The following is a 144,179-nucleotide window of genomic DNA, read 5'->3' on the forward strand; positions in this document are numbered from 1 at the left end:
GGCTGCTAGAAGAGAGAAATCAGCTAAACGTTCTGGTCGTTTAAAAACGTTGTCAGTTGGTCAAAAGGTGTTAATTAAGTCTCACCGTTTGTCTCACAAAGGAAAAGGCTTGTGTCGCAAATTTTTTCTGCTTTATAACGGTCCATATAGAGTTCGCAAAATTATTCATGATAACACTGTTGAAGTAGAAACTCTTAAATCTCGACGCTCCAAGGGAATACATCATATATCGAACGTTAAAATTTTTGTGGAATGACATACTTTTGAGAAACTAACAGTTATACGTAAACACACGGAGAGTACAAGGACCGCGCCGTGTTCTGGCGACGGCACATACTCAAAGCAACAGTCAAGTCTGCGAGCCGCACAAGGCAGTCGTTGACAGCAAACAATTACTTCCTACGTCACGCGTACCTACAGCTGATCGAGCGCTCAGTGCGAATGCACTGACAGCCGTAAACAAATACACAGTATAATTTCTTCGAATAAATTCAGTATAAAGCTATAGTGACTTGATAAATTATGTTACTAACGTTCAGTATTTTTCAGGATACGGTTGTATAAAATATTTAAGAACTTCAGGTAAATTCTGTGTGTGTCCGACGTTAAGAGGGCTTGCTATCGAGAAAATTTCAGGAAGAATGTAATTTCGAAGAAAAACTAATAGACTATAAAGGTAACTATTAATTGAGTTTATTTTTCAGGAAATATATTTCCACTTAGGTACGTACTTTAGACGTAATTTGCTGCTCGCGATTACGTGATTCATACTTCGTGTTAACTGATATTGACAATGATTGATTAATGAACAGGGTTGTTACTTGTGTATATTATGCATTGCTTGGCTGCTATGCTTTTTCACTGATGTCATATTTTTTTATTATGTTCCAGCTGTGCTTATTTATTTAAATTATATTTGTCACCTGATTAGTTGTGCTGATATGGTTATGTATGTAAGTTATACTTTGTGATTTAACTGCTTGCGCCTTCATGTTTACTTATTAAGATTACATATGAACATTTATTTGCTTATGCTGAAATGATGCTAATGACCTGTTTATTATGTAAGATACATATTTGCTGCTTTGCGTATGGATTGGATATTTACACATTTCTGTTTTGTTGTCATAACTACTCTTTAATTTGGTATATAGAAATGCTGATATATGGTGTACGAACATGGATTTTAGGTCACACTATGGTATTAATTATAGATTGTTTGCTTGGCAGAGCCTCGTTGTAGGGATTGTGCTGCATCCACTTGTTGACATTCTGTTCTCTACTGGTATATTTACTCGCTATTGCATGTTTTGCTTACGCTCAGTGCCTTATATTTTAAGATAAGAAAATGAACTGATATAATTCTACGAACGACGTTGGTACAAGGAACTTCATTGAAGTCACATGAGCTGGAGGTTTTATGGAAGCTGTATAAATGTATGCTAATAGGAAGGACGCTAACGACATGACATACCAGCACTAGGTTTAGACCATTTACAGTTATTACACTGCATTCTTCGTGAGCAATTGAAATAACAAGTGACATTTGACACAAGAATACTCCACATGTTTGCTTCTGTTTTGCCATGATTCTTGAAGTGGTGAACACACTGTGAAATATTACGATCATTCACACTCTGTACTCGTACTTACTTACTGAAAGTTATTCGAACTAAAGGCTGTTAGAGGTCATGTATGCATTTCTTTTATTTAATGATAGACAAGGTAACCAAAATGTATTTTATAATTCATAATGAGTAGAAGATTTGGGTCAGATGGATTACACAGAGGTTGTGTGTGGACATTGTGTCTTCGGATTGTATGGGATGATGAATTGAAGTTTGCACTAGGATTTTATCTGTACTTGTTCGAGGAGACTAACTAGAGGAAAGAGTTGTTATGGAAGTGAAATGATATTGGCGATACGGTTTATATGTGTCGACGTATTAAAGAGGTATTATTGAGGTATTGAGATTGTGTGAAGTTGATGATTATTGGAGTTTTGGTGGACAAGAGGTAAGGTAAATGATATTGATGATAAGGTTTATATGTATCGATGTAAGAGGTATTATTGAAGTATTGAGATTATGTGATGCTGATGGTTACTGGAGCTTTGGTGGATTAGAGGTAAAGTAAGTGAGGAGCATAGTTTTTTTTTTGTTGGTTTATATGGAACAAGGAGGATGAAGATGGCAGACTAGAACACTCAAGTGGAAGGAAGATTGTCTACACACACACTTTGTTAAGTCACTAAGCAGTATATACTTTTTTTTTTTTTGGAAAGAGGAAGTATTTGCATATCTTGCACACTGACAGTTGTTCAGCAACCGTACATTTTATTTGGCTTGGCAAACATTGGTCTTGACATGATGACTATGACGTTGACTAACTATTATTGACTGTTACACATTGCTGCCACTACTACTTCATACACATGATGAACATCAAATTTTGACAGAATTGCATTTACACAGTTAACACTATTCAATTACACAGTAGTACTTAATGTGGATGAAAGATGAGTGAGTGTGTTTTGTATGTTTTCCTTTCCTAATCCCAAATAATTGGTACCCACCTATCTCCTAAATATAATTTTACTTGTTTGTGTGGCTTGCACTGACACCCATAAATATTATAGGTTTACTGATATTTGTGTATTTGTAATAGTTAATATGACAGTTATCTGATATCATTTGTGTGTTTATTATTATTTTTATGTTTAGTGTAAGAGTATTGATGACAATTTTGTAAAAGCAATTGTGTGTGCATTCAAACTGTTGTTCGTGCTTACACGTATCAACATTGGTGGGTGCCACTTGGCAATGTTTAATTTCTGCTGATAAACTCTGATGAACTGTCTGATTAGTGATAGTGAATATTATGGACTGTTACCTGCACTTGTTCAACATTGATGGGTGCCACTTGGAAATGTTTAATTTCTGCTTTTAAACTCTGATGAACTGTCTGATTAGTGATAGTGAATATGGACTGTTACTTGCACCTGTTCAACATTGCTGGGTGCCACAGATGGAACTGATTCTACTGAAATAATGTCACTTGTTACTTTCTGCACCTGTTAACATTACTGGGTGCCACCGATGGAACTGCTACTACTGATGATGTCACTTATTGCTGTCTGCACCTGTTCAACATTGCTGGGTGCCACTAATGGAACTGCTTCTACTGAAATGATGTCACTTGTTGGTGTCTGCACCTGTTCAACATTACTGGGTGTCACTGATGGAACTGCTTCTACTGAGATAATGTCACTTGTTGGTGTCTGCACCTGTTCAACATTGCTGGGTGCCACTAATGGAACTGCTTCTACTGAAATGATGTCACTTGTTGGTGTCTGCACCTGTTCAACATTACTGGGTGTCACTGATGGAACTGCTTCTACTGAGATAATGTCACTTGTTGGTGTCTGCACCTGTTCAACATTGCTGGGTGCCACTAATGGAAATGCTTCTACTGAAATTATGTCACTTGTTGGTGTCTGCACCTGCTCAACATTACTGGGTGTCACTGATGGAACTGCTTCTACTGAGATAATGTCACTTGTTGGTGTCTGCACCTGTTCAACATTGCTGGGTGCCACTAATGGAACTGCTTCTACTGAAATGATGTCACTTGTTGGTGTCTGCACCTGTTCAACATTACTGGGTGCCACTGATGGAACTGCTTCTACTGAAATGATGTTCCTTGTTGCTGTCTGCACCTGTCAACATTACTGGGTGCCGCTGATGGAACTGCTTCTACTGAAAAACTGTCACTTGTTGGTGTCTGCACCTGTTCAACATTGCTGGGTGCCACTGATGGAACTGCTTCTACTGACATAATGTCACTTGTTGCTGTCTGCACCTGTTCAACATTGCTAGGTGCCACCGATGGAACTGCTTCTACTGAAATGATGTCACTTGTTGGTGTCTGCACCTGCTCAACATTGCTGGGTGCCCCTGTTGGAACTGCTTCTACTGAAATAATGTCACTTGTTGCTGTCTGCACCTGTTCAACATTGCTGGGTGCCACTCTTGGAGCTGTTTAAATACTGCTGATGAAATGTTATGAGACTGCTATTTGCACCTGTTGACCATTGCTGGGTGCTACTGTTGGAACTGTCAACTACTCTGAGGAGTGCTACTTGTTTATTGAACTATTGAAAGGATTTTATGTGAATATTTGTATAAACTGATTTTTTGTATATTTACTGTTTGTGAAATGTTATGAGACTCTTACCTACACCTATTTGACATTGCTGGTGGCATTGATTGAATGATACTTGTGTAAACTATAATGTAAAACCACATGTATGCAAGCATTTGTGTTTCTTACTGTATTTTATGTATTAGGTTACTGAAGGGTCAGTACAAAGCCAAAATTTATTTAGTTATGTGATATTTACTTATTAATATATTGTCTGTATTTTTTTGTGGCGAATTTGGTGTATTTTCACCACCAATGCTGGCAAAAATACCATCAAATTCTAGCCCGTGGAGGAGGGGCATATGAAAGGTGGCTACACTGAGTCACAGCGCCAGAGATTGCGTCAAAGGGTTTTATTCCGCCGCCTGCACTGGCAGTGCTTGTTCAGAAATTGTGGCGGTTAGTGCTTTGCTGAGAGGATGTCGATAGCTGTACTAGTTGAGGCCATGTCGTGTGCAGTTGTTTTGATGGGCTAGACAGCAGATGTTGTTCGAATGGAGATGTAATGATCAGAGTGTATTTTTAGTCAATATATACGAAGGTAAAAAACATTTTATTTATTTTTTTTTAAATTTCCTAACTAACAATGCCTCGTGGTCACAGGTTCAGTCAACAAAGCATCTGGCTTGTATTCATGTATTAGACTGTAATTCGGGTTTCTATGTGCAATAACTTGTCTTATTGAGGAAGAAACGTGCCAGATAGGTACGTTGAATCACACTTCCACACACACAACAGTTACAGTTGTGCTTTGTTGTTCGTAGTTTTTGTTTCGCAGCTTTTATAGTTGCTGGGGACTTAATTAATTGTGGTAACGGAAATTTCCTTTCATTCTTTGTTGTTATTCCTTGCAGTCAGATTGTGTACTAATACTAGTCAGGGCCAACCGGTTACGAGACTTCGTAGCCGGACATACAGCGACTAAAATTAAAAAATATTTGCATTATATTTAATTAAGCCCCCTTGCAAACTTTTAGCAATTTATAGCTGCTATGCCAGCAGTTAAGTTGAACATCGCTGGTGTGCCACAATCATTCACCATTACGCGGCAGTATCAAAGATTACAAAATATTTCACGTCTTTTTCCGCAGCAGCAGCAGCCGCAATGCAGTTTAAAGCATTTCATTTAATAACAGCTTTCATATCAAAGAGTTTATTTTATTACAGTGTCAGTATTTGCATTTCGGATCCAAGTTAGATATGGAAGCATTGGCCTTTACGATGAACGACAGAATCTTAGAATATATAAATTGCTTAGACTCATCTTACGATGAAAGTTAATCCACCAACAAACAGTGACGGACACAATAAACCTCAAGGAAGTCGTGCTAAAGATATCTTTAGCTACCATTAGTTTTTCCGCAACAAAAAATAATCAAGTCACATGCAAAGCTTAAGAAAGTTTATTTAAACTGATTTATTTAAATTGATTTTATTTAAACTGATTTAAACATATTGGAACATCTGAGGCAATACTGACCATACGACTTATCTTAGAAGATAGAGTAAGGAAAGGCAAACCTACGTGTTCAGCATTTGTGTACTTAGAGAAAGATTTTATAATGTTGACTGGAATACTCTCTTTCAAATTCTGAAGGTGGCACGGGTAAAATACAGGGAGCGAAAGGCTATTTACAATTTGTACAGAAACCAGATGGCAGTTATAGGAGTCGAGGGGTATGAAAGGGAAGCAATGGTTGCGAAGGGAGTGAGACAGGGATGTAGCCTATCCCCGATGTTATTCAGTCTGTATATTGAGCAAGCAGTAAAGGGAAACAAAAGAAAAATTCGGAGCTGGAATTAAAATCCATGGACAGGAAATAAAAACTTTGAGGTTCGCCGATGACATTGTGATTCTGTCAGAGACAGCAAAGGACTTGGAAGAGCAGTTGAACGGAATGTACAGTGTCTTGAAAGGAGGATATAAGATGAACATCAACAAAAGCAAAACAAGGATAATGGAATGTAGTCTAATTAAGTCGGGTGATGCTGAGGGAATTAGATTAGGAAATGAGGCACTTAAAGTAGTAAAGGAGTTTTGCTATTTGGGGAGCAAAATTACTGATGATGGTCGAAGTAGAGAGGATATAAAATGTAGGCTGGCAATGGCAAGGAAAGCGTTTCTGAAGAAGAGAAATTTGTTAACATCCAGTATTGATTTAAGTGTCAGGAAGTCATTTCTGAAAGTATTTGTATGGAGTGTAGCCATGTATGGAAGTGAAACATGGACGATAAATAGTTCGGACAAGAAGAGAATAGAAGCTTTCGAAATGTGGTGCTACAGAAGAATGCTGAAGATTAGATGGGTAGATCACATAACTAATGAGGAAGTATTGACTAGGATTGGGGAGAAGAGAAGTTTGTGGCGCAACTTGACCAGAAGAAGGGATCGGTTGGTAGGACATGTTCTGAGGCATCAAGGGATCACCAATTTAGTATTGGAGGGCAGCGTGGAGGGTAAAAATCGTAGAGGGAGACCAAGAGATGAATACACTAAGCAGATTCAGAAGGATGTAGGTTGCAGTAGGTACTGGGAGATGAAGAAGCTTGCACAGGATGGAGTAGCATGGAGAGCTGCATCAAACCAGTCTCTGGAGCACAACAACATACACATATACAAGACAATGCCAGCTTACGATATGAACAAGTTTCCGTTGTGCTTCTCTTCCTTAAATGATGAATTCTGTGCTCCTGCTTTTAATGGCAAATTGGTTAATTACATCGCCAATAGGACAATCTATGTCAAGGTGAGTGTTCAACAAAGCGTTTCTGTCTTGCAGATAGATAGCTAACACATACCTACGAGAAAAGTTTCCGCCATTCTACAAATCTCGACACATTATTCTGCCTTCATTGATATACGCATCAATAGTTTCCCATACCTAACTCGTACTGCGAGTTAGGTATTGGAAACTATTGTTACGTTATTATTAAAACTATTTTCACGAGTCTTGTAACAATATTTTTACTGTGAAATTACTATGAATTACTATTCTTAATACTTCAGAATTAACTGATCACTCTCACTCTTGACTAATCTTCACACTTGCTCTTGCTACAACTAGGACTTTTTATTCATTCTTCAGTCTTAATATTTCAGTCTTAATATTCTCCTGTTCGGCGAATAGTCTGTATTTATAACGCTACGTGTCGAAGGTTCTCTGTACAAGAAAACAGTAGAATATTGGCGACTTTTCTCGAACAAATGGCAGACAGAATAACGTAGCGAGATCATTAGAATGGCCGCGAATTTTCTCGTAGGTATATGTTACCTATCTAAGTGCTAGACAGAAACGTATAAAATACAATTACGGACGCGCGTGCTTCATAGGAAAGTACAACTACTCGATAACTCGATTCAGTCGAGTCGACTGACGAAAGAACGAACGAATAGCGTGCGGGCTGACAAGCTGTGGCGGCGCGGGTGGCAATGAGGGAGGCCCCCCACGGCGTGTTGTCAGGATGGGGGGGGGGGGGGGGCGCACCTCCCCCCCCTCATATGTGGATCGCCGCTGCCAACAAAAAGTAAATGCAAAACCTATATTTTATTCCCTTTATATATTCTTATTTTATTGGCTTGCCTACGGAAGTCTGAACTCTATTATGTGTAAGTTTACATAATTTGTAGGCAGGTTTGGTGTCGGAATATGAATTAACAAACCCGTAAGTAAGAATAAAATTAAACACTTTGTTCATTTTTATTGAAAATCCAGATTCCATAATAGTATTGTCATCATTAGACGATAAGCATTAAACACAGTTTTACTTTTTTCTGTGAAATCCGATTGCGAAAAATAAAATAAAACAAAACACTGTTGAGTACACAGTTTTTGCTTAAAAATATCTACAATGAGAAAGAATATATATGGGAGAAGTAATTTGTCTAATGGTTTAAAATGCCCTGCTCACATAGCTGAAAGTGTCTGAGAGAAAGAAAGCAAACTACACATTTTCACAGTAGAACGCAGCAAAGCTTTTTTTCTCTTACAGTCGGTTTTAACAGAAAAGCTGTATATTCTTGTTTAAAAGAATGAGACGCCGAGAAGTTTTTGTAACTTATGCCAACATACTCTATTGTATAATATCTTGACTATATGTATTAAAATTATATGTTTAATAACATAAATAAATATTAGAATCACGTGTAAAAAGTTGAAGTAAATAGGTGAAGCAAATTTTGAGATTTTTTGTAACATTTTCCCTTATGTTTTATATAGATTATGTATACTGAAATCTATATAGCCTACGCCCGCCGGCCGCTTTGGCTGAGCGGTTCTAGGCGTTTCAGTCCGGAACCGCGCTGCTGCTACGTCTCAGGTTCGAATCCTACCTCGGGCATGGATGTGTGTGATGTCCGTACGTTTAAGTAGTTCTAAGTCCATGAACCATGGACCTTGCCGTTGGTGGGGAGGCTTGTGTGCCTCAGCGATACAGATAGCCGTTCCATAGGTACAACCACAACGGAGGGGTATATGTTGAGAGGCCAGACAAACGTGTGGTTCCTGAAGAGAGGCAGCAGCCTTTTCAGTAGTTGCAAGGGCAACAGTCTGGATGATTGACTGATCTGGCCTTGTAACATTAACGAAAACGGCCTTGCTGTGCTGGTACTGCGAACGGCTGAAAGCAAGGGGAAACTACGGCCGTAATTTTTCCCGAGCGCATGCAGCTTTACTGTTTGATTAAATGATGATGGCGTCCTCTTGGGTAAAATATTCCGGAGGTAAAATAGTCCCCCATTCGGATCTCCGGGCGGGGACTACTCAAGAGGATGTCGTTATCAGGAGAAAGAAAACTGATGTTCTACGGATCGGAGTGTGGAATGTCAGGTCCCTTAATAGGGCAGTTAGGTTAGAAAATTTAAAAAGGGAAATGGATAGGTTAAAGTTAGATGTAGTGGGAATTAGTGAAGTTCGGTGGCAGGAGGAACAAGACTTCTGGTCAGGTGACTACAGGGTTATAAACACAAAGTCAAATAGGGGTAATGCAGGAGTAGGTTTAATAATGAATAGGGAAATAGGAATGCGGGTAAGCTACTACAAACAGCTTAGTGAACGCATTATTGTGGCCAAGATAGATACAAAGCCCACACCTACTACAGTAGTACAAGTTTATATGCCAACTAGCTCTGCAGATGACGAAGAAATTTGAAACGTCCCCTTTGAACAATTATACACGACTGTGCTTAAACTGACACGCAATATTTTGTTAGCGCAACGCAATCTGACTTTCAAAATTCCCTACAAAGAATGGCCCTGACTAACATTAACCTATACGTTTCACAAATCACTTACCTCACAAAAATCTTCGCTGCTCAAGCTACTGCAATACAGCGAGCGCCACTACTGCCAGCTAAATAAAAGATTCAAACTACTGAAGGCACTAACTACTGATAGGGATAGTTAGCAAATGAAAGACATTAATAGAGAACAAACACTGTATTTACCTTAATATCATCATATATAAATATAGCAGTTCACGACAAATTTCAAAACTCCGCCATCTCTCTCCCCACATCCACCACTGCTGGCGGCTCACCTCCAACTGCGCAACGCTACGCGCTGTTCACAGCCAGCTGCCTAACACTACAATGGCGAGTATTACAACAATGCAAAGCAGCCACAGACTGCACACAGCACAGCCAGTGATTTTCATATTGAGCGCTACGTAACGTTGCCAATAAGAAAACATAAACAGCCTACTTACATAGAGAAAACATAAACAGCCTACTTACATAGAGAAAACATAAACAGCCTACTTACATGGAGAAAACATAAACAGCCTACTTACATAGAGAAAACATAAACAGCCTACTTACATAGAGAAAACATAAACAGCCTACTTACATAGAGAAAACATAAACAGCCTACTTACATAGCCCCCATGCTCCCCACAAAAAATTTTACAAATTGGTTTGGGCAGTGCCCAATACAGATTTGAAAAATTTTTTCATAATTACAATAACAAAGATATCAAATGCACACACTTATTGATACAACGTTGGTCAAAAGCTCAAATTTTCTCACAGTCCATAAAGACAGTCCTAATCGTACATAACAGTACAATAGCAGTGTTTTTCTCAAAGTCTGAGCAGTAAAAGAAAATGCACATGGAAGTAGTGGATTTCCATGCAGTCTTGAAGAAGTAGCGTTGTCCTTCCAACGGAAAGACAGTGCTGACTCTTGACATGCTGACAGATAATGGGCCACAACAGAGCAAACCCACAGCAGAGTCAGTCGTAGTTTGGAAGAATATTGGTAGGTAGGTCATCACAGAGCAGACCCACTGTAGTCCTGGTAGAGAGTATGGTATTGGTGGGCCACCAGAGGTGCAGACCCACTGTAGTCCTTGTAGAGATAATGGTATTGGTGGGTCATCAAAGATGCAGACCCACTGTAGTCCTTGTAGAAATAATGGCGTTGGTGGTTCATCATAGATGCAGACCCACTGTAGTCCTTGTAGAGATAGCCAGCAGCCATCTGTTGTGACTGTGCAGGTGCACAATCACCATTGCAGAGTCTTGCGGATAATATAGCAAGTCCATAAACCACCACTTGTGCACTCACAAAGTTTTCGGAACTGTCCTTAGAACCAGCAATGCTGTTATCCAGTCCCTTGCTGAATTAGTAACACACGTGCAAACACTAACAGTCCCAACTTCTCACATATTGTCCATATACTATGACCAACAGAAACGTGTGCAGTGAAACGGAACTTACAAGTTAATAATATGATGAACTGGTGTCAATTACAATTTTATAACATAAGAATACAATTACAAAGGTACAAAATACATCATTAAAGAACATAACAATTCAGATAACATTTGTAGTAACAAACTTTACAAAAGAATCGAAATAACATATACATCAGTGTTACAGGAATTATGACATAAGTGAATATATAAAATAATGAGAATAGTTTTCGAAACATTAATTTCACACATGAGCATTAAATCAGAACAGAATAAATAATGTCTAAACATCTTCACAAAGAAAATAACATAGTATTTGAAAAATTCTACAACATAAATCTTATTAGCTAAACACATAAAGACAGGAAAAAGACAAATACACAAGGGTACATATACACATACCAGAATAACACAGGAGAAAAGGACAGGGTTTGTTTTCAGTGTAACATTTGGTACTGCAGTATTTTGCGAACAAAACCTTTTTTGTTCTTGGAGATCTCCCTTCGTTCATCATTATTCCCAAAAAGTCCTATCTGTACCTCTTTTCTGTATTCTAACCATATTTCTTTCAAAATAAATATGGCTCATTGTACAATACTCATTTAGGCCCAAATCGTTTTCATATAACTTTCAAAGCATTATTTCCCTATTCTCCATAGTTAGGTTCTTATATAGTCTACCCCCTCATAAGCTAACTTAAATCTACTGAGCTCAGATATTAAACTAAGGGACGAGGCAATGCAGCAGCACAAAACAATTAACACAAACAGCAATGACAAAAAAATGGAAAGTTGCAAAGCAAGCTACAGTAAATCTAAATTACCAAGCAATTCAACATTACAACTAATATGAGGCAATGCGCAAAAAAAAAAAAAAAAATCTGGCTTAGCAGAGTAACACAAATTAAAATTCAGCAACACTATGCCTGGCAAACAGCAGCAGAAAATGATATACCTAAACATGACAAAGCTCAAGCAGAAAAAATATTACACTAAAAATGGCCATGTCTAATACCTATGTCACATCTTAACACTAAGGTGATGCATCACGATAACTTACTCTATGAAATAAATTACCAAATATTGTAAAGAAAATTATGTATGCAGTTCCTGTGAAGGGAAATATCTTTTTGTGCTCCCTCATTTTTTTGAAATATATCACAAAACTATTATTTACTGGATCTGTAGACAGAAAATATTTATATTAGTACATCTATAAAATTTTATTTTAACCAATGCTGCAGTGCAGCTAGAAACTAGATATCAAATGAAATAAGCAACTATGTACAAAGCAAAGCGTAAGAACATCGTTCAATAGTCATGTGGCATTTCATAAGTAGTAAAAAAATCTCTCATCTAGAAAGACAGTAGTCATAGTCAGGTGTGTAGACAAACTATTTCTTGTCATTTCATTAGGCATTTCAGTAAATATCAGAAAGTACGATATGTTTCCAAGTAATTAGCGTGTCGGATTTGCGATGCTTTCTCTAAAGGAATGACAATGGCCAGGATAATGGCCTCCCTTTTTTTTTCCTTCCTGTGCTCTGAAAGGCACGCGCCAATGGCCCTCTCTCCAGGCGTCCGACACAGCTGGGTGCCCACGACGCATTACGTGCAGGTGGTCACTTAACTTTCTTACGGATATATTTACGACAGCAGTTTCCGCTACAGTGACAGTCTCACATAAAAATATTTCACAGGTCAAGAATTAGCGTTACAAATCTGTAGAAAGAAAATCCTATAAATATAAGTGTCCAAATAAAATATTCGTCAGCATTGTGATACAGTCACGCATTTACGCACATTTCATAACTCTTAAAGTACGATTCTTGGTTTCCAACATACTTCTTATTCCTCATATACGGTAGCAACATCTTATTGATCATAAACATATCTCAACAGCATAGTACACATCGTCGTCGTAATAATAACATCATAACACCTCAGTCAAATCTCAAAATCGTCGTAGCTTCCTCCAATAATTTCAAAACCTAAAAAAAATTCTCTGCTCATTTCAATAGTGTCATCTACCTCAAACGTACTTTAAAATCATGCTCCCTTACCAAATACATCATTCAAAGCTCTCATAGTATCACAATGATTCCGAAAAAATATGAACAGTTTACAAAGTACAGACAAAATACAGTTTCATAAGTGTGAAGTTACCCAACTGTGTAATTGCGTAAACATGTGTCACTGATGCAGTAAAAAAATGTTTATCTCTCAGTTAAATGATCAGATAGCTGTGTAATTTGTGTGTTAGAGAAATGTGGTACCGATGTGTAAAGTTGCATAAGCAAATACCATATTAGCTAGGGTTCCTTGTGGTTGCCACACACATGGTACACAAAGTAAGCGTGTACCCCCCTGAGGATTAATGTAATTATACCCTCAGGTGTTACAGATTACGGCAATGGAATGAAATGTATCACGGAAAACATTCTTTGTAATTCAAAAATCTTTAAAAATAAATGTTTTAAGTACAAAATTAATCACTCAAATACGTGTACTGTAGCGCTAAATGTGCGTCTTGTTGCAACATAATCTCTGTGGAAGTGTCATAGTTATCGTCCTCCGAAAGCTAAGTTCTGCAGAAGTCAATGTACTTACCTCATGATAAACAAATTTGAAATGCTTTGCGTATAGATATCGTAGTTATTATGCTTATTGGCGTGATGAAGAAAGTACTGTACAGTAACGTATTGTTGTGCCACGAAAAAGGCTGTCTCATTGTTGCTATACCACAAAAGTTACTACTAAAACATGTGTTTCTTTCCAGAATAAAACAGAAAACTGTGCAGATATAAAACTGATACACCGCAAAAGCCACATTGTAAATTGTCACTCATTAGTAGCGTCGTGATAAAACCGTGTAGTTGTCACATAAACTAACCACTGTGTCGTCTGGTATCTCACAGAAAGTACTTTAAACCCAGAATGTATTTTCAAGTAAACCAAAATGTTGCATTAAAATCTCATTAGCAGTACCAGTATAGGTTCCAAGTATGTAAGCCTGATAGTCGTTACGTAATCGTGCAACTAACAAGCAAGAATGTACAAATACAACACTGTGTCGTCTGTTCACTATAACAATGCATTCGTCATTTCTGTTTAAATAAGTTCTCTTGGTTCTTGATTGGATATTTAACTTCAAACATTGTTGTATGTTAACAGATTCTAAGTCTGACAACGCTTACTAGCAATGTAAAGTGAAAAGTTATATGGCAAAGACAAAGTTAAAAAGCAGATTATCTTTCAATAAACGGTATTACATGTGAAGTGTGGTGAAATCCTTTACTCTTCCTAGTACGCAGAGGTTCAACTTGAACGGAATTATCATGCGGTATACGTCGGTGAGGAATGCTAAAATTTTTTTTCAAGGTTAGCGTCAATGTTATTTTTCTCTGAGCCAGCCGGCGCACGCGGCTGCCTGCGGTGGGAGTCATTGTCTGTTCCTTTGTTGGAGCGCGTCGTTATTGGGATTTGGAGACCTAGCTTCTACAAATTCACGTTGTCGAAAGTGCCCAGCTCTGTTTGAATCCCGCCAGTTCTGATGAAATTCAGGTCTGTCGTTATGATTATCTCGTCTGTCGTCATGTCGGTAGATTTCATAATTTCTTTCTTGTCGGTCATGTGGTGGAGAATTTCTTCCTGAATTGTACCTGCTCGCTGAACTGTTGCGTCTGAAGTTATTCTGTCTCCCTTGATAATAATTGTTTTGGTTCCCATATTGTCTGTTTCTCTGATTGTCTCTGTGATAGTCATTACTACGGAAATGCGATCTTTCTCTGTAACTATTATTACTCCGCCAGCGGTTGTCATATGGGTGGTGTCTGTTTTGGTCACGATTTGCGTTGTAAGAATAGCCTTTTCGTGTCCAGTTATTGTTTCTGTCATCACGGAATTGTGACGTATGTGACCTGTAGTGATTGTTTTCCTGTTTTCGCATCCGGCGACTGTCTGTGTCAATTTCCAGTTCTTGTAACAGTCCCTGAAAAGCCTCAATGTCTTCTTTACAACGTCCTGCTAAAATAATATGTCGTAAATGTTCAGGCAATTTGAGTAAGCAAATGCGGATGAGTTCTGAGGGGCTTTATGGGTTTGAAAGATACTGATTCTTATGCAACATGTCTTCAAAATATTTCACAAGACTGGAAAATTCAGATTGTTCGAAATGTTTCATCATTATGATGCCATGTTTTACTCGATCTTGTGTGGATTGAGACCAATATGCTGAGAGGAAGGCATGGTAAAACTCTCCTTCACTGTGGCAATCGTGAATTACCGATCGCATTCTTACAGCTGGTTCATTCTCCAAGTAGCCACACATAAATTCTAATCTGTGTTCTAACGACCAGTTGGGAGGAAAACAATGAGAGAATTGATGGAGCCATGCTTGTGGATGAATGTCGTTGGCAGAATTCTTAAACGTTTTGAATTTACGTGTAGTAATGAACAGCTTATAGTCAAAATCATCATGTCGGCGAGTCGCATGTCGGTCATTGTTACGTCGCTTCGGCGGTTCCAACTCAAAATTCGGTGCACATTGCCAATTTCTTTCATAACTTCCGAAATGCCCTATGTTATTATTTTGTGGCTGTTCCGTATTTATATGTCCCTCTTCCCTTATTGGGGCGCGAGTGTCTTCTGAAATACGTAATTCTTGTATTACCTGCGTCAACTGATCTTGTACTTCCCGGATTTCTCTTTTGTACTGTGTATTGATTTGATTTTGATTTTGTTTGAATTTTCTTATTTGTTCATACTCTTCTGTGTCAGTGAAGGCTACGGGTCTTGTGTCATTTAGATCATCATCTACCTTTGTAGATAAGTTAGTGACCTGATCCGAAAGTTCGGCTACTTTCTCCGATAGTGTACTTATTTCCTCCATGTGTCTTTCCGAACCAATTTTCAGGATATCTACTGTGTCCTTTAAGTTTTCCTGAGTTCTTGCAAGTTGCGTAACCGAATCGGTAGATGCAACTGAGTCAATTTTAGCTTGCAAGGTCTCATGATTTTCATGAACAATAATTTGCAGTTCTTTTATGGCTGCTTCGTGATTCTGTAATGCATTTTCATGCCGCGAAAAAATAGGTTGGAAATGCTCACAAATTTGTGTTTTTACGTCATTACAGACCTTTTGACATTTCGATTCGATGTTATGTAACTCAGTGGTTAAATCTTCACGTGTTTGTTCAAGTGTAGTGTCTAACTTTTGAAGATTTTGTTCCATTGTGTCTAACTTTTTGAGATTTTGTTCCACTGTGTCTAACTTTTTAAGATTTTGTCCCATTTGTCTCTGATTTTGTTCCTTTTGTTGCATTAATTGCAATAATAATGTATTAGTGTCTGGAATCTGTTTCTCTACGCTTTTCGGCAGTGCATTTGCACCGGCAACATTCACATTTTGACAAGCAGAAAATGCGTCTTGACTTATTTGAGAAAACGGTGATAACCCAAAACCTGAATCTACAGTATTTGCGAAATTGTGTCCTGTCATTTCGGATTCCTGAGGCGAGCTGTTGCCGACCGATCGATCGATAATGCTTCCCTGTTCACTACCTGTTTCACTGTCTACACCATTGTTTGCAGCCCGCTCCATTTCCCTATGCACAATTACCAAATTACTACTTTGAACATCAGTTAATTCATTACTCGGTGGCGCTAACACACTGCTTTCATTTTCACTGTCATTTCTCAGTTTACTTTGGAGCCTAGTATTACGTTTTTCACACGCCATTATTGTCACAATATTTCACATGACAACACAGAAAAGCACAATTTGAAGAGCAAAAATAAGAGAACACATTAACATAACACTGAAAATAATATCTAGTTAATTGCAGCTGCGAAATACTTGGTGCAAATCTACATGCATGCCACAACTGTTTTACTGTACAACAATGAAAGACTGCAACTACAAAGGAGATTTTCTCTACAATTACGCGCTAGAAATAAACAAAATCTACACTAATTACACAAACTACAACAAAAGATCAGAAGATTCCAGTGAGGTATCCTCGGCTAAGGGTCGACATATGAAACTTCCCCTTCGAACAATTACAAATGACTGTGCTTAAACTGACACGCAATATTTTGTTAGCGCAACGCAATCTGACTTTTAAAATTCCCTACAAAGAATGGCCCTGACTAACATTAACCTATACGTTTCACAAATCACTTACCTCACAAAAATCTTCGCTGCTCAAGCTACTGCAATACAGCGAGCGCCACTACTGCCAGCTAAATAAAAGATTCAAACTACTGAAGGCACTAACTACTGATAGGGATAGTTAGCAAATGAAAGACATTAATAGAGAACAAACACTGTATTTACCTTAATATCATCATATATAAATATAGCAGTTCACGACAAATTTCAAAACTCCGCCATCTCTCTCCCCACATCCACCACTGCTGGCGGCTCACCTCCAACTGCGCAACGCTACGCGCTGTTCACAGCCAGCTGCCTAACACTACAATGACGAGTATTACAACAATGCAAAGCAGCCACAGACTGCACACAGCACAGCCAGTGATTTTCATATTGAGCGCTACGTAACGTTGCCAATAAGAAAACATAAACAGCCTACTTACATAGAGAAAACATAAACAGCCTACTTACATAGAGAAAACATAAACAGCCTACTTACATAGAGAAAACATAAACAGCCTACTTACAAATTGAAGAAATGTATGATGAAATAAAAGAAATTATTCAGATAGTGAAGGGAGACGAAAATTTAATGGTCATGGGTGACTGGAATTCGAGTGTAGGAAAAGGGAGAGAAGGAAACGTAGTAGGTGAATATGGATTGGGGCTAAGAAATGAAAGAGGAAACCGCCTGGTAGAATTTTGCACAGAGCACAACTTAATCATAGCTAACACTTGGTTTAAGAATCATAATAGAAGGTTGTATACATGGAAAAACCCTGGAGACTCTAAAAGGTATCAGATAGATTATATAATGGTAAGACAGAGATTTAGGAACCAGGTTTTAAATTGTAAGACATTTCCAGGGGCAGATGCGGACTCTGACCACAATCTATTGGTTATGACCTGTAGATTAAAACTGAAGAAACTGCAAAAAGGTGGGAACTTAAGGAGATGGGACCTGGATAAACTGAAAGAACCAGAGGTTGTAGAGAGTTTCAGGGAGAGCATAAGGGAACAATTGACAGGAATGGGGAAAAGAAATACAGTAGAAGAAGAATGGGTAACTTTGAGGGATGAAGTAGTGAACGCAGCAGAGGATTAAGTAGGTAAAAAGACGAGGGCTAGTAGAAATCCTTGGGTAACAGAAGAATTATTGAATTTAATTGATGTAAGGAGAAAATATAAAAATGCAGTAAATGAAGCAGGCAAAAAGGAATACAAATGTCTCAAAAATGAGATCGACAGGAAGTGCAAAATGGCTAAGCAGGGATGGCTAGAGGACAAATGTAAGGATGTAGAGGCTTATCTCACTAGGGATAAGATAGATACTGCCTACAAGAAAATTGAAGAGATCTTTGGAGATAAGAGAACCACTTGTATGAACATCAAGAGCTCAGATGGAAACCCAGTTCTAAGCAAAGAAGGGAAAGCAGAAAGGTGGAATCACTATATAGAGGGCCTACACAAGGGCGATGTACTTGAGGACAATATTATGGAAATGGAAGAGTATGTAGATGAAGATGAAATGGGAGATACGATACTGCGTGAAGAGTTTGACAGAGCACTGAAAGACCTGAGTCGAAACAAGGCCCCCGGAGTAGACAACATTCCATTGGAACTACTGACGGCCCTGGGAGAGCCAGTGCTGACAAAACTCTGCCATTTGCTGAGCAAGAGGTATGAAACAGGCGAAATACCCTCAGACTTCAAGAAAAATATAATAATTCCAATCCCAAAGAAAGCAGGTGTTGAAAGATGTGAAAATTACCGAACAATCAGTTTAATAATCCACAGCTTCAAAATACTAACACGAATTCTTTACAGACGAATGGAAACCTAGTAGAAGCCGTTCGGAGAAGATCAGTTTGGATTCCGTAGAAATACTGGAACACGTGAGGCAATACTGACCTTACGACTTATCTTAGAAGAAAGATTAAGGAAAGGCAAACCTACGTTTCTAGCATTCGTAGACTTAGAGAAAGCATTTGACAATGTTGACTGGAATACTCTCTTTCAAATTCTAAAGGTGGCAGGGGTAAAATACAGGGAGCGAAAGGCTATTTACAATTTGTACAGAAACCAGATGGCAGTTATAAGAGTCGAGGGACATGAAAGGGAAGCAGTGGTTGGGAAGGGAGTAAGACAGGGTTGTAGCCTCTCCCCGATGTTATTCAATCTGTATATTGAGCAAGCAGTAAAGGAAACAAAAGAAAAATTCGGAGTAGGTATTAAAATCCATGGAGAAGAAATAAAAACTTTGAGTTTCGCCGATGACGTTGTAATTCTGTCAGAGACAGCAAAGGACTTGGAAGAGCAGTTGAACGGAATGGATGGTGTCTTGAAGGGAGGATATAAGATGAACATCAACAAAAGCAAAACGAGGATAATGGAATGTAGTCGAATTAAGTCAGGTGATGTTGAGGGTATTAGATTAGGAAATGAGACACTTAAAGTATTAAAGGAGTTTTGCTATGTGGGGAGCAAAATAACTGATGATGGTCGAAGTAGAGCGGATATAAAATGTAGACTGGCAATGGGAAGGAAAGCGTTTCTGAAGAAGAGAAATTTTTTAACATCGAGTATAGATTTTAGTGTCAAGAAGTCATTTCTGAAAGTATTTGTATGGAGTGTAGCCATGTATGGAAGTGAAACATGGACGGTAAATAGTTTGGACAAGAAGAGAATAGTAACTTTCGAAATGTGGTGCTACAGAAGAATGCTGAAGATTAGATGGGTAGATCACATAACTAATGAGGAGGTACTGAATAGGATTGGGGAGAAGAGGAGTTTGTGGCACAACTTGACCAGAAGAAGTGATCGGTTGGTAGGACTTGTTCTGAGGCATCAAGGGATCACCAATTTAGTATTGGAGGGCAGCGTGGAGGGTAAAAATCGTAGGGGGAGACCAAGAGATGAATACACTAAGCAGATTCAGAAGGATGTAGGTTGCAGTAGGTACTGGGAGATGAGGAAGCTTGCACAGGATAGAGTAGCATGGAGAGCTGCATCAAACCAGTCTCAGGACTGAAGACCACAACAACAACAACAAGTCTAGGGGACTGATGACGTCATATGTTGAGTCCCATACTGCTCAGAACCATTTGAGCCTATGTCCGTCCGAGTGTTTATTATGGTATCGTGAAAAAAAATTGAAGTAGATCGGTCCAGTGCTTTTCCCGATTTTTAGTAAAATCGGAAACAACGACTATCTATCTACATCATACTCCGAAAGCCACCTAATGGTGTGTGGCAGAGGGTAATTTTTGTACCACTAACTGAGTCCTCCAACCATGTTCCACTCGCGAACAGGGCGTGTATGGTAGTACAGATTATCTGTCTTTCCCTGTAGCTTACTACTCACAGTTTTCTGAGAATTTCGAACACCTTGAACCATTTTGTAATGTTTATTGCTTTTTTCAGGTCGACAAATCGTATGAACATTCCTTGATTTTTTTTCATGTCTTGCTTCCATTATCAATTGCATCGTCAGAGCTTCCTCATTGAACCTTTACCTCTTTATAAAGTGAATCTGATCGTCATTTAACAGATGCTCAATTTTCTGTGTATTGTTCTTGCCAGTAGCTTGGATGTATGAACTGGTAAGCTGATTGTACGAGATAGCAAGGGCACAATTTTCTTGATTGTGTAGATATTCTCTTGAAATTCAAACTGTATGTCACCAGGCTCATAGATTTTACACATCAAGTTGAATAGTCGCTTGGTTGTTACTTCCAGCGATTTATAAGAAATTCTGAAGCAATGTTATCCGTCCCTTCTGCTGTACTTGATCGCAAGTACTCCAAAGTTCTAATACTGGATCCTCTATGTAATCCACAATGACTCCAGTTTCTTCCTTAATCGTGTCATCTGACACTTCTTTCATTGCGTTATTTCCACCTATATGCTCTCTTCTCTGCACGTAAAAGTGAGATTAATGATATTTATTTTGCACTGTTACTGTTACGTCCTTGCTTTTAATTTCAACGAAGGTCATTTTGGCTTTTCAATACGCTAAGTTCGTGCTCTCGACGACCATTTGTTTTTCGCTTTCTTCACATTTTTCCAGCATTAATTTCGCCTCGTCTTTCCAGCAGTTGCTATTTATTTCATTCCTAAGTGTCTTGTATTTCTATATTCCTGAATTTCACTTAACACTTTTGTACTTCCTTCTTTCGTCACTCAACTGAAACAGTTCTTCTGTTACACAAGGCGTATCTGCAGCTATCATTTTTATAGCTATGTTTCTGTCGAACATCTGTGATTGCCATTGTTGTATATGTCCATTTCTCTTCAAATGCCTCCTGCCTACTGTAGTACCGATTATCACAGTAACTACAGCTTCAGATAACTTCTAACGCATGTCATTATTCCTCAGTACTTCACTGTCCCAGGTATTTGCACACCAAACCTTCCACACGAGACTCTTAAACTTATGCTCACTCTTCTTCATTTGTAACTTGTTATCGAAATCTATATCTGCTCCTGGGTACGCCTTACAGTCCAGTAGCTGGTTTCTCAATCTCCGTCTGATCATGATGTAATCCAGTTTTAATCGTCGCGTATTTACATCCCTGTTACTTGATGAAGTTTATTACAAATGACAGTATGATCAGTACTCATGTACTAAAAGTACTTGATTACTGACCATACTTCCCGCATGGCCAGAAAAATTCGCCGCAGTTGTAACATTTATATCGCGGTGAACCACAAATTGATTATTAACGTTTAAAGTACTATTAAAACTACTATCAAATTTCGATTCTACTAAATACCTGGAGATCACAATTACGAACAGCTTAGATTGGAAGTGTCACATGTTTTGGAAAAGGTGAACCTACGACCACGTTTTATTGGCAGAAATCTTGCAAGGCGCCGCTAAAAGTGGCCCACTAGTTTTGATTTCTTTTACTCCGCTTGGGCACTACCAAGTAAAAACCTTGTGCTGCTTTCTCCAATTATATCCATCGCCAGTATCAGTTTTCTAAATTGTCATTCCCTTAGTAGATGCACTTTTTACCATATAACCATAAATTTTCTATTTACATTGGACTCAAAAGAGGAGGAACTGTAATTTACTGATTTCTAGCATACCACTTTCGTATGTCGTGCCTGCTGTATCGCCCTTAATTTAGATAACACAAATGAGGGGTGCTATGAATATTGTATGGGCACATGCAAACGGAATACGCCTAAACCAATTTGTTTTATACAAGATGAGGAATATTTGATAATCCTTTTGTTCACTGTTTGGTGGTATTTCGAAGGACATGGAAATAAGTGTGATAGAGGTTTGAATATCCAATAGTCAATGTCAACGAAAACAGATCTATATTGTAATAATCTGAATACCCACACAAAGCATATCAAAGATTATCGAACAGATATTGCGAGAAAAATGTATCTTAACATGTCTAATAATTGCACTCTGCCAAGATTCAGTAGGAGCTCTGATATACGTAACTTTGCGGGGCAGTGGATATGAAAAGTAGGAAAACTTAATAAACTGAGAATAACTGGGTTTTGACACATACAGTGAAAGGACCATAAAGGCTTAATCCAAATGCAATTAACTCATACAGACCAAAGACACGCAGGGGTTTACTACAGTTGAAGAGAATTCGACATCAGAGCCTTCCCACAAAATTCAATAAATTCAGTTGCGTTATCGAAAGTGGGTTCCTGCCACATAAATAGGGGTTCGTCCTACGTCAATACTTTAGTGTAATCACTGATACTACCTAAGGTGACGAAACAGTTACTTTCTGTATACGTGGCGATCACAAGACACGATTATAAAAATCCGTCATAAAATTAATAAAATCACCCATGTGAACCATAAGTGATTGTTGTTGTTGCTGTGGTCTTCAGTCCAGAGACTGGTTTGATGCAGCTCTCCATGCTACTCCTTCCTGTGAAAGCTTCTTCATCTCCCACTACCTACTGCAAACTACATCCTTCTGAATCTCCTTAGTGTATTCATCTTTTGGTCTCCCTCTACGATTTTTACACTCCACGCTGCCTTCCAATACGAAGTTGGTGATCGCTTGATGCCTAAGAATATGTCCTACCAAGCGATCCCTTCTTCTCGTTAAGTTGTACCAGAAATTTCTCTTCTTCTCAATTCTATTCACTACCTCCTCATTAGTTATGTGATCTACCCATTTAATCTTTAGTATTCTCCTGTAACACCACACTTCAAAAGCGTCTATTCTCTTCTTGTCTAAACTATTTATCGTCAACGTTTCACTTCCATACATGGCTACACTCCATACAAAGACTTTCAGAAACGACTTCCTGACATTTACATCTATACTCGATGTTAACAAATTTCTCTTCTTCAGAAATGCTTTCCTTGCCATTGCCAGTCTACATTTTATATCCTCATCGTTAGTTATTTTGCTCCCCAAACAGCAAAACTCATTTACTACTTTATGTGTCTCATTTCCTAATCTAATTCCCTCAGCATCACCCGATTTAATTCGACTACATTCCATTATTCTCCATAGGCGATTATCCAACTAAGTAGTTACGGAGTTTGTCCAACAAGGGTGTGACTAAATTTCCTTTAGTTCACGTCTATGGCACAAATTTTTGGTCATAAGACCACTGTTTGCGACGATAGAGGGGAACTAAAGGAAATTTATTGTATATTCGGGGGACTGTTCAATTCGTAACCATTTCGCTTCTTGTGAGACGAACCTGACACTGAATTCATCACTCAAGGTCACCAGCTTATTTATGTACTGAAAATTCAATTTGAAATACATGACCAAACAAAATTTGATGAGTTGAGTGACTTTAATTCTTAGGCGCACGTGAAGAGATTCAAATCAACTGGGATAAGAGTTGAGGGCAAGTGGATGTATCAGGTCAACGATTAGTTCATTCATTTAACAGTAAATCATTGGAATTATACCGCAAATATAGTCGCAAACATATCCCATCATGCAATTCGAATAGCTAATTGACAGAGGAAGTGGAAAAAGTTCAAAGGACGAAACAGAAGAGAGAGTATGACGGATATGATGGATTAGGTTGGCAGTAACTAAAACAAATGCATAGGAGGGGCGTTTGAAAAGTCCGTGCAAAAATAAAACTACTTACGGGTTTGGGGTAAACCATTTTTATAGTTCAACATAGTCTCTTTTTAGATTTATACACTTCATCCAACGCTGTTCTAATTTGTTGATCCCGTCAGAATAATAGGAATTGTCCAAGTATGTGAAATAGCTATTAGTTGCTGCAATCACCTCCTCGTTTGAATAAAATCTTTGTCCTGCCAGCCAGTTCTTCAAATTGAAGAACAAATAGTAGTCTGAGGGAGCCAAGTCTGGAGAAATGGGGGATGTGTAACGAGTTGGAATCCTATTTCCATTAATTTTACGACCACAATTGCTGAGGTGTGTGCTGGTGCATTGTTGTGATGGAACAGGACTTCTTTGTGGTCCTATCTCCGGCGTTTTTCTTGCAGCTCGGCTTCCAAACGGTCCATTAACGATGAATAATATTCACCTGTAATAGCTCTACCGTTTTCCAGATAGTCGATGAAGATTATCCCTTGCGAATCCCAAAAGACAGTCACCACAACCTTTCCGGCCGAAGGAATGGTCTTCGCCTTTTTTTGGTGCAGATTCTCCTTTGGTGACCCATTTTTTAGATTGTTGTTTGGTCTCAGGAGTATACTAATGTATCCATGTTCCATCCACAGTGACTAAACGACGCTTAAAGTACTGCAGATTCTTCCTGAACAGCTGCAAACCATCCTTGCAACACTTCATACGATTCCTTTTTAGGTCACGCGTGAGCAATCGCGGATAGCTTTCTTATGTCCAAATGTTTATGCAAAATATTATGTACCCGTTCATTCGAGATCGCCCACTGCACTAGCAATCTCACGCACCTTAACTCTTCTGTCATCTATCTCCATATCACGGATTTTATCAACGATTTCTGGAGTCGCAACCTGCACAGGGCCTTCAGAACGCTCAGCATCACTTGTGCCCATATGGCCACTCCGAAAATTTTGAAACCATTTATAAACTGTTCTTATCGAAGATGCAAAGTGACCGTAATGATTATTAAGCTTTTCTTCGGTCTCGTGAGGTGTTGTGCCTTTCATAAAGTAATGTTTAATCAAAACACGAAATACTTTTTCGTCCATTTTTGACAATCACTCAATTTCCTTGATTCACACGATTGCCAAACACAAAGAAATAGACCAATATGGCTGAAACTTGGTGTGCGTTCTTTCCAAAGATGCTGCTAACTAAACATGACCTCGATACGCGCCGCTGGTGCCATTTCTCGGAGTTTGCACAGACCTTTCAAACGCCCCTCGTAGTTCGTTCCTGACAGATTTTTTCACGATGTATTAGTCAGCAGAAATGTGTGAATTGAAAACATGTTGGAATGGCCAACGTAACAGGATAAGAGAAATCAGATCTTGCACTTAAATTTGTAGGAGTTCAAGGGCTACTGTTGGGTGGAAAGACAGAGAAATAGTCTGGAAGTGGTTCTATGAACTCTCTGTCAAACCCTTGAGGGTAGTAGTAGTTTAGTTTGATTGAATGTTGGACGTGTTTAGCCAGTTGCAACATGATTGAGGCGTTGATCACAATATCAGAGGTTCGCTATAAAGTACCAATAAGTGCCCGACCTAAATATCAACACTCGATTGGCAAATCACCATGAAACGTTTCAGATACATCACCCGATGAGAAACTAATGTCAGGTGTGAGTTGTAGCCTAGGGCACAAGTGGATAATCAGGTGTTCAGGGACTTTAAGTTACCACCCCTGCTCCGGTTGACAAGCAAACAATAGTGCTCAAAATTTCATTCACCACCACGGATAGGATCAGCTATCTTTCAGTGTAGTCTACAATATTAGTGGCTTCGGCTAGATAGACAGGCTTGTAGTTCAGGGAATGTAAAATTAAATAAATACATTTTAATCAGAGAAAATCAGTTCAACATACGTACTTAAAATAACTACGTCGTATATGACTATTGATTATTTTAGCTCTTCAGCTCATTACCAAGTGCAGAGATAGATGTGGACAGAACTTCGTAATAAATATGTATCAAAAGGCATATAACAAGCACGTATACGCATGTCGTATTCGTCAACGGACATAACCTCGGATAAAGAAAAAATATTGTCAGAAACCACGTAATCAGCTGAAATCCTCGATTTGCTTGTGGCCCTTGATACAAATGATCTGACTTTAGACGCTGCATAAAGCGTGTAGCGAATGAATTTTTAAAGGAGGACATTATTTAGTGGCGGTTTCGTTTGAATAATAACTTCATTTGTATTCAAAAATTACTTAAAAAGCAATACATATGTAATAAGTTTGGCAATGCAGTTGCTGCGAATGAAATAGCCTTTTAATTGCAAACAGATTCAATCATAATTTCATCCTTTAATTCATACCACCATAACCGATGCATTAAAATACATGAAGTAGAGAACTTCATATGACGTTTTTCAATCGAAAGAATTTTGTTTTACTGATATAAAATCACACGGATTTTCTTGAACAACTTGCGTCCCCATTAGCGTCCGACTGTTTCATGTTAAATTATCGGGATTATTCTATTATTACGTTTTCGAATTGTGGTTCGTGGATATGTATTACAAAGACCACAAACGCATCGCTACTGCGAATATATTCATAGCGCACAAGATGAGCACTTGGAGACACGCTTTTCAAATATGAATTTCCAGTAAGTTGTATCCACATATCCACATTGCGTCATACCTACTCACACATCATATCTCCTGTCAGATATTGATTTTTAGTAATGTATTACACCATTAATTTTCTATTTATTCAGCCCTTCAAAAGCTATTGGAATTAATGTAGCTTCTGTTACCTTTCTCCGTAATTATTTTCTTTTTAACACAAACAGCTTTTTATACATGTTGTCCCAGGGGGAATGGTCAATAATCAGGGATACGACAGGAACAAAATTCGGTCAACAAAGTCTAGTAAACAAGGTCTCTAAAATGCGTACCTTAAGAGCTGTATCTAATTAAAAACAGCCTCTCCAGAAGCATTTCATTGTCTCATGTCTCGAATGGCTCTGAACATTTCATTTGACACGACGTCCAGAAGTCATTATTTTTATACGCTGATATATATTTTACAGAGGCAACGGCCTTGCTGCAGTGGATATATCAGTTCACGTCAGATCACCGAAGTTAAGCGCTGTCGTGCGTGGTCAGCACTTGGATGGGTGACCATCCAGGCCGCCGTTTTTCGGAGTGCACTCAGCCTCGTGACATCAATTGAGGAGCTACTCGACCGAATAGTAGCGGCTTCGGCCAAAAATACCATCATAACGACCGGGAGAGCGGTCTGCTGACTCCACGCCCCTCCTATCCGCATCCTCCATTGAGGATGACACGGCGGTCGGATGGTCCTGGTATGCCACATGTGGCCTGAAGACGGAGTGAGTGATATATATTTTATAACACATTACGTGTATTTCGGGTTAATGTCATGAACTGTGCAAAACTTCAAAGAGTCAACAATGTCTGAATACTTATTTCTGTGTTGTGAGACAGTGTGCAATCTGTGAAGAGATAAAGTTCAAGAAACAGGAAAAGGTACATTATAGAATATTATAGACTGAAAAAAAGTCGAAAATATCTTTGAGAGGACGCGAGAAGAAACAATCAGTGAAAAGATAAGTAAGGGAAAACAACAGAGTGTAGAGAAAACAGAACAGATTTTTGGTCTTATATGCGATACTTTTCATCAGTTAATGTTGCTGGCAGATCACTAACTCAGAACAGAGAGATTGCTTTCATTTTGCTTACTTCATATCTGCCACATCTCCTGCTCTTTGCGTGAGTGCACCTTAGTATTACTTTGGCTTGAGCTACTGATCTTTTTACATAATTTTACTTGATATACATTCCCATTCTTAAATACCTTATCATAATCTAAATTTATGACGTTGTACCTAACGTATGTAGTCCTCTCTGATTGTATATCTGTTATTTACACAGCATCTGGTAAAAACACCTGGGCGTCTTACTCGGCAACCATCAAATGGACAACCTTTGTCGTTACATTTGGCCATTCATTCTCGTTTAAGACAATGGTTCATCTGTTCCTGCTTGTGTTTTATGTGCAAAAGTTTGGGTTAGGAGATCTGGCAGATCACTTAGGCGTGGGATCAGTCACTGCTTGGAGATGATGATGACAAGTGTAAAGAGTGGCTGGTTTCGAACCCGTGTTCGCGATCGTTGGATTACTGGTGAAAGACGCTATCCCTGCACCAGGGTTATTTCGTCGCTACGCTCTTAGCAGGCAAATTTCTTTACGTAATTACGCAGTGATCCGCTGCTGTTAGGCTCTATAACATTTCATATTTGATGTCGATCAGGAACTAGAATAATCGCTTAATAAACCATGTGAAACTGGATCGTTGTGTACAAGTACTTTTACTCGAAATGGAATTCTGTCGTGATAGGAGGACGGACTGAAAAGACTCTAATACTAAAAGAAAATAAAAGCACTTCGGTAAAATGTGATGGAGATTCTGCACATGTACAGAGATTAAATATTGATTCATAGTCGTTCTGCGAGACGAGATCTGCATGTGAGGAGTACGGTAGTTCATTGGAGGCTAGGGACTTGCCGTTTGAAAAGTTGTAGGTTGCGTAGGTTGTATGCAGTAATGGCGAAATAATAAGCACCAAAACGGTATGGTTGCTGAAAGATCGACTGCGACATGTGCCACCTATTCATTTGTCGATCACTGTAAACATTGTGGCAAGCTACAGACGTTAATGTTGAGACCATTTGGACTTTGCTTCGCTTGATATTCGCAAAGTGATGGCTTGTGTTGGTCTCATGCATCCCGCGACGAGACGGTAATAATAATAAGATTAAATAATTGCCTTATGCTTGTATCATTCTCGTAGGGTTTACAGTTCGTACACGTCACTTTCTAAAGAAATTAATTGACCCTGATACACAACATCAGAATATAAAACTGTTAGCTCGATCAATCGGTGACACACGAAATTATGTTCCCGAACGGTAAGTTTAGATATCAATGTCAGTCACTTTCACTTCAGTAACTGCACACGATAAATGGAAAGCTGGGGATACAACTACCCTCTGTAACTAACCAGATCTAAAATGTCTCGAGCTCCCACATAGCGGTTAGATACACGCTATAAAATTTTAAATAAATCCAATAACATTACTGAATGGTTTATAGTGCTTGCGTTACTGTCCCAAAAATGTTCTAAGTTTGTACTGGCACGCCCTGCGGTAAACACAAGTCTATCCATCATACGAAGAAATATTAATAAGTGCCGACTGGAGCGAAAGTATTTAGAGACCAACTCAGCCGACTGATTTAGAGACCAACCCGGTGCGGAACTGGCCTAACCGCTTTACACCGACGAATTTATTCTACATGATGACTGCTGCGAAATATTCAGAGCTCACATTTAACCACCACAAAAGTTATTCTAAGTTTTCGTTCCGGTCGTCACGAAAAACTAAGTCTCAGAAAATAAGATGCTCAATCGCCGCCCAGAGAAACACAGATCCTCTCTCTCCATTTTATAAGATCGTTTCAAACCCCGGAATTTCCGTGAAATCCTTTCTTTGAGCGAGTTAGAGAAATCAACAGTCTGAATTACAACTCCTGATTTAGAAATCCCGTCTTTAAGCTAGAGGTAGCAGGAAAGGCACGCTTAAATGTTGTATCAAACGATATACACTGACGGGAAAAAGATCAAAATACCAAAAAAAAAAAAAAATTAAAAAATTGATGTAATAAAATTTCGGGAATACATTAGTCTAGGTAACATATTTAAGTGCATAACATATCAGGATCACAGATAAATGTAACCACGAAATAAGCCATTGCAAATGTGAAATGCTGTAACCAGAAACATGTTGGACGCAAGCATACAGCATGCATTGTAAGTAGGCTGTTTATGTTTTCTTATTGGCAACGTTACGTAGCGCTCTGTATGAAAATCACTGGCTGTGCTGTGTGCAGTCTGTGGCTAGTTTGCATTGTTGTCTGCCATTGTAGTGTTGGGCAGCGGCAGCTGGATGTTAACAGCGCGTAGCGTTGCGCAGTTGGATGTGAGCCGCCAGCAGTGGTGGACGTGGGGAGAAAGATGGCGGAGTTTTGAAATTTGTAAGACTGGATGTCATGAACTGCTATATTATTATTATTGGTGTTTTGCCCTTAAAGAGCGCATTTGGACTAAACTACATGGCCAGTTCCTTTTGCTGCCTTCCTTGCTGCCCAAACTTCCCTCATTCGCTCGCTGTGTTTCTGTTTCCGGTCCTCTGTCCATGCTTCTTGTCGGCTTCGTGTCTTCGGCTTCATCTTGATTGCCTTTTTGGTTGCCCATATTTCTTTCATCTTCTGGCTGTGATTTTGCTTGCGTTCTTCGGTCCATTTTATGCCTGTTCGTTTGTCGCATTGTATCTCATGTAGTTTACTTTTCTTAATGATGTTTCTGAACTTTATTCTGTCGTTTATTGTGTCTGCTGTTATGTTGAGCTGGTTCAGGTCGTTTTCTACCTCTGCCACCCATTTGTTGTTTCTAGTGGTTACCCAGTCAAAGATCTGTTTGGTCAGCCTGTGTGATGGCATTCTGTATAGGTGTCCATAGAATTGTAGTCTGCGTTTTCTAATCTTTTCTGTGATTGTCTCCGTATGTTTGTACAGTTCCTCTGTAGGTTTCTTGATCCATATTCCATTGTTGTTAGTTGCGCCAAATATTTTCCTAAGTATTTTCCGTTCTACTTTTTCTAATTGTCTGATACGTGTATGCCCTCGGATTAGTGTGGTCTCTGCTGCATATAGTGCCTCGGGGAGCACCACCGTGTCGTAATGGCGTAATTTGGATTTTTGTGAGATAGACTTCTTGTTGTAATGATTCCACACTACTTTGTATGCCTTGTCCAGTTTAGTCTTTCTTTCTTCATTTGAGTCTCTGTTATGTCCACTCATTTGTAGTGTTTCACCGAGGTATTTGAAGTTTGCTGTTTTGTAAATCGTGCCATACTTTGTGTTCAGAGATGAGAGTTTCTTTGTGCTCATAAACTGTGTCTTTTCGTAAGAGATCTGTAGTCCAGTTTTGGAAGCGATTTCGTGCAGTTTTTCAATAGCGTCTTTTGTTTCCTTTATACCTTTCGCGACAATCGCCAAATCGTCTGCAAAAGCCAGGCATTTAATCTGTAGGTTTCCTAAGGTTATCCCCTGTTGTGATGTTTCCCATTCTCTTATGACCTTATCTAACACCAGATTGAAAAGGAGAGGTGAGAGGCCATCGCCTTGTCGGACACCTGTGCGAATTTCAAAGGGCTCTGATAGTTCCCCACAGAACTTTACTTTGGAGGTCGTGTTGGTTAAAGTTTGCTCTATGATAGCCCGTGTTTTGTTGTCTACTTTGCATTCTGCTAGAATTTTGAAGAGAGTTTTCCGGTCGATAGAGTCGTACGCCTTTTTGAAGTCAACAAAGGTAATGATCAGGTTCTGTTTGTGTTGTAAAATCATTTTCAGGTTCCAAATTTGTTCCGCACAAGACCGCCCTTTACGGAAGCCTGCTTGGTATTCCCCAATCAAGTGGTCGGTTTGGCATTCTAGTCTGTTCAGTAAAGCTTTAGAGAGGATCTTGTATGTGACCGGTAGTAGGGATATTCCTCTGTAGTTGTTCGGGTTAGTCTTGTCACCTTTTTTGTGTAGTGGGTGTATCAGGGCAGTTTTCCAGTCGTCAGGAATTTTCATGGTCTTTCAGATGTCTCCCAAGATCCTGTGGATGTCTTTGGTGAGTTCTGGGTCTTGTAACTTCCAGATTTCCGCGATGATGCCATCTTCTCCTGGTGCTCTACGATTCTTGAGTGACTTTATTATTTCTTTAACTTCTTCTAGAGTTGGAGGTTCACTATCTGGATTGTATGTGCTCGTTTCTGTCATCATTTCTTCCATGGGGGGGTCCGTGTTGAGCAGTTTTTCAAAGTACTTTGCCAGAATGTCACAATTGTTTTTGGTATTGGTTTCTAGGGTTCCACCCGGTCTTCTGAAGCACAAGTTGGGTGGTTGATATCCAGTCATATTTTCTCTGAACGTTCTGTAGAAGTTTCTTGTATTGTTCTTCATGAAGTCTGATTCGATCTCTGTCAGTCGCCGTTTGTCATACTGTCGTTTTTCACTGCGAATGATTTTGCTTGATTGCTTCTGTGTTTTCAAGAAGTTCATCCAATTCTCTTGGGATTTATGGCAACCAAATTTTTTCCATGCACTGATTCGTTGGTCAATAGCTTGGTCACATGTGTGGTTCCACCAACGGTGTTTCCGTGTTCGTGGTGCTTGTGCTAGTTTCATGGCCTCTCGGATTCTTCGTGAAAGTTGTGTCCAGTCTGTCGTTTTCTCCATTTTAATTTTGTGTAATATTTGTGTCTGGTTTAAAGTAACGTATTCTGGATCTGGTCTAACAATTTTGTTCTTCTGGAGCTTTTTCTTGGGCAAAGGACGAATCCTGATCTGTAGTAGGTGGTGGTCTGAGTCGAAGTAGCCTTTACGGGTGTCTATGTTCAAAATTTCTTTTTGTGAGTCTTTCTGCACTATTACGTGGTCGATTTGTAGTTCTTGCTTTCCGCTGGGGAATTTCCATGTGGTAAGTTTTCGTGTTGGTTTCTTGAATTTTGTTGACATAATGGCGAGGTCGTGGCTTTTGCAAAAGTCTATCAGATGTTTTCCGTTTTTGTTGGTGTCCTTGTGTGGAGTATGTTTTCCTGTGATATGTCTGTATATCTTTTCTTTTCCGAGTTTGGCGTTGAAGTCTCCCAGTATTATTTTGACTCTATGTGCAGGAATTTTTCTGATAGTTTCTTCCATTGTCGTCCAGAAGTCATCAATTTCGTCCGGGTTTTTCCTGTTGTAGTCATTAGTTGGTGCATGTGCGTTGATTATTGTGTAGGATTTATTGGCTGATTTCACTGTGATGGTGCTGATTCTTTCGTTTGGTGACGAAAAGTCGATTATGCTGTCCGTGATGGACCTGTGTACTGCAAATCCTGTGCCGAAAAGCCTTAGGTTTTTCAGTTGTCTCGATGGTTTTCCTTTGTATATTCTGAAATTCTCCGTGTTGAAATGGTCTTCGTCTGTGAATCGTGTTTCTTGCAGTGCACATATTTTGATTTGAAATTTTTCGAGAGTGTCTGTCAGTTGTTTCATCTTTCCTGTCTTCATCAGTGTGTTCACGTTGAGTGTGCCGATGTAGTGTTTGCGTTTGGTCTTGAGGGAGTTTGAGAAGCTCCGATTCTTCTCATGATGTCCGTGAGCCCCCGGAATCCGATGCTCACGACAATCCCAGTCTATTGACTGGGGCCCGGGGTAATGAGATTTTTCTCGTTGTACCATCATGATGTTTAGTAGTTGGATGTATGGCATGCTGCCGAGTACAACCTGACTTTCCAGATCAGGAGGTTGGTTGAGGCCGCCACTGACATGTGGAGCAGACGCCTTTTGTAGCCGCCCACTGTGGGAACAGACGCTACTAGTAGTACTGCTATATATATTATGACTATTAAGGTAAATACGTTGTTTGTTCTCTATTAAAATCTTTCATTTGCTATCTATGCCTATCAGTAGTTAGTGCCTTCCGTAGTTTGAATCTTTTATTTAGCTGGCAGTAGTGGCGCTTGCTGCATTGCAGTAGTTCGAGTAACGAAGATTTTTGGTGAGGTAAGTGATTTGTGAAACGTATAGGTTAATGTTAGTCAAGGCCATTCATTTGTAGGGATTTTTGAAAGTCAGATTGCGTTGCGCTAAAAAATATTGTGTGTCAGTTTAAGGACAGTCTTGTATAATTTTTCTAAGGGGACGAACAAGCACAGTCTTGTATAATTCTTCTAAGGGAACGTTTCGTATGTCGACCCTTAGTCGAGGATACCTCACTGGACTCTTCTGATTTTTTCTTGTAGTTTGTGTAATTAGTGTAGATTTTGTTTATTGCTAGCGCGTAATTGTAGACAGAATCTCCTTTGTAGTTGCAGTCTTTCATTGTTGTACAGTAAAACAGGTGTAGCACGCATGTAAATTTGCACCAAGTATTTCGCAGCTTGCAATTAACTAGATATTATTTTCAGCGCTATGTTAATGTGTTCTCTTATTTTCTGTGTTATCGTGTGAAATATTGTGACAATAATGGCGTGTGAAAAACGTAACACTAGGCTCCAAAGTAAACAGAGAAATAATAGTGATGACGAGCGTAGCTTACCAGCACCGCTGTGTAATGAATTCACAGACATTCAAAGTAGTAATTTAGTAACTGTGCATAGGGAAATGGAGCTGGCGTCAAATAATGGTGTAGACAGTGAAACAGGTAGTGAACAAGGAAGCATTATCGATCGATCGACCGAGCGGGGTGGCGCAGTGGTTAGACACTGGACTCGCATTCGGGAGGACGACGGTTCAATCCCGCGTCCGGCCATCCTGATTTTGGTTTTCCGTGATTTCCCTAAATCACTCCAGGCAAATGCCGGGATGGTTCCTCTGAAAGGGCACGGCCGACTTCCTTCCCAATCCTTCCCTAATCCGATGAGACCGATGACCTCGCTGTCTGGCCTCCTTCCCCAAACCAACCAACCAACCAATCGATCGATCGGTCGGCATCAGCTCGCCTCAGGAATGGGGAATGACAGAACACAATATTGCAAATACTGTAGACTCAGGTTTTGGGTTCTCACCGTTTTCTCAAATGAGTCAAGACACATTTTCCGCTTGTCAAAATGTGAATGTTGCCGGTGCAAATTCACTGCCGAAAAGCACTGAGGAACATGTTTCAGACACCAGTGCATTGTTATTACAATTAATGCAACAAATGGGACAAAAGCTTCAAAAGTTAGACACAATGGAACAAAATCAGAGACAAACACAGCAAAAGCTTCAAAAGTTAGACACAATGGAACAACACCAGAGACAAACACATCAACAGTTAGACGCAATGGAACAAAATCTTCGCACCAAACCTGAACAAACACGTGAAGATTTAACTACTGAGTTACATAAAATCGAATCGAAATGTTAAAAAGTCAGTAACGACGTAAAAACACAAATTTGAGAGCATTTTCAACCTATTTTTTCGCGGCATGAAAATGCATTACAGAATCACGAAGCAGCCATAAAAGAACCGCAAATTATTGTTCATGAAAATCATGAGACCTTGCAAGCTAAAATTGACTCAGTTGCATTTACCGATTCGGTTACGCAACTTGCAAATACTCAGGAAAACTTAAAGGACACAGTAGGAAGACACATGGAGGAAATTAGTTCATTATCAGAGAAAGTAGTTGAACTTTCGGATCAGCTAAATAATTTATCTACGAAGGTAGATGATAATCTGAATGACACAAAACCGATAGTCTTTAATGACACAGAAGAGTGCGAACAAGTAAGGAAATTCAAACAAAATCAGAATCAAATTAATACGCAACACCAAAGAGAAATCCGTGAAGTACAAGATCAGCTGACACAGGTAACACAAGAATTACGTATTTCACAGGCCACTCGCGCTCCAATACGGGAAGAGGGACATAGGAATACGGAACAGCCACAAAATAATAACTCAGGACACTTCGGAAATTATGAAAGAAATTGGCAAGGTACACCGAATTTTGAGATGGAACCGCCGAAACGACGTAACGATGACAGACATGCGACTCGCCGACATGATCATTTTGACTATAAGCTGTTCATTACTACATGTAAATTCAAAACATTTAAGAATTCTGGCAACAACATTCATCCACAAGCATGGCTCCATCAATTCTCTCATTGTTTTCCTCCCAACTGGTCATTAGAGCACAGATTAGAATTTATGTGTGGCTACTTAGAGAATGAACCAGCTGTAAGAATGCGATCGGTCATTCACGATTGTCATAGTGAAGGAGAATTTTATCATGCCTTCCTCTCAGCATATTGGTCTCAAGCTACGCAAGACCGAGTAAAACATAGCATCATGGTGATGAAACACTTTGAACAATCTGAATTTTCCAGTTTTGTCAAATATTTTGAAGACATGTTGCACAAGAATCAATACCTTTCAAACCCATACAGCCCTTCAGAACTCATCTGCATTTGCTTAATGAAATTGCCTGAACATTTAAGAAATATTATTTTGGCAGGACGTTGCAAAGACGACATTGAAGCTTTTCAAGGACTCTTACAAGAATTAAAAATTGACTCAGACAGTCGCGGGATGCGAGAACAGGAAAACAATCACTACAGGTCACATCCGTCACAATTCCGTGACGACAGAAACAATAACTGGACACGACAAGTCTATTCTCACAACACAAATCGTGACCAAAACAGACACCACCCATATGACAACCACTGGCAGAGTAATAGTTACAGAGAAAGATCGCATTTCCGTAGTAACGAATATGACAGAGAAAATCATAGAAACAGACAATTTGGCAACCAGAACTATTATTATCACAGGAGACAGAATAACTTAAGACGCAACAGTTCAGCGCGCAGTTACGATTCCGGGAGAAATTGTCCATCACATGACCGACAAACAAGAAACTATGTAAACTACCGACAAAACGACAGACCTGAATTCCATCAGAACTGGCGGGATTCAAACAGAGCAGGGCACTCTCGACAAGGTGAATTTGTAGAAGTTAGGTCTCCTATTCCCAATAATGACGCACGCCAACAAAGAGATAGCAGACAATGACTCGCACCGCAGGCAGCCACGTGCGCCAGCTGGCTCAGAGAAAAATAATATAGACGCTAACATTGAGAAAAATTCCAGTATTCTTTACCGACGTATACCGTATGATAATTGCGTTCAAGTTGAAACTCTGTGTACCAGGAAGAGTAAAGGTTTACACCACATTTCACATGTAAAACCGTTTATTGAAAGCTAATCTGTTTTTTAACTTAGTCTTTGCCATAAAACTTTCACTTCACGCTATTAGTACAATTTGTCTCACTGAGAAACTGTTAACATACCACAATGTTTTGAAGTTAACTATCCAGTCTAGAACCTAGGGAACATTTTTAAACAGAAATTACGAATGCATTGTTATAGTGAACAGACGACACAGTGTTATTATTTGTACATTCTTGCTTGTTAGTTGCATGAATATGTAACGACTATCAGGCTTACATATTTAGAACATATACTGGTACTGCTAATGAGATTTTAATGCAACATTTTGGTTTACTTGAAATACATTCTGGATTTAAAATACTTTCTGCGAGATACCAGATGACACAGTGGTTAGTTTATGACAGCTACACGATTTTATCACGACGCTACTAATGAGTGACAATTTACAATGTTGCTTTTGCAGTGTTTCTGTTTTATATCTGCACAGTTTTTCTATATTATTCTGGAAAGTAAAACATGTTTTAGTAGTAATTTTTGTGGTATAGCTACAATGAGACTGCCTTTTCAGTAGCACAACAATACGTTACAGCACAGTACTTTATTCATCATGGCAATAAGCGTAATAACTAAGATATCTATACACAAAGCATTTCAAATTTGTTTATCATGAGGTAAGTACATTGACTTCTGCAGAACTTAGCTTTTGGAGGACGATAACTACGAGACTTCCACAGAGATTATCTTACAACACTACGCACAGTTTAGCGCTACAGTACACGTATTTGAGTGATTAATTTCGCACTTAAAACATTTATTTTTTAAGATATTTGAAGTACAATGATACAAGGGTTTTCCGTGATACATTTCATTCCATTGCTGTAATCTGTAACACCTGAGGGTATAATTACATTAATCCTCAGGGGGGTACACACTTACTTTGTGTACCATGTGTTTGGCAAGCACAAGGAGCCCTAGCTAATATGGTATTTGCCTATACAACTTTACACATCGGTAGCATATTTCTCTAACACACAAATTACACAGGTATCTGATCATTTAACTGAGAGATAAACTTTTTTTACTACATCAGTGACACATGTTTACGCAATTACACAGATGGGTAACTTCACACTTATGAAATTGTATTTTGTCTGTACTTTGTGGACTGTTCATATTTTTTTGGAACCATTGTGATACTATGAGAGTGTTGAATGATGTATTTGGTAAGGGAGCATGATTTTAAAGTACGTTTGAGTTAGATGACACTATTGAAATGAGCAGAGAATATTTTTTAGGTTTTGACATTATTGCAGAAAGCTACGACGTGTTTGAGATTTGACTGAGGTGTTATGATGTTATTTTTATGACGGCGATGTGTATTATGCTGCTGAGGTATGTTTATGGTCAATAAGCAGATGCTATATGAGGAATTTGATTATGCTATGTATCTGTTATGATGAAATATTGAAGAAGTGTCGACGAATATTTATATGTGTAATAAGGTAAGGGGTAATGAATAGTGGTTAGGGACTCTGACTTGTGAAAAAGGATGTTGGAAACCAAGAATCGTACTTTAAGAGTTATGAAATGTGTGTAAATGCGTGAATGTATCACAATGCCGGCGAAAATTTTTTGGACACTGTTATATTCATAAGATTTTGTATCTACACATTTGCAACGCAAATTCTCGACCTGTGACATTTTTTTATATGAGTCTGCCACTGTAGCGGAAACTGCTGTCGTAAATATTTCCGTAAGAAAGTTAAGTGACCACCTGCACGCAATGTGTCGTGCGCACCCAGCTGTGTCAGACACCTGGAGAAAAAGCCATTAGTGTGTGCCTTTTCAGAGGCACAGGTAGAAAAAAAAGGGAGGCCATTATCCTCGCTATTGACATTCCTTTGTAGAAAGCATCGCAAATACGACACGCTCAAACTTGGAAACATATAATTATACTGTGGAGCTCTTAATTTATGATATTTACTAAAATGCCTAATGAAACGATGAGAAACATTTCACGGCTATTGTCTTGCTAGTTGAGAGAAATGCCATATGGCTTGCTTTATGTATTTATTTACTCATTTTGTTTAATATCTAGTTTCTAGCTGCACTGCAGCATTGGTTAAAATAAAATTTAATAGATGTACTAATATAAATATTTTATGCCTACAGATCCAGTAAATAATTTTATGATCTATTCAAAAAAACGAAGGGCAATAAAAAGACATTTCCCTTCACAGGAATTGCATACAGAATTTTCTTTTCAACTACTTGGTAATTTTTTTGGTAGAATAACTTCTTGTGGTGCACCACTTTAATTACATAGACATTAAGATGTGAATATACATTTCTCTTGTCTGCATTGTTGTCTTTAATGTAATATTTTTTCTGCTTGAGCTTTGTCATGTTTAGATATAAGTTATTGCATTTGCTGCTGCTGTGTGCCAGGCATAGTGCTACTGAATTTGACTTTGTATTACGACGTTAAGCCAGTTTTACTACAGATTTATTTTTCTTGTTTGCTGCACAGTGCCTTATATTAGTTGTAATGTTGCAATTGCTTTGCCAATTTGAATATTTTGCCATTGCTGTTTGTGTTAATTGTTTTGTGCTGCTGCATTGCCTCGTCCCTTAGTTTAGCATCTGAGCTCAGTAGATTTAAGTTAGCTTAAGAGGGGGTAGACTATATAAGAAACTAACTATGATGAATTGAAACAAATGCATTGAGAAGCTATAAGAAAATGGTTTGACCAAAAAAGTATTTTGATAGAGGATATGAACCAAAAAAGTAGGGTTTAGGGACAACAGGTTTAGGTAGGATTTTCTTGGAAATAAGTGATGAGGTAAGATAATGGAAAATAAATAATGAGTAAGAAATGTGTGAACATTTAAATGCAGAAAGCATGCTTGGATAGAATTTTTTTGGTCGAAACAAATGTTGAAATAAGCGGAAAGATATATGGAATGAAGTTTCGGGGTGGACTGAAGTACCAAATGTCACACTGTAAACAAACCCTGTCCTGTATTTTTGTGTTATTACACTATGTGGATTTGTGTTTTTCCTGTCTGTATGTGTCTAGCTAATAACATTTATGTTGTAGAATTTTTCTAATAATATGTTATTTACCTTGTAAATATGCTTAGACATTATTTATTCTGTTTTGTTTTAATGCTCATGTGTGAAGTTGATGTTTCAAAAGTTATTCTGATCGTTTATGTATTTACTTATGTTATAATTCCTGTAACACTAATGTATATGTTATTTCGATTCTTTTGTAAAGCCTGTATTACTACAAATGTTATCTGTATTGTTATGTTCTTTGATGATGTATTTTGTACCTTTGTTATTGTATTCTTACGTCATAAAATTGTAATTGACAACAGTTCATCAAATTAAGTAACTTGTAAGTTACTTTTCACAGCACATGTTTCTGTTGGTCATAGTATATGGACAATATAAGAGAAGTAGGGACTGATAGTGTTTGCACGAGTGTTAATAATTCAGCAAGGGACTGGATAACAGCTTTGCTGGTTGTAAGGACATTTCAAAAAAATTTTGTGAGTGCACAAGTGGTGGTTCATGGACTTGCTATATTGTCCGCAAGACTCTTCGATGTTGATTGTGCACCTGCACAGTCGCAACAGATGGCTGCTGGCCGTCTTTACAAGGACTACAGTGGCTCTACACCTTTGATGACTCACCAACACCATTGTTTCTACAAGGACTGCCGTGGGTCTGCACCTCTGGTGGCCCACCAATAACGTAATCTCTAACAAGACTGCAGTGGTCTGTTCTGTGATGACCTACCTACCAATATTCCTCAAAACTTAGAATGACTCTGCAGTGGGTTTGCTCTGTTGTGGGCCATTACCTGCTAGCATGTCAAGAGTCAGCACTGTCTTTCCGTTGGAAGGACAACACTACTTCTTCAAGACTGCATGGAAATCCACTACTTCCGTGTGCATTGTCTTTTACTGCTCAGACTTTGAGAAAAAAAACGGGAGTTTTACTGTGATCAATGATCAGGACTGTCTTTATGGACTGTGAGAAAATTTTAGCTTTTGACCAACGTTGTATCAATAAGTGTGTTCATTTGATTTCTTTGTTATTGTAATTATGAAAAATTTTATCAAATCATTATTGGCCACTCCCGAAACAATTTGTAAATTTTTTTGTGGGGAGCATGGGGGCTATGTAAGTAGGCTGTTTATATTTTCTTATTGGCAACGTTACGTAGCGCTCTGTATGAAAATCACTGGCTGTGCTGTGTGCAGTCTGTGGCTAGTTTGCATTGTTGTCTGCCATTGTAGTGTGGGGCAGCGGCAGCTGGATGTTAACAGCGCGTAGCGTTGCGCAGTTGGATGTGAGCCGCCAGCAGTGGTGGACGTGGGGAGAAAGATGGCGGAGTTTTGAAATTTGTAAGACTGGATGTCATGAACTGCTATATATATTATGACTATTAAGGTAAATACATTGTTTGTTCTCTATTAAAATCTTCCATTTGCTATGCCTATCAGTAGTTAGTGCCTTCTGTAGTTTGAATCTTCTATGTAGCTGGCAGTAGTGGCGCTTGCTGTATTGCAGTAGTTCGAGTAACGAAGATATTTGGTGAGGTAAGTGATTTGTGAAACGTATAGGTTAATGTTAGTCAAGGCCATTCTTTTGTAGGGATTTTTGAAAGTCAGATTGCGTTGCGCTAAAAAATATTGTGTGTCAGTTTAAGGACAGTCATGTACAATTTTTCTAAGGGGATGTTTCAGCATGTATTGTATTTTACAGATGCAGGATGTCAGATTTTGGGCTAGAGTCCAATGCCTATCGCACTTGGTCGGTCAGTACACTGACGGTTAATGCTGTTTCTGGAATACGATGAGTTGTTGTCCGATGATGTCCCGTATGTGCTCGATTGGAGATCAATCAGGTGATCGAGAAGGCCAAAGCAGCGACACCCTGTAGATCATATTGCGTTACAACAGTGGCATGTGAGCTAGCGTTATCCTGGTGGAAAAACCCTCTGGAATGCTGCTCATGAATAGTAGCACAACAGGTAGAATCACCAAGCTGACAGAAATTTGCCGTCAGAGTGCATGGGATAATCGCGATTGTGCTCCAGCTGCCATATGCAATAGCACCCCAAACAAAAACGCTCCCACCATGTCTCCAAGCCAACACACACTCACAAACATATTGAAACACATACGAAATACTGGAATTAAATACATATATTGATTGGCGACTCCATGGAGTGTCCTGTGCACCACGACCATATAATGGGTATACTTGGAAGGAGAGACAGCATTGGTCGTATTTTTTGTTTCATTAAACGCAAAATCGATTTTCGGTCACTTAGTGACCATCTTCAGTGCTGTAATATATAATTTAAATTGGTAGGCACTGGTGACACAAGCTTACAGCGATCACATAAACTGAGCTCATAAACTGAGCTCAGCGTTTAATAAAACAAAAAATACGACCAATGCTGTCTCTCCTTCCAAATACATATATTCCTACAGCTGGACCATAAACACGCTCTAACACACATTATTAAACACGTAAACAAATCAAATAAATATGTATCAAAGGAACAGAAACAAAGGTAGGCCAGTAGCCTATTGTCTCTGTGCTTTCTACAACACAGAAAATATTTGACCAATTGCTTCACGAATGGTGTATATCGGATATAAACAAAGACATAGATGGATAAATATATTTATAAGCATGCTGCTACCGTTTTTTGTGTAATTACGGAGGACTTATGGCCTGACTGACGTGACCAAAAATAATCGTCCATTTTGACGTTCAATAACTCATGTACTATTCAAGTTACATGCCTGTAATACATACCAATTTAGGTTTACACTAATAGTTTTCTAAAGACATGTAGATCGACAAAATCGGATGAACCATTTAGATTTTGCAAATTCGTTGCTGGGTGATACTTGTATAATTTACAGTCAGATACTGAACATTAAACTAATAAAGGTACTGAAAATCTGATTACACCCTGACAAACATTGTTCAAATAATGGTAATGTACGTGTTTATTTTTAAGGTATCGTGATTCCTCTGACTCTTATTAATTTCTACATGAGCTGTAAAATGTCTGCTACACTACTGGCCATTAAAATTGCTACACAAAGAAGAAATGCAGATGATAAACGGGTGTTCATTCGACGGATATATTATACTAGAACTACTAGAACTGACATGTGATTACAAAATGGCTCTGAGCACTATGGGACTTAACATCTGTGGTCATCAGTCCCCAAGAACTTAGAACTACTTAAAACTAACTAACCTAAGGACATCACACACATCCATGCCCGAGGCAGGATTCGAACCTGCGACCGTAGCGGTCACGCGGATCCAGACTGAAGTGCCTAGAACCGCACGGCCACACCGGCCGGCCATGTGATTACATATTCACGCAATTTGGGTGCATAGATCCTGAGAAATCAGTACCCAGAACAACCACCTCTGACCCTAATAACGGCCTTCATACGCCTGGGCATTGAGTCAAACAGAGCTTGGATGGCGTGTACAGGTAAAGCTGCCCATGCAGCTTCAACACTATACCACAGTTCATCAGGAGTAGTGACTGGCGTATTGTGAAGAGCCAGTTGCTCGGCCACCATTGACCAGACGTTTTCAATTGGTGAGAGATCTGGAGAATATGCTGGCCAGGGTAGCAGTCGAACATTTTCTGTATCCAGAAAGGCCCGTACAGGACCTGCAACATTCGGTCGTGCATTATCCTGCTGAAATATAGGGTTTCGAAGGGATCGAATGAAGGGTAGAGCTACGGGTCGTAGCAAATGTGAAATGTAGCGTCCACTGTTCAAAGTGCCGTGAATGCGAGCAAGAGGTGACCGAGACGTGTAACCAAAGGCACCCCACACCATCACGCCGGGTGATACGCCAGTTTAGCGATGACGAACATACGCTTCCAATGTGCGTTCACTGCGATGTCGCCAAACACGGATGCCACCATCATGATGCTGTAAACAGAACCTGGATTCATCCGAAAAAATGACGTTTTGCCATTCGTGCACCCAGGTTCGTCTTTGAGTGCACCATCGCAGGCGCTCCTGTCTGTGATGCAGCGTCAAGAGTAATCGCAGCCATGGTCTCCGAGCTGACATTCCATGCTGCTGCAAACGTCGTCGAACTGTTCGTGCAGATGGTTGTTGTCTTGCAAAACGTCTCCATCTGTTGACTCAGGGATCGAGAAGTGGCTGCACGATCCGTTACAGCTATGCGGATAAGATGCCTGTCATCTCGACTGCTAGTGATACAAGGCCGTTGGGATCCTGCACAGCATTCCGTATTACCCTCCTGAACCCACCGATTCCATATTCTGCTAACAGTCATTGGATCTCGACCAACGCGAGCAGCAATGTCGCGATACGATAAACTGAAATCGCGATAGGCTACAATCCGGCCTTTATCAAAGTCGGGAACGTGATGGTACGCATTTCTCCTCCTTACAGAACAACGTTTCACCAGGCAACGACGGCCAACTGCTGTTTGTGTACGAGAATTCGGTTGGAAACTTTCCCCATGTCAGCACGTTGTAGGTGTCGCCACTGGCGCCAACCTTTTGTGAATGCTCTGAAAAGCGAATCATTTGCATATCACAGCATCTTCTTCCTGTCGGCTAAATTTCGCGTCTGTAGCACGTCATCTTCGAGGTGTAGGAATTTTAATGGCCAGTAGTGTATTATAGTTTTACAAAGTCCGCCATCTTTGGCGCTACTGTCTTACACATCTCCTTCATCGACACAAAGTACAGTCGTCGACACAGCGTCAACATGGAATTCACAGCCACGTGGTCGGCCTGGACCACTCGCTGGGGCTGCCTGCCTACCCCTCTTGCTCCGGCCAATGTCCGCCACCACGCAGCCGCCGACGGGCCGCGGCTCGCCGAGAGACCCCCGCACGGCCACGCCAACTCAGAACTCAGAATACTTTCAGGACGCCACACCAGGCAGACCATTCACTACCAATGAAACTAAATGAATCATAAGCCTCTCAACTAAGCTCAATTCCGTTCTCACAGGTGAGGCTACTTGGTCCCGACCATGGCAGACCAGACTCACATCGTAAAGAAATTACTGGTACACAAAAAAAAAAAAAAATGACATTCACAACAGTCGAGCAGAGAACAAAACCAGAGTTACGATTTTTTACTTCTACTGCTGCGACCACTGTGTTCACAAAGACAGAATACCGACGTTTCAGAACGTGCACCTTTTAATCTGACTCGTTCGCAGTTTTTACCAATTTCCCCTGCCAAGAAACCAGTTCCCATCGACTTATGGATTACAAAAAAATCCATGCACATTAATTTGCCTGTCAATTGTTACTTCAATAAAGACTTCACTTTCCTCTGGTCTCCTACGGCTCCTAGTTACACTTCTAATTTTTACACGTGTCACATCGTAAACAGCACTTACCTCAATTTTAGTATGATTGAAAAATGATATGATTGAAAAATGATTCGGACACACATGACGCCTCACTGTCTGTGTCCTCTACGCAATCTGCTTCGACAGTAACATTAAGGTAGGCTGTACTTTTACTTGTGGTTCCTTTTTCGATTCTGCCTCTGCAAGCATATCTCTCCCAATTCCTGTAAGATAAGTACAGACTGTTTACACAGATCTCAAGATCTCTCTAGGAGACTCAGTTTCAATATCACCACTGGAAATTACTCAAAAGCTTCACGAAATTCTGGCTCGTTACCTCCCACTACAAAACTTTCCATATATACGCACACACACATCAAAAAAAGTTTTGCATCACCTTCATCCCGAGAGTTGCGGAACCTGTACAAAAAATTGGAATAGAGACCAACATAAACATCAATTCCGCCTTTTTTCAATTGCTCACGAAAACCACATATTGCATGTTGCACCACCATACTGGAGACCTTCAGAAGGTGGTTGTCCAGGTTGTTGTGCAAACCGGTACCTCTAATACACAGTAGCACGTCCTCTTTCATTGATGCATGCCTGTGTTCGTCGTGGCATACTATCCATAAGTTCATCAAGGCACTGTTGGTCCAGATTGTCCCACTCTTCAAGGGGGATTCCGCGTAGATGCCTCAGAGTGGTTCGTGAGTCACGTCGTCCATAAACAGCCCTTTTAAACCCATCCCAGGCATGGAAAACATGCTGGCCACTGTAGTCGAGCGATGTCGTTATTATGAAGGAACTCATTCACAAGATGTGCACGATGGGTGCGCGAATTGTCGTCTGCGAAGACGAATGCCTCGCCAATATGCTGCTGATACGGTTGTACTATCGGTCGGAGGATGGCATTCACGTATCGTATAGCCGTTATGGCGCGTTCCATGACCATCAGCGGCGTACGTTGGCCCAACATAATGCCACTCGCTGGGCAGTGTGTCTGAGGCGTTCAGCCTCACCAGGCTGCCTCCAAACATGTCTCCGACGATCGTCTGGTTGAAGACATATGCGACACTCATCGGGGAAGAGAACGTGATGCCAATCATGAGCGGTCCATTCGGCATGCTGTTGGGCCCATCTGTACCGCGCTGCAAGGTGTCGTGGACCTCGCCATGTACGTTGGGAGTGAAGTTGCGCATCATGCAGCTTGTCGCTCACAGTTTGAGTCGTAACACACTATCCTATGGCTGCACGAAAAGTATTATTCAACGTGGTGGCGTTGCTGCCAGGGTTCCTCCGTGCCATAGCCCGTAGGTAGCGATCATCCACTGCATTAGTAGTCCTTGGGCGGCCTGAGCGTGGCATGTCATCTACAGTTCCTGTGTCTCTCTATCTCGTCCATGTCTGAACAACATCGCTTAGGTTCACTCCGAGACACCTGGACACTGCCCTTTTTGAGAGCCCTTCCTGGCACAAAGTAACAATGCGGACGCGATCGAACCGTGGTATTGACCGTCTAGGCATGGTTGAGCTACAGACAACACGAGCCGTGTACCTCCTGCCTGGTGGAATGACTGGAACTGATCAGCTGTCAGACACCTTCCGTCTAATAGGCGCTGCTCATGCATGGTTGTTTACATCTTTGGTCGTGTTTAGTGACATCTGTGTACAGTCAAAGGGACTGTGTCTGTGAAACAATATCCAGAGTCAACGTCTGTCTTCAGGACTTCTGGGAAACGGGTGATTGAAAACTTTTTTTAATTTGTGTATTATATTACTGTGTTGTGCACCTTGGTGGTACCAACATCTTCTCAACATTGACCTTTGCAATGTGACCAGTAGGTTAGTAACTACGTTCATCTTTGATGAGGCAACCAGTGTTTACGTCATCGCCAGCAACAAACTGCTTGTTCTCGTCTACAGTGATAAACTTTCAGTTCCATCACGGCTGCCAACAATATTTATGTTATTTTCTCGACGACTAGATTTTGGCGTGCAACTCGTTGAATCTATAATAACGACCAATGAAGAAATCTGCTGTAAAGTGATATTTTCGTCAATACAGGCAAGTTCTTGTGCATATCTGACCCCAGTATCTACAGCCATAGATCGTCAAGTTTTGTTCGCTAACTGCTTCAGTTCACAGCTTGGAACTACACTCCTGGAAATGGAAAAAAGAACACATTGACACCGGTGTGTCAGACCCACCATACTTGCTCCGGACACTGCGAGAGGGCTGTACAAGCAATGATCACACGCACGGCACAGCGGACACACCAGGAACCGCGGTGTTGGCCGTCGAATGGCGCTAGCTGCGCAGCATTTGTGCACCGCCGCCGTCAGTGTCAGCCAGTTTGCCGTGGCATACGGAGTTCCATCGCAGTCTTTAACACTTGTAGCATGCCGCGACAGCGTGGACGTGAACCGTATGTGCAGTTGACGGACTTTGAGCGAGGGCGTATAGTGGGCATGCGGGAGGCCGGGTGGACGTACCGCCGAATTGCTCAACACGTGGGGCGTGAGGTCTCCACAGTACATCGATGTTGTCGCCAGTGGTCGGCGGAAGGTGCACGTGCCCGTCGACCTGGGACCAGACCGCAGCGACGCACGGATGCACGCCAAGACCGTAGGATCCTACGCAGTGCCGTAGGGGACCGCACCGCCACTTCCCAGCAAATTAGGGACACTGTTGCTCCTGGGGTATCGGCGAGGACCATTCGCAACCGTCTCCATGAAGCTGGGCTACGGTCCCGCACACCGTTAGGCCGTCTTCCACTCACGCCCCAACATCGTGCAGCCCGCCTCCAGTGGTGTCGCGACAGGCGTGAATGGAGGGACGAATGGAGACGTGTCGTCTTCAGCGATGAGAGTCGCTTCTGCCTTGGTGCCAATGATGGTCGTATGCGTGTTTGGCGCCGTGCAGGTGAGCGCCACAATCAGGACTGCATACGACCGAGGCACACAGGGCCAACACCCGGCATCATGGTGTGGGGAGCGATCTCCTACACTGGCCGTATACCACTGGTGATCGTCGAGGGGACACTGAATAGTGCACGGTACATCCAAACCGTCATCGAACCCATCGTTCTACCATTCCTAGACCGGCAAGGGAACTTGCTGTTCCAACAGGACAATGCACGTCCGCATGTATCCCGTGCCACCCAACGTGCTCTAGAAGGTGTAAGGCAACTACCCTGGCCAGCAAGATCTCCGGATCTGTCCCCCATTGAGCATGTTTGGGACTGGATGAAGCGTCGTCTCACGCGGTCTGCACGTCCAGCACGAACGCTGGTCCAACTGAGGCGCCAGGTGGAAATGGCATGGCAAGCCGTTCCACAGGACTACATCCAGCATCTCTACGATCGTCTCCATGGGAGAATAGCAGCCTGCATTGCTGCGAAAGGTGGATATACACTGTACTAGTGCCGACATTGTGCGTGCTCTGTTGCCTGTGTCTATGTGCCTGTGGTTCTGTCAGTGTGATCATGTGATGTATCTGACCCCAGGAATGTGTCAATAAAGTTTCCCCTTCCTGGGACAATGAATTCACGGTGTTCTTATTTCAATTTCCAGGAGTGTAGTTCTGTCCGTAATAAACATGGCCTTAAACCTATCTTATTGAAAACGATTCACTTGCGTTATTGTTGGTCTCTATTCCTGCCAATCATTTTCACCGTTAGCTTCTTGATAAGACAAACAGTTTAAGTCTACGTGCACTGACGTTCTATGTCCCCTCTGTTTACTATTGGCTTTATCTTCGTACCTTTCTGTAATTCCTCATTGTCCATCGTATGTTCGATAGTAAATATCTGTGCCTCTTTTACTGTTCCGGTCCTATTCTTTGCATTGTTTGTCCTCCCCACTCCTCGGACTCCAGTCCTGAGAAATTTAGTTTGCCGGCAGCTGCCTCGATTGAATATTATGTTCTCCTTTGCCATTGTTTCTATCCTAACGATTCTCAGGTTACTTGAATTTTGTTGATAATGATTCATGTCCCGCTGTAATAGATGTCTATCTGTTTTCTGCAATTTCTTTCCTCTCCTCTGTGCCCATCTGTTTCCATTATTTTTTATGAACAGTTTCCTTGTTTCCCCAGATCATTGCTTTGCTAATGCTCTCCACGAAATGAAGAGGTTCACCCATCGATACTCTTGACTATCGCTGGAGATATTATGGTAGGCTTCTCTGCAGAGTGGATGTCTGTGTCAGCGTTCCTAGTGGGTTATCTAAGTATACAAACTTCCGCAGATCGGCCAGGCAGCGACCATTGTAGTAGCAAACGCCATTTGAGAAAGCGTTCAGCCATCGCAGCTGTTTTCTAGCCTCTAGTGTTTATTCAACAGTATCGCTTCAAAGGTGGCGTAATCGCAGAACGAAACTGCATTCTGGTTCACCCAAATCTGCGCACTGTCCCAATGCTGTCGCTTGATGAACTTAATTTTTTCCTCGTCAATGGTCATCTCTTCGACGACACAATCATGCAGTCCAATGAATTTTTTACTTCTGAGCTCGGCATATTCTGCAGTGTTACTTCTCCCTCTTGGGTGATTACAGTGTCAGGTAACGAAGTTCTTACCTAGGTTACCTCCTTCTTCCTTACCTTCGCCTCCCTCACCACTACACTGTGCTGTCCGCCTGTTACCGACTTAACAGTGTCCAGCGCCGTTTAGATCAGTGTTGGAACTGTGCCAGCTGGCATTCAGTTTCAGATGTGCAACTTCCATCCCCTTCATTCTATTCTCCCAATCCATTAACCAAACGCCTATCCTCCCACCCAAATTCTTCTCTACTGCGCTTACCAGGTCTGCCAGTTTCTTTTCAACTTGACTAACTTGAGGTCAAATTCCCTCTGCCAAAGACTGTGTTTTCACAGTGTTATCATCAAGGTCTCTTCTAAGCCTCTCAAGTAGACTTTTAATCTTCTTCTTTATTCTTACTTATTAATAAAATTTACCTTCCCCTTTTAGGTTTCGATTTCTGTCAGTCCCCTTCGGTTTCAGCATTTTACTTGTATACATAAATGGGTACGGAACATTCTACTCGGACTCCGTAGCTCACTCACTGACTGCTAAATATGCTCAGGCACAATTAACATTCTGCAAAGATCGTACAGAGACAATTGTAGATGCTGCTTGTACCTGTGACTGATCCCCATCTTCTGCTGGTGTGCTGGCAATGGCCGCGAGAATTGCGATTGCATGGTCATTGCTGTGGTGTAGTGGAGCCTTAGGCCCTTTGCATGTGGATCTGCTGCGTTGCTGCAGAGACCGCTGCCTTGAGCTGCTGCTGTGTCGGTGACGTCCGAGGCAGTTGCGTGACTGCTACTGCAGTGCTTCGATAAACGACTGCGTGTGTTTGTGTTGTGTGTGTGTGTGTGTGTGTGTGTACGTGTGTGTGTACCATGCTGCGCTGCTGCGACGTCCATGAGTGTTGCGTGACCGCTGCTGTGATGCATGGTGTATGTGCAGCCTTGTGCTGCTGCTGTACTGGCAACATCTGTGCTTTCATGATGGAAGCAAGGGAACGTGCAGTCCTCTGTGGCTAGCCTGACATGCGACTTTCACCTATCCAAACTAACTTTCAGGTCTAGTTGCCAGGCAATCTCCAGCCCCCCCCCCCCTCCCCCAAATTGCGATGATGCGATAATAAATATAAAAGTAAACAATGAAATTCGCTGATATCATCTTAGCCTGTCACTTTCTTGATAAAAAGGAATTCATATTAATACAAAATTACAATACAAAACTGTTAGGTTCCTTCACAGGTGCTGCACGCAAATAATGTCCCCCGCCCCCCTACCAAGAGTTGACAGTCCAACATATTAACTGTTCATTCAATAATAGTACACAACGAACGGCAGACTGGTGAAAAATCTACTTGTTATAGCTAATCAGATCTAAAATAACTCGGGCCTGCATTTAGCTGCTAGAAACTCGATATAAATTTTAAATAAATGCGGTAACATTGCAAAATTAAAGCACATAAATCCGCTGCCCCAAAAAATTTCATTGTCCAGACCAGCCTAACCGCGATAAACACAGGTCCGCCTGAGGATGACTTCATTCTCTAAGACAGAGAAAAGGAAACAATGCACCACGAGGGAATTACACGAGTGGGACAGAAGTCGGTAGCTATGATGTACGTATACAGTAACAAATGATTACAATTTCAGACAAAATGGGAAAATTTATTCTAGAGAAAAGGCTCCACAAACTTAGCTAGTCAGTAACTCGTTGGTCCACCTCTGGACTTATGCGAGCAGTTTTTCGGCGTGACATTGATGGACAGAGTTGTTGCATGATCTCCTGAGAGATATCGTGCGAATATCTTTCCCACTGGCGTGTTAGCTCGTCAAAAACCGAGATGTTTGGAGGATCCCGGGCAAAATGCTCTCAATGTTCCCATTGGGGAGAGATCCGGCGAACTTCAAGGTCAAGACAGGGTTCGGCAAGCACAAAGACAAGCAGTAGAAACTCTCGCCGTGTGCGGGCTGGCATTATCTTGCTGAAATGTAAGGCCGCAGTGGATTGCCATGGAGGGCAACGAAATGGGCACAGAATATCGTCGACATGCGGCTTTGCTGTAAGGGTCCTGCAGATGACAACCAAAGACGATCAGCTATGAGAAGAAATGGCAACCAAAGGGGATCAGCTATGAGAAGAAATGGCAGCCATGATCATCACTCCTGGCTGTCGGACTATTATATGGCGAGTGACGGTCTGGATGGTATCGACCACCTTTCAGGGTGTCAACAGACTCATCTTATATGGCTATTTGGTCTCAGTTCGAAGTGGGACTCATCACTGAAGACAACTGTACTCGAGTCATTGAGATTCCAGGCCGATTCTCTGTTTGTTTCGTACTTGACAAACCCTACCTTGACCAGCAAGGTCGCTGGATTGCTCCCCATATGAGAGCATTTGGAATACTATGGGCATGGTTCTCCAACTAGTTTGACGATCTAAAGCGCCAACTGGACTGAATTTGGCATGGGATCGGACGTGCTAAGCAATGAAAAGATACGCTTCAAATTCTCTGAGGCTATAGGTACTAAGACAAGAAATACAAGAAATACTTCTGTAGGGAATTCCGTTAAAGAGGAATAGACATCTCTAAAAATAGCGGTCACCGAAGTTGGAAAGAAAAACATAGGTATAAAGAACGTAACGCGAATAAACAATGGGCAAAAAGAGAAATCATTTTACCAGCGAAATTAGGAACTATAAAAATATTCATGGGAATTTAGGTATACAGAAATGGAAGTCACAAAAAAATGAAGAAATAGGAAGTGCAGGGCGAAATGGCTACATGAAACATGTAAAAAAATCGAAAAGGAAATGATTGTAGGTGGTGGTGGTTGTTGGTATGTTTAAGGGGGACTAAACAGCGAAGGTCATCAGTCCCCCTGATTGTAGGAAGGACTGATTCAGCGTATAAGAAATTCAAAACAAACTTTGGTGAAATTAAAGGAAAGAGAGGTAACATCAAGAGAACAATGGGAATTCCACTTGTAAATGCAGGAGAGCGGATAGGGGGATAGGGTACACTGACGGCCTCTGTGAGGGGGAAGACTTGGCTGATGACGTGAAGACGAAACAGGAACCGATAGGGGACCCAGTAATAGAATCGGAACTTACAAAAGCTTTGTAAGACATAAGAAAAAATGAGGCAGAAGGGATAGATAACCTTCCATCAGAATTTCTTATTTCGTTGAGGGTCGTGTCAACAATCGACTAACGAGGAACTTCATTGTAGATGACCATCAGCTGTCGTTTTTGTTCTGAATGGGGCCGGTTTCTATCAGTAGACCGTTACAAAGCTAAAGCAAAAAGTAAACACATTGCCACTACAAAATTTGAAGTGGATAGCGTCTATGTAAGTAGAAAAAATGTAGCCTCTGTTATAGCAAATAATCTCCAAAATATACAGATATATGGGAGTCACACGATCACATATTTCATTCATTTCAGGTTGACTACTTCGATGAAGGTAGAAAAACATAGCTTCTGTTAAAATAAATAAACTCCAAAAGGCACAAACATGTAGGAGACGCACACAAACAATCATACATTTCAATGTATGGTCGTAATGTGTGCGTCTCCTACATATCTGTATATTTGGTGATTATTTATCGTAACGGAAGTATGTTCTTCCACCTACATCGAAGTTGCTCATTTCAAATGTTGTAGTGACAAGCTGGTTACACTTTGCTTCAGCTTGATAATGGTCTGCTGATCGAAACCAGTAGCACTGAACATAAAAAATAAACAGCTGATGGTAATCTACAATGTAGATTCACAATAATTTGACAGCTGTAAAGCCTCACCTCATCACAAATCTAAATACGATTATTCACTTAGGTGTGTAGAATGTATGAGTCTGGCAATAATCCATGTAACTATCGGAAAAACATCATCCACACAATTACTAAGACTGCAAGAGCTGACAAGTGCGAGAAGAAGCACACGGCCAGCCTAAGATGTCATGCATCCAAGTTGCTAACAAGAATTATACACACAAGAGAGTCCTAGATGATGTCCAGTTTGGCTTCAGGAAAGGTAATGGCACCAGAGAGACAATTTCGACGTTGTGGCTGGTGGCGGAAGCAAGACTGAAGAAAAATCAAGACACGTTAATAGGATGTGTCGACATGGAAATGCGTTGGATAGTGTCAAATGATTCAAGATGTTTTTAATTCTGAGAGAAATATTGGTATGCCATAGAGAGAGAAAGGTAAAAAGACTGGCAGATCAAGAACAGAGTGCTCAGATTAAATAAGGTGGAAGACAGTATGTAGTCTTTTGCCTCTACTGTTCACTCAATATATCGAAATTGCAATGATGGACAAAAAGCTTCAACAGAAATTAAAATTGAAAGTGAAAGGATATCAGTGATAATATTCGCTGATAACATTGCTATCCTCAGTGAAAGTGGAGAAGAATTACAGGATATGTGGAATGCAATGACCAGTCGAATGAGTACAGAATATGGACTGAGAGTGAATCGAAGAAATCGAAAGTAGTTAGAAGTAACAGAAATGAGAACAGCAAGAAACTTCACATCAGATGGTTCAAATGGCTCTGAGCACTATGGGACTTAACATCTATGGTCATCAGTCCCCTAGAACTTAGAACTACTTAAACCTAACTAACCTAAGGACAGCACACAACACCCAGTCATCACGAGGCAGAGAAAATCCCTGACCCCGCCGGGAATCGAACCCGGGAACCCGGGCGTGGGCCTCACATCAGAATTGGGTATCAAGAAGTAGGTGACGTTAAGGAAGTCTAGGCAGCAAAATAATCCATGACGTATGGACAAAGAGGACATCAAAAACAGACAAGCACGGGCAAAGAAGGGCATCCCTGGCCAAGAGAAATCCATTAATATCAAACATAGGCCTTAATTTCGGGAAGAAATTTCTGAGAATATATGTTTGGAGCACAATATTATATGGTAGTGAAACGTGGACTGTGGGAAAACCGAAACAGAATATAATCGTAGAATTTGAGGTATGCTGCTACAGAAGAATGTTGAAAATTAGGTGGTGGGATAAGGAAGTTCTCTGCAGAATCGGCGAGGAAAGGAACATATGGAAAACACTGGCAAGAAGAACGGACAGGACGGTAGGACATCTGTTAAGACATCGTGGAATAAATAGAAGAACCTGTAAAGAAGTAGAGGGTAAATCTGTAGTGAAAGACAGAGACTGGAATACATCTAGCAAACAGTTAATGTCGTAGTTCGCAAGTGCTACTCTGAGATGAAGTGGTTAGAACAGGAGAGGAAATCGTGGCGAATCACATTAAATCAGACATAAGACTGACGACTCAAAAAATAAAAAAGTCCCTCGGGATGAAATCCAACAATTCTATTAATGAAGCTCTTTCTTTTGAATAATTTATTCAACTTTTCTGAAATTGTAATCTTTTGTTCGTCTGAACACGTGCGTCACATCTATCGACTTCCATCCCATTCGGGTAACTCCTTTCATGATGCGTTGTTTTTTCTTCTTTTTTTGTCTTAATAGTGACGGCTGTCAAATATTCAGAGTCCCTACTGAACTATCTGAGTTCAAGTTCATCTCACAACGAGATTATTCTAAGTGCAAACAGCACTACTTGCGGTAAAATGATGTAGAGCTGATACTCGAATAGTATTAATGAATTGTACATGTGTCGTCGGAAGGAAAAATATTCAGAGTCCAATTCATCTGACTGTGTTAAGTCGAATCTGATGCGGAATTAATTCTAGGCAGGACTGTCTTACAAGTGAAATTCACAATTTCACAGTAGCGATATCTGAAATAATTTTGACAGTGGTTAGTTTCAACCACCGTGGAATTTATTCTTCATGGAAATTGCTGCGAAATATTCAGTATCCGAATTGAGCCATCCCAAATATTATTGTGTTTTCGCTCCTGCCGCCCCGAAAAAACATTAATTCAGCGAAAATGTGCGGCTTAGTAGCCGCCAATAGAAACACAGAACATAGCTCTGCAAATACGTCCAGATAACTGACCTAGATAAAGAATGGCGCACCCCCCCCCCCCCCTTTGCCCTTTGTAGGCCGTGGAGTTCCTGGTATTCACGTCTTTGAGCGAGATAGCGATTGAATTACAACTTTTGATTTAGAAATCCAATCTTGAGGCTAGAGGCGTCAGTAGAGGCACGCAGAAGTGCTGTTTAAAATTATGCATTAGAATAAAAAAGTAGTTTTTGTTGTTCGCCCACAATCTTAATTAGAATGATTTCACATTTCAAATGATGATATAAAAATTCAGTTTTTGTCCTGTGTGCCACGAATACTTAAAATACGTAAGAACGGCACATCAGTTTTTTAGGAAATGACAACCTCTTCTTTCACCATTATGCAAATTTATGCACCTTTAATGGAATTTAACGTACGGGTGTAACTGTAAGAAATCGGTAATTGAACGTACAAAACTTGCTGCCCTTGGTAAAAACAAAACCAGTTTTGATTTCTCACCTGTCCGCCGCGCTACAATACACTGTGTAATGCTATTTACCTATATGCAAAATTATAAAACTAACAATACCATTGCTGGATTCGTTGAATCTCATTAATCAGAACCAGGACAGCGTGATACCACTTACAAAAAACTGGTGGAACAACTAGGAGAATGCAAGTAATATTAAGAGAAGGACTCTGTGGGTAATTAGGTAAAAGAAAGAAAATAAATCGCAAAGAAAGAGGAAGACAGAGAGAAAGATAGAAAACCAGTGGTAACATCAACATACAACGCCGAAGACCTGTGTTTGTGAGAGTATCGTATTAGATTTTCAGAAGAAAGTAATAAACCTAATACGTCCAAATCCTTTCCATCATCTGAAGTCATACTCACAGCTAAAGTTGAAAACCTCTCAGTTTTCGAATGGCTCTAAGTACTATGGGACTTAACATCTGAGGTCATCAGTCCCCTAGACTTAGAACTACTTAAACCTAACTAGCCTAAAGACATCATACACATCCATGCCCGAGGCAGGATTCGAACCTGCGACCGTAGTAGCAGAGGGTTCCAGATGAAGTGCCTAGAACCGCTCGGCCACAGCGGCTGCCCTCTTAGTTTTACCATAACATATGACTACATCACATGTGTGCAGCTAATCTTGTACGTGTATACAGACACGTAAGCAGGAATGTGTGTGGCTCCTGCAGTGTACGTCCTAATGGTTGCTTTTATTGATTTTTATTGCACGGTTATGGGTTTCTGTTGCGTGTACTTCTGCACTAAGCAGCAGAGGTCGAAACGTACTGATAGCTGAAGTTTAGCGATTTCAACCCGTCTGAAACAAGCACGTTGTAGAAAAGATATTTAACCTCTTTCTGAGCTGAAAATTTCACTCAGTTTGAAGGGATGCTGGATCAGTTTTTAAGAAAGTAGCCTGGAAGCTACGAAGCACAAAGTGGAATCTGAACACCATTGTCGTCGTCCTGAAGTCAGTTGGTAGTATGTTTATTGTGTGTACAGTTACTGGAGTTGCAATATGAATGAACAGTATAGTGCTAACTTATTGCATAATGAAATAGCTTCTCTGCAAGACTTCGTGAACAAAGCAAATTGCATGCTAGGCGTAAGCAAATGAGGTTGCGCTACTTCTGACAGACCATTCTTGAAAAGGGGGGTGGGGTTGGGGGGGGGGGGGGAGATGGTGCCTGTAATGTCTATTTGGCCACCTTGATTTACGTTCTCAGCTGTTTTGAGAGGCGACGAGACCTTCTACCACTTTTTTCCATATTCAAACGTACAATTTAATGCCGATTTTTCATCCAGAACATCTATACATTGTTAATTCATGTGGGGTCTTTATGGTGCCTCTCCTTCAAACAGTATTTTTCTGGAGTTGGGAACAAGCAGGCAGGTGGTCATTTAACAATAAATCTTGCGCTGGATATTTGGGGCTTGCAAGCCACGTGCAGATATTACGGAAAGAAATATCTCGAAGCACATACTGGGGACAGAATGCTGCGCCCAAGAATTTTTCCCACGGTGTACAGACAATGTGCTTGGTCGACGGGGCATACCTGCTAGGCACCTCTTGTCACAGCAGGGGGTGGGGGCGCGGTACTAATTAAAATTGAAGCAACAAACTGCGGTTTCTCCGTCCTGGTCTAATTCACAATATACTCATACAAACTGTCAACAGACGTCCATACAATCGTGTTCTGCACGGCAGATGGCATTCCGGTCAATGGACAACCGCGCCAGCGATGACGTCAGGGCACCCGTCAAAAAGGGGAAATTTTTCCAGGTAGTCCCAAATCCACAATCACTGTGTACACAGCCACTGATGGTGCAGTACGGCACAAAGCAGACGCCTAACAGACTCCCTACGAGGGAGGGCCATAGGAAGACTGGAAACAGGACAGTCGCAGACTGATGTGGCCCAATCGCGTGATATGAATCGTTCTGGCGTTTTTCGGATGTGGCTACAATTTATAGAGACCGTAGCTGTAATCTGAAGATCAGAAAGAGAGGATCGTTATTTGGGTGTAAGGGCATGACGGTACCACTGGCTTATGACGTCGAGCATCCACTGGACGTGTCGTATCAAGGCAAACGGTGTACTGAAGGCTTTGGCAGAGTTGCCTTTATTGTTGGAGACTTGCTGTGCGTGTACCTCAGAAGCGTCTTCACAGAAGGGAACGTCTAGGGTTGAGTCATGAGCATGCCACAGGACGTTAGAACAGTGAGCCAATGTTATTTTAATAAATTAGTCCGAATTTGGTCTGGAGAGTGATTCACGACGGCTTCGCATCTTCTGGAGGGAACGTGGAATAGGATTTCGCGATCCAAACATTGTGGTTAGAGACCATTACTGAGGAGGTTCCCTAATGGTGCGGGCAGGAATTATGTTGACCACTTGAACATCCCTCCATGATACTGTATGGGAAAATCAGCAAGGTTTAACTGGTGTCAGGTATCGTGAGGAGATCTAGGGTCCTCTTGTGCGGTTGTTGTGAAGGATTGTGGGCCCAGATTTCAAATTGATGGATGATAATGCTCGGCCTCATAGTGCGTGGCCGGTTGATTTTTCTTGGAAATGGAAGATATTGTAGACATGGCGTGGCCTGCTCGCTCTGTCGATTTGAATCCCATGGATCATGTCTTGGATACAGTAGACTGACGGGTTGCATCACGTCAGCATCCACCAACCATTCTCCAAGACTTGCGAGCAGCTCTGCAGGAAGAATAGGCGTTATTTCTCAACATGGGATTGATAACATCACTCACGGCATGCCCCTTTGTTGTTAGACCTGCATTGCTGCAAAAGGAAGTCACACCCCATACTGAGCAAATTAAGCAGTTGTCTGAATGTATGTGCAAATTCGTTAAGTTGAAAGAAAACGTAAACATTTTTGCCTGTCGTTAGGCATGCTATAGTTGTTTACGTTCTGTATTCTTTACATTGTTTTGTGGCAAAATAAACAAACATTTTGAAAATTTCCATCTGTTGCTTTAATTTTGGACACCAGAGTAGGTCGCCCATCAACCGTCTTATGACAGTGTTGCAAACGACCTTTGTGGAGAGGGATGGCGGCCATAAAAATTCGTGAGTTTCCACGTTCGCCGTGGACAATACACTATCGAGGGAGCTGTCAGGTGGAGCCATCCCGTGGGCTGCAGGGTTTTTTGGGAACCCTCAGGCCTTCAGAACAATTTTAGAAGGAACGAAACTTTTATAGCTGCTCGGAATTGGTCCATGTTGTGACACAAAAGCACTTGTCTTGCTTTATCTGGGACCCCTGGTCAGACACCAGGTAATGTTCAGGTAGTCCAGATAATGATCTCTTTGTTAAATGTTCACTTATGGAACTCAAATAGCACACTGCCTAAAGTGGCCTTGGGAAAAAAACAAGTCTGGAGCACAACGTCTCCTCCTCTCCATGTGGGAATTTGCTAGTCAGGAATTGGCTGCTTCTCCTGAAAAGAGAGGAATATTGTTAACTTTGATTAAGATTGGCCGATGAGCAGAGCAGACAGGTTAGAGGAGAGACATGGGGCTCTTGAAGTCTTTTGATTGGTATGAAACCCTTGCGGGGACAGTGTGCTTTTGGGAGTTTACTGAGGTTTGATGGAAAATGAGTGGAAGTGATACTGTGTCTTCTGATTCAGAAGGGCGTCTGGAGTGAATCTTCCGATTCAGACTCGGTCTGGAGGAGAAACTGGTCTTGACTTTTGTTATGCTCTCGGGACACTTGTCCTGAGCGTGACTCTGCACTAGCACTGATCTTGACTGGGGAGCCTCTGGTGTGAGGGCTTAACTGTAGCGACAGTTTAGACCACAGTCATCTCGGACAACTCGCTGTACCGAGGGCAATCATATTCATGACAGGTCTGTCACTTTGACGTTTGATCTCCTTGTATGCACTGCGGTATAAATGCGTCAAACTGGTGATTGGTATGACCAGGAGTGTCATATGCTGGAATCCGCCGACATTTCAGGGTCGTTAGAGAGTAATTTCGATCGGTCTAACAGATCACTAGCCACGACTTGGCGTGTTTCGTGCCGAGATACTGAATTACAGTCGCCACACAACGCTGCTCTGCAGACACTTAAACTACGGCCAATACCTGAGGCAGCGCTCCGCATCGAGAAATGGGGTATTTTATTGCTGCTCTGGCTTGTTAGGACCAACAAGATCACAATCTCACCACTTGTTCTCAGTTGCACCAACGTAGCATAACTTCTGTGTAGAATAAATCCATCAAGGTCTATTCAGTGTCAGATAATTTTAGATTGCGTTATCGATATTTTGAGCCAGTGTAAATGGTTCAATCAGTCAAACCTTTCTCTCTGACAGGCCGGCCAGTGTGGCCGAGCGGTTCTAGGCGCTTCAGTCTGGACCCGCGCGACCACTCCGGTCGCAGGTTCGAATCCTGCCTCGGGCATGGATGTGTGTGATGTCCTTAGGTTAGTTAGGTTTAAGTAGTTCTACGTTCTTGGGGACTGATGACCTCAGATGTTAAGTCCTATAGTGCTTAGAGCCATTTTTTTTCTCTCTGACAACTAGCCGCCACACAGGGTTGCTAACTGTTCTTTGCATATTTGTGATTCCATCAGACCGTATTTGTCATCGCACTTAACATGTAATTTTCTCCAATTTTAATCAATAAACTTGTGCCATAACTTTCATAAAAGGTCAATCCCATAATGATGTATTAATCATCCATCAATAACCGACAAAATAATGACAGGGCTACCATTTCATTAATACTGTTTCAGGGTTCAGGTTCATTTAGATTCCGATAACTGTGATAACCTCTAATACCAGCTATCAATTACCAACACAATCACTAGTCAAAATCTGTTTAGTAGATGCATGGGACGGGTAGTCAAGTATAAGGTTTACTTGTTAAAGTTTTTTCCTGTTAGGGCGGTAACTCAGAGTTGCCAGTCGCCCTCCAAAACATACTGCAAGTCCATTTCAGTCTTGCAGTTTTCTTAAATTATTTCCCACGAATGCCTGGATGATTATATTAGGAGGCCTTAAACAAGTACCCATCCTTGTCGAATTAGACCCTACGTATACAAATTTCTCTATGCATGATGCGTTTGTTATTCAACTGGTCCAGTATCCTTGTATAAGTGATACCGACGGATAAAAGTACGTCAGTCGATAGACCATCGAAACTAAAGAACGAGCTACTTTGTCCCAAATGGAGTGTCATACAGAAATATACTATCATTTCATTTTGATGAATTTAGGAAGAAACAATGTTTCGTTCAAAGATACAGTGATTGCGTTGTTATTAAGTTTTGTTTTTATGGCACAATCACAACCGGTTTCGGCCACAATGGTAATCTTGGGATGCTAAACGTGGCATTTGGTGAACCCATGTCCGTGCGAACACGACACACGAACATGTATTCACCAAATGCCGCTTTTAGCATCTCAAGAGCACTATTGCGGCCAAAACCTGTTATGAATGTGTTTTAAAAAACTAATTGCGTCAACAACAACAAAAAAGAACTATTTACACTACTGGCCATTAAAATTGATACACCAGGAAGAAATGCAGATGATAAACGGGTATTCATTGGACAAAGATATTATACTAGAACTGACATGTGATTACATTTTCACGCACTTTGGGTGCATAGATCCTGAGAAATCAGTACCCAGAACAACCACCCCTGGCCGTAATAACGGCCTTGATACGCCTGGGCATTGAATCAAACAGAGCTTGGGTGGCGTGTACAGGTACAGCTGCCCATGCAACTTCAACACGATACCACAGTTCATCAAGAGTAGCGACTGGGGTATTGTGACGAGCCAATTGCTCGGCCACCATTGACCAGACTTTTTTAGTTGGTGAGAGATCTGGAGAATGTGCTGGCCAGGGCAGCAGCCGAACATTTTCTGTATCCAGAAAGGCCCGTACAGGACCTCCAACATGCGGTCGTGCATTATCCTGCTGAAATGTAGGGTTTCGCAGAGATCGAATGAAGGGTAGAGCCACGGGTCGTAAAACATCTGAAATGTAACGTCCACTGTTCAAAGTGCCGTCAATGCGAACAAGAGGTGACCGAGACGTGTAACCAATGGCACCCCATACCATCACGCCGGGTGATACGCCAGTATGGCGATGACGGATACACGCTTCCAATGTGCGTTCACCGCGATGTCACCAAACATGGAAGCGGCCATCATGATGCTGTAAACAGAACCTGGATTCATCCGAAAAAATGACGATTTGCCATTCGTGCACCCAGGTTCGTCGTTGAGTACACCATCGCAGGCGCTCCTGTCTGTGATGCAGCGTCAAGGGTAACCGCAGCCATGGTCTCCGAGGTGACAGTCCATGCTGCTGCAAACGTCGTCGAACTGTTCGTGCAGATGGTTGTCTTGCAAACGTCCCCATCTGTTGATTCAGGGATCGAGACGTGGCTGCACGATCCGTTACAACCATGCGGATAAGATGCCTGTCATCACGACTGCTAGTGATACGATGCCGTTGGGATCCAGCACGGCGTTCCGTATTACCCTCCTGAACCAACCGATTCCATGTTTTGCTAACAGTCATTGGATCTCGACCAACGCGAGCAGCAATGTCGCGATACGATAAACCGCAATCGCGATAGGCTACAATCCGACCTTTATCAAAGTCGGAAACTTGATGGTACGCATTTCTCCTCCTTACACGAGGCATCACAACAACGTTTCACCAGACAACGCCGGTCAATTAGTGTTTGTGTATGAGAAATCGGTTGGAAACTTTCCTCATGTCAGCACGTTGTAGGTGTCGACACCGTCGAGAACCTTGTGTGAATGCTCTGAAAAGCTAATCATTTGCATATCACAGCATCTTCCTGTCGGTTAAATTTCACGTCTGTAGCAGGTCATCTTCATGGTGTAGCAATTTTAATGGCCAGTAGGGTATGATGGTTTCGATAGTCTTTAGAAGCAATCGACAGAGTTATGTTGAAATTACTATAGGTCCTCGGCAGGTGTAAAATTCGTACCTTGAAGGTAAAGCAACACTAATTGAAAAACTGTTTGAACGAACGAAGCTGAAACAGCTTAGCCAGCAATGCGCTACATTTGGATGAATATTCAAAATAAAAACCAGCTGAATTCATATCTTTTAAAATCTTTATTGAATCACATCGAACTGTACCGGAAATAGTTGTTCATATGAGTGAAGATGAATTTTACAGGGAAGATTTTCCTGCCTCTACTAAAGTTACTTTCCAAGCCAGTACTTAGAAATACTCGTATGTATGGAGCAGAGTGTTTGTGCAGAAAGCCATGTCTGAGTTTCAGTGAACCGACTGTTAGTAATGCAGAAGTCTGATCCCACACGCTTCCCGCGCGGCATATTTGGTATGCAGATCGCCGGCACTAAAGATTTCGGCAGTGAAACACGACTTCTCATTCCGTGCTTTCAAATGCAGCCCCTTCCCTCTGCCAGCCGTCTTTCACGACCTCCAGACGTGTTTGGAAAACTCAAAGAATAATAAGTGACTGAACTGCGCATTCGCAGCCGTCTATCATATTGAAATGTGATGTATTTCACTGCGAATTACTTTCCTTATTTTGCGTTAACTGATCTTGGCAAGCTAAGAGCCTAGATTTGCATTGTAAATGATTTTGTCGGCCTGTTTCCTATTTTCACTTAATCATTCACCAGGGATTTGAAATATTGCTACGTTGGAAATCCTTTCCAGTTTGCTGTAGATGAACTGGTAAAAGTCGTATTTATCGTTATGGTGCCAAATGTTTGGATATCCAGCCTTTTAGATTTATGTGCATGCAAACTTGAGAATAAAATATTGTAAGCAAACAGACTTCAGTGTTTAATTAAATGTTATTAAATGAAAGTGAAAAATACCTTGATCAGATAGAGTTTTCATTTTGACTGTGATTTCAGAATTATTAGCACTTCCATAAATAGCAGATACCAGATCAATCGGAAATGATTCGGGCTCTTGAACGGTGCAGAGGTATTCAGATACAGGCGTGGATAAGTGTATTCTTTGTACGCACATTCCTTTATTTCACAAATGAAGATATTTCTTGCAGCGTAAATGAGTGTATTGTTGACTTACGCCTTTTTTATCTTTTTGTAATCGCAATCACAATTAATCTTTCCAAAGAGTAACTGTAACCGTCAACGGCTCTGCATTAAGCAAAAAATGTTATTCACACAAATGGGTGTGGTACTAAAATTATTTACGTACTGTTCATTCGCCAGCATTATTCGTTTAAATTGGTAAATGTGAATGGAGGGACAGATGATGTAATGGATAATGTACGAATGTCATTTTGTTAGTGGCCGCCGCAATATTTCCAGTGAGCGGGAAGGATTCTTAAATTCTTTTTCTGAAGTCAAGAAACGTTTGATATGAATACTAACAGTTATTAGTATGTACTAAATGCATGAACGCGTAAACACTGAAATGATACACAGTGCTAAATAGGTATACAGATGCTTAAAATTATACGTATTCATAACTTTAAATGTATGTTTGCTCGTGGTTTCAAAAGAATACTTTCAAAACCTGCACATTAGCAAAATAAGTGGATACAGATTGAGCTGTTGTGCACCCCACCGCACCTATATCTGTGCCCCCCTCACACCCAATCATTTCCCTTCCGTTCACCCCTCTCTTCCACCTCTTCTGTAAGTCCTATAGAAAGAGCACATAAAAATATTTTCATTTCAGTTTATTTTACTGTGTGATTATATATCTTGTTGGCACACTCAGAACTATTTTTATTATGTTCTTTGCTCATGTAACAGATATGTACATATTATGATGTAACTGTTTATGAATTACTGTCACATCTGAATATGGCTGTTAGCATGCCGAAACTGATAATGTGAACGTTTAGTGGCGATACTGACATAATAAATTATTGACTACACTTGTGGTCTTCATGATCATAATTGTTCATTTCCCACTTCACAAAATGTAATGCCATGGTATACAGTTCGCAGAGTGTTAATAAGTCGTAACTAGAGTCAGTCAGTCCATAAAAATGTAATATCTGCCCACAGATTAGAAGTGTGCGTCAGACTGAGACTCAAACTTGGGTCCTTTGTCTTTCGCAGACAAATGCTCTACAACTCAGCTACTGAAGCGTCACTCTTGATCAGCCTCAACAGCTTCACTTCCACCAGTACCTCATCTCCTACCTTCCAAACTTCACAGAAGTTCTACAGACTTAGCGAGACTCACACCTCGGAGAAAGGATATTACAGAGACGTGGTTTTATCACAGATTTTCTGATGTTTCAAGAAACCTTCATAAAAAATTGCTTTCGTCCTTAAGTTCTGCGCATCACTGTTCATGACACGTCCATAAAAAGAATTATGAACAGTAATAATACACATCCATATAGGTAAGAGATGAGGGATGCTATGCTTCCAGACAGCCACTTACAACTACTTTTCAATATCACTCACGCAATATAATAATTTCATGCTAGAATATTAACTTCATGTAATACAAAATGTTTGTTGGCTTCTGCTTATAAAGATAACTTACGAAATCGCACAATGAGGACTACATAACTCTTTGTCCACCGAGCCCTGCCATGGTGCAAAAAATTGTAACAATTTGCATTATACATGTTTATGATACAACAAATTGGTAAAAAATTACCCCACAAATCACAGTTGTTACACTAAATCGTAATAAATTATCCCATAAATCGGTATGTTACAACAAAATTGTAACATATTGACAAGTACCTCAGTATGTTATAGCAAAATTGTAACAAATGCTCTATCGAGATGTTCCAGGAAATTGTAACAAATTGCTCCATCGCAATGTTACGAAAATACTGTAACACTCTGCCCTATATATCGCCATATTATACCAAAAATTCTAACAGACTACTCTGTTTGTCACTATATTACAGCAAAATGGCAACTAATCGACCCTACTCTAGCAAAATTGTAACTGCACTACACATAATCAATGTTACACAAAACCGTAACATCACAATATTATAACAGTAAATTACTTTTCGCAGTTATTGAGTAAAAAAGTATATGTGTTAAAGCCAGTCACCATGTCAACAAACCATTGCCCCACCAAATAATATCCAGGATATTGGTAGCCACCATCGCAACTGGCAGTCACGAAACGAGCTTATCATCATTGTACCCCACAAGAGTGTGAGTAATATAAGTCACCATGTGAACTGACTATCATTGCCTCACAGTGTTATCCAGGGTAAAGGTAGTCATCCTGCGAGCTGACCATCACTGCTCCCAGTAGTATCTGGGGTAAGAACAATCTATATCAATAGACTATAATTGACACACACATTAGTTTACATTCATATTTCGTATGTTACGAAACTCGCCTTGCTTGTCATGAAAACATGTAGTTTAGGTCATGTGTTACATTAATTATTTCGTCAAAACACAACATTTTCGTTTGTTTTGATTTTTGCAGTGTCAGAAAATATGGCAGTGGTATATACCATGGAACACAAGTGTAACATAACTACAGGTAGGTGTAAGAACAAAAGGTCATAAATGTAATTAAAGAAAGCAATGTTAGGCAGTAAATAATGTCAGTTACTGTTCTATAGTGTAGAATATGATACATTACCTTCTTCCCACCCTTACCCTTAAATAGTGCCTGGTGAGGTGAATCATTACTAACAAACCTCTAAAACATCGAGGGAGAAATCACATACGAGATGGGACAAATAAAAGTGGCCCAGAGAACAGAGTTCCTGGTTGCAAAGAAATACAGCAGAGAAAAGGAGATACAGTACTAACCTGACTACAGCAGATGTTGAAAGTGATCACCGTAAATCCCTTGGCACTTTCGGGGCCTGGTCAGCAAGTTGCTGAAGTCGGATCAAATCTGGTCTGTTGGAATTGCTGAATCCTCATTGGAAATATTCTGCTGCAGTTCTTGAAGACTATGAGGGGTGTTGTGATATGCCTTAAACTTGAGGGATCCCCACACAAAGTAATCACTCACTGACAGATCAGGTCACCTGGGTGACCTGCTAGGTCCGCAACCAGACTGATACCTGCTAACAAATCTTTTAGGTGTGAATATTGTATAAATGTGCTCCAGGGTTCAGCTGGCAATATAGGCAACTGCTCCATGCGGTTGGAAGTAACTGTAGACTTTCCTCCTCCGTTAATGCTGCCACAAATGGTTCCAAAATGTTGGCAATGTAGTGCACTGAAGTCAACATCTAATGAAAGAAGATGAGATCAATAATGGGGCATGCAGAAGTAAACCAGACTTCATCGGACATAAAGAACAGGTCAATGTCACAAATGCTTGTTTGTGCAAGTATATCACACCAATGCTTTTCAACGCAAGTACCATGTTAAAACAGTTATGGCGTCCGTGGCCCACATTCCAAGCTGTCGCTACTAGTTGGCACTGCAGTCGCCAAAAAACGCAAGATGTCGGCGGCAGGAAATACATAGGTGTGTCTGATACCATCTTTCACTTTTGGCGACTGCAGCGCCGACTAGTGGTGACCGCCTCAATGTGGGCCACAGACCCCATAGCTGTCTTAATATAGTACTTCCCTTGAAAAGCATTGATGTGGTATTCTTGTGCTAAAAAGCATTTGTGTGATACTCAGTCGGAGTCTTTTTAGAGATCAAGAGTTACTGCACTGATTGGCTTGGTCCATGGCTTTCAGGATGTCCTGTGAGAAAAGTGGCCATGGGGGTTTGCATGACTCATGCTTTTGGAATCCCTGCCAGCTGGCACTGAGTGGGTCACTCATTTTGCGTTACGTGTCATTGCATTTGAACTCAGACTGGATTCTAAGATTCGGCGACAGATATCAATGTTTTCTGTCTTCTTCTACAGTTTTTACCCTCTACAGCTCCTTTAGTACCACGGAAGTTATTTCCAGCTGTCTTAACACTTATCCTATTACCCTGCTCTTTCTATTTGTCAGTGTTTTGCACACATTCCTACCCACTCTGATTCTGTGTACAATCTGCTCGTTCCTTACCTTACCAGTCTACCTAATTTTCAACATTCTTCTGTAGCACAACATCTTAAGGGCACCGATTCCCTTCTTTTCCGGTTTTCCCACAGCTCACATTTCATTATTGTACAATGCTCTGCTCCAAACGAACATTCTGAGAAATTTCTTTCTCAAGTTAAGTGCTATGTTCGGTACAGCAGATTTCTCTAGGCAAAGAATCCTCTCTTTGCCTATGCTAGTTTGCATTTTCTATCCCTCTTATTACGTCCAGCATGGGTTATTTTGCTGAACAGATAGTAAAAGTAGTTCGGAAAAGTGTGAATTAGGACAATTAGTGCAAATCGCCACTACCCCATAGTTGGGTCCTAATCACAAAAAATAGCTAACCTTTTCAAAAAAAAAAAATAAAAATAAAAATTGTACTCAACTAATAATAAATTAGGAAACTAACTCGTCCAAAACATAAAATCAAATACGCAAACAAACAACAAAAGTGCAGCATACAAAGTATCATGCCCCAGTTGCCCTGCTTACTATGTAGGGAAAACAGGCAGAAACTTCAAACCCGTTTTCAAGAACATGTAACTGCTTTCAGACTCAACCACTTTGAAAAATCAGTCATTGTACAACACATGTTGGAAACGAAAGATGTCATCAACACTCTAGAAAACAATTTGGTAGTATTACGTAATGAAGCCAATGGTAAGACCCTAAATCTGTTAGAACAACTGCAGATATACCTCCTCAAAATCAAAAATTCAGAATCGATGTGTTTAACAGATTTCGCAAGTTATAGTTATTTTAGTAATTTTAAAGATCTGTTCTGAAGTTATTTCCTGCATATCTCAATTGTTTAATAATGATATCTTCAGCACTATGAAAAATTCATCTTTGACCACACCATGTACAAAAACATCTGTGAAGTGTTTAAAAAACATGTGTCTGCGAATGTGCCTCTTGAATGAAGTGATATGCTTGAAAACGATGGAGGAAAAACTTATGCTTTTGCTAAAACGTTAAAAACGATTTCCTTGGACTATTTGGTAAGTTTAGGCTATTCATCTTTTACACTATTTCGCACATAGTTTCCTCGTCTGACTTACGAAATTCGTAATCTAACATCAAACCTTTTCGTGACAGGAGTATGCATTTCATCTCGATCAGGAGAAAAAATAAAGTATGTATTAAGACGAATTACACCTGACGATGGACCCACAGGGTTCGAAATGCATCGTGTTCTGAATAAAACACGAAAAATTGTGACTGAAGGCGTTTTTTAAATCATACCTCGAGTGATAACAGTAAAATTCTCTTGGGCGGAATGCACTTTTTTCCATTGCTAGTCTGCTTTTTAAGTCCTCTTTTCTCCGTCCATTAAACGTTATTTTGCTGCACAGGTAGTAGATTTCCCTTATCTACTCCGTGAGCCATAAAGTGATATTTAGGTTCCTGCCGTTCTCATTTCTACTACCTGTCCTTACGTTCGTCGTTCTTCGATTTACCATCAATCCGTATTCTGTACTCATTAGACTGTTCATTCTATTCAACTGATACTGTAATTATTCTTCACTTCTACCGAAGATAGCAATGTCATCAGCGAATATTGTCACTGATATCCCTTCACCTTGAATTTTGATTCCACTCTTCACCTTTTCTTTTACTTCCATCATTGCTTCTTCGACCTATAGATCGAACAGCAGGGGTGAAAGACTACATCCCTATCTCACACACCTTTTAATCTAAGAACTTCTTTCTTGGTAGTCAACTCTTATTATTCCTTATTGGCTCTTGTACATGTTGTAGACCGAAGAGCCAAAGAAACGGGTACACCCGACTAATATCGTGTAGGGCCCCGTGGGCATGGAGAAGTTCCGCAACAAGACGTGACATGGACTCCACTAACGTCTAAAATAGTGCTGGAGGGAATTGACACCATGAATCCTGCAGGGCTGTCCATAAACCCGTAAAAGTACGAAGGGGTGGAGATCTCTTCTGAACAGCACATTGAAGGCATCCCATATAAGCTAAATAATGTTCATGTCTGGGGAGTTTGGTGGCCAGCTGAAGAGCTTAAACTCAGAAGAATGTTCCTAGAGCCACTCTGTAGCAATTCTGGACGTGCAGGGTGTTGCATTGTTCTGCTAGAATCGTCACATGGACAATGTACATGAAAGGATGCAGGTGATCAGACAGGTTGCTTACGCACGTGTCACCTGTAAGAGTCGTATATAGACGTATCAGGGATCCCATATCCCGTTCTTGCCGGATCTTTTTCCGGCCGCAGCGATGTCGGAGATTTGATGTGTTACCGTATTCCTGACATTCGCGATATACTCGTGAAATGGTCGTACGGGAAAAACCCATTCCATCGATACCTCGGAGATGCTGTGTCCCATCGCTGATGCACCGAATATAGCACCACGTCAAACTCAATCAAATAACCTTAATAACCTGCCATTGTAGCAGCAGTAACCGATCTAACAATTGCACCAGGCACTTGTTGTCTTAAAAAGGCGTTGCCGACCGCAGCGCCGTATTCTGCCTGTTTACATACCTCTGTATTTGAATACGCATGCCTATACTAGTTTCTTTGGCACTTCAGTGTATATTACTCGTCTGTCCCTACACGTTACCCCTTGTTTCCATCAGAAAATTTTGCGTCATTGTACCTTGCGTAACACTCTTTACAGGTCGAGAGATCCTCCGAATATGCCTCGACTCAGCTTTAGGCTTGCGTCCATTATCCACCAGAATGTGAGATTTGCGTCTCTTGTGCCTTTACCTTTCCTAAAACAAAACTCATCTTCATGTAACATACCCTCAAGTTTCTTTCCCGTTCTTCTGTGTGTTATTCTTGTCAGCAACGTAGATAAATGATTTATTAAGCTGATTGTGCGGTAATTCTGCACTTGTAAGCTCTTGCAGTCTTCAGAATTTTGTAGATGATAATTTTCCGAAAGAAAGATTGTATATGGTCAGATTGATACGTTACACACATTAATATGGATAGTCGTTTTGTTGCTACCTCCCCCAATGATTTCAGAAGTTCTGATAGAATGTTATCTATCCCTACTACCTTATTGGCTTTTAAGAGTTCCAAAGCTCTTTTAAATTCTGATTCCAATACTGAATTCCCTATCTCTTCTGTATCGACTCCTGTTTCTTCTTCTGTCGTATCAGACAGATCTACCCCCACATAGTGGCCTTCAATGTACTCTTTCCACCTACCCGCTCTCTTCTCTGCATTTAATAGCCTAATTCCCGTTGCGCTCTTAGTGCTACCAGCCTTGCTTTCAATTTCACCGAAGGTTAGTTCGACTTTCCTATATGATGAGTCAGTCCTTCCGACAATCATTTCCTTTAAGATTTCTTCACATTTTTCATGCTGCCATTCTGTCTTACCTTACCTACACTTCCTATTTATTTCATTGCTCATTGACTTGTATTTCTGTATTCCTGTATTTCCCTGAACAATTTGTACGTCCTTCTTTCATCGATCAGCTGAAGTATTTCCTCTGTAACCCATGGTTTCTTCGTAGTTACCTTCTTTGTGCCTATGTCTGTCTTTTCAACTTCTGTTATTGTCCATTTTAGAGATGTCCATACCTGTATCTATCTATTGAACTATCAGTTTAATAAGTCACAGCTGCAAAATACTAAATCGAATTCTTTACAGACGAATGGAAAAACTGGTAGAAGCCGACCTCGGTGAAGATCAGTTTGGATTCCGCAGAAATGATGGAACACGTGAGGCAATACTGACCCTACGACTTATCTTAGAAAATAGATAAAGGAAAGGCAAACCTACATTTCTAGCATTTGTATACTTAGAGAAAGCATTTGACAATGTTGACTGGAATACTCTCTTTCAAATTCTAAAGGTGGCAGGGGTAAAATACAGGAAGCGAAAGGCTATTTACAATTTGTAAAGAAACCAGATGGCAGTTATAATAGTCGAGGGGCATGAGAGGGAAGCAGCTGTTGGGAAGGGAGTGAGACAGGGTTGTAGCCTCTCCCCGATGCTATTCAATCTGTATATTGAGCAAGCAGTAAAGGAAAGAAAGGAAAAGTTCGGAGTAGGTATTAAAGCCCATGCAGAAGAAATAAAAATGTTCAGGTTCACCGATGACATTGTAATTCTGTCACAGACAGAAAAGGACTTGGAAGAGCAGTTGAACGGAATGGACAGTATCTTGAAAGGAGGATATAAGATGACCATCAACAAAAGCAAAACGAGGATAATGAAATGTAGTCGAATTAAGTCGGGTGATGATGAGGGAATTAGATTAGGAAATGAGACACTTAAAGTAGTAAAGGAGTTTTCTTATTTGGGGAGCAAAATAACTGATGATGGTCGAAGTAGAGAGGATATAAAATGTAGACTGGCTATGGCAAGGAAAGCGTTTCTGAAGAAGAGAAATTTGTTAACATCGAGTATAGATTTAAGCGTCAGGAATTCGTTTCTGAAAGTATTTTTATTGAGTGTAGCCATGTATGGAAGTGAAACATGGGCAATAAATAGTTTGGACAGTAAGAGAATAGAAGCTTTCGAAATGTGGTGCTACAGAAGAATGCTGAAGATTAGATGGGTATATCACATAACTAATGAGGAGGTATTGAATTGAATTGGGGAGAAGAGGAGTTTGTGGCACAACTTGACAATAAGAAGCGACCGGTTGGTAGGACATGTTCTGAGGCATCAAGAGATCACCAATTTAGCATTGGAGGGCAGCGTGGAGGGTAAAAATCGTAGAGGGAGACGAAGAGATGAATACACTAAGCAGATTCAGAAGGATGTAGGTTGCAGTAAGTACTGGGAGATGAAGAAGCTTGCACAGGATAGAGTAGCATGGAGAGCTGCATCAAACCAGTCTCAGGAATGAAGACAACAACAACAACAACAACAACAACAACCATTCCTCTTCAACTGTACTACCAACGGAGCTATTCCTTATTGGTAAAGCCTTCGAGAACTTCAAGCATATCGCATCATTCATTAGTACTTCTGTGTGCCACGTCTTTGGGTACTAATCTCTTTAGACTTCAGTCTACTCTTCATCACTACCACATTGTGATCTGAGTCTATATCTGCCGCTGGGTACGCCTTACAATCCAGTATACAATCTCGGAATCTTTCCGTATCACTCGGCCTTTCCTAAGTATACGAACTCCTCTTGCGATTCTTGAACAGAGTATTCGCTATTACTATCTGAAATTTATTTCAGAACTCAAAGAGTCTTACTCCACTCTCATTCCTAATACCAAGCCCATATGCTCCCGTAACCTTTCTTCTACCTCTTTCCACAGAGATGACTATTACCTTTTCATCTCCCTTTACGTACTGAATTACGCTTTCAGTACCCTCATATAGTGTATATCTCAGTCTTCAGCTTGCGACGTCGGCATGTACAGCTGAACTATCGTTGTCGGTGTTGGCTTGCTGTCGATTCTGATGAGAACAACCCTGTCACTGAATTGTTCACAGTAATACATTCTCTGTCCTACCTATTCATAACGAATCCTACTCCAGTTATACCATTTTCTGCTGCTTTTGATATTACCCTATACATATTTTCTTCTTTTTTCATTTCACTTCACTGACAGTCTTTGTATCTAGACTGAGTCTTTGTGTTTCCGTTTTCAGATTGTCTAGCTTCCCCATCACGTTCGACCTTCTGACATTAAACGCACCCACTCGCAGAAAGTTATCCTTTAATTGGTTATTCAATATTTCTCTCATGGTCACCTCCCTCTTTGGAGCCTCCTCCCGGAGATGCGACTGCGTTATATTTCCCGAAGGAGATATAATTACGACACTTTTTCAGTTACAGGCCCCAGGTCGTGTGTATACACATGATGTGTCCCTAATGCAGAATCTTCCATTTCCTTCTGTATCTTCATTCCGTTGACCATTGCTGATTCTTCCATCTTTAAGGGCAGTTACCCTGCCCCAAGGGCAAGAGATGCTACCCCTAGACCACGGATGCATACTCCCGCAGTCTTTTATGTAGTACAACGATGGGGCAAATAGTAGCAGCCAGAGAACAGAGTTTCAAGGTACAAAGGAACACAGCAGAGTAAAGGAAATGCAATACTACCCTGACTATAGCAGATGTTGAAAGTGATCTCAATCCATTTCTTATCACTTTTGGGCCCTAGTCAGCAAGATGTTGAAGGCGGATGGAGGCAGGTCTGCTGAAATTGCTGCAACCTCATATGAAATATTCTGCTACAGTTTCTTAAGATAAGGGGGGCTGTTGTGATATACCTTAGACTTGAGGGCTCCCCTTACAAAATAATCGCACACTGAAAGATCAGGTGAGTTGGGTGGCCAGGTAGGAATACGGCCAGACTGACATCTGGTAACAGTCCCGTCATTCGTGAAGATTGTGTAAATGTGCTCCAAGGTTCGTCTGGCTGTATGGACAGTTGATCCATCCTGTTGGACGTAACTCTAGGTCTCCTTCTCCTCCGTTAATTCTCGCAAATGGTTTCAAAATGTGGGAAATGCGACGCGCAGATGTCAGCGTCTGAGGGAAGAAAATGTGACCAATAATTCGGCGTGCAGATTCTACACACCAAACCCCTATCCTCTCATCATGCAGTGGTGTTTCGTGGAACTTGGGCGGGTTCTCTGTTGCCTGGAACCTATGATTCTGTGAGTTGACATAACCACTCAAGTGAAACCAGGCTTCGTCTGATATACAGAACAGATCCTTGTCCAAGCCATTCATTGTTATCCACTCACAAAACTGGAGGAGCCAAGGAACATCTGCTGGTTTTAATGCATTAACAACGAACACTTGGTAGCGATGCAGGTGCAGAATTCGTCTGCATGATCGACGTGATACGCCGGTCTCTTGCGACAGGCGTCGGACTGATTGGACAGGATTCTGAAGCATTTTCTAGTGAACTGCAGCCAAAATTTTCTGGTGTGCAAGCTCGTTTCGGAATGTTCTCTGACTTGCTCAAAACCGATCCTGTCTCATGCCATTTTCGGCCTAAGCGTTGCACGGCACTCTTTGTTAGCACTTTGACACCATTAAACTTCTCAGCAAACAACTGACCACGACTTTGCTGTCAAGAAACTTTCGACAACGAACACCCGCTGTTCCTCTGTGAGTACCATCGTCCCATTTGCACTGCACCAAACACACTGACACAGCGGGCACTACGTTCTGTACTTGTGTGGGCCACGTGGCAGGCGCACACGTAATTTGCTTGTCACTGGTTGTGATTACGAGTATATGCATACATTCTTATCAGATCCTGTCCATTCGCCCGGGCCACTTTTATTTGCACTACTCTCTATCTTACTACTGCCAGATCGCAGGCAGCCAGGTAGTTTCAACACGTCACTTGGATAGACAGCTATACTCCAGCAAGGTAGACTATTTGATTATAATATAATTCAAAAGAAACAAAAATAAAGTATTATTATTAACCTGCTGCACGTCGACACAATTGCAACAGACCATGGTCTTACGTCCACGGCACCAACATCTGTGGCATTTACTACAAAAGGAATAACCTTTTCTATCATTCCTGCACTTATTTTCATTGCGAACGTCACATCTACGAGGTATTTCTGGCAGCTTTCCACACTCTGGCCCCCTTTCTTCGTCGTCGAGATAGCTTTTGACAGTACTTTGAAGTTCTCTTCGCAGACGATAATTAGAAGCTCTCTTCTTCGTAGGTGGTTCGATTAAATCTCTTCTAGATAAATCATGTGTGTGGGGGCAATTCAGTTTTGAAAGTACAAATACACTCAGACCAGCAGCAAATCAGCACTCGCTAAAAGCACCGAAATGGTCATCTACGAATTGTATGTTTCGTGCTGTTATTGTGACACAGTTGGTCAAAAACTTACACTCCGCATGTTGTCATATGTAGTATTGCATTTGCTCAGGATTTGCGAGTGCACATCTGTTTCAGGGGACTCATGCGTGGATGATAAAGTAATTCAATATTTTTCATTTCTTTCGTGGAAAACAAACGAGCATTTTATCAGGGTCGTAGAGAAAACGTTATGACATGGGAGATGAGTCCCTTGACGTGATAATTTTCGATTGTATTTGCCTTTTATTTTTGCTCAACATGTGGACTAATGTGACTTACATTTTAGATAACTCGTTGGCTAATTCGCATGATGTAAACCAGTTGTCGGTCGTGATATTTCTGTCTGTGTTTCTTACAGATTCACAAAGCTGTAGCACAAACCACGCTGGCGTGGAATGGCTTTCTGCCTTTTTTTTCCCCTTCTCAACAGAAAGAACTGCATTCAGAAAATAAAATGTTTTTGCGAAACGTATGCTGCCAATTTTGAAGCCCTTTTCTTAAAACAGCAGATGCAACACGTGTGCTACGGAGACTGGTTGCGCTGTTTTTGTCCCTCTCTGCTAGACTACTGCTGAGCAGAATGGGATTCTTTTCAGATAGGTTGACGGAGGACATTGAAAAAATTCAAAGAAGGCACGTTTTATATTATCGTAAAATAGGGTAGAGAGTGTCACGAATATGATAAGAATAGGGATGGCAATCAATAAAACAAAGGCGTTTTTCACTGCGGTGAAGTCTTTTCACGAAATTTTCAATCACCAACTTTCTCCTCCGAGTGCTAAAATATTTTACTGTCGCCAACCTACATAGGGCAAAATAATCTTCATAATAAAATAAGACAAATCAGAGCTCGTAGAGAAAACATTTAAGTGTTCATTTTTTCTCAAGCACTGTTAGAGAGTAGAATGGTGGAGAAACAGTTTAAACGTCTTTCGAAGAACCCTCTGACAGGTACTTAAATTTGAATTGCAGAGTAGTTCCGTACATGTAGATTTAAACTGCATAACACTTCAATTTATATTCATCGTTAAGTAAATTACTCTTTTTCAGAAGCGCTAGTCTTCCTCCTGCTGGTCTCCTCTTGACTTCGGCTACCACCAGTCTTTTTTGTCGTCCAACTAAGAAACTTCATTTCGTAGTCTAATTACCTCAGACGCGCTCGTTTTGAGTCGACTAAACTCTATTACCTTAGTGTTACTTTTGTCGATGTATATCTTACAATCTCTTTCGAAGAAAAGATGTATTCCATTCAAACGATCTTCCACTCTCTGCTAAAAGTAGGATATGATCAGGAAACCTTATTTACTTGTCCAATTTTTTCTGGTTTCCTTTACTGCATACTCATTGCAGAGATTGAATAACAGAGGAGTTAAACTGTAAATGTGTTTCACTTCTCCACCACCGCCTGCCCTTCTTGTATTCGGAATCTCATGACAGCCTTACTTCCGCACAAGTAGTAAATAATGTTCCTTATCTGTACTTTTATCCCTGCTACTTCCATAATTTCAAAGAATGTGTCGAAGAAAGTAGCCTGTGCCGTACACTTCGTAGTTGTCCGAGAAGTATATATGTAAAATGATTTTTATATTTTGGATCTTTTTCCTTTTTTTGTCGCCAGCCTTCTGACTTTCCTTCCTATGACAAAGTCTTCATATTAAAGTAGCAATTGCTCTTAATGTCTTGTATTATTTATTTGGCATATTCAAATTTATGTCTTTCCCAAACATTCTTTTGTACTTTACAACTCCCTCTTGTACCTTTGCAGTTATTCCTTCATTAATCACCCAACATCCTGTCCCTTCTTTTTTCCAGCGTTTTGCCCATTCCCTTAATACCGATTCTGAGGAGAACATCATTTCTTACCATTCCACGCAATTCCTGTTGTTTTAACATCCTATCATGTTGTAACGCCTTGTCAGTGCTTTCCTCATATTCTATTCCTCAGCATTTCAGCGGAAAAACTCTTCATTTGTTGTCTATATTTGGTTCACCTAATTTTCAACATCTGTCTACACTGTTACACCTCAAATATTTCATTTCTCTTCTCTTCCGGTTTTTCACAGTCCATAATTCACGTTTATTAGAATTATGTGCTCAAAATGTAAGTTCTCAAAATTATTTTTCTCTGTTTAATGGCAATATTTGACAGTAATCGACTTCATTCAGCCAAGGATTCCCTCTTTGCGTGTACTGGTTTGATTTTTATGTCCTCTTTCGGCTGTCATGTGTTATTTTGTCTCCAAGGTAGCAGAGTTCCTTCACTTCGTCTATTTCGTGGTTTCCTATTTTGGTATTACGTTCATCACTAATCTCATATCTGCTACGCTGCGTTACACTCGCCATTCTTCGAATTATTCTCAATTCATATTGTGTGCACACTGATTACGCCTCACATTCACTGAAGATACCGTTACTAAAATCTTATTACTGATACTTTTGCACTCTGAAGCTTAATTTCAAGCCAGAAGCTTTATTTCATTTCTCATTGGTTTCTTGTTATACAGGGCGTCCATAACTGAAGTTCCAGTTTCAAACGCTGTAGAATGAGAACCACTGCTCTGTACAACATTTTCTGACGAAGGGGAAAACGTCATGAAACACAAAAACACTAACGAAAATTTGACCACTAGATGGCGCTGTAAGCGTCTTAACATAAATGGGGTCGGCTACAAATGACAGATGGATCGCAACAGGAGGGTTGTGGTTTGAGTTGCACGTTACACCAACCGTACTGTTCAATGTTCGTGACTGCACATGTTCGGCAGTCAAAAGTTGTGGAACTGTTATTTCGGTAAGCCCATCCACCGTGGCAAGGTCATACCACATCGGATGGGAAAAATCTATTTTCAATTGTACTGAGGCCAAAACACGCATAAACAGCAAAATGGATCCATTTGTATTTGTCCTGGAGCCAGAAACCACATAAAAAATAGAATGACACCGGTTTATATTTGTCGTGAGACAGCCGAAAGACATGTTGAGATTGCTGTCCACCGTTTTCTGCCACAAGCTGAAATCTAGAGACAGTATGTCCGACAACAAATCGGAGTGTCTCGGGGGGTCACGTACAGATTGTGTTGCGCAATGCGTGCCTTCAATTCAACTACTTACGTAACTGGAGCACTGAATACAACTTTCTTCAGATAAGCCCACAGCCAGAAGTCACACGGATTAAGATCAGGTAATCTGGGCGGCCAGGCATTTCCGATAACTGTAGCATTTCCGAAATGCCTCTGTGGTAGCCACTGCAATGGTTGTGCTGTGTGCGGGGGAGCGCCATCTTAAAACTGATCCTACCCACACATCCACGCTGTTGAAGGGTTGGAGTGACGTTAAAACGAAACTGAACACCTCCCGAACAGGCCATGAAGGCCCAACGGTACTGACCGGCCGCCGTGTCGTCCTTAGCCCACAGGCGTCGCTGGATGCGGATATGAAGGCACATAGCTCTCCCAGCCGTATGTCACTTTCCAAGACCGGAGCCGCTACTTCTCAATTTGGAATGACGTTGGTAGCGTTTACCAGTGACGGTACAGGTAACAGGACCCGCAGGTGTTATCTTCTTGAAAACATACGGTGTTACGATAAACGATCTCGTGTACCTGCACCACACAGCCACAGTTGTAGAATGGAATGCTACCAGTTGACGTGCCTGTGGATTGTCCGCTGCCCATATTTCGCTGTATGTGTACTGACATGTCGATGGAGATAGAAATGGGCTTGGTCTGTCTACAGAATTTTCCATGGTCATTCATTCTCCAGTTCAGTGCGAGCAAGAAATATCAGAGTGAATGTCGGTCTTACTGGCAAGTCAGCAGGAAGAAATTTCTAAACATTGGCGATTTTGCGTGTATAGCAATGGGGAGTGTTTTATAGAATTTTATACATCGTTCAAGGAAGCATGTCCAACGTTAGAGCAATTGCCCGTGCACTGCTTGTTTGCGCACCACCGCTCGACCCATAATGCAGTGATGTGGTCATATTTTCAACAGACGTCGGATCAGCTGCTTTCCTCCCTCGGTCACACTTCTCTTGACAAGAAGCTGTCTTTTAGAATTTTGTAATAATTTTCTCCAGCCCCTTAGCAGATGTCGTAGCAGCATCTTTTTTCGTACCCTTGAGTGTCCGGAACTTTTGCAGAGTTGTTGTGGTCTTCAGTCCAGAGACTGGTTTGAAGCAGCTCTCCATGCTACTCTATCCTGTGCAAGCTTCTTCATCTCCCAGTACCTACTGCAACCTACATTCTCCTGAATCTGCTTAGTGTATTCATCTCTTGGTCTCCCTCTACGATTTTTACCCTCCACGCTGCCCTCCAATACTAAATTGGTGACCCCTTGGTGCCTCAGAACTTGTCCTGCAAACCGATCCCCTCCTCCAAATCAAAATGTGCCCCAAATTTCTCTTCTCCCCAGTTCTATTCAATACCTTGTCATTAGTTACGTGGTCTACCCATCTAATCTTCAGCATTCTTCTGTAGTAGCACATTTCTAAAGCTTCTATTCTCTTGTCTAAACTATTCATCGTCCATGTTTCACATCCATACATGGCTACACTCCACAAAAATACTTTCAGAAACGACTTCCTGAGATTTAAATCTATAGTCGATGTTAACAGATTTATTTTCTTCAGAAACGCTTTCCTTGCCATTACCAGTCTACATTTGATATCTTCTCTACTTCGACCATCATCAGTTATTTTGCTCCCCGAATAGCAAAACTCCTTTACTACTTTAAGCATCTCATTTCCTACTCTAATTCCCTCAGCATCACCCGATTTAATTCGACTACATTGCATTACCCTCGTTTTGCTTTTGTTGACGTTCATCTTATATCCTCCCTTCAAGACACTGTTCATTCCGTTCAACTGCTCTTCCAAGTCCTTTGCTGCCTCTGACAGAATTACAATGTCATCGGCGAACCTCAATATTTTTATTTCTTCTCCATGGATTTTAATACCTACTCCGAATTTTTCTTTTGTTTACTTTACTGCTTCCTCAATATACAGATTGAATAATACCGGGGATAGACTACAACCCTCTCTCACTCCCTTCCCAACCACTACTTCCCTTCCATCAGAAGCTTTCTCTAAGTCTACAAATGCTAGAAACGTAGGTTTGCCTTTCCTTAATCTACTTCTAAGAATAAGTCGTAGGGTCAGTATTGCCTCCCGTGTTCCAACATTTCTACGGAATCCAAACTGATCTGTCCCGAGGTCGGCTTCTACCAGCTTTTCCATTCGTCTGTAAAGAATTAGCGTTAGTATTTTGCATCCGTGACTTTTTAAACCTATAGTTCGGTAATTTTCACATCTGCCAACACCTGCTTTCTTGGCGATTGGAATTATTATATTCTTCTTGAAGTTTGAGGGTATTTCGCCTGTCTCATACATTTTGCTCACCAGATGTTATAGTTTTGTCAGGGCTGGCTCTCCCAAGGCTATCAGTAGTTCTAATGTTGTTTACTCCCGGGGCCTTGTTTCGACTTAGATCTTTCAGTGGTTCTGCAGAGTTACTAGGGCAAATTCACCGTTCTTGTAGGAGAGCTTTACCAGTAGCGCGCGATTCTTCATGGAGAGAGTCATTTGAACGCCTCGGACGCTAACTAAAGAACAGCCGTCTGTCGCGTGTCTGTTTGTGTGCATACTCTATGACGCTTACTGCATCATCTGTTGGTGAATTTTCGTTAAATTTTTTTGTTCCATGACTTTCTCCCTGAGTCAGTAATATTATGTCCATATCTGAGGTCATGCTGAGCAGTGGTTTTCCTTTCTATAGCGTTCTGAAAGTGAAAGTTTAATTAGGGTCACCCTGTACATTTTGAATTTCATTTTCAATCTTCCATTCTGATTATTTTGTCTTGTTTCTTGTACACATTGCATACCACACACCTTATAATCAAGTAAGATGCACGAGCTGTTAAGTTGTTCTGATCTCGTTCTTGCACTTTTCTGGGGTTGTGTGAAGCAGGTGTTTCCGTAAGTATGGCGGCATGTCTTTAGCGTGGTGAAGTCTATGCACCAACTATTTCGTGTACTTACCTCCAAGACGAGAACTGGCGCTGCAGTAGCTGTGGTGTGGCTAGCTGGGGGAGAGGCCCCACTTGCCCGGTCTGGCGCCGCGGCAACTCGAGCAGTGGGGCGGCTCTCTTGAGCGCGCGCGCTGCCCGGCCGGCAGAACTATTGCGGAGCGTTGGCCGCGTATGCAAACAGCGGCGGGCCTGTGAACTGCAGTGCAAACAGCCGCCTTCTCCACAAGTTCGCTCCAACTTGGCTGCCCGCCCGGAGTGTTCCGCGGACCGTGTCCTCTCCGCCGCGGCTCGAGGAATTCGAGACTTCGAGACGCGGTCTCGCCTTTGGTATCAAGAAGTACCCACCAACTCGACGTGACAGAGAAGTGTCACCTTTCAAAGGGTCTGGAAGGTGCAAGAGTCACCAGGAGTGACTTGATTGAAGGTTACATAGAGTGAGCAAAATGAAATTACCTTTCTTGCACCTTAAGACTAGCAACCAAACACACAGTATCCACCCCAGGAAATATTGTTGTAAGTTAGGTTGCCTGTGTTACGAAGGACCAAGTATTTTTCCCCATCAGTTCTATTTTGTCGACCATTGAAATCTGATTTCGCAGGACAGAGCGGATCAGGTTATGGTTGTTGAAAGGGGCAAAGATCAGTTGCTGTTAGCTGCGCAAAACACACAAACTTTATTTTCCTAAAAACACTTAATCACACATGCCCTTAAAAGGATTCAAAAACAATATCGCTGAGAGCCCGAACACAAGTTATTAAAATTGCTTTAAGGAATACACGCGGCCGAAGGCCTTACTTAAAAAAAAAAAAAAAAAAAAAAAAACATAAATAAAACTTCCTGGCAGATTAAAACTGTGTGCTCGACCGAGACTCGAACTCGGGACCTTTGCCTTTCGCAGGCAAGTGCTCTACCAACTGAGCTACCGAAGCACGACTCACGACCCCTCCTCACAGCTTTACTTCTGCCAGTATCTCGTCTCCTGCCTTCCAAACTTTACAGAAGCTCTCCTGCGAACCTTGCAGAACTAGCACTCCTGAAAGAAAGGATACTGCGGAGACATCGCTTAGCCACAGCCTGGGGGATGTTTCCAGAATGAGATTTTCACCCTGCAGCGGAGTGTGCGCTGATATGAAACTTCCTGGCAGATTAAAACTGTGTGCCCGACCGAGACTCGAGCTCGGGACCTTTGCCTTTCGCGGGCAAGTGCTCTACCATCTGAGCTACCGAAGCATGATTCACGTCCGGTCCTCACAGCTTTACTTCTGCAAGGTTCGCAAGAGAGCTTCTGTACAGTTTAGAAGGTAGGAGACGAGATACTGGCAGAAGTAAAGCTGTGAGGACCGGGCGTGAGTCGTGCTTCGGTAGCTCAGTTGCCAGTCTGCCTTCGGCAGTGGCACAGTGCGGACCGTGTTGCCTGCTGGCCGCGCTGTGGTGCGCGCGCCTGTTTGTTTACGCCGGAGCAACTTCGCGTGTGCGGTGTTGTGAGTCTAGAACGAGATGGCACACTCGTATAGAAAAGCGACTTTGAAGTTCAGTTTTGCGAACGACTATACACGACCAAAGGCACACGAGATTGAACGTTTCTTAAGAGAAGAGGTACAAATCGATCCACAGGAAATCGTGGGAATCAATTTATCGATCGTTTAAAGCGTCATCTATGTCAAGCTTGTTGACGAGGCTGCTTGCGAAAGACTTCTACAACGATCACAGAACGGGTATCGTTTCTGTCATGCCGACGGAAATGTTGGTGTGGTTACAGTCGATTACGCGGGAATGGGGATCCGCACTATACGAGTCTTCGAACTTCCGTTTGAGGTCCCGTCTGAACTTGTTACCGAAGCCCTTCGACCATATGGTACAGTTCTATCCCATGTGGCCGAAAAATGGACGAGTTTTACCACGTACCCCGTTTTAAATGGGGTGAGGCAAATAAGGGTAGAACTGCGAAAGCACGTCCCCTCTTATTTGTACACAGAAGGTTGTCGAGCGATTATAATCTATGATGGGCAACCTCGCACTTGATCGGGGTGCGGGAAAGAAGGTGACGTCCGCTCGGAATGCCTCCAGCGACGTTTAGTGCAAACACCACGGGATGATGTTCAGGCGCCACAACAGATGACAGTCTTACCGTTGACCTTTGAGGAAGCCCTGAGAGGCGACGTGAGGGAGATTTCCGATGGGCACCAGCAGCTGCCCCCTATAGAGAACATGGACACCAACGAACTGGAACTCCGACCACCGGTTCCACCACAGCAGACACAGGACACCACACAAGAGGTGCAGCTGACGGCCGCTCCAGGCTCATCCGTGGTGGCTGCCAGTGCTTCCACCGAGAGCGTGATAGGCCAGGCCCAGGACGGAGGATACGCAACCCAAACAGCCGATGCGGAAGCAAGGCAACGGAAACAGCGTCGACTGACTTCTGCTGACGATAGCCAAAGTCCCGAGGGGACAGTGGACGACAATGACAGTATCGACCTGAGACCAGTGGATTCAACAGATACCGAGATAACGGTGCAGGAATTACGCAGCGACGATAACTTGAACTCTCCTTCTGGTGACCGGAAGGCAGAAGTGGAGATGACAATTGTCCAACATCGGAGCGGTGACAACGTTGCCCCCCATCCTTCGACCAGTTCCGGAAATGTGCTGGGGGACTGGGCGCAAGAAATGGACCAACAGGAACAGAATGAAAATACGAACGCGACGATTGAGGATAGTCCTGACCAGAGGCCGGGAGGGGTCGGCAAATGTTGAACAACTTAGTGTGGTGAGGAGCGCCTGGGGTGCAGATAGACGCTTAATGACACCGCCCTACAACTAATGAACACACGCCAGGCGTACCGCATTACAACGATAAACATTAATGGCATTCGGGCACCGCTTAAAATTCAAATGCTATAAGATATGTTACGCGCTGCGGACGTGGATATTGTACTCCTACAAGAAGTGCGTTTCACATCGCCGCCAGAGTTCTACGGCTACGAGGCACATTATTCAGTGCACGAAGAAAGTGCGTGCGGTGTGGCGATTCTCACCAGGGAAGGAATAGGACTGGAGAGAGTCATGTCTCTCCCTTCGGCACGTGGCATAGCGATCACTGTCGACGGCGTTTGTTTCATCAATTTATACGCGCCATCTGGCTCCACAAAACGAAGAGAAAGGCGACCTTTTACACAGAAGAGATAGCACCGTTGTTCGCTGGACGCTATGATAACTATATAGTGGGCGGCGACTTGAATTGTGTCGTTGACAAAAAGGACCAAGTACCTCATAATGTGCCATGCATGGAACTGCGTGCGTTGATTACCGAAATGGCGCTTCTGGATACCTGGGAACAGCAGCATGGCGACAGAGCGGGTTATACGTTTGTAACGGGACACTCGGCGAGTAGACTTGCTAGATTGTATGTGACACGAGCTCTACGGACGGCGATACTGGATGCCGAAATCTGGCCAGCGGCTTTTACGGATCATATGGCGTACGTCAGTACGATTTCACTAACGCGTCAGAAGATATGGCGGAGTGAGGGTCACTGGCAAATGAATTGTGCACTTTTATGTGACACTGAATGTCGCCGGTCGATAGAGGCGGCCTGGGAGACCTGCGTTCGCCGCCAACGAGCATACACCTCGGTTCTCCAGTGGTGGATCAAATGCGCAAAACCAACGTTATGGAGAACGTTGATACGATACGGGCAGGACAAATCGCAGTGGAACCGCACGACGGCTGATTTTTATTTTACAGCCCTGAGTGAGCTGATGACCCAACAACCATCGCCGGAAAGGCACCCGGCCATTCGCAGGATAAAAGCCAAGTTATTACAGCTGACGAGACTACGAATGGAAGGTATAATGGTCCGGGCGAGATTGGCGGACACAGTTGCTGCCGAAACCCCCTCCATGCACCACGTAGTACGTGAACGCCAACGACGACGCAGGACATTGATCAGGGAACTAATCTCTGAAACTGGCCAGCAAGTTGTGAACCAGCGTGATATTGTGCAAGTGAACCACGCGACACTACACGATGTCATATCGGAAATGCCAGATAGAGGATCACCACTGGATGCAGAGACTTTCATCATTGCGATAACAGAGGACGAGCTGACAGATGCAATTGCCAGGGGGGCTCCGAACAAGTCCCCAGAACAGGACGACTTCCCAATTGAATTTTACCGCGCCTTTGCATACCTCATGGGACGGACTTGGATTCAGATGTACAACGAACTCCTGTTACCGCAGACTGAGATACCTGCCGATTTCACGGAGGGCATCATCATCCCAATACCCAAACCACGCGGTGGCAGAAGGCCAGGAGATTATAGACCACTCACTCTCTTGAACTGCGACTATAAGATTCTCGCGCGCAACCTTGGGGCTCGCCTGCGGTCTTCAATTTCTGATAGGCTCCTCATAGATCAAACTTGCCTCGGCGGTAAGAGTAACGTACATACGGCGCCCGGTGACTACCGGGATATCATCGCATTAGCAGCGGCATGCCAAGCGCGTGGGGCACTCGTCACTATTGACTTCGATCATGCGTTCGACAGAGTGGATCATTCCTTTTTGCATGCGGTGATGGGCAGATTGGGAATCCCACAGGCCTTCATTCTAGTGATCATGCGACTGTTACACGGCGTGCGATCAAAGGTCTCGGTGAATGGGCGGGGCACTGACTACATTGTTATTTCAAGGTCAGTTCGTCAAGGTTGCCCCCTTTCGGTATTTTTGTATGCAATGGCTTTGGAACCCTGTCTATATGGTCTCCGAAGACGGTTGGAGGGAGTGCCGTTGCCACAACTGACCTTTCATTGCCGCGCTTATGCTGACGATGTGATGCTGGTGGCACGAACAGGCGAAGAAGTACGTACGGCGTTGGCATGGATACAGCGATACGGGATGGCGGCAGGAAGCGTGCTTAATCTACAGAAATCACGGTGCATGAATGTCGATCGAGGATTACAACCGGGGGAGGAAGGCCCTCTCATGTTAGTTCAGACCATAAAATGCCTAGGTATTACGTTCCACGCGGATGTGCAGCGGACAGCAGCGGATAACTACCGACACATATTGAAGCTGATGCGGACAATGGTGCTGTTACAGAAATTAAGAGCGTTGGATATGATTCAGAGGGTGACCTATGTTAACGTATACCTAGCACCGAGACTCAATCACGTAGCGCATGTCCTGCCTTTAACGCGCACAATGGCATCACGGATACAAGCATCTTTCGGAACCTACGTGAGTGTGGGGCACCTGTTTAAGATCCAATACACAACGCTTACGCTACCACCTGGAGAGGGTGGACTTGGTCTAGTGAACGTATATGAAAAGGCACGGGTGTTATTCGTCAGTACGATTTTCCGACAGTGGCGCGGTCAATTTCGCAATATCTCGGGTGCGTTGGCCGATGTACTAGCGCCCACTGGAGGTCAATGTGGGCCATATTTCACCGAAGCTGTCACATTTCAAGTCTCTTACTGCGCCGGTGCCCCAGGAATACCCTGGAAAAGAAGTACCCAGACAAGAACTGGCGACAGATATGGCGCGTTATACGGAACGTTTACCTTCCAACGTCGGTACGCTCAACATGGTATGTGGTGATAAACAGGAAGTTCGCAACGAATCAACGGCGGCACGCGATTCATTTGGCAGACACTCCACTATGTTTAGGCTGCGCAACAGTGGACACTGATGAACATCGTTTAGCATGTAGTGGGACGGCTCCAGTGTGGCACTTGGCACAAAAGATATTGGCGTTCCTGTTACGCTCCGCCCCTCACACAATTTCATCAGACACACTTTTTTTCCCCCAAGAATCTTAATTTCCGGTCCAAAAAACCAATGCAGTGACATAGGTACGAGGAATGGTGGTGGGCTACGTGTACAACGAATCGGAAAATGACAAAATTGATTTTTGGCGTTTTCTCCTGGATGGACACACGAAGCTGCAACAGCATAAGAAATATGGGCAAGACTTCGCTAATTACTTGCGACTTACATTTACCGACCCGCCGGCCAGATGGGCTGTGACGGGTGAGAGATGTGATAGACGAAGAAGCCGAGATAAACATCGATCACACTTACGGACCCTCAGTTAATTTCGAGAAGACGACCCAGTCTTACACCAACGTCTGGAGAACGAGTCGATAGATGGCCCTCTTGCTCTATCGAACGTCGGGTCGTGAGCAGGTGTCGCCCCCAACACGAATTTCATTTCATTGCTACAGGAGCATGTTTCTTTTGTATTTGTACTATCCGCAATGTCTTCATGTCTTTCATTTGGGCATTTTCAGTTTTATTTATTTCCTTAATTAATTAATTTTCTAATTAGCCACTATTTGTCAACATACGGACATTGTAGACACTATTTATGCGGTAGTACAACAAAATGTATGTCAGCAAAGGTGGTAAGCCTGATATTGGGGGGAAAAAAAGGTGGTAGAGCACTTGCCCGCGAAAGCCAAAGGTCCTGAGTTCGAGTCTCGGTCGGGCACACAGTTTTAATCTGCCAGTAAGTTTCATATCAGCGCACACTCCGCTGCGGGGTGAAAATCTCATTCTGGAAATACATAAATTCTTGGCTGAAGGCCACACACAAGACACTGAGCAACTCAAGGCTTAAGGCCTGGATAACAAAAATTTCAAAATTTAGTTTTCAAACAAATCGATCTTCAAATTTTAATTTAAGTCGGCTGAAGGCATTATCTTAACATTAAAACAAACTAAATTAATAGACGGCCGAAGGCCTCGCACAGTACTTGAGAATAAAAGACAACCAAAATCTAAAAACTAGAAAACAGTGGTGCTCAGAAGTGTTCCAAGGGTCGGCCTGGGGAGGTAACTCTAACATAAGTTTAGGTGAGACGTGCAGGCAAGAGTAAGACTAAATAATCGGATGGCAACCCTACCCAGGGACGGCTGAAGGACCGACCAACAACCTAATCAATTCCCTTCCGCCCGACCAACGGCACGACAACAGAAAATGTCAGCGAGGACGAAGATACCAGCAGCACTACGTCTTCAAATATTGGCGTCTAAATACAGTCAAGGCGCGATAACCACTCAAAGATATGAACACCACCAAAGGCTGTCTAACTACACGCCGTGCCGGACTCTGTCGCAACCGACCGACTGACAACTCCAGTCCTCAGGCAGCATTAACATAACTGCTCAGTCGAAATGACACAAGCTAGACACAGTTGCCCGAAAGCACTTCCACAAGAACTTGAAAAACCCTAAAAGCAGTCACTGTGGAACAACAAGGACGAATCACAAGTCGAGACACACAGAGAACCCATAAGCGGTTGGCGATCAAATACACGTCGTCCGATGAGACGACCTACCAAACGACCAACCAAGGTCGTCCACACTCAAGTCATGTGTGTCGGCAACGGTCGGGCGAATCACGGCTGTCCGGAGCTCACTGCAGCTCCATCCGGACTCCATTGATGTCCATTCGAAACTCGGAGACACGGCGACCCGGACATACTGGCTCAGACCCAATCATGCAGAAGTAACAATTACCCATTGGCCACCCGACATCTCTGCACCAGGAAGGAACCGACCCACGTCCGGCAAGATGACCAGCTGACGAGGCCCAGAATCGGTCAAAAGAACCAAATACACGTCGCCCGATGATACGGCCGACAGAACGACCAACCAACGGTCGTTACCGCTCCAGTCTCCCTCCGTCGGACAGTGCATGTGTGTCGCAGGCGGTCAGCGAGTACTGGCTGTCCGCACCTCAGTGTGTAACGACAACTGTACATATAATAATTTTTTTTCTTTATGAATTTAGATAAATTAATTTAAGCAATGCTTTTGAACTTTTTTTTCGGTTCATATCGTTATGTTAAAGAGACTGTGAGCAACTTTTGAAATGAATATTATTATTTATGTTAGATTTCGAATAATGTGGTAATAAAAGGAAAGTGTATTTAATGTTAAAACTATTGTAAGATGTGAAAATTGTAATTTATACACTTGGTCCATACGTAGGTAATGCATTAGGATATGTGTAGTAGAAACCCTGTGGTGAATACCCTACCTGTAGGGGAGCGGGAAAAGGTGGAGGCAGGCGAGGCGGGAAAACGCACACTGGCGCGGTTCGACACAACGGGCACAGTATAACAGTCGGAGGCGAGCAACAGTCGGAAGTACACGTACTGTACCGAGGAGGCTACCCAGGAAAAGTGGATTCCATTGAGCCTCGGATGAACCGATTCCGACGACTACTTGGCATGGCTAAATTCTGAGGCACAAAATTGGAAAGATTACGACGCTAAGAAGATGGAAAGTGCCGAGTTGCGTGAGCCTTAGCCGTGCTTGTATGTGTGCCGTGCTTCTCGCTATCTCGCTGCCCGCCATCCGCCGCACCGACTTGCACAGGTCAAACATTTATTTCATCTTTAGAAGTGTATCTGTGTGGACCAGTGTCGAAAATGTTTATAACTGTTCAATAATAACGTGACTTTTACCAGAATTGCTTTAGCCATGACTTATCCTGATCACTGGCCTAGACAGGATCCTTACCTCGTATTGTGCAACCCGAGTATGCTAAACTGAAAGTTTAATATTAGTGTTAATGAAAATTATCAGCAGATTAACCTATGCCATAAAGGATTCTAAAGTTTTGTGTGTTATTGCAAATGTTGGTAAAGAACAAAAGCATGACTAAATTGGAAGAGAGTTTTTTGAATTGAGTTTGCGATGTTATTTAATTAATTTGAGACAGAAATAATGACAGTTAAATAATTCAGAAGTGAGACAAAAGAGTAGTTATCCAGAGATTGATAACTTTGAGTGTTAATTTGCCTTCAGTACTTAATAGTTTCAGTATAACGACCATAACAGTTTCAGCCCCCCCCCCCCCCCTTCTCTTGTCCATTCTTTCAAACCTTGAAATGTGTTGATCAGATTTGACCAGTAAAGCTAAATTCTATATTAAACCTAAGAGTATAAGTGTTTTTCATCTTTAATAGTGACATTGTGTGTGTGTTTTCAAGATTGTCAGTGCTAGGGCAATCTATGCCCGATTTTGGTCTGATCAATATACAAAATGCAGTTTGTAGTAATCATTGCTGGGTGGTGTTGTGTATTTATAGCTCATTCAAATTAGTACTAAAGGAGAAAACTTTAGTTCAGTGGATTTTTCCGATTCCAAACTTTGCCATATAACGCATCATTACTACGTGTTACTATGCTTGTACGTGCACCCACTTGTACAAGGAAAAACTCATTCTTTGCCTAAGTAGGCTGGCGACCGAATTGTTAATTATAGGTAGCATCTACTGTGTGTACTTCTTGTCCATGCGAAAGAGTAATTATACTTTACATTTGCTTGATGCATCACTGTAGTTATTGACTGAATATAAGTCCGATCTTGCTTCTATTAGGTACACGCGGTCAACTTATGTACTAAAATCCTTATTTATAAGGTGAAGCCCGTGAACTTATTGCAGTACAGGCTTTATAGAGCTAACGTACGTCCGAGAAGGGCGGTAGTGTTACAAATGGCGCTGCATCTCGACTAACTACGGACGCTCGATGACCCAGAGACACTGGCTCGGAGCCAACCATGCAGAGGGAACACTTGCCCATTGGCCATCCAACACCTCTGCACAAGGAAGGAACGTCCTGCAAGATGACCAATCAAAGGGGACCAGAAGCGGTCGGAAGACCGAATACACGGCGCCCGATGAGACGACCAACCGAGGACCAGCCAACGGTCGTCCCCGCTCGAGTCTCCTTCCGTCGGACAGCACATGCGTGTCGCCAACGGTCGGCGAGTACTGGCTGTCCAGAGCTCACTGGAGCTCTGTCCCAACTGAACTCCTACGGACGACGACCCGGAAAATACTAGCGGTCGCTCCAGAGGTAATGCAGTTTCGATAAGCGCCGGTGCTCCCACTCACGGGCAAGCATACCAGCAACTTAGTCATCATCATCATCATCATCATTTAAGACTGATTATGCCTTTCAGCGTTCAGTCTGGAGCATAGTCCCCCTTATAAAATTCCTCCATGATCCCCTATTCAGTGCTAACATTGGTACCTCTTCTTCTGTTCAGCCTATTACTTCAAAATCATTCTTAACCGAATCCAAGTACCTTCTCCTTCGTCTACCCCGACTCCTCCTACCCTCTACTGCTGAACCCATGAGTCTCTTGCGTAACCTTGCTTCTCCCATGCGTGTAATATGACCCCACCATCTAAGCCTGTTCGCCCTGACTGCTACATCTATAGAGTTCATTCCCAATTTTTCTTTGATTTCCTCATTGTGGACACCCTCCTGCCATTGTCCCATCTACTAGTACCTGCAATCATCCTAGTTACTTTCATATCCGTAACCTCAACCTTATTGATAAGGTGACCTGAATCCACCCAGCTTTTGCTCCCATAAAACAAAGTTGGTCGAAAGATTTAACGGTGCACAGATAACCTAGTCTTGGTACTGACTTCCTTCTTGCAGAAGAGAGTAGATCGTAGCTGAGAGCTCACTGCATTAGCTTTGCTATACCTCGCTTCCAGTCCTTTCACTATGTTGCCATCCTGTGAGGATATGCATCCTAAGTACTTGAAACCGTCCACCTGTTCTTTGTTCCTCCTATTTGGCACTCGATCCGTTTATATCTCTTTCCCACTGACATTACTTTCGTTTTGGAGATGCTAATCTTCTTACCATAGTCCTTATATTTCTGATCTAGCTCTGAAATATTTGCAAACTTTCAATCGAATCTGCCATCACAACTAAGTCATCCGCATATGCGAGACTGCTTATTTTGTGTTCACATATCTTAATCTCATCCAACCAGTCTATTGTTTTCAACATATGATCCATAAATAATATGAACAACAGTGGAGACGGGTTGCAGCCTTGTCTTACCCCTGAAACTACTCTGAACCATGAACTCAGTTTACCGTCAACTCCAACTGCTGCCTGACTATCTATGTAAAGACCTTTAATTGCTTGCAACTTAGTGACGCCAGTAAATCGAATAAGAAAATAGGTGACAGTACCGTAAAGACAAGGTGACAAGCAATAAACGGCATGAACATGAGCCGCGCATGTAGGAATGATTATGGTAAAAGTTGTACCGTGGCTTCACCAACCACAGTGCACATTCGCAGCATCAGATGACCCGCATAGCGGGCAGCCTGAGCGTGCCGGCACAAGTGGCCGCCTCCTACATGGCGCTCGTACAAGGAACCAAATTCTGCTTCCGAACAAGACATTCAAGTAGACCATCCACCCGTCGATAGTTACACCTATCACTACAGAGCGCTTTGAAACACGAAACTATTTCATGCTTACTCCAAATAGTTCGCAGGGTGACATTCAAACGTCAAGAATATGATTTAAGCAGCCACACGCCATCACCCGGCCAGTTCTGATCAGTCTAAGTCGTAATGCAGTCAAGTCAACAACACACTACGATACCAGTCGGTATCGATATCTATAGTTGAATATAAATGACCACACATATACACATATTCATAAAAAAATAATTGTTTCAGAGTATTTAAATATTCGTATGATACACATCTGAATTAATGCAGAAGAATTTTATTGAAATTTCTGCAAATTCTTTTTTATTAATTGTTTAAAAGGTGTACCAGCGACTGTTCTTAGCTAAATTGAAAACTGTTTGATTTTATACTGCACCTCCGTTCTTCTTCGTTGTGCACAGTCTTCGCGGGAGAGTTGTTGTAAATGGACATTCTTGGAGGAATACGATGTGAAATGGACAGTCTTCGTAGAAGAGCTATTTATTGTAAGTGGGGAAAATATGTTCTTGTAATACTGCTGGAGGCAGGAATATCTTTTGTTAATAGTTCAGTGTGTGCAAATTTTAGTGAATGTAGTTATATCAAAGTGCAAATATTTTATTCTGTTAACTAACGATTGGAAGTCACTTGAATAACACAATCCTTTCGCCATTTAATGTTTATTCACATCGGAATTAGCATCCGAGACGAATATCATATCCCACTGAAGACAACGAGGCCACCAACTTACTTACAAGGTAAGTAATGTTTTTTATTCTAGATAACGATGAAGGATTCTATACAACTCAACTGAATTTTCTCAATTTGAGAGTATTGAAGGGCGGTCTGTTTTAACTGCTAAAAACAATTCAAAAGGCAAGATAGCATTAAATACTTCTTCAATCAAGACAACTGGTTTCAACAGTCTTTGCTGTTCTCTTAAGGTCTTAATAATCTTTTTTCTTTGTAAAAGATTTTAATATTATGCTGAACGTCATGCACAAGACGTTAAGTGGTTAAAACGCAGCACATTATAAACGTTTGTCATGTTCTTAAATATTTTAGCGACGCCAAAGTTTATAATGTGCTGCGTTTTATCCACTTTATGTCTCGTGCGTGAGTTTCAGCGTAAAACGAACATGTTTTACAAAACAAAAGATGATTGAGGCTGAAGAGGATAGCATATGCTGTTGAAACCTGTTGTCTTACATAAAGAAATATGTTATGCTATCTTGGCTTAGGAATGGCTTTTAGCTATGCAACTCACTTAAAATGAATGATCAACGATTGTTTCGAAGACGTCACTGAACGTTAATCACTTAAGACCCCCGTTACAATGTTAAAAGGTTCTAGTCGTCTCAACTTACACCGATTGTCAAACAGGAGTGTAGTGATAGCTAAGGTGTTTACCCTTTGAGAGATTGTAATCAAACTGCAGTCATTTCTGAACTTAAATTAGATTAGGTACCAATCATCTACAGAGTGACATCAGCGCCAAGCCTTTTGTGAAAGCTAAAGCTGAGTATACTTCGTGATATATATTATTTTCATAATTCACAGTTACTGTGCTTATGTCTTTCTATTAGTGAGTTTGTACCTGGCATGCCACCAGACCTCTTCCATTTAGTTACGGATGTCTGCGGCAGAAGTATCTTCGCTTCCTACTATCTTTATGTTTTCTACCTATCTTTGTGTACACAAGTTCGATGGATTTTTCTCTGGCAGTCAGCCTGGAAGCAAACTCGAAAAAAATGTTAGACGCTGCAGTGAATCGAAACTACAGAACACACGTCTGCTGTTTGCCCCCCTTCCCTACGGAGTACATGATTTATACCGATTTATACCGTGTTTTGCTGAGAGGTGAGGTCGCTTTCGACGCCGTGTAATGATATGAATGCTGTCAGGCCTTTAAGATAAGCTCGGCTTGTGGTCTGTTGCACAAAAGCACGTTTGGCGGTGAAGGGTTGGTCTAGTAATTTGCGTTGGTCCTTACAGATTCGACATTTTATCCCATCATTGGATGATGCTTCCACACTTGGATTCCTCTACTCAATTTGTTCCACAAGACACATTAGTTCACAAATTGGCACAACAGTTTGTTGCATAATTTACATACAGGACGAACACAAATTTCACTGAGAGAATTGCGGAGATTGTTCAGTGGCATTTTCTGGGTCTTTTGGTTTAGTTGTCTGGTGGCTTCTTACAGAGATAATTATAATTGTTTCATATACAATTTTGTAATATGGGCAGCCACAGCCATTTCAATTTATGGTAAAGTGAATGTGAATAAAACCGCAAATAGCTGTTAAGCGATGATCTACTCACGACCGATTTCGCAGTGTTAAAGCAGCATCTTCAGGTTGTTAGTAGTGTCACATATTTTAGCACACGGAGACCTGAAAATGCTGCTTTAACGCAGCAAAACCTGTAATCATTAAATCATCACTTAACAGTTGTTTTGCGATTTTGTTTAAGTTCAGTTTACGATGATTTATTCGTTTGTTACCCCAAATAAAGTTTCTTCTTCTTCTTCCGCTTCTTTCTTGCTATTTCTCATTTATCAATGGGATTGACATTTGTTATACAGTTTACGGTAATTTTAGTGACATCTGGTGGCTGCATATCCCCCGTGACTCCACCATTCCCACAGTATGAAACTTGTGGTTCAAATGGTTCAAATGGCTCTGAGCACTATGGGACTTAACATCTATGGTCATCAGTCCCCTAGAACTTAGAACTACTTAAACCCAACTAACCTAAGGACAGCACACAACACCCAGCCATCACGAGGCAGAGAAAATCCCTGACCCCGCCGGGAATCGAACCCGGGAACCTGAAACTTGTGCACTCCACCTGCGTCTACAGTAAATTTCATACGAGGTGCGGACTGATGCTGGAAAAAACATTTATTTACAATTATTTACAGTTTTATGTTATCTCCTTCAATGTACTCTCCTCCTCGGTCTCTACACCGCTCCATACGAATTTTCCACTGCTCATAGCAATGCTGCAGATCATTTTCGGTAAGTCCATACATTACTTCCGTCGCTTTTTCTTTTACTGCTTCAACAGTCTCAAATCTAGTTCCTTTCAAAGCTGACTTGACTTTAGGGAAAAGAAAAAAGTCACAGGGGGCCAAATCAGGTGAGTAGGGTGGATGATCTAAGATGGGAATGTTGTGTTTTGCCAAAAACCTCTTCACTGACAACGCACTGTGAGCTGGGGCATTGTCTTGGTGAAGGATCCATGACTTTTTTCTCCACAAATCGTTCCGTTTTCTCCGTACTCGCTCACGTAGGGTAGCCAGGACGCTAATGTAGTAATGCTGATTCACTGTTTGTCCCTCTGGTACCCAATCAATGTGCACAATCCCTTTGATGTCAAAAAAAAACAATCATCATTGCCTTGAATTTCGATTTTGACATTAGTGCTTTTTTTTGTCGTGGAGAACCAGGAGTTTTCCAATCCATCGATTTTGTAAGAAGGTCGGATCACTTTCAATGTTTTCCAGGATGTCAGAACAAATCATTCTTCGGCGTTCCTTCCGTTCAATTGTGAGACACTTTGGAACCATTTTTGAACACACTTTGTTCATGTTGAAACTTTCATGAAGAATCTGCGTAACACTTTCCTTGTCAACTCCTGTTAACTCAGACACTGCTCTGATTGTTAAACGGCGATCTTGTCGAACAAGTTTACCGATTTTTTCAATGTTTGCATCAGTTTTTGCTGACAATGGTCTGCCAATGCGAGTGTCATCACTGGTGTCTTCGCGGCCATCTTTAAATCGTTTAAACCACTCAAACACTTGTGTTCGCGATAAACAATCATCGCCGTACACTTGTTGTAACATTACAAACGTTTCACTTGCAGCTTTTCCTAGTTTGAAACAAAATTTGATGTTAACACGCTGTTCTTTCTGTACACTCAACATTTTCCGACGCACAGACAAAACGTCAACTACTTAAAACAGACGCCACGGGCAGACTGAGTGCAGGAGGCAGATGAAACTCGAGCAGTAGACGGAGCGAGAGTCACGTGACAGGCCACGCGACTTTCAGCCTTATTGCATTAGTTTTATTGTTTCACCAGTACTAGTCCGGTTTTTTTCTAGCCACACCTCGTATTCAAGCGTCAGAGGGTTTTCTGAATGTATGCATTGCATTCATCTGAAGCTGGAAGTGGGTATTAACCCCGTATTTGCCAAGTTGGTTGTGCCAAACCTAGCGCCTTTTGGGTGCACAGACTTGTGTGAGGCCTTGCATTGCCATGGAGAAGGAGACGTTCGTTTTCGTTTTTTTTTTTTTTGGCGACGAACACACTTAAGTCGTTTCGTCAAATTTCTGAGGGTAGTGTAAAACACTTCTGAGCTGATCGTTGCAGAACTAGGGAGGACATCAAACAGAATAACCCCTTCACAGTCCTAGAAGACCGTCTCGATGCCTTTACCGCTGAACTCTGCGGCTTGGAACTTTCTTTGGAGGAAAGGTGACGTGGCGCCACTCCAAAGATTGCCAATTTGCTTCTTCTTCGAAGTGACGAACCCATGTTTCAGAGGCTTTGACGATGTTCGACACCAAATTGTCACCATCAGCCTCGTAACGCACAACAAATTCGGCACAGATAGTCCTTCGTTTCTCTTTAGGGTCTTCTGTTAGGCAGTGAGGATCCCAGCGGGTACACACCCCTTTGAGTACCTCAACTGGTGGACGCGAGTGTCAACACTACCAACAGAGACGTACAGTTGGTGCCTAATTGTCATCCGTCGATCACCTCGAATGAGAGAACCCGCACGATCCTACACTGCAGGAGTCGCAAATGTGTGCGGCAGACTGGCACGGGGGAATCGGACAATTTTGTTTCTATGATGAAGGACGCCCAACGACCTAACATGCTTTCGTTCACGGCCAGCCCTCCGTAGACATTCTGCAAGGGCCTACGAATATCTGCGACGATCCGGTTTGCCAGCAAAAGAAATTCAGTGACAGCTCTTTCCTTGGAACACGAGATGGAGTGCATGGTGTTCGAAGATTTGGGTGGGTTTGGAAAACTTTGGTGGGGCGGAGGTCCACGCAACTTGTGCATAACAAAGAACGGATAGTATGAAGGTTTTGCAGCTGTGGGAGCTAGAGGAGGGGTGTAATCCCTAGCAGTTGCAGAAGTTTTAGTATATTGTGGGCTCTCTGTCGGATGCTTAGTAGGTGGAGGTTCCACGTTAGTGCCAGTCGAGGTTTAGTCGAACATATGGAGACTGCTAGCTCACGGTGTCAGGTTTATAGAAAAACTAGGCGGGGAGATACATGCTCGTTGGCGGCCGTCTAAGGAGCGTCCTCTATCGAAAACCGCGACCTCTGCAAATAATGTTCCTTCTGTGGACTTCAGGCACCCTCAGGCACTGTGTAAAGACGAAACTACGTGTCCATCCTCTGTCGCAAGGTGCTCGCTCTCGTTGCACTAAAAACAAACGTCAGATGTCACCAAACATATCATCATAAATTAAAAAAAATTCTCTCAGAAGAAATTAAATAGATTACTAGGTCTCAGACCTTATACAGTAGAAAGCCTTCGTTGGGTTTCAGTAATTTTAGAATCTGTGGAAATACGCCTAGCACGAGATCTCATAAATCGTGAAGGCGGTTTTCAACCTGACAAGGATTGGGACCCGGTGATCTCTTTAATTTCTTCTACATCTACATCTACATCTACATCTACATTTATACTCCGCAAGCCACCCAACGGTGTGTGGCGGAGGGCACTTTACGTGCCACTGTCATTACCTCCCTTTCCTGTTCCAGTCGCGTATGGTTCGCGGGAAGAACGACTGTCTGAAACCCTCCGTGCGCGCTCTAATCTCTCTAATTTTACATTCGTGATCTCATCGGGAGGTATAAGTAGGGGGAAGCAATATATTCGATACCTCATCCAGAAACGCACCCTCTCGAAACCTGGCGAGCAAGCTACACCACGATGCAGAGCGCCTCTCTTGCAGAGTTCAAATGGTTCAAATGGCTCTGAGCACTATGCTTAACTTCTGAGGTCATCAGTCGCCTAGAACTTAGAACTAATTAAACCTAACTAACCTAAGGACATCACACACATCCATGCCCGAGGCAGGATTCGAACCTGCGACCGTAGCGGTCACGCGGTTCCAGACTGAAGCGCCTTTAACCGCACGGCCACACCGGCCGGCTCTTGCAGAGTCTGCCACTTGAGTTTATTAAACATCTCCGTAACGCTATCACGGTTACCAAATAACCCTGTGACGAAACGCGCCGCTCTTCTTTGGATCTTCTCTATCTCCTCCGTAAAACCGATCTGGTACGGATCCCACACTGATGAGCAATACTCAAGTATAGGTCGAACGAGTGTTTTGTAAGCCACCTCCTTTGTTGATGGACTACATTTTCTAAGCACTCTCCCAATGAATCTCAACCTGGTACCCGCGTTACCAACAATTAATTTTATATGATCATTCCACTTCAAATCGTTCCGCACGCATACTCCCAGATATTTTACAGAAGTAACTGCTACCAGTGTTTGTTCCGCTATCATATAATCATACAATAAATGATCCTTCTTTCTATGTATTCGCAGTACATTACATTTGTCTATGTTAAGGGTCAGTTGCCACTCCCTGCACCAAGTGCCTATCCGCTGCAGATCTTCCTGCATTTCGCTACAATTTTCTAATGCTGCAACTTCTCTGTATACTACAGCATCATCCGCGAAAAGCCGCATGGAACTTTCGACACTATCTACTAGGTCTTATGAGAGAAAACATTTTATTCATAATGGCATGTCTGGCGACATCTGATGTTTGTTTTTAGCGCCACAGGCGCGCGTTCTGACAGAGGGCGGGCATGGGGTTTCACCTATACGCATTAGCCTAAGGACGGCAGATGGAACAGTAGTTGCAGAGTGTGCGGATTCTGAAAGAGAACGCTCTTGAGACGGCCACCAATGCACATGCGTCTCCGTGCCAATTTTTGCTACAAAGTCGACTCCGTGAACTAGCTGTCTACAGTGGCGGACACTCACAGGAAGATTGCTGAACATATGCCAACCTAAATATTGTGGATAAAAGTCAACATGATTCGTCTACAATCCCAAAACCTCTTTGAACACAGTACGTCATGTGTGTATCAAGTATGGTTGAAATCAAGCGAGTCGTTTAGGAGGAGATCTGGAGCGCATATACATCCACTTTTATAACATGTATGGATTCATGCTAATCCGTACAGCCATGGCGTGTTCCGTCTTCACATTTTTCGCCAATAGGAGGATCGCGTGGGTTTTCTCAACCGCGCGTCCCGAGCTCTCGTTTACCTGCTATCCATTCTGCAGACTTTTAGTTCTCTTACTCACAGTGTCCGTCTGTCACTGAGGCTCTTGCCGACCGAGGTGGCCGAGCGGTTCTAGGCGCTACAGTCTGGAACCGCGCGACCGCTACGGTCGTGGTTTCGAATCCTGCCTCGGGCATGGATTTGTGTGATGTCCTTAGGTTAGTTAGCTTTAAGAAGTTCCGAGTCTAGGGGACTGATGACCTCAGATGTCCCATAGTGCTCAGAGCCATTTGAATTAAGGCTCAAAATGTGCCGCCATTTGCTAATGACCTCACGAGACTCGCTCTGGTCCTCTGTATCCAGTCCAGCTCGACGGGCAAGCAGTCCTGGCTGTCAAAATACGTGCACCAGCTAGCTGCGCCTGTCTCTTACGTCACAAACAGGACGCGGCAGCGTGGCGGCCAAATTTCCAATCATTCTTGTAATGAGTGGATCCTCTCAGCGAGGGTCCACTATCTTTCAACTTTCATAGCTGCTCCGATAATGCTACGCGAAAAACTATGCTTCGCAATTTCCTAAATAGCTCGTTCCCATTCGCCGTGTCATAACAGCCTACACAGTATCGGCCTCCTTTTTCCTTTTTAGTCATCAAACTGGTTCGATGCGACCCCTCCAGGGATTCCTTTCCTGTGCTAGTCTTTTCATCTCAGAGTAGAGATTGAAAACCATTTTCTCAGTTATGTTTTGGATGTATTCCAATATTTATCTTTCTCTACTGTTTTTACACTCTGCAGCTCCCTCTAGTATCGTGGAAGTTATTCCCCGATGTCTTTAACAGATCTACTTGCATCCCGTCCCTTCTTCTTGACAGTGTTTAACACATATCCCTTGCACCACCCATTTTGCGGGGAACTTCCACATTCCTCGTCTCATCAGTCCACCTAGTTTACACATTTTTCTGTGACACTATATCTTAAATGCTACGATTGTCTTCTGTTCCGGTTTTTCCACAGACCATGGTTCACTACTACACAGTTCTGTGCTCCAAACGTACTTTCTCAGAAATTTCTTCCGCAAATTAAGGTCTGTGTTTGATACTATTAGACTTCATTTCGCCAGTGCTAGTATACTTTTTAACTCCTCCTTGCTTCGTCTTTCATGGTTAGCACAATTCCTTAACTTCGTCTGCTTCGTGCTCTCCAATTCTAATGTTAAGTTCCTCTTTGGTCTCATTTGTTTCACTCCTTATCACTTTCGTTTTTCTTCGATTTATTCTTAATCATTATTCTGTACTCATTAAACTGTTCATTACATTCAGCAGTCCTAATAATTCTCCTTCATTTTCACTGAATTAAGCACGGTCAATAGGGAATCTTATCATTGGTATCCTTCCTCCTAAACTTTTAATTCCGCTCTTGACCCTGCAACATTACAACCCAGTGCTTCACGTATTTTTGAGCCACTTGATTTCTCGAGTTTATAATCATTTTTTGGAAATGTAAGTATTTTTGATTTTTGTCAGTACTTACTGTTGTGCGGCTGGTCCCGGCGGAGGTTCGAGTCCCCCCTCGGGCAAGGGTGTGTGTGTTTGTCCTTAGGATAATTTACGTTAAGTAGTGTGTAAGTTTAGGGACTGATGACCTTAACAGTTAAGTCCCATAAGATTTCACACACATTCGAACATTTGAAATTACTGTTTATGAAAATGTAATGAATGCTGGTAGGATAGGTACGAATTATTTACGTAAAATTATTTTGGTAAACACGCTGTCCATGTCAGAGAAATTTTTAATATATAAAGCACACATAATATCTTTCGTGGAAGAGTAACATCGTTGGCGCGAGTGCGCGCAGTCGTAGAGGTGAAAGTAGAGAAGTAGTTGCGATGCAGCTATGGTGTGGAACAGACATACGCGTTGGCATGCAAACGCCAGAGTATTTTGCGTCGAAAGTGTTGTCGTGATATGTGGCTGGCAAATTGAAAGTGGGCGAACATGTGTGGGGGCACAGGGAAGACGATTTGGAAGTATATGGTGGCAAGAACATTTACAAGTAATGAAGAATATTTAGTGGCCCAAATTTATGCCACTCGCTAATCGAAAAGAGCCAGCTTCCGATAGTGGATCTCGTAATAAGGAGTACTTTGCACCACAAGCAATGCATTGCAAATTAAGATCCAGCCAGCATTTTGTAGCTGTGTGACATGCATGCCAGCATCTAGTACATTTCTGGAACATTATAGTTTGTGATAGTGTGTTTGGTCAAAGAACAAACTTGTCTAGGGAAACTTCATTGACCCGAATGGTTAACCGTCAGCTGGATCCTATCCTTTCACCGTAAATTCCGAGTGAGTGAGAAGTGGAAGAATTAGTCAAAAGAAGCCAAGTTTATTAAGATTATAGTTTATTTTCTATTAGTTATTGCGTTTAAAAGCAGTAGTCTCTACCATGATTCAGATAGTATTGTACCGCTACTGCAGACAATGAGCTAAAATTAAAAGTGATATAACTGAAATTCATTTTCTACGCCTTCCATGCAGTCAGAGAAGAAGTTTTAGAATTTTATGTTGTATTTCACAAGTGACATTATGTGCAGAAGTGTATTAACATTAGTACTGAAAAATACATTTCGGTCGACGTTGTGCAACGTAACAAACACTCGAGTGACAGTAATCGGGTTGTAACTATCTACAGTTTGTCGGTAAGCATTTGTCTTCCGATTCAGTGCCTTGTTTCCACTAACAGCGGAATATTAGGTACACGTGTCAAGATAAAACATTAAATACATCGTAGAGTATAAGTACGCTAAAACTTTCTTTCAGTTCCCTCATTGCTTCTTCAAATACAGATTGAATAAAATCGGCGAAAGACTATATCACCGTTGTAGATCCTTTTTGTTCCGAGGACTTTGTTCTTAGTCCCCCACTGCTACCGTTCCCTCTCGGTTCCTATATGCATTATTTTTCACCTGTCTTTCCCTATAGCTTACCCGTATTTTCTCAGGTTTTCGAACATCTTGTTACATTTCACATTATCGAGTGCTTTTCTCCAGGTCAACAAAACCAATGAACGTACCTTGATACTTCTTCAGTCTTGCTTCCATTATCAACAGCAATATCAGAACTGCCTCTCTGGTGCCTTTATCTTTCCTACAGCCAAACATGTAGTCAGTTTCCAGTTCCTAGATTTTGTTTCCATTCTTCTGTATACTTTTCTTGTCAGCAATTTTGATGCATTAGTTATTAAGCTGATTGTGCAATAATTCTGGTACTTGTCGGCGCTTGCTATCTTCGGAATTGTGTACATGATGTTTTCTTCTCAAGTCTGAGGATTATATCGCTAGTCTCATACATACTACTCACCAAAGTCAACAGTCGTTTTATTGCCAATTCCCCTAATGATTTTAGACATTCCAATACAGTGTTATCTATGCCTACTTCCTTATTTGACATAAAGTCATCCAAAGCTCTTTTAAATTCCGAGTATAATAAGGGATCGAAAGACTAAAGTAATAAGAAAAAGCAGAAATGAGAACAGTGAGAAACTTATCAGAATTGGGGATCACCGAGGGAACGAAGTTAAGAAAATCTGCTACCTAGGCAGCAAAATAACTCATGATGGTCGGAGAAGGGAGATTAGTACTGGCAGAAAGGTCATTTCTGGCCAAGAGGAGTTCACTAGTATCAAACATAAGCCTTAATTTTGGAAACAAATTTCTGAGAATGTACGTCTGGAGCCAGCATTGTATGTCAGTGAAACATGGACTATAGGAGACCTTGAACAGAAGAGAATGGAAGCATTTGAGATGTGGTTCTACAGAAGAATGTTGAATATTAGGTGGACTGATAAGGAATGAGGAGGTCCTCCGCGGAATCAGCGAAGAACAGTATATACGTAGAACACTGAGAAGAAGAATGGAAAGGATGGTAGGACATCTGTTAAGACATCAGGGAACAGCTTTCATGGTACTAGAGGGAGCTGTAGAGAGTAAAAGCTAATGAGGAAAACACAGACAATTAAGGAAGTAGGATGAATTGCTACTTTAGGATAGGGAGGTTGGTACAGTAGAGAAATTCGTGGCGGGCCGTATCAAACAAGTCATACAACCGATGAAACAATAAATAAATAAATAAAATAAAACTGGGTCATCTGTATCTTTCCTGTAATACCCGTTTTCTTTTTCTATCAAGTCTACAGACAAATCATCATCCTCATAGAGGCCTTCAATGTACTATTTCTACGTATCCGCTCTCTCCTCTGCATTTAACTGTGGAATTCCCTTTGCATGCTTAATGTTACCGCACTTGAATTTCACCGAAGGCTGTTTTGGTTTTTCTGTATACTGAGTCACTCCTTCTGATAATCATTTTTTTCGGTGTCTTTGCCATTTTGTCTTTGCCAACTTGCGCTTCTTATTTATTTCATTCTTAAGTGAATTGTACTTCTGCATTCCTGAATGGTACTGAAAACTTTTTTACTTCCTTCTTCGTCGTTCAGCTGAAGTATTTCTTCTGTTTACCAATGTTTCTTCGCAGTAATCTTCTTTATACCTACGTTTTTCTCTCTAAAACTTGTGAATGCCCTTTTTGGAGATGTCTTTTCTCTTCAACTGAACTGCCTGCTGGGCTATTCGTTATCTGAATATCTATAGCTTCAGAGAACGTGAAGTGCGTCTCCTCACGCATTAGTACTTCCGTATGCCACATATTTGTGCACAGGTTCTTCCTGACAAGTTTCCTGAACTTCAGCCTACTCTTCATCATGACTAAATTGTGATACGAGTCTGAATATGATCATGGGTACGCCTTACATTCCAATAGCTGACTTCGAAGTATTTGTCTGAACACGATGGAATGTAAGTGAAATCTCCCCACACATCTCGCCCTTTTCCAGGTATACGTCCTCCTGTGTGAATCTTGAACAGAGTATTCGCTATTTCTATGTAAAATTTGTTGCAGAACTCAATTACTTTTTCTTCTCTTATTCCTGCTATGGAGTCCGTGTTCTCCCGTAACCCTTTCTTATACTCTTTCCTCCACAAACGCAGCGCAGTCATCCCCCTTTAAGTGCTCAAGTACTCGTTCAGTATTCTCGTATACCACCTGTACCCTTCATCTTAAGCTTTCACCAAAGGCTTGTATACCAGAATTATTGTCGTCCGTATTGTTTTGCTGTCGATTCCAATCAGAAGAACCCTATGACTACCCTGTTCACAGTAACTCACTCTATGTCCTACCTTCCTATTCATAACGAATCCTACTACTGCTATACAGTTTTCTGTTGCTGTTAACTCGTCTGATCAGAAATACTTGCTACCTTTCCACTTCACGTCACTAACCTCACTATATCTAGACTGAGCCTTAACATCTCCCTTTTCAGATTTTGTAGCTTGTCTCCTACGTTTAGAATTCTGTCATTCCACGTCCTGCTTCGTAGAAAGTTATCCCTTCGTTTACTATTCAATCTTTATCTCAAGATTTGCCCCTTCTTGGCAGTCCCCTCCAGACATCTGAATGTGCGACTACACCTGAATCTTTTGCTAATGGAAAGATAACTACATTTTTTTTCGATTTCAGCCCACATCTCCTGTGCATACACATTATGTTTCTTTATGCAGTGTGTTGCATTGCTTTCTACATCTTCTTGCCGTTGATCATTTCTGATTCTCCCTCCTTTTAGAGCAGTATCCCACCCCAAGGGCAAGAGTGTGCGCTGAACCTCCGTCCGCTCCTCCGCGCTCTTTGACAAGACCACTGGAAGAACGAGGGCGACTTCTTATGGTGGAAGTCTTCCGCAACCATCGCTGATGAATTTTATTAGTAAGTAACGGTGCATACAGACACCACTGGGGTTCGACGTGGACCACCATGGGTCTCGTCGGAGCACGTCTGGACTGAGTCAACCCCTCTTTCCCGTTAATTCCCTCCCAAGTGGGTACAGGAGCATAAGGTTAATGCTTAATGGTGATGGATGGTGGCCTTAGAATCAACATTCATAAAAGCCAAGGACGGTTAAAGCATCTTCTGTATTACACATGTGTCCAAAATACAGGGTGATTCAAAAAGAATACCACAACTTTAGGAATTTAAAACTCTGCAACCGCAAATGGCAGAGCTAAGCACTATCTGTCGGCGAATTAAGGGAGCTATAAAGTTTCATTTAGTTGTACATTTGTTCGCTTGAGGCGCTGCTGACTAGGCGTCAGCGTCAGTTGATGCTAAGATGGCGACCGCTCAACAGAAAGCTTTTTGTGTTATTGAGTACGGCAGAAGTGAATCGACGACAGTTGTTCAGCGTGCATTTCGAACGAAGTATGGTGTTAAACCTCCTGATAGGTGGTGTATTAAACGTTGGTATAAACAGTTTACAGAGAATGGTTGTTTGTGCAAAGGGAAAAGTTCTGGATGGCCGAGAACGAGTGATGAAAATGTAGCACGCATCCAGCAAGCATTTGTTCGCAGCCCAGGAAAATCGACTCGCAGAGCTAGCAGAGAGCTGCAAATTCCACAATCAACTGTATGGAGAGTTCTACGAAAAAGGAACGTCAAGTACCCGAGGCGATGGATCGGCCGCCAGGCAGCCCGTGACAGAGCACTTCATCACTGGCCTCCAAGAAGCCCTGATCTAACCCCCTGCGATTTTTTCTTATGGGGGTATGTTAAGGATATGGTGTTTCGGCCACCTCTCCCAGCCACCATTGATGATTTGAAACGAGAAATGACAGCAGCTATCCAAACTGTTACGCCTGATATGCTACAGAGAGTGTGGAACGAGTTGGAGTATCGGGTTGATATTGCTCGAGTGTCTGGAGGGGGCCATATTGAACATCTCTGAACTTGTTTTTGAGTGAAAAAAAAACCTTTTTAAATACTCTTTGTAATGATGTACAACAGAAGGTTATATTATGTTTCTTTAATTAAATACACATTTTTAAAGTTGTGGTATTCTTTTTGAATCACCCTGTATAAGTATGAAAGTAACTTTCATATGATGTATCACTGACATGTATTTTATAGAACGATGAAATTTTATCACGGCTTTGAAACATGGAAAGGTCTCGATCATACAATTCTTTATTAAGCGTTACGCGTTTCAAAATTTCACATTCAGACTGTAGCTGTGGAGTGAAGTGTTCAAGAAATTAATGATAGAAAATATACGTAAGCATGTATCTAAGTTTTGAAACATACAGAAATTTGAAATAGTATCATACTTACACACAAATCAAACTTTAGTAAAATTCCCCCCAAAGTGGGCACATAGACTCAATGCAATACAAATCTCATCTCATGTAGGCACGTTTAAGAAAAGGCAAACCTACATTTCTAGCATTTGTAAACTCAGAGAAAGCTTTTGAAAATGTTGACTGGAATACTCTCTTTCAAATTATGAAGGTGGCAGGGGTAAAATACAGAGAGCGAAAGGCTATTTACAATTTGTACAGAAACCAGATGGCATTTATAAGAGTCGAGGGACATGAAGGGGAAGCAGTGGTTGGGAAGAGAGTGAGACAGGGTTGTAGCTTCTCCCCGATGTTATTCAATCCGTATACTGAACAAGCAGTAAGGGAAACAAAAGAAAAATTAGGAGTAGGTATTAAAATCCATGGAGAAGAAATAAAAACTTTGAGGTTCGCCGATGACATTGTGGTTCTGTCAGAGACAGCAAAGGACTTGGAAGAGAAGTTGAACGGAATGGACAGTGTCTTGAAGGGAGGATATAAGATGAACATCGACAAAAGCCAAACGAGGATAATGGAATATAGTCGAGTTAACTCGGGCGATGCTCAGTGAATTAGAGCAGGAAATGAGACACTTAAAGTAGTAAATGAGTTTTGCTATTTGGGGAGCAAAATAACTGATGATGGTAGAAGTAGAGAGGATATAAAATGTAGACTGGCAATGGCAAGGAAAGCGTTTCTGAAGAAGAAAAATTTGTTAACATCGAGTATTCATTTAAGTGTCAGGAAGTCGGTTCTGGAAGTATTTGTATGGAATGTAGCCATGTTTGGAAGTAACATGGACAATAAATAGTTTGGACAAGAAGAGAATAGAAGCTTTCGAAATGTGGTGCTACAGAAGAATGCTGAAGATCAGATGGGTAGACCACATAACGAATGAGGAGGTACTGAAAAGAATTGGGGAGGAGTTTGTGGCACAACTTGACTAGAAGAAGGGATCTGTTGGTAAGACATGTTCTGAGGCATGAAGGGATCACTAATTTAGTATTGGGGGCAGCGTGGAGGGTCAGAATCGTAGAGGGAGACCAAGAGATGAATACCCTAAACAGATTCAGAAGGATGTAGGTTGCAGTAGGTACTGGGAGATGAAAGAGCTTGCACAGGATAGAGTAACATGGAGAGCTGCATCAAACCATTCTGATGACCACCACAACAACAACAACAACGTCGTAGGCATATTTGACACTGTCGTGTGTTCGAATAGAGCCAGTGCCAAACTGAATGAGGTGACTGACACTTCAAAGAGGTAAATGGAGGCCAGTAAGTAGCGCTGTCATCGATCATACAAAGCAAGTCAAAGTGTAACCTTACAAAGTTCTATAAACTGCAGTTAAGTGCATGTCAGCACTTTGTGAACAAATTTGACAAAACATTTATGCTTCCTTTATGGAAGAGAAACTGATACAAGAGCATGCAAAGTGCGTCATTAATTAACATCGTAAAAAGCATTACAGAGGTAGTCTTTATTCAGTAATCAAAACAGAAAACAATCGCAGCCAGTAACTGATATGGTGCATAGGAACATAAAACAGATATGAGAAACAAGTAGAATATAAGTGTGAAGGAATAAGTTCAAAATCATCACAAAATAAAATGTATGTAAGTATCACAAAATCTAGTCTAATTACAATAGACGAAAATGTAATAAATGAAGTAAGAGAATCATTTAGAAATTAAACTTGCATATGTCTATTTTGGTGCATGTGCTTCCTAGCTAGTAGTTTTTCTTTCGTGTAATCTGTTTCGTGTATGGTTCCAATTAGAATAGTTTTATTCACGTAAATTCATTTCAAATTTTCTCATTCTTCGTTTGCATTCAGCCGTCTAGCGCCCCGCCGTTATTAAAACGTTTCTGTTGAAACAGGAAGCTACCTACAGAATAAGTAAACAGAAATTCGAAATGAAGCACCGTGTAGTCTGCATGCTCACCAACAGACTTTAAAGACCTCTAGGGCGGCGGCGGTATGATTTTCGCAGCGGCCAAAGCGATAACCGTTTACTTAGCGCCTGAGTTATGGGACGCCCTCGCCGGGGCACGGTCGGACTGATTCACGCCCCTATTTACCGTCACTTCCCTCCCAAGTGGCGCTGGCAGCACTCGGGGGGCTTAAAGATTAATGGTGATGGATGGCGCCGGCCGCGCAGCGAAGAACGGCCAACTCCTCGCAGACAATTCCCAGAACTGCTGGCCCCGTGAACTTGCTGTAACACGCAGGAAAAACGGCCTGCGTTCTTTCAGCAACAAGCGCACGACTCGAAGAACAATAAAAGAATATTCTGACAAACTCATCAGCGCGGCGCAGATCAAGACTCCATAGTTTACAACATAGACACCATTACTTCTTTTCAAACAGTCCAGAATTAGAGCGTGATACGTCATATTTTTTTTTCAGGTAATCTGTTCACGTCGAGCTTGCGTTTCATCACCATCAGCAATACACGCATGTTCTGTAAACAGTTGTATTGTTGTCATTCATTTTTTTCTTTCTGTGGTACTCGGGGGTTATTTTTCCGATCTGTAAAAAGTATTTTCCTCTACCGTTCGCTGTCTTCACAAATCTTCATGTATTAGTCTTTTAGTACAGTAGTTGCTTGTTTTAATAAATCAGTAATGTTTTGGCTAGCTGTTCCACCACTCATTTGCATGAACTACAACTCTGAAGCGTACCTTTCTCGTTTCATTAATAGTAAGTGTTCAGAAGGTATTATTTTGGCAACTACAATTTTTTTTGAATGCATGTACTCGCATTAAGCTATAGCTTGACGGACTGGAGTTGAATCGCTACTTTCTCAAACCTGTTAGCCCGAATACCGGCTCTTTGTCTTCCTACGTATACACTTTTTATTAGAGAGCCAAATGCATACATGTACAGCCAATGATTTAATGATAATCAGGCTGTATCTATGAAAACTTCTCTTTGCATTGAAATCAAACATACAGTCTCTCTCTCTCTCTCTGTCTCTACCTCTCTAACACACACACACACACACACACACACACACACACACACACACACACACACACACAGTACTGGCAAAATAAAACTCGCCCACAAAATACTTCATGCGCCATAAAATGATGGGCAACTTAATTTACTTCAGCTGCTCCCATTTGCAATCGAAGTAAGTTGGATTGACTATCTTAAGGCAGATGAAACAGTTACCACGCGACTTGTTCTTTATCCGCTCTGTAAACAGAGTGCTTCAGAGTCATTGTACCAGACGTTAAGAGTGGTAGATTACGACATAGGGAATGTTGTGTTCTCCAACAGTTTATTGAACGTAACTTCTTCTACAATACAATAGCTGGCTGTGCAATAGACGTAGACGTCCGTCGATCTAGCCGGAGATGTGGTTCCTCTCGGTCGGCTGGTACTTAGATCGGCGGTGCAGTACAGCGGCTTCGCTGATATCTTCTCGGAGACTCTGCTATAGCTGTTGCCATTAACAGCGGACGAAGACTGGTCTGCCTTCGACCGGCCGGGCCTATATAGCGAGCCAATAGAAACCCGGCGTAGGAATCCGTGGCCGGATATGTCGCGACGACCTCTGCAAGGAAAGGTTCCTAGTAGTCGACTGGAATCTTCGGCGTGTTTACCTGATGTCTTCGCCTGTTTGACTGTTGGTTTGTTTCCCTCATAGCGTGGCTGCTGTGCGGTGCTGCCTGCCATTTAGGGCAACCTGATGGCAGACAGTACAAGGAACAACATTTTTTAGAGAATAAATATCTGCTGACGCACCGCGGCGACGCTAGGAGTCGTTTTATTGACTTCGCCTACACAGGAACGGCGAGATTCACAGGAATAGCAGGGTCTACTAACCATGAGTGCTGCGCCAGCATACTATCTACCCCATTAATTTTATAGAGCGTTTTTCAACAAGAAAACACTAAGAAAGTTTGTTTCTAAGCGGAGAAAAACATTTTAGGCAACACATAATGCACACGAATGACAACGTCCTGGCGTCTCTCAGGAACTTCTTTTCTTTTCTGTCATGAGTATTCTGACTGATCTGATGTGGCGCACCACGAATTCATCTTCAGTGTCAATCTTGTCATCTCACTGTACCGACCCGGCTGATACATCCACTGAAGCGTCAAAGAAACTGGTATAGCATGCATATTCAAATAAAGAGACGTGTAAATAGGCACAATACGGTGGTGCGGACGGCAACGCCTATATAAGACAACAAGTCTCTGGCGCAGTTCAAAAATCAAATGGCTCTGAGCACTATGGGACTTAACTGCTGAGGTCATCAGTCCTCTAGAACTTAGAACTACTTAAACCTAACTAACCTAAGGACATCATACACATCCATGGCCAAGGCAGGATCCGAACCTACGACCGTAGCGGTCGCGCGGTTCCAGACTGCAGCGCCTAGAATGGGAACAACGACGACTGAAGAGAATTGTTCAGCGTGACAGAAGTGCAACCCTCCGCAAACTGCAGCAGATTTCAATGCTGGGCCATCAGCAAGTGTCAGCGTACGAACCATTGAACGAACCATCATCTACATGGGCTTTCGGAGCCGGCGGCCCGCTCTTGTACCCTCGCTGATAGCACGACACAAAACTTAACGCCTGGCCTGTGACCGTCAACACCGATATCGGACTGTTGATGACTGGAAACATGTTGCCTGGCCAGTCGATTCAAACTGGATCGAGCGGATGAACGTGTACAGGTATGGAGACAACCTCATAAATCGATTGGCCCCGCATGTCAGCAGAGCACTATTCAAGCTGGAGGATGATGTGGAATGGTGGGGAGTGTGAGCTGTTGGAATGATATGGAACCGCTGATACGTCTGGATACGACTGTGACCAGTATCCTGTCTGGTGACCTGCATCCATTCATGTCTATTATGCATTCCTACAGACGGGCAATGCCAGCAGAACAATGCGGCACGCCACACGACAGAATTACTACAGAGTGGAACACTCGTCTGAGCTTAAACACTTCTGCTTTGTTCTGGCCACCAAACTCCCCAGTCACGAACATTAGTGAGCATATCTGGGGTGCCTTGCAACGTGCTGTTCAGAAAAGATCTCCAGCCCCTTGCACTCTTGAGGGTTTTTGTATAGCCCTGCAGGATTCATGGTGTCAGTTCCCTCCAGCAGTACTTCAGACATTAGTCGAGTCCATGCCACGTCATGCTGGGGCACTTCTGCGTGCTCGCGGGGCCCTACACGATGTTAGTCAGGTTTACCAGTTTCTTTGGCTCTTCAGTGTATGTTCTCCATTATTAGGTAGATGTGGTCCCGTGACTGTCTTCCTCTACGGCCTTTACCCTCTGTAATTCCTTCTAGTACCATTTTAGTTATTACCTGATGTCTTAAGAGATGTCCTATCATCCTGTACCTTCTTATTGTCAATGTTTTCCATATATTCCTTTTTTTGTCGTTCCTGCGGAGAGCCTCCTCGTTTCTGATCTGATCAGTCTACCTGATTTTCAACATTCTTATGTTGCACTACATCTCAAATGCTTCCATTCTCTTTTGATCCGGTTTTCCCACAGTCCATTACCATACAATGGTATGTGCCAAACGTATAATCTCATAACTTTCTTTCTCAGCCGGCCGGGGTGACCGAGCGGTTCTAGGCGTTACAGTCTGGAACCGCACGACCGCTACGGTCGCAGGTTCGAATCCTGCCTCTTGCATGGATGTGTGTGATGTCCTTAGGTTAGTTAGGTTTTAGTAGTTCTAAGTTCTAGGGGACTGATGACCTCAGAAGTTAAGTCCCATAGCGCTCAGAGCCATTTAAACCATTTTCTTTCTCAAATTAAGGCCTATGTTTGACACTAGTGGACTTCCCTTGGCCAGGAATGCCCTCACTGCCAATACCAGACTGATTTTTATGTCCTCATTGCTTCTTCCGTCAAGAGTTATTTTATGAAGTAGGTATCAGACTTCCTTAACTTCATCTACTTCATTACCAATTCTGATCCTGAGTTCCCACTGTTTTCATTTCTGCAACTTCCCATTATTTTCGACTTTCTTCGGGTCACTCTCAATCCATATTGTGTACTCATTAGAATCTTCATTAGATTCAACACATTCCATAGTTCTTCTTCGCTTCCTCTGAGTAGCCTTTCATCTTTAACTTTAATCGCACTGTTGAATATTTCTTTAATTTTTGTCATTTCTTCTTCGGTGCACAGACCGAACAGAAGGGGCCAGAGACTACATTGTTAATCCGAGTACTGCTTTCTTGACCTTCTAGTCTTCTTATTCCCTCTGTTTTTGTGTACACTGTTTATTACCCTATTTTCCCCATAGCTTACGCCTATTTCTCCTAGAATTTCAAAGATTTTACATAGTCCAACGCTTTTTCCATGTCGACAGATCCTACGAAAGTGTCTTGATTTTTCTTCGACTCCTGTTTCTTCTTCTGTCACGTGATCAGACAAGTCCTTACTCTTATAGAGGCCTTCAGCCTACTCTTTCCACATATCCTCTCACTCCTCTACATTTAAGTGTGGAATTCTCATTTCATTCTTAATGTTGTTGCCCTTGCTTTTAATTACAACGAAGTTTGTTTTGAATTTACTGTATGCTGAGTCAGTCCTTCCGACAATCATTTCTTTTTCGATTTCTTCACTTTTTTCGTGTATCTATATCGCCTTAGCTCAGGGGCATAATCAGTTTTAAAAGACTTGTAGCATTGCCGGAAGCATCAGCGAACACTCGGTGTCTAATAAAAGTTGTTCCCCATGACGTGGTCTGTCACCCTCAGACGTCTGATACGAGGACTTTGAACTGTTCTGTATATGCATGAATTTGAAAGTTAACAATCACCACAACTTGTTTTTAAGTGCATGAATGTTCCTTTACCCACTGCTCTTCACTAAACTTTTTTTTTTTAATTCCGAAGGCGTTAATCAGTCTTCTGACTGGTTCGAGGAGGAGGAGGAGGAGATAAATGTTTACTGTCCCATCGCCAATGAGACCATTAGAGAAGGAGCACAAGCTCTGTTTAGGAGAGTATGGGGAAGGAAGTCGGCCGTGCTCTTTCAAGGGAATCATCCCAGCATTTGCCTGAAGTGATTTAAGGAAAACACGGAAAACCTAAATCAGAATTGCCGGACGCGGGTCGACTGGTGCGATACGACGTGTCTTATTTTCTCTGCTATTCCTCTACTTACCTGTGATGTTTCTCTTACTCTACTGTTTGTACTAATATTCTCTCAGGTACTTACCTGCCTGTCTTGCCTTGGATGGAGAACATGGCCACAAAGTGAAGAAACTTGAAAAGACACCTTATCTTACCCATCTCGCTTGAGCTACTCACTTAGCTTTGTTGCACTTTTCATTACTCATGTTCACAAAGTGAGAACAAATTATTGGAGGGAATTATGAACTTACAAATAGCTGGAGACACTGGAAGCACAATAAATGGGTGGGGAGTACATTAGTACTTATTTAACATAGATTTTTTTCTGTGGGTGGGGCAGGGAATATTGTGGGACAAATCAGTGGGCCATGTGGCCGGAAAAAAGTAGAAAAGAAAAAGACAGTCTTACATAATGGGTGCTAAACTAAATCCATTCTATTGATGTGGACTACAGATAACGTGTTCTATCAGTATTGTAGTAACCACAACCAACAGCGGGAACGCCTTGGGACGCGGATCGGAGCCGCCAGGCGGGGAAGCCGCCGGCGGTGGAGCACGCACCACCGGGTAAACACAGGACGAGTCGGACGACAGACCAACGACAACTGACAACAACCGACCACCACCGACTATGAGCGACACAACAAGGAAGCGATAAACAACGGAGGCTTGTGGAAACCACAACACCAAACATCAAACGTAAATCCACTCGGAACCAGAGCCAGGCAAATGTCAACAATGAGCAACGACCAGAACGCAGTACCGCCGAGATAGAAAGGAAATCTAGGGCGAATACTAGACTAGCTGGACTGTTTTTTTTTTTTTCTTTATTGTGATTTTAAACACCTTATACAAAGGCGGGCTGGCAGCAGCACAATACGCCGCTCTTCAGCCTTGAGTTTGACAACAAGTAGTACATAAAGGTGGCACAGAGAAGACAGTAAAAACGGTGGGCAAAAAATGTAGACACTAAAAATCGAAAAAACATGGAGCCGTTCACGCTGGACGAGAAACATCACTAACACGAGGCGACACGGTGCACATAACATGGATGATGGCGACGGCACCTGAACGGTGGTGGCGTGACGGCGAACAACACTACACACAAACGAAGGCACACACACGAAACACTGACGTCGATGATCTCCGGCGCGCGAATGTTCACTGAGCGTGTACGAGTCCGGGGACCTGCCAAGAGAGGAGGCGGAGGAGGAGGAAGGGGAAGGGGGAATAGGAGAGGGGAGAGCAGAGATACCATGCGCAAGGGAGAGAGGGGGAGGGAGGAAGGGGGAGGGGAAGCCCGGGGGAGAGGGGAGGAGGGAGGGGGGAAAGGAAAGAGAAGGGAAGGGAAGGGAGGGAGGGAGGGTGCCTAAAGGAAAGGACACAGGAGGTGGGGGGGGAGGATCAAAGTTGATAGGAGGGGTAGATGCGGGGGAGGAGGACATCATCAGGGAGGGGGAGCTGGCGGAAGCCACCTTGGGAGAGGGTAAGGAGGGTGGAGAGATGGAGACCGGGTGGGACGTGCGAATACAGGCGCGGCAGCAGGCGGGGGTGGGAGAGGATTGGGGAGACGAGCGGGTGAGGAGGATCGAGTTTGCGGGAGGTGTACAGGATCCGTATCCTTTCAAGGAAAAGGAGGAGGTGGGGGAAGGGGATGAGATTGTACAGGATCCGCGTGGGGGAGGGGAGACGGATGCGATAGGCGAGGCGTAGAGCATGACGTTCAAGGATTTGGAGGGATTTATAAAAGGTAGGGGGGGCGGAGATCCAAGCTGGATGGGCATAACAAAGGATAGGGCGGATGAGGGACTTATAGTTTTGGAGGATGGTGGAGGGGTCCAGACCCCACGTACGGCCAGAGAGGAGCTTGAGGAGACTGAGTTGGGAGCGTGCCTTGGCTTGGATTGTCCGGAGGTGGGGAGTCCAGGAGAGGCGACGGTCGAGGGTGACGTCAAGGTACTTAAGGGTGGGAGTGAGGGTGATAGGACGGCCGTAGATGGTGAGATAGAAATGAAGGAGGCGGAAGGAAGGGGTGGTTTTGCCCACAATGATCACCTTGGTTTTGGAGTGATTGACCTTGAGCAGCCACAGGTTGCACCAAGAGGTGAACCGGTCAAGATGGGATTGGAGAAGGTGTTGGGAGCACTGTAGGGTGGGGGCAAGGGCAAGGAAGGCGGTGTCATCGGCAAACTGGAGGAGGTGGACGGGGGCTGCCGGCGGCGGCATGTCCGCCGTGTACAAAAGGTACAGAAGGGGGGGAGAGGACGGAGCCTTGGGGCACACCGGCAGAGGGGAAAAAGGTGTAGGAATCTGTGTTATGGATGGTGACATAGGAAGGACGGCGAGAGAGAAAGGAGCCGATCAGACGGACGTAGTTAATGGGAAGGGCGAAGGTGTGGAGCTTGAAGAGGAGACCGGAATGCCATACGCGGTCATATGCACGTTCGAGGTCCAGGGAGAGGAAGATAGCGGAGCGACGGGAATTAAGCTGTTCGGAAAGGAGATGAGTGAGGTGGAGGAGAAGGTCGTCGGAAGAGAAGGACGGCCGATATCCACACTGGGTAACGGGAAGGAGGCGGTGCTGGCGGAGATACTGGTGGATGCGTCGGGTGAGGATAGTTTCCAGGACCTTGCTGAAGACGTGGACTGGGGCAGAGCGGGTCTCTATATACGAAACCGGAGGGAGCGTCTATTGGCCGCTGTCTGCACGTGGCTTAGCGGTGGCGCCCCCGCTGCGCGAGAGCCGCTGCGCGGAAGAGCCGCCGCGGAGGCGGAGCCCTCTATGGGCTGTCCACGTCCATTTGTTCTACCGTGTGTTCGACTTCCGCGGCGGAAGGTACTAGAAGAATGAAGAAATATAGTGCATTAAATATTAATTTCACAAGTGGAAGCAGCCAGATTACACTTGTGTGTGGAGTAACATGTGAACAGATGAGATGAGAGAAAGCGATGGTAAGCATAGGTCATAAGTCATTTTGCACACCGCGACACTGAATGCCACCTGGTAAAGTGCGTGCTCTGCGCGGCTCCCCCCGTCGGAGGTTCGAGTCCTCCCTCGGGCATGGGTGTGTGTGTGTGTGTGTGTGTGTGTGTGTGTCCTTAGCGTAAGTTATTTAAGTTAGATTAAGTACTGTGTAAGCCTAGGGACCGATGACCTCAGCAGTTTGGTCCCATAAGATCTTATTACAACAGTGGAAAGTGTGTAGGGTTGCTTCACAATTACCTTTAAAGCTTTCTAGAAGCTGTAAAGGAAACTTAGAGGATAAAGTTTTGATTACGAACCAGTGTCCGTAAATGTACTGTCTGCATGGAAAATAAGTTCGAAGACTGGGTCTCATTGAACTCTCCCGCCCTCGGTACGCATAGAGCGGAGACAATGAGTACTTACCTACGCGCTTTATATGAGTCCACAAGAACGAGCATTGTTTCGAGTACTCTTCGTCGGTTTGTCTTCAACGTGACGAGGACGTCCTCCATAAATCGGGTGTGTCGCATCCGTCGAGTATCATAGTCAATCCTGCCAGTTGCAAACTTGGTTACAGCCGGATGAAAATGGTATTTATTTTATCGTCGTATCAGAAACACACATGTTACATACACATTTATGAGTATATTACTTTTGCCCAAAACTTGGCTGCTTCGAATGATTTTCTGTTGCCTCATCAAGTTCATCTTCTGTGCAGAATGCTGAACACAGTCGGCATAGAAGTGTATGATGAACAGTCTGGTCTTCTGCACAACCGCACTGAATACCCCTTTGACCAGTGTAGCCCCATCCAGCCAAATTAATTTCTGAACTGCCAACTTCAGACATCTGTCTGTTCAGGGACGTCTAAGTCGTCCATTTCTCAGCATAACCAGGATGTGGAGTTTATGAAACTCCTTCCGGCCAAGGGGAACGTAGGTTGAAATTTTCCATAGTTGCAACCTAGGTTTTTCATCAATGGTCCCAAGTGCTGTCGATGTACTTAATCGTCGTGCGTGCGATTCGTGCCCATACAGAAGACGCATTCTTCCTTCTCCACTTTTTTTTCTTTCCTCTTTCTCGTTTATTTCTCCTCGCGTGTTATTCCTGCGAGGTGGCAAAGTCATTCGACTGCAGTGGATCTGAAGCAATCTGTTATGATTCTGCAAGAATCATGGAGAGTTATGTCCACCTGTTTGGCATGTGCTAAATTATAACAAACAGGACATGCATACTCTGCCGCAGAGTAGCACAGTGTCATTTCAGAGCTTAGTAGAGTTTCAGGTCGACTATTCCTCTGTGAGACGGTCAGGTTACGTAGAAGACTGTTCGTGGGAGAAAATTGTGACTTGCAGTGCTTCTTGAAAATAAGGGATCAAGTGCCACTCCTAGATATGTTGGGGTCTCACAGTGTTCCAATTCAACAATTGACCATATTACCTTTAATTTGCGATTAGCTTTCTAGTTTCTTAAATGAATAGCAAACACTTGTGACTTTGTGCGATTCGGCTTTAGTTGGTTTGTGTTGTCTTATGCAGGGTGTATACATGGACAACGAAAAAAGATTCCCGGATTTCTCGGTTGAAAATACACTTTCTCCTGGGTGAAAATACATTTTTACCCGTGTTATGTGAGAGTATATTTTTCCTCAGCACTGTTAAAACCTATCAGTCTTATGAATATTTATGGTTTTATACACCGACGTAGAATTTCCCGGCGCTTTAGAAAACGAAACTCAGGGGTGGAAAACGCGTTTTCGAAAGATCTTTGATGTGCAGCAGCAGCATGTACGCTCCATATTTTCGTATTATGAAGATATAAATTCGAATTCCACCAGACACCGCTTGTTACTTTCCAAGGCATTCAAATCGAGATTGCGACGCGCTTTTGTAAGCCAGTCACAGCTCATGTGATATGATCTTCCCAGCTGATGACAGCATAGGACACGTAGTCGGCCAATAGCAAGATCACTCTTAAGTAGCGCGAACACACAAACAAGAAAAGTTGATGGTTTAAATTAATATACATAGTGTCGCTACAAGAAAAACAGAGGTTTCACATATAATCGTAGTCTCGAAGATTAATAAGCTGCAAGAGAAGCTGAGCTTGCACCTATAATGTTCATCTTTTTTGCGCGTGTTACATTTTAAGATACATCACACAAATGCGCCAGTAAAATTTTTGATAACGACGTAAATGTCTGACCTTCTGGGCTCGAAATTCTTCTAGATGGTCGTCCTCAAAGAGTTGATTTTTAATTGAGAGTCAAACGCTCTGTGTTTTAAGAAATTCATCGTACATTCTCGCATATAATTCATCTTGTGTAAACGGAAATTTACTTTGAAAGTAACGCTTTTCAAACCACCATCCGCAATGTTTTCCCGTGACCAGTTAGAAAGTGATTCGTTTCAGCAGTTGCCAGAGAGCCCCAGATAACAGGTGCCACCGCTCTTGCGCAGCTACGATGACACAGGAAGCCCGTTTGTTCGTACGTGTAAAACATTGAAAGATATTGCACTAAGTCCCAAAAGGAACAAGCCATCAGAGGATACTTCAAGTTCGTGGGAATTTCGTCAACCATACTAAAACGCACAATTGGGCTTAAAGTGCACATTCGTATGTCCAGATTTGGATGTAAATTTTCTTGAGTACCAGTACTGTATTATCTCAAGTTTGGTTGTTTATTATGGCATAATGCCATGCGAGCTAGAAGATGAAAACGTGCACTTGAAATGCAGCGAAAAGTTTAAATTAGCCAACAGTGTGAAATTAAACACTTCGTTTCAAATAAATTGACAGCCTCAGCGCAAAAGATTAATAAAAGCCAAACCTCTTTAGCAAAGCGTCAAAAATAACTTCATTGCTATGCAAGGTGATTAATGCTTGACTGTCAGAAAGGTGGAAATAAAACCTGAAAATAATAACATATTTTATCCTTCCGTAATTATGCGAACGTATTTTAATTCATTTGATAGCTCCCGGCCACAGAAATCCGTTATGTTTTCATTTACTGTGAAAGTAATAAATTAAGAGGAAACAGCAAAATCACTGAACGTAAACACAGGTCACGTGGAGACTACCCACCTGCCCAGCACAGCTCAGACTGCTCTGTGCATCAGCTCCGGATCTTCGATATTTCCGAACCGGGACAATACTAGGTAGAGGCGCCCAGCCACACATTTGTAGCCAGAAGCGGGAGCAGGTACTACTCATAAGCGACTCAACTGCGCTTGCACAAGAGACCGCCCGCATCTGCTCAAAGGAATCTAATGTCAACAGCTGTCACGCTCCACGCTCATCGGAGGCAACTTGTCGTTATGAATCACTGCATAGTCTTTCTAAGGCCTTTGACACACTTTGCTGTTGGCATACGCTTGTACAGGGTGTTTCAAAAATGACCGGTATATTTGAAACGGCAATAAAAACTAATCGAGCAGCGATAGAAATACACCGTTTGTTGCAATATGCTTGGGACAACAGTACATTATCAGGCGGACAATCTTTCGAAATTACAGTAGTTACAATTTTCAACAACAGATGGCGCTGCAAGTGATGTGAAAGATATAGAAGACAACGCAGTCTGTGGGTGCGCCATTCTGTACGTCGTCTTTCTGCTGTAAGCGTGTGCTGTTCACAATGTGCAAGTGTGCTGTAGACAACATGGTTTATTCCTTAGAACAGAGGATTTTTCTGGTGTTGGAATTCCACCGCCTAGAACACAGTGTTGTTTCAACAAGACGAAGTTTTCAACGGAGGTTTAATGTAACCAAAGGACCGAAAAGCGATACAATAAAGGATCTGTTTGAAAAATTTCAACGGACTGGGAACGTGACGGATGAACGTGCTGGAAAGGTATGGCGACTGCGTATGGCAACCACAGAGGGCAATGCGCAGCTAGTGCAGCAGGTGATCCAACAGCGGCCTCGGGTTTCCGTTCGCCGTGTTGCAGCTGCGGTCCAAATGACGCCAACATCCACGTATCGTCTCATGCGCCAGAGTTTACACCTCTATCCATACAAAATTCAAACGCGGCAGCCCCTCAACGCCGCTACCATTGCTGCACGAGAGACATTCGCTAACGATATAGTGCACAGGATTGATGACGGCGATATGCATGTGGGCAGCATTTGGTTTACTGACGAAGCTTATTTTTACCTGGACGGCTTCGTCAATAAACAGAACTGGCGCATATGGGGAACCGAAAAGCCCCATGTTGCAGTCCCATTGTCCCTGCATCCTCAAAAAGTACTGGTCTGGGCCGCCATGTCTTCCAAAGGAATCATTGGCCCATTTTTCAGATCCTAAACGATTACTGCATCTCGCTATCTGGACATTCTTCGTGAATTTGTGGCGGTACAAACTGCCTTAGACGGCACTGCGAACACCTCGTGGTTTATGCAAGATGGTGCCCGGCCACATCGCACGGCCGACGTCTTTAATTTTCTGAATGAATATTTCGATGATCGTGTGATTGCTTTGGGCTATCCGAAACATACAGGAGGCGGCGTGGATTGGCCTCCCTATTCGCCAGACATGAACCCCTGTGACTTCTCTCTGTGGGGACACTTGAAAGACCAGGTGTACCGCCAGAATCCAGAAACAATTGAACAACTGAAGCAGTACATCTTATCTGCATATGAAGCCATTCCGCCAGACACGTTGTCAAAGGTTTCGGGTAATTTCATTCAGAGACTACGCCATATTATTGCTACGCATGGTGGATATGTGGAAAATATCGTACTATAGAGCTTCCCAGACCGCAGCGCCATCTGTTGTTGACAATTGTAACTACTGCAATTTCGAAAGTTTGTCTGCCTGAAAATGTACTGTTGTCCCAAGCATATTGCAACAAACGGTGTATTTCTATCGCTGCTCGTTTAGTTTTTATTGCCGTTTCAAATATACCGGTCATTTTTGAAACACCCTGTATGAGTATTATGTTTTGTTGTTGTATATGGCGGATTTTCTTTGCGATTTAAGTTTATTTTCGTTGTTTCTTCTTCTTGTTAATGTTTTGTTGCTGCAGTATTATCCTGCAGACGCGGGATACAGTAATATCCTCTGTTGCAGTATTGGTTCTTACCAGTCAAAATCACAAAAAATTTACTGAAAACTAAAACAATGAAACATTCCCGGAATTCTAAAAGTTCCCGCGTTTTTCCTGGTTTTCTCCAGGGCGAAAAAATTCCCCGATTTTTCCCCGATCTCCCGGTTGTTCCGGGTCGTATACACCCTGTTTATCTGAAAAGTTGTTTTAGGGAAATCGTGAGGGCGTTTTCCACTGATTCGAAATCTGTGCTCTAGGCTGCTACAGCAACGTAATCTGCATACCAGAAGCACCTTTTAATGTGGAGATTACCTAGTAATCCAAGAGGACTTACAGATACAGCTTATCACCATCTTTCGGAATTTGAGAGAAGTCGAATCATTGGCGTGATGGATATGGCAGAATCGTACCATCAAACCGTGCAGACAGTTGGCTGTAGCTGGAAGCGATATTGCAGGGCCTGTATTGTCAAGAATTACATTCATACATGTCCGAAGGACAACAAAGGCAGAATTTATCCGACGAGACCAGGCAGTGACTTTCAAATAAAGAAAAAGTCCTCTTTCTATACAGGAATTACATAATATGTATGAGTGCAGGTTGTGACGAATGAACGACGTATGGAAGTTTGGGTTTGGCCGTGGCTGGTGCACGGACAGCCAAAGCGGTTAAGGCGGCTGCTCACGTGAAGCCGGAAATACAGGTTCGAGTCCCGGCCCGGGTCAAGCTTTCGTTATCAGCATTCCATTATACAGCTGTTGGTTGTCCGTATTCGCGATTGCGAATACGTTTTTATGAAGTTGTGAATACATTTATGTAGCTGAATGGCTGCAGAACGAGTGGCGATGAATGGACTCACGACAACAGTGTTGCACGAAGCGTAGGCACTCGTTCTTTCAGACGAGCTTCACCTGAACTAGAAGATGACGAGATTGGTCAACTGGCTTCGACATCTACGAGGTGTGATCGAAAAGTCCGGTGCATAATTTTGTTAGAAACAAAGTAAGAAGCTTACGATGGAATTTGATTCAGTCTCCTCAAAAGTACTTTCCTTGGAATTCAATTCACTTATCCCGTCCTTGGATCCACGAGTGGAAGCTTTAATGAAAGGCTTCGTTTGGAAGAGCGATCAGATGCTGTGTCGTGGACCTCTCGATGTCAGGAACGGTGTCAAAACGTTTTCCTTTAACCATCGTTTCAATGTTTGGAAAGAGTCAGAAGTTGAGTTGTGCTAAATCTGGTTAATAAGGTGGATGTGGACAGACGGAACGCTTTCTTCGCGGTAAAAAAAACACATGAATCATAAGCGCGGATTGGCGCGTTGACGTTACGTAGAAGAAAGCCATTGATCTATTTTCTGGTCTCTTTCTTCGAATACATTTTCGCAAACTTTGCATTATGTCCTTGTAAAATTCAGCGTTTGCAGTTGTTTCCCCTGAAACAAACAGTGATCACACTGTGCCCTCAGTATCGGAAAGAACAATGAGCACGACTATTTTGACTGACATGCCTTTTTAGGGCAGGAGATCCACAGGTTTTCAATTGTGAACTCTGAATTTTCTACTCGTGGTCACACCCACAGACGCAAGTTCACAATTTTTGATTGCTATGAAAAATAAATTCAATATTATCATCCGTCCACTGGCGAAGGGCTTGGAGCTGGTTGGATACATTAAAGATGATTTACAACTGAAAAAAAGCGGGCTTTTACAAAATCCCCTCTGAGTGTGGTGTTGCATGTATAGGCTAGACGACACGAACTGTCCAGGAGCATTGTACAGAACATGAAAGATAAATACGTCTTCGCAAGCCGTTTAAATCATCAGTAGCAGAACACTGTATTTCCATGGGACACTCAACAGAATACGATGGAAGAAAAATTTTAGCTCCAGTTTCCAGTTTTTGGAAATCAGTAATCAAAGAATCGGTGGAAATACGTCTTACTGATAATCATTAAAACCAGAACAAAGGCTTTCAACTGGATAAAAATTGGAATCCTATAGTTAAAATTATACAGTCACAGCGGAATCGACGGTGTCATTCCATACTCCCATACTATGTGATAAGAACATCTCTCACTTCCACCACCGAAGGCAGCACACACAACTCGGTTCTTCCGCGCATGTCACCACCTGAAGCATGCGCCGAAACTCGCCAGGACATTTTTCGCCTGCGCGAGATTCGGCATAATTACCGTTAATGTACCTGAACTCTTCAACAGTTGTCCACTCACCTGAAGATGGCCGGACGTCTCTGGGCCGACATATCGTGGCAGAATGTCGACGAGATCCGGCTGCACATTTGAAAATTATTAGAAGAACAAATAAGAAGAGATAATTTCAGAAGTTACACACAGAGGAATGTTGGGTCACTTGGCTGTACCACTCCGTCAGTTGATTTGTCACTTACAGATAGTGTCCGAGATCCAACGAGAAGATACACAGGGTTTTTTAGATAAAGTGTATGCCTCTGTTACTTAAAATATAATAGGTAACAGGAATATCTATTGAGATAGATACACATAAGAAAAGTTACACTTTCTGTCGGGTTATGAACATGATTTACTGAGCTATTTTCGAAAGAGTAACACAAACGAGATAATTTTTGTTGTATTTAAACCAGCTCTGCACAAAGCAATATAAATCACATTTCTATTACGTTTAGTTTGGGATCTATAAACCTTAAAAGTTGTAGGGGTGGATGCAACATGTTGCATTTAACACTTGACTATATGCAGGTGGTTGTTCTGGTGGCGGAATGTTGTTTTAAGAGAAGTGTTAAAGTGCGTGCCCATGTTCCTAAATGCACAAAGCAATGCAACTTCTAAACAGCCTCCGGACAGGATGTAACGGAGCGTCAAGCTTCCTCTACGCACCGTTTGAAGTCATCTGTGGTTGTAGATTGGTTGGTATCAATACAATGCTTTAGACATCGCAATAAATGTACTGGTGTTGAATCGGATGAATGTGCGGGCCACACCTGTTGACCGTAGCACCCCAACCTTCTTACTGGGAATCTGTTGTTCAGTTCTTGCACAAAATATATGTATAATAGCCTGGATGACCATCGTGCTGCATCGACATACGCTCTCTAATGTGTAGACGGAGGTTTAAAAAAAATACCTAAGCTGTCTACGACAAAAGATCGATACATCTCACCTGTCACTGTGAAGTAGTGTGGACCAATGATTTCATACTCAAGGGTTCCACACAGCACATTAACGGATCACCGACGTTGACAATTGACTGTACATATTCACCTAGGGTTCTCTGTGACCTAAGTATATTACGACAGTTCGTTGTACCGTAATTTGTGAACATGGATTTATTGGAGAATACTCTGTAAGGTGACCAGAGTGAAATTACGCACGGCCCATCTGCGGAAAGTAGCTATCCTGAAATCGTTCCCATACAACTCCTGTGTCAGTTACGAGGGGTACGGTCGAAACCTGTGACTCTGTACTACATGCCATGCAGATGTAAGCCTGTTACCAGTGACTGAAGCAACGTCATGTAAGCTGACATGAGGATCGTGGTGTATTACACCTAAAACAAACAGCTCCGTCTGTTGACTTATTACTTGTCATCGTCTGTTACTGCCGCTCTTTCTCAAACTTCTTATCTTCTGAAGTTGTTCAGAACGCAAAAATGTAGTGGCTGCCGGCTCGATTCTACCGGATATCTCATGGCATACAACACGGCTGCTTCATTGCCATCGTTTCGGCAATCGCCAAGTGTCAGCAACATGTCATTGTACTCGTTGGACGTGTATACCATGGTTATTCGATGTCAGTATCTGCGGCATTATGAATTCCATTTGTTTGTGTGGTCTAACTTGCCGTATATAAGGCGGTGTAAGGCGACGGTCAGCGGTCAAACTAAACATGACATCTAAAAGCGCATCGAGGAATCTCGTCGCTCTGTGTTACCGGGCACGTTACATCCCGTCTGCAAATCGTTTAAAAAGCGCACTGCGTTGTACATTTAGGAACATGACACATGTTTGAATACCTCACTTAAATCAACATTCTACCACCATAACATCTATCTGCACACAGCCAAGTACTATTTGCAACAAGCTTTATTCACCCCTATTACTTGGAATTTAAATTACTTTGTACACACCTGGTTTAAATGCATCAGCTACATGACAGAAAACACTAATGTTATGTTAAAAAAAAATTATCTCGTCAGTGTAAATCTATGTAAAAGAACTCAAACTATGTTCATGACCCCGCAGAAACAGTAATGATTCTTCTATGGACCTATCTAAACAAATATTCCTGTTGTAAGTAGGCTGTTTAGGTTTTTATGTTGGTAACGCCACGTAGCACTCTGTATGAAAATCGCTGACTGTGCAGTGTGCAGTCTGTGGCTGGTTGGACTCATTGTTGGAATATTCGCTTGTGTTGTGTTGGGCAGTTGGAGGTGAGCCGTGAGCAGTAGTGGATGTGGAGAGAGAGATGCCAGAGTTTTGAGAGGTTGCTATGAGCGGACAATCTGGACGTGTGTCCGTCAGAAAAAGGAAATTTGTAAGACTGGATCTCATGCTTTTGAACGCTATTAAGGTAAATACATTGTTTGTTCCCTCCAAACTCTTTCATTTGCTAAGTATCCCTATCAGTAGTTGTTGGAAACTTTTATTTAACTGGCAGTATTGGCGCTCGCTGTATTGCAGTAGTTCGAGTAACGAAGATGTTTGTGAGGTAAGTGATTCATGAAAGGTATGGGTTATTGTTAGCGAGGGCCATTCTTTTGTTGGGACTATCGAAAGTCAGATTGCGTTGCGCTAAAAAATATTGTGTGTGAGTTTAGTGATGATCAGAATAAGTAAAGAGAGAACTGTCTGAGTATGTTCAGTTTTGGTCAGCTGTTTGAAAATCAAATAACGTAAGAGTTTTTCCAGCACTGTCATTCTTTACAAAGAAAGGAGAAGTCTCACTGTCATCTATTCTTTTGTAAGCTACAGAAGCATACACTTTATCTGAAACACCGTGTATGATTTCATACGAGCTTTCACCTAACAGTCTTCTGACGTGACGCAATGCCTCTTAGAAACGGCAGAATTCCTCGTTATGATATTCGGAGGCTGTGTGCTTCCATTTAGCAAGGAATAAACGAGTGGGAGTGGAGGCTACACGACAGTCTGGTGTTAATAATGAACGTAGGCACTAAATGGAATGGAACTTAAATTGTTTGATACTAATTACCTCACAAACATCTCTACAAACTTTTATAAATGTTGGATTGATGCTTCATGGTGTAACACTTTCCATTCTCATAAGTGTTTTCTATAACTTTCTATTGCAGTCGCTTTTTTAACAGGGGACAAACACAACCAGAACAAAATGTGTTTTGAAATTACGGCGCATCTTAGGTATATTATGACACTCGTACACCATTGCTTGCATACTCTGCAATGTCGCCCGACGAACTTTTTGGAGAAGAAGACCTCTTCTCAAGTTTGTGTGTGTCTGTGATTTTACTCTGCCAATTTTGGTTTGGTTATTCACCTCGCCGTGCACCACGGGAAGAATTCTCTGCCTCCAGTACGGCAGACACATGAGAGGGCGTCTCTGCAATTCAATTCCGTTCCGAGGAACGCTCGGCTCTCCGGAACACAAAGAGCGCCACCGGCTTGCCGAGGTGATACGACTGCATATTGAAGTTCACTGAGGGACGCGAAACGTGTTTCATTCTTGTACAATTGTGTTGGAATGCTACTTCATAACGGAAAACGTACGGCTGCAGACGTTGCCTGACAAAGAGTTCGGTTAACACAAAATTTCTTGCCGCGAAGCAATAGTTCCCGAATACATATTTTCTGTCCACTTACAGTAATGTTGACTCATTTATTCAACCATAATTTCAAATAACCCAAAAATTGTCAGTATAGTACAGAACATTGTTCTACGCATTTACCTTTTTAAATTGGTACTTTCGCGTCATATGACATTTAAATTATTACTGTAGCTTCATGAGTAGGATCGAGGATTACGAAAATGTTAGTGTAAATACAATGAGCTGCTCAGATCGCACATTACACGTTAAAAATATGTATCTTACACATATTCTGACAAGTAAATCATCTAAAAGAAGAACACCATAGACCAAGCAAGACTGAAAAAGATATGAATATAATAATAAAAAGGAAAGACAGATACCACCTCCCTTCCCAAGAAAATTTCCACATATGCAAAGTATTAACAGAAAATAAACAGTTGCTGAATAACCAAATACATCCTGGGAACGAGACTCAACATAAAATAACTGATGAAATTACATGAAAAACGAAAGAGCTTTTTGCATCCCTCATCTTCTCCCACTAAACCCCCCCTCCCCCTACCCTTCCTAATATCATTTCACTTCTTGCTCCTCACCTTCTCCTCCAACTCACACACCATCACACTAGTATAAGCTTTTGTCCACTCATCATGGTTTCTCGCTTCCCCACCCAAAAAGAAAACCTCAATCACTATTCCTTCCCTACTCTTACACAGTATGTAAATACACAGCAAGCCGCGCGGGGTAGCCGAGCGGTCTCAGGCGTCCTGCCACTGTGCGCGTGGTTAGAGCCCTCCCTCGGGCGTGGGTGTGTGCGTTGTACTTAGCGTAAGTTAGTTTAAGTTAGATTAAATTGTGTGTAATCTTAGGGACCAATGGCCTAAGCAGTTTGGTCCCATAAGATCTTACCTCAAATTTCCAATTTCCAAAATACACAGCAACATAATTAAATATATTTACAGACATACAATAATAAAAAGAAAACAAAAAAATTATCGTATGTCAAAGACAAACTAGTGGCAAGGTTATGTTAGCAACACTACAAAAACACAAACAACAACTCATACTTAGTAGTATAAAAACAAACAAAAACAGTGGTGTGCGAAAAAGTGTGGTGTGAGAAACATAAAAAAAATAGTGCTACAGAAAAATTATAAAATTAGACCACAACTACCAGTATCTGAAAAAGAGAAACCTCAACGATCTGCTAGCAGACGGCAATTCACAATGTAAGCCAGAAATCAAGCGAAATTTACCGTAAGTACAAATCAACATAGGATTATAAATACAAAATCAGAGGTGCTGCAGGAGTAGATATAATAATGAATAAGAAAATACGAAAGTCGGAACCTAAATAGTGGCAACACTGCTGTGTAGATACTATGTAATGGAATCTACTATTGTCACTGATAGCACACATTCTTGACATAACTACCTTACTTCCGAGCAAATGGACTCACCCGTCCCACGTCAACGGCGTGCGCACAGTCGAGGGAAAAACAGTCACTTGCGAGCGAGAGGTCTAACGTAACGGTGTCAGTATGTTTTCGAAACAGGAACAACGGAGTTGGATCAAGATTGAATGTGCCAGAGGTCGTACAGCACGACCGTGTCATCACTTGCGAGCAGGTTTGTGAAAGAAGCGGTGACACTTTCTACGCAACCCACCCGTCATTTTGCACGACAGTGCGCGGGCGCATACAGTGTAAGCTGTGGCTGCTGTGTTCGGTCGATGGGGACTGGGAAGTACTGTACCATCCACCATACTTCAGTACTTGTGCATTTGATTTGATTTCGAAGATGAAGAAATCACTTCGTGGCATCCGCTTCAGAAATGTTCCAGAGATTCAATAGGCAGTAGACCGCTCCATCCGTAACATCACCATAACAGGCTTTGTTAATGATATACTACGGCTTCCAAATCGCTGGCAATGGGTTCTACACAGCGCTGGTGACTACTTTGATGGACAGTAACAGTTGAAAACATGTAACTCTGCCGGCCGCGGTGGTCTCGCGGTTCTAGGCGCGCAGTCCGGAACCGTCCGACTGCTACGGTCGCAGGTTGGAATCCTGCCTCGGGCATGGATGTGTGTGATGTCCTTAGGTTAGTTAGGTTTAAGTAGTTCTAAGTTCTAGGGGACTGATAACCTCAGAAGTTAAGTCCCATAGTGCTCAGAGCCACCATGTAACTCTTTTGTATCGGTTGTGAATAAATGGTTGCCACTATTTAAGTTCCAAACCTTGTACGTTCCCGTAAAGCTCAGACGGTGTATTTGAAAGTCGTTTGCCCGGTATCGGCTGATAAACACGATATTGCAGTGCCTGTGTTACTCTGATTACGATGCAAATTTCCTTTGGACATGCATGTCCAAAGGATCTTTGAAAGTCCAAAGGAACTTTGTATGCCGGCCGCGGTATCCGAGCGGTTCCACGCACGTCAGTCCGAAACCACGCTGCTGCTACGGTCGCAGGTTGTTATCCTGCCTCGGGCATGGATGTGTGTGATGTCCTTAGGTTAGTTAGGTTTAAGTAGTTTTAAGTTTAGGGGACTGATGACCTCAGATGTTAAGTCCCGTAGTGCTCAGAGCCACTTGAACCACTTTTGAACTTTGCATCGTAGTGAAAATAACACCGGCACTGCAGTATCGTATAATTCTAAATCAAGTCGGAAGATAGCGGGCTGACATTGCGCTCTCTTGCACGTGGCTGCCTATGCGAATACTGCGAAATCATTTCATTTAGTGCTAAATTGTAGACGTCATAAAGAACATATGCGACGGCATATGTTTATCTTCAAAAGTTGAGCCACATTTATATATTTTTGTGCTCTAAAATCTGGTACCAGGTATCTATGCAACTTGGTGTAGTTCTTACGTATTGCATGGCGTATAACAAGAGCAAGCGGTAAAGCAAACAAAAGAAAAATTCGGAGTAGGTATTAAAATCCGTGAAGAAGATATTGAAACTTTAAGGTTTTCCGATGACACTGTCATTCTGTCACAGACAGCAAAGGACCTGGAAGAGGAGTTGAACGGAATGGACAGCGTCTTAAAAGGAGGATATAAGACGAACATCAACAAAAGCAAAAAGATGATAATGGAATGTAGTCTAATTAAATCAGGTGATGCTGAGGGAATTAGATTAGGAAATGAGACACTTAAAGAAGTAACTGAGTTTTGCTACGTGGGGAGCAAAATAACTGATTATGGTAGAAGTAGAGAGGGCATAAAATGTAAACTGGGAATGGCACGGAAAGCGTTTCTGAAGAAGTGAAACTTGATAACATCGAGTATAGATTTCAGTGCCAGGAACTCGTTTATGAAGGACCTGTATGGAGTGCATCCATGTATGGAAGTGAAACATGGACGATAAATAGTTTGGACAAGAAGAGAGTAGAAGCTTTCGAAATGTGGTGCTACAGAAGAATGCTGAATATTACATTGCTTTGAGCATATGGAGGTACCTGGCAATTTCCCTGTCTGAGTGCTTTTGCTTCTTTCAATTGGAGTCTTCTACTTGCCATACAAGATTCTCGTGTCTGACAAATGAAAACAACGTTTATTTACCGGTAGTATTCGCTTGCCCAGTATTTACGAGAGACGACGAATATCCTGGTATCCGATGCATTTCATGGCTTCCAAGCCCTTCATCATCACTAAACGTACAATACTTACACATGTTTGCCGCTGAAATGACGATTACTCGCTGGGTAGGTCACATAACTAACGGGCAGGAACTGAATAGAATTGGGGAGAAGAGAAATTTGTGGCACAACGTGACTGGAAGAAGGGATCGGTTGATAGGACACGTCCTGAGACATCAAGGAGTCACCAATTTAGTATTGGTGGGCAGTATGGAGGGTAGAAACCGTAGAGGGAGACCAAAAGATGAATACACTAAGCAGATTCAGAAGGACGCAGGTTGCAGTAGGTACCGGGAGATGAGGAAGCTTGCACAGGATAGAGTAGCACGAAGAGCTACATCAAACCAGTGTCTGGACTGAAGACCACAGCAACAACATCAAGAGAGACGCTGGCGGAAAACATTTTTGCTTAATTTAGCTGCTGAAATTTAAGAGGCCTTGCTAATAATAAAAGCTTCATTAAAATCGGACCTTTCGTTTCGGAGCTACAATGCCACAGACTGATATATAGATATACACGTGAAACGTACAAAAATCATTATTGTTGGTCAAATATATGTGCTTGCGGACTTCTATTTAGATCTTCTTTAGCTCGAAAACCTGATATAGCGTAATTTAATTTAGCTCTTACGTATTACGTACCGTATATCAAGAGAGAGCGCTGGTGAAAATAATTTTACTTCATTTATCTGATGAAATTGAGATGGTTGAACAGGCTTCCACAGAACATAGCTAAGAACTATCTCGATTAAACCAGCTTTCAAATAAAAAACTCTGCATTTTCCGTTTGGGAGCTACGATGCCACAGACAGATACACACGTTAAACCTATAACACCCCTCTGTTTGCGTCGGCTGTTAAAAAGTGACTGAAGCAATTGAAATTGTTTGATAATAAAATTCGTCACTGTAAAAGGAGTGTTAATAACACAAATAATACTTATTCATTTACTGTATAATATATTTTTTAAAGTTGTGAAAATTTCTGATGCTATATGGGCAAAAGATTTTAATCATCGACAGTTCGAGGCATGTATAGAGCAGTCTACGTTGCTTTACTTTGAGGATACAGAGGTACCTGGCAATTTCGCTATCTGAGTTTATTTATTTAGCGTATGGCTGATACAGACATTAATTTACATACAATTAAATTACATATAGATAGGTACGTATTGACTGATAGTTGGTCCAATGTTTCTTGTTAATGGGCTCTGAAGGGAACCGTTTCTGCTATTTAGTTGATATGTCATTGCCAGGAGATCCTATGGGTAGTCTGGCTGCCTGTAATCACTGTTGCTCAATTAGCACCACCCAGGAGGCACGTGTAGGGTATTTCAAGGTTAAACCTACGGACGTGAGCAACGTTACGTATCTGACTGCTTCTGCCTCTTTCAGTTGGAGTCTGCTACTTGCCCTATAAGATACAATGCTTCTCGTGTCTGACAAATGAAAAAAACGTCTATTTAACGGTAGGATTCGCTTTCCCAGCATTTACGAAGGACGATGAATATCCTGCTATCCGATACATGTCATGACTTCCAAGCCCTTCATCATCACTAATCGTACGATACTTACACATGCTTGCCGCAAAAAAGACGATTTCTCGTTTCAGGCATATCTTTGTTTTTTAACCTTCCGGGAAACGGCTACAGTTATATTTATAAACGTGGAAATATCCTGCAAAGGTCATGGAACTCTTCCATGGTTGTTTGTTATTACCAAACGCTGGGGTTCAGACGATTTAGCGGGTGGGTCAAATGACATGAATCCGCGGAACTTCTGTTCCGTGTATGGAGTCGAACAGAGCACTCTCGCGGATTTACCTGGTGGTGAATCCTCGAGAGGGACGGTCACAAAGGGGAAAATACGCAGTCACCTTAATACGGGCGTAGAATCGCTAATCGTTATTCATCAACTGAAATCAAATAATTCCACAAAAATGGATAATATTTTGCACTAGAGTCACTCGAGTTCTTTTACCGTAATTTGAAACTCAGTTACGTATTTCACATTCACGCGACATCATGACATTATACTCAAGTTTGTTAGCTTAACTAACGCACCATTTCAGACGCCAGGGCAGTGAAGTTTAAAAGTTTAAACTAAATTTATCGCCCTTACTCACGTGCAACTTCTAATATATTGTGTCTGATGAGACAGTGCTGTTACGAACTTCGTAAGCATGTTGAGATTCTCGTGATGTTTGCTCTGTAACCTTCGTACCCATGGCTTGGAAGCCATTTCGTTTATACTGCATGATATACTGCATATAACACTGGTGGAATGGAAACGAAAACCATTGCAGTGTTTTTGAATGTCCATGAAGACATAGTAAGAGGCACATCTGCCGTGGACACTCTCTTATGTAAATTCTCACACCCTCGCTCCATCGCTCAGCACCGTACAACGCGGCATGACCTACTGCAACGTCGGGAGCTTTGGAAGCACGAGCATGGAACGTCTCGACACCATTCCTCCATGGAACTTGTTCTGACATAGCGGGTATAATGGATGTTATATCTGTGCAGAAACAATGAATCAAGATTTCACTGGATGCTCTGTCGGTAGAGATGGTCGCGTAATGTGGCTTGCCAGATCATCTGACCACCTGTCGTTGGCTTTTTATTGTGGGGTTTTCTGAAGGACAAAGTGTATGCAAGAGAACCAACACCTCAACAGGACATGTTGAAACGTATATTAATGCTTGCACAAGCATTTCTCCAGATCTGCTTTTAAGTAGCGCACATGCATTGCACCACAAGTTATTAAGAATTGTGAGCGTGGGGTTGATCTGAGATTCTATTATTCTGCACAACAGATTAATCTGAGATGTACCCTTTACCCTGTGGTTCCTGCAAGATGCAATTTCCACCCCTACACTACTACAGAAGTCAGACAGACGCTCCTAACGTTCTAAAGAGAAATGCCTGAGAAACTTTCAGCAATAAATATCTTCTGGAGTCGTCCGCTGTAAGGAAATGACACAAAAATTCACAAAATTTCTTACGTAACTAGTGTGATACCAGAGTGGTGCTACTTATTGTAAGAAAAACATGAAACTAACGAAAGTTATTTATTTTGCAAAAATTCTGAGAAATCACAATGGCACTTTTAGTTATGAATTGAACAAGTTATATCCTGGTCCTTTTCGGAACGTGAAGTCACCTCTCAAGGATAGGATTCACTAATGTAATTTCTATACAAAGTTTAAGATTGTTGTTGACTTGGCAGAATGGCTGAGAGGCGCGCCTACTCAACTTGAATAATTGTCCATTAGAATGTTGCTAGGTACAGTCGAGGCTGCCGCATGTGAAATGCAGTGAAGTGTACTGTTGTGGAGGAAATATGGGGCTCGCAATAGCTTTAGTGCACAATACCATAAGCTGCAATGACTGCTGTCTGTGGCGCTTTCTGCTGACAAATCAGATAACTCTCGTTCTGTCTGGGTTGACATTCGCCAATCAAACTCTCCCTACGCCTTGATGAAGTCAAGGACTCCTATTCGCCCCCAGTCTAACTATTGGCATGGTACACCGGTCAGATAACCAGTCCACCGCGATGCCACTCAAAAATTCGCTAGCAGGCGTTTAACTATAACTCTGTCCGTTCACACCGCACAATAAGTGTGTCGGCCAACACAGTGAACAACGCTTAATCGCAAGGACTCAATATAGAGAGTCACACTTCGATTCGCTCTCGACAGAGGTGCTCTCCCAGTGAAGTACTGAGGAGAGACTTGTTCCTCGCTCCAAGAGCGACAACGGAACGGCGCCTCTCCATGCCAGACGTGAAGGGGTATATCTTTCGGTCTTTTGCATTACTCCTTCAGCTCAAGGCGTCAGAAATATCGTCTGTCAATCAGCATTGCTCCTCTAAAACGGGAGAATGACGTTTCGTTTAAGGCGACCAATCCAGAAATCTGTAGTATCGTCGTTTGGCGTTTGCCGTCTCCCTGTGAAAATCTTTGAAACTGCGTGCTAAGTGTAAAGAATGTGTAGGCTGGGCGCTCCCACACAATGTAGCGGAATTTGCTTTAAAGCCAAACATGGTGTCATTCCTCCTTTCCCTCAGGCGAACGCTGTCTGCTCCACTGGCGTCCACTAGCCAATATAGATGGGTTGGGACCGGCCTCCTGGTGTGCGGTTGCTTCTCTCGAAGTAAAAGCTCCTGTGACCGTCATGTCTGGAATGTATGTGTGTACGCCAGCCTCGAGTATTTCGAACACGGCGCGCACTTGCGATTTATTAGTTATTTGCATACCGTTTACATGAATTCATACAACATTGACTTTATCTTATCGAGTTTGGGTTCGAATGAAGCGTCTTGATGTGCAGAATATGATTGTGAGGGCGGAATATGTAACCAATGAAGGTCAGGAGACCACGACGTCTTACAGTATATCAAAATAGAAGGCTTTCACTTTGAGCATTTGTTGCGAATTAAAGGTATGGTGAGAATTGCAAGGGCTAACCGTATTGGACTTTATAATCAGATCTGTAACACTACAGTAAATTTCGAAAATAAATATCAAGCGTTACAACACAAACGTTCACATTTAAATCTTAAATAAGATGTTGAATTAAATGCGTCAGTTCGTTATTGAATAGATGGGCAGACCTGATATTTGTCGATAACACGACATTTACCACGAATGAAAAACAATGGTTTGAGTAAACCGTAAATATTTTTTGGTGCAGAATCAGTGTATGCAATAAAAATGAGCGTTTACCACTTGAAAATACCAAGTTGACGTCTGGACGCCCAGAAGGGGTGTTTAGTAGGTGGCCAGTTGTGGCACAGACAGATGCCACTTTACTAATGATAACTTTTTACTTGTAACTTTTTTCCTACGATATGTCGTTTAGAGATATTTAGTTGTCTCTAGTTAAAAGAAACACGCTGTGTATACAGAGTGTAACGGCTATGATATTTGTTTTATGTAATTTTAGGGCTTGTTATGCGAGTCTCCAACTAACATAGAATAGGCACAATTGAGAGAACACATGTGCGACTGCTTAATGTGCCTTGACACCTACTATCCACACTCCATGTTTGGTAGGGGTTCCCAACATGTATTTCCACGGCTAGAAGTGAAAATATAATACAAAAGTACTGGCTTTTTCACATACCATGGCTTTTCCGAATTTTCAGTGCTCCTTTGTCCATTATTTCGTAATCTTAATTTTACTGTCGTTTTCTTCCCTATATACCTCCAATTCAGCTAACTGATGAGTTACGGATGCGAAGCCAATTGTTGCATTGCAGAAATGTCGATGAATCCGCTATGCAACTGTTTGAGTTTAAAATAACAGACGTGACTAAATCTGATTCATTTTTGTACCAACAAGCTTGTCTCAGTTCAAGTTAACTGGGTCCTGTCACCTATTGTCATAATCGTGTTCCTGCTATAATTTAAGGACATGTAATTTGATTTTGATGAACTAGTGTACCTACAGCACCCAGCCCATGCACATGGCGGCGGCCGCTGTGGCCGAGCGGTTCTACGCGCTTCAATCCGGAACCGCGCTGCTGCTACCGTTGCAGGTTCGAATCCTGCCTCGGTCATGGATGTGTGTGATGTCCTTAGGTTAGTTAGGTTTAAGTAGTTCTAAGTCTAGGGGACTGATGACCTCAAATGTTAAGTCCCATTGTGCTTAGAGGCATTTGAACCATTTGAACATGCACATGGAAATTTTAGTGTTAGTATTATCAGGGAACAGGGAGGGAAGAAAGCATTTAGCTGACAACACTGCAAGGACCCAATGTAACATAGTTTTCTAAGTCTTTTGCCACTACTTGGCGTTTTCATGAGAAGATGGTTGGCGTGGCAAGTTTATAGCAACGAAATTCTCGGATTGACTTGAAAGGCAGCAGTTGGAGGACAATGTGAGATGGCAGTGGGGAGCGCCGCACTGTCAGTGTGTGTGGGGGTGGGGGGGGAGGGGGAGAGTGGGGGAAGGTGAGAGGGGAGCGGGGGAGGGAGTGTCGGCGCCACAATTGGGATGCAAATGAGGCGCTGTCGCCGCTTCCGCGCTGTGTGCCTCTGCAGTCGCACTCACAGTCACTGGCAGGACTCAGCCGAGCGAGTTCGCCGCTACACGCGGCTATTACGGTCTCACACCTGCTTTACGGCGACGTCTCCATAGGTTGTGGCATTCCAATTCAATTCGGGGTTCCTACCCACAGCAGAAATCTTTGGAGTACATCACAGGTGCATTTGACTACATCTATATATAGACAACCACCTTAAGGTGTGCGGCAGATGGTTTTCTGTTCCATTCGCGAAGAGTGTGAAGGATGAACGACTATCCTAGCCTTGGCAAGAACTCTAATTTTTATAAATTTCGCGCTGTCGGCATTCCACGAGATTTGGAAGGAATAGTTATGTTTCCCAACTCTTCTTGAAATGTCTGCTCTCGGAATTTTATTAGTATCCTCTCCGTGATAAACATTGTCTCCTTTTAGCGACTGCCACTGTAACTTGATGAGTTTGACCTCTAGCTTAGCAAGCAAAACAGCCTCAAGTAATCGTATCTAGATAGCGACCAGTCTTACGAACCTGACGCCATGGTCTGTCCAGGCATGGCGGTGAAACACATAATATGTGAGCGGCAGTCAGCGTGTTAAAATACTGTTCCTTTGTGGATGAATTATATTTCTTTAGGATACTTGATATTTAACTCAGCTTGGTATCTGCTCTACCCACAACTAATATTAGGTGGTCGGCCTACTTGAAGGCATTCCTTACGGTTTCTTCGAGGAATTAACTGTTTTTTTTCTTCTGTTTACAGTGATTGATCGCCAGAAGTGGAATTGGACATTAATGCATCCTTCCGAGTATTCGTGTGAAAAATTCAACAACTTTCTCCTTTTTCAGTTTTTTTGGTAGATGAACGAATTTCTCAGAGAGGTACGTTAAACATTAGCTGGTTTTGGATAAGAGCTTCATAAATCCTTTCATTTGTCACTGCTTAAGACGTATAGACATAAGCTGCTCTGCCTACCCATATTGGACAATTTTTTGCCTTACATGGTGTCTTACAGCAGCCGAAAAAAGTGCTGCTGTTCCATCATGCACCTACGAAAACTCCAGACCAAGGGACTTGGGTGAAATTTGGGGCCAATTAAACGAGAACATAACGAATGATACACATTTAAAATACACGGTAATATTTCAACGAAAAGGTTACGTTCTACGAATCGGGGAGCGGTATGTCAGAAGTATGAACGTGGTAGGAAATGTAAAAAATCTGAAAAGGGAAATGTTAAGGCTCAATCAAGATATAGCGGGAATCAGTGAAGTGAAATGGAAAGAAGACAAGGGTTTCTAGTCAGATGTAGACTAACGTCAACAGCAGCAGAAAATTGTTTGATCAGAGTAGAAATTCGTTATGAAAAATAAGGCAGGGGAGAGAGTGAACATTTCAGTGATGAGGTTAATCACATCAGAAGCGACAGCAAGCCGTCACCGACAACACTAGTTCAGGTATACATGCCGACGTCGCAAGCAGAAGATGAAGAAGTAGAGGTAGAGAAAGTGTATGAGGATACTTAATGTGTAATTCTGTCCGTAAAGGGAGATGAAAATCTAATAATTTGAGTACATTTGTATGGGAATGAGCAGATTAAGCGGTTACGAGTGAATTTGGGCTTTGTAGTAGGATGGGAGTGGAGGGGGGAGAAAGACTAATTGGGTTCTGGAATAAATTTCAGCTAGTATTGGTGAACACTTTCTTCTTTGAGGTATACTTTGAAAAGGCCGGTACGTATGGGAATATATCATTTCGCTTACAGCATGGTCAGCCAGACATTCCGAAATCAGATGCTGGATTTTAACACGTACCAAGGAGCAGATACAGACTCAGATCACAGTTCAGTAATGATGAAGAGTAGGCTGAAGTTTAAGAATCTAGTCAAGAAACATCACTGCACAAAGAAGCGGAAAGTACACTGAAGCGCCAAAGAAACTGGTATATTTGCGGTATCCAAATACAGACATAAGTAAACAGGCAGAATACGGCGCTGCGGTAGGTAACGCCTATAAAAGACAAGTGTGTGGTGCAGTCGTTAGATCGGTTACTGCTGCTACAATGGCAGATTATCGAGATTTAAGTGAGTTTGAACGTGGCGTTATAGTCGGCGCACGAGTCATGGGATGTATCATCCCCGAGGTAGCGATGAAGTAGGGAATTTTCCCGTACGACAATTTCACGAGTGTGACGTGAATAAAGCGGTCCGGTGAAACATCACATCTCCGATATAGGTGCGGCCGGAAAAAGATACTGCAAGAACGGGACCAACGACAACAGAAGAGAATGGTTCAATGTGACAGAAGTGCAACCCCTCCGAAAATTGTTGCTGATTTCAATGCTGGGCAATCAGAAGTTCGGCGTGCGAACCATTCAACGACACATCATCGATATGGGCTGTCGCAGCCTAGGGCCCGCTCGTGTACCCTTGACGACTGCACAACACAGCTTTACCCCTTGCCTGAGTGATACGGTACCCATGAAACGTCTAGATACGAGTCTGCCTGATTGCATGCATCCATTGATTTCCATTGTGCATTCCGACGGACTTCGACAATTCCAGCAGGACAATGCGACACTCCACACGTCCATAATTCCTACGGGAACACTCTTCTGAGTTTAAACACTTCCGCTGCCCACCAAACTCCCCAGACATGAACATTATTGAGCTATCTACGATGCCTTTGCAATGTGCTATTCAGAAGTGATCTCCACCCCCTCGTACTCTTACGGGTTTATGAACAGTCCTGTAGCATTCATGGCGTCAATTCCCTCTAACACAGCTTCAGACGTTAGTCGAGTCCATGCTACGTCGTGTTGCGGTACTTCTGCGTGATCACGGGGGCCCTACATGACATTATGCAAGTGTACCAGTTTCTTTGACTCTTCAGTGTACTAAAGAATGAATACATAAGCTTGAAATTCTTTGAAACACTAGATACTACGATAAATGGCTCACTAGGCGCTTCAGTTGAAAACGAATACACGACTCTAAAAAGGGGAATCACAGAAGTTTGAAACAAAAACATAGGTACAAGAGAGGTGACTACGAAGAAACCATGGGTAACAATAAATACTTCATTTGATCGACGAAAGAAGAAAGTAGGAAATGTTCAGGGAAATTCAGGAAAACAGGAATGCAAGTCATTTAGGAATGAAGTAAATAGGAAGTGCAGGTTCAAATGGCTCTGAGCACTATGGGACTTAACATCTGAGGTCATCAGTCCCCTAGAACTAAGAACTACTTAAACCTAACTAACCTAAGGACATCACACACACCCATGCCCGAGGCAGGATTCGAACCTGCGACCGGAGCGGTCGCTCAGTTCCAGACTGTAGCGCCTAGAACCGCTCGGCCACTCCCGCAGGCAAAGTGGAAACAACCTTTGCTGAATTTAAAAACAATTGCGGTAACATTAAGAGTGCAATGGGCATTCAACTATTAAATGAAGAGGAGAGAGAGAGAGGATAGGTGGGACGAGTACACTGAAGGCGTCTATGAGGAGGACTTGTCCGATGACGTGACCGAACAAGAAACAAAAGTCGACAGGGACAAGAAAGGGCAATATACCATCGGACTGTCGGACGAAACATGATTCACGTGATTCCTAAAATAGGAAGAGCCGGAAAGTGCGAGAATTATAACACAGTCAGCTGGACAGCACTTGCATCCAAGTTGCCGACAAGAATAATGTTCATAAGAATGGAAAAGAAAATCGAGGATCTGTTAGACAGTCGATTTGGATATGGGAAAGGTAAAGCCACCAGTGAGGCGATTCTGATGATGTAGTTGAAAACGGAAGCAAGACTGAAGAAATAGTAAAAGTGGAACACGAAGAACAAAATGCTCGGATTAATAACGGTATAGTGTTTCACCCTTAACGTTCAGTCACGGCAATAAAATAAAGGTTCAATAGTGGGATTAGAATTGAAGGCGAAAGAATACGAAAGATAAGTTTTGCTGAGCACTTTGCTATCCTGAGTGAATATGAAGAATTACGGGATCTCTCGAATGGACTGAACCATATAATGAGTACACAATATGCATTTAGAATATGTCAAAAAGAAGGTGAAAGTAATGAGAAATATCAAAAATGAGAAAAGCGATAAACTTAAAACCAGAATTGGGGGTCACGAAGCAGCTGACGTGAAGGAATTCTGATAAATATGCAGCAAAATAACTCATGATGGACCGAACAAGAAGGACATAACATGCAGCAGTGGAAAAAGGAGCATTCGTAGCCAAGAGAATTGCGCTAGTACCACTTATAGGCTTTAATCTGAGGAAGAACTTTCTGAGAATGTTTCGAGCACAGCATTTTATGGTAATGAAACATGGGCTGTGCGAAAACAGAAATTAGGTTGACTGATAAGATAAGGAATGAGGAGACTCTCTGCAGAATCGGCGAGGAAAGTAATATACAGAAAACACTGACAACAAGAAGGGAAGGAATGATAAGGCATTTGCTAAGACATCATGGTACAAGAGGGACCTGGTGTAGTTCAAAACTGCATAGGAAGACAGAGAATGGAATACATCGGACAAATAACTGAGGGTGTATATTGCAAGTGCTTCTCTGAGACGAAAAGTTGGGCACAGGAGAGGAATGTGTTGTGTTGGCAGAAGAGCCAACACCGTGTTACTAGTGGAAGCCGAAATGCACGCGTTTTAGCTCACGCAGGCTGGCGTGAGGAGGGAAGAACTATACTGACGTGAGGTCTGGAACATAACAAGGAATTGGAATTCAGAAAGCGGACGTAATTAGTTTGATACTTAACTTTAATCCATTGATGATGAACGTCGCTCTTGACGGTACATGATTCACAATATTAACTGTTCAGAATACATTCTTGAAGATACTATCATTACTAACTGAATATGGCGCCTTGCTAGGTCGTAGCAATTGACGTAGCTGAAGGCTATGCTAAACTGTCGTCTCTACAAATGAGAGCGTATATGGACAGTAAACCATTGCCAGCAAAGTCGGCTGTAAAACTGGGGCGAGTACTAGGGAGTCTCTCTAGACTAGACCTGCCGTGTGGCGGCGCTCGGTGTGCAATCACTGATAGTGGCGACACGCGGGTCCGACGTATACTAACGGACCGCGGCCGATTTAAAGGCTACCACCTAGCAAGTGTGGCGTCTGGCGGTGACACCACAGAATGAGAGGAATTAAAGGAGCAAAACATTCATAATACTCGTGACTAAAGAAAAAGTCATAACGGATAGGTGTATCGTAACATTTTCTATATTCACGCGAACGACTTGTTTTCGCACTTATGCTTACTGTATCATACTTGCTTCTACTTCCGTATACGTTCACCCCTGTCCCAGTTTCTGATTTTAATCGAGATACTCCCTGTATACTGTGGCTCAGTATGACGCTGGGAGTTTGAAGTGTCTCTGGAATGTGTAACGTTGGATCTTAATAACGCAAATCACTTTTATTGAACAATGTGAAAAATATAAAAAATCAGGTCGCATGCATGACGAAACACAACCAAAAATTATGGCTCAATTTACCAAATGACCTTTATACCTATCGTAACAAAATAAAACTCTATAAAACTCTGCAGGCCGAAGTGGCCGTGCGGTTCTAGGCCCTGCAGTCTGGAG

The sequence above is a fragment of the Schistocerca serialis genome, chromosome 1 (assembly GCF_023864345.2).
Source record: "Schistocerca serialis cubense isolate TAMUIC-IGC-003099 chromosome 1, iqSchSeri2.2, whole genome shotgun sequence".
Lineage (NCBI taxonomy): Eukaryota > Metazoa > Arthropoda > Insecta > Orthoptera > Acrididae > Schistocerca > Schistocerca serialis.